The sequence below is a fragment of the Colossoma macropomum genome, unplaced genomic scaffold (genome assembly GCF_904425465.1).
Source record: "Colossoma macropomum unplaced genomic scaffold, Colossoma_macropomum, whole genome shotgun sequence".
NCBI classification, from domain to species: domain Eukaryota; kingdom Metazoa; phylum Chordata; class Actinopteri; order Characiformes; family Serrasalmidae; genus Colossoma; species Colossoma macropomum.
In genome coordinates this window covers 32898173-33042351 of record NW_023494807.1, presented here as the reverse complement: position 1 = coordinate 33042351, position 144179 = coordinate 32898173, and the positions used below count along the sequence as shown (strand labels likewise).

Genomic DNA, 144179 nt, shown 5'->3' with positions numbered 1-144179 from the left:
CAGTAATAAGAGTTTCAAAGTGTCAAAAAATGATTAAGTTAGTGCTGAAGGTCTGTTGAATGTTTGTTAAACTTTTTATGTTGTTTTAAAACTAATTCAGGGTGCAAAAGTGATTAGGAATCACGATTTCATTAGAATGTTCAATGAAGTTAATGTTGACAATTTAAAGTTGCAGTAGGTAAGATTGAGAAGAGAGAGGCCAGCTTGAAAATGTGAATGATTACAACTTCCAGGTCCCTCCCCTCCACTCTGCTGTGCTCCAGCCCCGCCCCCAAAGCCCTTCTTTGCAGAGGAGACAGTCGTGTATGCACAGGCTAGCAACCATGACAGCTAGCACACACTTATTTCACTACTTAGATGTTTGTTTGATAACAGAAACTGGTGATTAGCGCTAAATAAGCAGTAAATGCTTATGTGAACAGAGCACAGACACACATAAATATTAGGACAAACACAAACTGCATGTGTTCTTCACAAAGATATTCAGAGCGACTTTTAAATAAAACAATGTTAAACAATGGCCTTAGCATCAGAAACAAGCCGTCGTTTTCTCAATTGCAACAACACAGTAATATGAGAGATGCTCTATGGAGTGCTACTGTAACCATGAAATATTGGGGATCCACACTTAATGACTTTCGATCACACACTGCTCAACTTTCAAGTAGTTGCTGAACCGAAACGAACTCACTGAACTCACACAAACTCACGCAAACTCACGTGTTCTCCCATTAATAGGCGACGCAAATAAACAAATAACCGCTGCTGCTGTTTTCTCTGCCGTTTGCGCCGACACAATAAAGAAGCAGCAGGTAAACATGTTTAATGGGGATCATGGATTTAAAAATGTGATCAGTTTGGTATTTTTTAAAGTTTGATATGTACATAAACTCAATCATGTCTTAATTTCAGCTCATTAAAAAGCTTCACTCCACACGTGAGAGACTTTTCACCATTTTTCTTTGTTTACTTATTGTATTTTTTATTTTTTTTTGCTTTCAGTTTTAATTGGCAGTTGAAAGAGTCTGTTCAGATGGAGTTGTTGACAAGTTTACATGACAAGTCGGGTCGAAAAAATCAAATGTCTGCGCCCCTCAAACACGACTCGACTCTCCAACTGTCGACTCCGACTGACCCAAAAATCTGCAGACTAGAGCCGACCAGCCCAGACTCAGACTGAGAATCGGGGCTAAAATCGGGGTAAAAGTCATGTAGTATAACCCCGATTTAACTCTGCATCAGATTGAAGCCTTTCAGGTCCTGTAGCTCCCTCGAACACTCAAAAGCCTCTCTGATGTTTGCCCTTATTTTATCTTTAGGCTCAAATTCTTCATTTTTAGCTTTTCTTCATTTGTCTCTTTCTGTTTGCTTGTCTTTGTCATGTTCGCTGTTGTTGGACAGTTTCTTGCTGGTATTTGTTTATACGCCATTGTGCTTGCATTTCTTGAGATGATGTGCGGGGGAGGGGCTGCATGAGCAGTGATTGACACTCCATTCGACACACCTCCTGGCTCTGATTGGTCTGATTCAGGCACGGTGGATTCTTGCAAATGGCATTAGGAGCACTAGGTGGAGCCAGAGAAGCCTGATTTTTCACAGATTATCTGTCTCATTACTGCGGTCGGGACAGTTTTAGCAAATATGACAAAGTTATTTTTATACAGGTTACTGACTGCAGCTTTAATGTTGCTTTAACATGGATTCAGCAACTGCAATAACAAATATACTCATGAATTCTAAGTGATAAACTGATGTTTTGAAGCTGATGTTGGTCATAGTTTTAACCTCTTAAATGACCAAGACCCAAAGTTTCATTACACACTTCTATAATCTAAGAAGAGCTCAGCCAGTTTGCATTAAAGCCCCTGTATTTACTGAATAATAAGCCTTAGTATGTAATAATGCTGCGATTTTAAGGAAATTAAAAAAAACCATATTTATCATCAACAGTAGATTTTCATCTTCTGGTCAGTGTACCAGCTGCTCAGATTTCCTCTGAGAACGGAAACATTTGTGTGACGTTTTCAGACATTTTATTGTATTATTAGATCCTCTCTGCTATAATGGGTCACTCTTCATGATGTAATCCAATTCCAGAGTAATGTTCTTGTTCCTGATCCAGGCCAGCGGGCCAGCTGGGCCTTCTGGGAAACAGCCACAAAAAGAATTCCACTCGTGCACCAAAGCTAACCAGTGAGATAAATACTAAACATCAGGCGGTCAACACTGTCTAAGCTTAGAGATGCTTTTTTCCCCTCTTTATGGTCCTTGAATGTTCGTTTGGAGATGCATTGTGGGTATGTGTGAGCTGTGAATTATGCAAATCGCCCCAAAAAGCTAATTAGCAGTGTGTACTGCTGAGGAACTCACGCAAGTTCTGAAACCTTCTAACAAGTCTGCTCCAGGGCAGGAGCGTAAACAAGGCAACTTAAGGGCTGTTTAAGAATTAAAACTAAGAAAATTAGCAGAAGTTCTCAGTTCTTTGACTTACTGATTAATGTTGCTGCATTGAGCTCTATTGTAGGCTGTGGATACTGCATGGCATGCACCTAAAGGGATTACACTGAAGAAAAGAAACAGGGATAAACGAGACGAGAGCAGCTGGAGAAAATCTTTCTAAGAAGGTTTATGGTTTACTGGTGTATTTGTGATGTTTATAGTGCAGATGGGTGAAAAGTGAAGAGCTTTGTTTTTTCTGGAAAACACTCTGCGGTCAGTCGTCCCCTGTGGCCTTCTCCTTCATTATTTACACTGGTGGCACCCTCTTAATTCCCCAATTATAATGCTCCTATCGTCTCAGGTCCTCACTCTGATTTGCTCAGGGTAAAGTCTAGTCAAGGTCGACTCATCTTAGGTTTCTGAACCATCGCCAACTTGGTGAGATGTTCATCGCTGCACAGTTTTAGACTTGAAGTCAACTTGAGGGCATTTCCAGCTATACAAGGCAATTATATGATACACCATGCATGGCAAGGTGTGTTCTATGGGTGATTCTCCATTTGGAGGGGAAACCATCCATGTCACACAGGCTGCAGGGCTTAAAAAGATGCTTAAAATATCAGGCACAGCTCCAAAAGTCAGTATGTACATTTACACAGTTGAGCTAAGATTAAATAATACTTTCCCCTTATGATTTTTCTTTCTTTATCCTGTTTCATAGTCGCTCTGAGTCTTTAAAACAGCTCATCGCAAAATCAGTTTTCAAATCATATTTAATATAAAACAATATTTTTAAGAAATATAATTTAGGAATTTGTATAAAACAGATTCATGTTTACTTTTTGTATCATTCACATCATACTACATTTAAAAAATGTGGACTTTATTTTTAAAAATTCATTTGTCACAGAGATTTTGGTCACTGGTGTTATCAGGACTCTTATTTTACATTTTAACACAGTATTTTCAGCTCTATTAAACTGCTTCTTTGGGTCGAGGCTCATCAGAGAGGAAGCGTCTCAAGGCATGAGAAGGCGAGTCACACTCGGTCACTATATTTCATTCATTTATTAATAATTTTGTTTATCAGGCAGCTCAGAACTTCTATGTGTCACCCATGTTTTGTGCTTTAATGGCTGGGTAATTAAATTTTGTCAAAATAATTCTGTATATATCATTTATTACTGATTTTAAATAGTTACACAAGGTCACCTGACCCACAATGAGTCAGCCGAATTTACAGAATCCTCAGTTTTAACCAGAATGTCACTGGAGTCACCGTCACTGGTGTTACTATAGTCATACACCAGTGACTGTAAAATATGTTCGGAATTATCCTCTCCTTTCTGCATATTTGATAATAGGAGAAATGAACGGACATATAAAGATTATTTAGTTTTGGGGTGATTTTTTTTTATTTATCCACCTGAATTCCAACTCCAAATGGAGAATGACCCATATTTACCCAGCTAGAATTGTTTTGTTCTAAAAATGTTCTGAGAAAATTATGCACATATTCAATTACAGTTTTTTATGCATGATTTTGAAAACTGGTCTCATTTTGTCCAAACAATGCACAGAGTTCTCAAAGCCAGCAACTCAGATCTGCAGCAAAATGAAACACTTCATTCTAAACTGTATAAAGATTTGGTCACCGCCTGCTGCACACTGAGTTCTAATGATCTGACTCTGTTTGATTGAGTTACACGCTGCCGGCTCAATCAGAAACACCTCTAACATTCCAGCTTTTCTAATAGGTTTGATTTTATTCAGAGATAAAAAAAAAGTTTTTAAAGTACGTAATTAACCAAACACACCACAAGACAAGCCTCTCGACACTTTAACATCCGTCAGCACATCCATGCATTTAGTCAAGTCAAGTCAAGTCAAGTCAGCTTTATTGTCAATACTACAATATGTACAGGACATACAGAGTATTGAAATTGCGTTACTCTCAGACCCCATGGTGTAGCAATAACATTAAATAGAAAGTAAACAGGAAAAGTGTGAATTTAAATAGACACTAAATAAACACTAAACACTAATCATAAAAATAAGCACAAATTTAAAATTATATATAAAATAAAATTTGAATAATAAATATATATGTATATATATAAATATAGATCTTGAAAATTAACACGAAGTGACATGAGGCACAACAGATTAAGATCTGTGGGTATAAATAGTGCAAATATAAACAGTAGTGCTATTGGAATGAGCTTATGGAGCAGTTAAAGTGATGAGTGCGTAACAGTCCCTGAGAAGGTCAGAGTTCAGTATTGGGGGAGTGGGGATCAGGAACCCGTGTATGGGTCCAAAACTCTGTGTGTGGGGGGGGCAGAAGGGGAGAGGGGGGGCAAAGTAGGGAGAGAGTTCAGCGTCCTGACAGCCTGGTGGATGAAGCTGTCCCCCAGTCTGCTGGTCCTGGCCCGGAGACTCCGCAGTCTCCTCCTTGATGGCAGCAGGCTGAAGAAGGTGTGTAGTGGGTGAGTGGGATCACCTGCCATGCTGAGGGCTTTTCGGGTGAGACGTGAGCTGTATATCTCTTGGAGGGAGGGGAGGGAGGTGCCAATGATCTTCTCAGCTGCTGTCACGATGCGCTGGAGTGTCTTGCGGCAGGACATGGTGCAGGCGCCATACCACAAGGTGATGCAGCTGGTCAGGATACTCTCGATGGTACCTCTGTAGAAGGTGCACAAGATGGGGGCTGGGGCTCTGGCTCTTCTCAGTTTGCGGAGGAAGTAGAGTCGCTGATGAGCCCTTCTGGCCAGTGATGCTGTGTTGTTGGCCCAGGAGAGGTCCTCTGTGATGTGCACACCCAAGAACTTAGTGCTGTTCACCCTCTCCACAGCAGCACCGTTGATTGTCAGAGGAGCATGCTGGGTGCACATTTACAAACACTTCATGTCGCACTGAAATTTCAGAACAGAACACTTTCTAAATTGAATATAGTACATAAACACAGCACACAGTTATGAATACAGGTTCTTTGCTGGCACATTTTTTGTTCAAGGTACAAACAGTGTAAATGTTCCCTCAAAGCTCCAACAGTGGTTTTAAGGTCTGATTGTGAACCTTAAATAAGTGTTTCCAGGTGAAAAGTTCGTATTTGTACCTTTTCATAACCGAATGTTTTAAACAGAACAGTGAAATAAAGTCCTGGAGACGAGACGGGGTGTGTGGAGTCAGTACAGCTTAGAACATATCATTTCAGTGGATTATGGTTCAGTTATGTTCCCTGACTGAAGATACTGAGATGGACCCTTGAGGGTCCCACCCCAGTGACGAGAGGGGCACTGACCCAGAGACAGTTTAGCACCTTTATTTCTAAGTGTAAAAATGTTTGTGGAGACAAAAAATGAAAGCATGATTTAAAAAAAACTCACCTGTTACCTTTTTATAGTGCTGACGCCTGATAGGTGAGTTCACAACTAAGCACCTGAGTGTCTGAACACCTGACGACCGTGTTTGATCAGTCTGTTCAAACAGACTGATCAAAGGTGGTGCTTTGAAATCACAAAGCGACATCATGTTACATTTGTGTGTGTAGTGTAGAGAAGTGTGTTCAGTGCACTGTGTAGTGTTTTTCTGAAAGTGTGAGGCTGAGAACTGGGATGAGGTTCTGCTCCTTCACTGTCAGGTTCCACTAACTGTGTGTTATTTCTAATTTCAGTGTGAAAGGAATCATTAAAACTGTAATGTTTTCACAAAAAAATCTTTTTTTTGTACCCAGAATGTTATTAAAGGTTCTCTAAAAACATTGTGTAACATAATCTGTGGCCCTAAAAACATCTTCAGCACGTCCTCTGAATGCAGCAGTTCTGTCTGAGGTAAGATGTAACCTTATAGGAACATCGTTTGAAATGATAAACATCCTTAACCTTCACTGCTAGCTGGCAAGCTGTATAAATTAACTATACATACTAAAAAAAGATGGTTCTCCAAGGGTTTTTATTAAAGGCAATGGTTCCATTTAGAACTGTGAGTTCTACATAGAATCATCTCAGGCTTAATGGTTCTCTGCATGAAAAGGTTCTTCAGACTGATGGACGGTGTGCTGTGTATGGTTCCTGTGTGAAAGGGCTCAGATGTGCTGAGCGCTCTCGGTTTTGTTGCTGGGTTAAAATGAATGATGTCATCTATCACATAGAGGAGAGTGAGGCAGGAGGCCCTGAGAGATGGACACTCCGCTGACCGGCAGCCAACTCCACTCAGCCTGCTCACTCTGCTCCGTCCAGATACTGCAGAACAGAACAGAGCAGAGCTAACTCACACCTCACACCTGTCAGAGAGAGAGAACAGAGAGAACACAGAGAGAGAAGACAGAAAGAAAGAGAGAGAACAGAGAAAGGGAGAGAGGGAGAACAGAGGGAGGGAGAGAGAGAGACAGAGAGAACACAGAGAGAGAAAACAGAGAGAGAGAGGGAGAAAGAAAGAGAACAGAGAGAGAGAGGGAGGAGAGAGAGAGAACAGAGAAAGAGGGAGGGAGGGAGAGAGAATGAAGAGAGAGAGGGAGGGAGAGAGAGAGAGGGAGGGAGAGAGAACGGAGAGAGGTAGAGGGAATAAGCATGAGACATATATATATATATATAGAGAGAGAGAGAGAGAGAGAGAGAGAGGGGGAAAGGGAGAAAAAGAGAGAATAAGCACGGAAATGATAGAGAGAGAACAGAGAGAGAATAAAAGAGAGAATGATAGAAAGAGAGAGGAGAGAGAGAATAAGCGAAAGGGGTGAGGGAGAGGGAGAGAGATAAGAAAAGAAAGAGGGAGGAGAAAGAGAGAGAGAATGATAGGGAGAGACAGAATAAGTGAAAGAAGGATAGAGAAAGAGAGATAGACAGAGATAGAATGAGAGAGAAAGAGAGAGGAAAGCAAAGAGGGGAAAACAGAGAGAGGGCAAAAAGAAGGAACGGGAAACAGAGAGAGAGGGGGAGAGAAAAGAAAGAGAGCGTGATAGAGAGATAGAGATAGAATGAGCGAGAAAGAGAGAGAGAGAAGGGGAGAGAAACTTTATCCCCATATGATGTCATCAGCACTCAAACCTTTCAGGTGTTTAAACCAGCTTTGAGCCAAAACAGCCTCAAATATGAGCTTTAAACAGCAGTGAAATCAGTATTTAGACAGGAGCTGCTCTTCATATCAAGAAGATCCTCTGATGAAGATGAGAAGATAAACATACACAAAACATCAGCTCAGAGGACGACGTGTCCTCAAACTTTTGACACTGAGCGTTTGTGCTAGAACCAAAATAAAACATCAGTAAAGTGGATATGAATGAATCAATTATCCATGCATTTAATCTAGATCGTCTTCAAATGCACTCAGCAAAAGTCATTCAAGCTCAGTGATCGATCAGCCTCAGCCTGCGGGCGAACAGAGGAGCCTCTGTTTGGTACACAGGTGAGATCTTTACTGTCCACCATGTCAAGATAACAACAGGGCAGATGCTCGAAGCCGGGGCTGATGAAAGCCACTGCAGGTGGATGACTCTTTGAAGTTTCCAGAAACCCAGTGGCAGAAAATCAAAAAACATCATCCAGAATTTTTTAAAATGTATCTGACCAAAGGAAGAGTTATGACCCATCAGGCGCGTATCTGAAAACAAATGCATTAAGATGTGAATTTTATTCTAGTCTGTTTATTCTTTCATTTGATTAAAATTGGGTTTTTTTAGAGACTTTGTCCTGTAGAACCCAGTATTGTAACAATTTCCCAATAATGTAATAACCCCAAAAATGTCAGAAACTACCCAATAATGTGAAATATAGGTGAGTTTAAACACTCTTAATAATCTGCAGAAAATCAGACTGTGTCAGTAACTGGTTTAGTGTGTTTTCATGCTCTTGAGTAATCAGATAATGGGGAAACTCTGGGTCTACATGAATCAGGCAGTAATCGGAATTCTGCTTTACAACCAGCCAATAAACTCACAGAATAAGACGTGACGTAAACGTAGCGTTAAACTCAAAGTCATGAGCAGCTTATTTTAAAACATTGAGTCACTCTAGTGGGAAATATGAACATACATCATCTAGAAGATGAAGAATATTTAAACCCTTCATTTGGTCGAGCGTGTGTTTGGTTTCAGCATCGCTCCAAAAGTGCTGTGTTAAACGCGGCTCGCTGTTTCCAGGACGACAATCTGTTTTCAACATGCTCAGACTGGGAGAAACGAAAGAAATCAGAGTGAGAGTTTACACTGAAAAACCCCATTACTGACTCAGATCAGACTCTTTATCAGATTTACTAATCAGATTTATACACCTTAATCTGATCTAAGAAATCAGAGTGTGTTTACATGACCACTTAATAATCAGATCACTGCAGAAATCTGATTAAGATTGAATTATTCCATGTATATTAGTCCATGTAAACACACTCAGTATCTTAACTATAGTGTAACATACTTCTAATAATTTAATACATTATTATATTATTTGACGTGTTATATTTAAAATTTGACATTTTTCCTCAATAATTTTTTTTAAAAGGACAGTCTGTTATGATGCATATGTGGCGTACACAGCCTTGAACAAGGGGACAAAGTTTTAGAGGAGTTCATTCTTCTTTCTGAGCCTCCACTTTACGACGTCTTATAAGAGAGAGAAAACAGTGTATCAGTCAAATTTGACCAAAACACAACCAACAGTTTTACATTCTGTTCTCCTCTATCATAAAATGGTATCCCATCATGCATGCCTTTGAATTACATTACTGGATTACTTATTACATTGCTGAGTTTTACTACATTTTTGACCAAGTGCAAAATCTTACTACATTTCTAGATATTATTACATTATTGGGAAATTATAACAATATTGGGTTCTACGAGTCCAAGATTAAGATCTGACAAGGTCAAGATAAAGCTGTTCACTAATACATTTTACAGATGTAAATCTTGATTTAGGAATTATATCTAATCTTACAGAAAGTTAGCAAATCCCAAACCACTCAGACAAGATCTATAATCAGTGAATAAGTAATATCTCTTAACAGTGACTGTATGATATACAAAACCCAGCACACAGCCAACAAACGTTATATATGTTTATGTATGACTGTTGTCAAAAAACCTCATATCTCCAAAGTGGTAACTTCACAGGAGAAGGAAAAAACATACTTTACCTTTAATGTAAGTCAATGGAACCAGACTTTTTTCCAATTAATTTTGGGCCGTTTCTTTTGGTCCATTCATCATGAAATTTACACACAATGTAAAGGAAAATGACATTTGAAAGTGCTCAAAAACTGAAAATATATATATATATATATATATATATGTGTGTGTGTGTGTGTGTGTGTGTGTAATCGCTGCTGTCATCTCCATTTTTCAGTTTTTGACACATGTTGAAGGTACCTATTACCCTTTACATTGTCTGTAAATTTCATTATGAATGGACCACAATAAATGACCAAATATTTCCTGGAAAAACATCTGATTCCACTGACTTACATTAAAAGTAAAGTATGTTTTTTCCCTCTTCTGTAAAGTTCTCATTGTGGAGATACGGTTTTGTTCAGACGGCAGTGATATATATCTGTCTTATATAGTTAGCAGGCACTTTGTTTGGAACACTACACTAATCCTGGGTAGGGCCTCCCTTTGCTCTGAAAACAGCTTCAATTCTTCATGCTTTGGATTCCACAAGATGTTGTAAACACACAACATCCACGTTGACATGATTACATCATTAAATTCCTGCAGATCTTTCTGCTGCATGTTCATGTTGTGAACCTCCTGTTCTACCACACCCCAAAGGAGTTCTACTGGACTCAGACCCGGTGGCTGTGAAGGTTCCACTGAAGAACGCTGAGCTCACTGTCATGTTCATGAACCCAGTTTGTGACGGCTAGTAAAAGGTGAAATGTTAGCTTGTTTGGCTGTGAGACAGATTAAAAACATTGAGCATTTTATTGCCATGTCAACTGCAATGTTAGCAACAAACACCCCCCATCTGCCCAGCCCCCCCACCACCACCTCCCAACCCCCCCGGCACTGTGTCTGAGCTTTAGTTAATAGCTATTCATGACCCAGCCCGGGCGAAATCCCCTTCATCAGAATGGAAATTGCTCTGCAACTTTTTAATGGCTTTGTGGCTCTTTCTTGCATATTAAAGGCGTGAGTAATCAATACCTGCGCGCTCGTCGAGGTTTCTGTCAGGATTGATATGCAGCTGAAAATGGAATCAGGTGTGTTAATATCAGACGTTACTCTGAGTGAGCGGGGTGGACGGCACCATAAGGTGATTCACCCTGATGCTGTATGTCTGAATGGAGCTGAATCACGTTCTGCAATTCACCGTCGTTTCCTGTCGCTCTTTAGTTACGGCAACTTCTCCCTCAGGGTGTTATAAATCCTTTATTAACCAGCAAATGATGCAATACTGAAATCTCTCTCTATCTCTCTCTCTCTGTATTTCTATGTATCTCTCTCTCTCCCTCTCTCTTACTGTCTCTCTCTCTCTGTCTCTCTTTTCTTCTCTCACTGTGTCCTTTAATCTTTCTATCCATCTATCTATCTATCCATCTGTCTGTCTGTCTGACTGACTGACTTTCTATCTATCTATCTGTCAGTCTGTCTGTCTGTCTGTCCCTCTGTCTGTCTGTCTGTCTATCTATCTATCTATCATTTGTGTGTCTGTCTACACTATATGGACAAAAGTATTGGGACACCCCTCCTAATTATTGAGTTCAGGTGTTTCAGCCACATTCATTACTGACAGGTGTATAAAATTAAGCACAGCCTTCCAGTCTCCATAGACAAACACTGGCAGTAGAGGGTTGCACTGAAGAGCTCAGTGATTTTAAGATGGCTCTGTCATAGGATGCCGCCTCTGCCACAGTCAGTTTGGGAATTTTCTGCCCCAGACGACTGTAAGTGCTATTATTGTGAAATGGAAACATCCAGGAGTGACAACAGCTCAGCCATGAAGCGATAGACCACTGAAACTCACAGAGTGGGTCGCTGAGTGCTGAGGAGCACAGTGTCTGTCCTCTGTTGAATCACTAAAGAGTTCCAAACTGCCTCTGGAAGCAACATCAGCAAAATAACTGCATGTTAGGGTTTCCATCGCTGAGCAGCTGCACACAAGCCTAAGATCACTATGCACAATGCCAAGCGTTGGCTGGAATGGTTTAAAGCGCCGCCATTGGACTCTGGAGCAGTGGAACCGTGTTCTCTAGAGTGATGAATCAGCTTCACTATCTGTCAGTCTGATGGACGAGTCTGGGTGTGGCGAATGCCAGGAGAACGTTATCTGCCTGACTGCACTGAACCAGCTGTAAAGTTTGGTGGAGGAGGGATGATGATATGGGGTTGTTTTTCAGGGGTTGGTCTAGAACCCTCAGTTCCAGTGAAGGGGAAACCTTAATGCTTCAGCACCAAGACATTTTGGACAATTGTACACTTCCAACTTTGTGGGAACAGTTTGAGGAAGAACCTTTTCTGTTCCAGCATGACTGAGCCCCAGTGCACAAAGCAGCTCCATAAAGGCCTGACTGGGTGAGTTTGGTGTGGAAGAGCTTGACTGGCCCTCACAGAGCCCTGACCTCAACCCCATCCAGCACCTTTGGGATGAACTAGAGCAGAGATTGTGATCCAGACCCTCTCGTCCAACATCAGTGTCTGACCTCACTAATGCTCTTCTGGATGAATGGACACAAATTCCCACAGACTCTCTCCAAAATCCTGTAGAGGCTTCCCAGAAGAGTGGAAGCTGTTAGAGCTGCAAAGGGGAACCAGATCCATATTAATGCCTATGGATTTAGAATGGGATTCATAAAGGCTCCTAAACTGCAGGTGCTGAAATGCTCACAAAATAAAGCACATCATCCTTTTTACAGTGTTTGAATGTACTGGAGCCTGTTTAATTGTGCTGATCGTACCGTATTGAACATTTCTGCTAAAGTCCATCTACTGAAGATCTTCATTAAACCTTCATTTCTTCTTGCCACCATCTCAATGAAGAATGCTGTCCCTAAGGATTAGGGCTAATGCTGCCCCTGAGGGTGCAATATTCTCCATCATGATGGTGTCACAAAGGAATGCGAAGGTCAGTAGCCTATTGACACTTCATCCCTGTGGAGAAGAGCAGTTATTGATCATCTGAGCGCGTTTCTCTAACTAATTGTAAAGGGACCAGGGCGGCTTTTCCACCTCAGAGAGAACAAACACTGAAATTAAAGCCTCGACTTAAACTGCTGTGTTTAAGTTTGTACAAGTAAAGGAAACAGAAGGAAGGAACAGAGGATGAGTTCTTAGTTTCAACACTGCGAATGTCTATTTTGGAACTGGTCTGCATCAACTTCACAGTTACTGATGTGAGAATTAAGGCAGCAGAGCTCTGTGATGAGCAGCCTAAATGCATTTAAAACAGCTTTGTTAAGGACATCCTGCTCAAACCTATTGGCTATGAAGTATTAAAGGAGACTTCCACCAAGTTTTCCAAATTTTCTTAGTGTGTGAGATGTAAACAGAGAGATTCAGAGAGGTTTGGTGTGAAATGGTTCAGATGTCTTTGCAGTGGTGGTGATAGGAACCAGGGGTCGCCATGACTACAACACAGATATAGACATTTTATTTACTATCCAGAACCACCAGTGAACCTACACGAGTCTTCTGAGTTTATATGGAATGTTGATGATGGAAAATAGTGGAAAATCTGAAATAATAAGTTTTCTTTGGGGACTATTTTGCCTCACAGCGCCCTGCATGTATCCCTCCACCATGAATGGAGTTTAAGTTCTCTAAACTATCATAAAACAGTGTCTCAGTCATCAGGCAGTGAATTCATAACCATTTCATGTAGGAACTTTCTGTGAGGGAGCTTTTAGAGGTGGACGTCTGGTTCCTATCACCACCACTGTGAACAGTTCTGACTCAATAAGTTTATCTAGAACATCCATCCATCTATGTTTGTATCTATGTATCTAGCTATTTATCTCCTATCTATCTATCTATCTATCTATCTATCTATCTATCTGAAATAATCTGAAATAATAAGTTTTATTTGAGGACTATTTTGCTTCACAGCGCCCTGCATGTATCCCTCCACCAAGAATGGAGTTTAAGGTCAAAATCTTCTCAAAACTGTCATAAATCAATGTCTCAGACATCAGGCAGTGTAATCAGTTTACCAAGTAAGAATAATCCTTTAAAAATATCCACCCTAAAATGAACTCAGTGCAACGTCCATTTCAGCTTGGTGAAAGGGTAATTCCACCCATTTTTCAAAATTTCTGCAAAATTCAATGCCTGGGACTTTATTTACAGTGGTGGTGATAGGAACCAGGGGTCGCCATGACTACAACACAAATATAGACATTTTATTTACTCTCCACAACCACCAGTGAACCTACACGAGTCTTCTGAGTTTATATGGAATGTTGATGATGGAAAATCTTTTCTTTGGGGACTACTTTGCCTCTGCATGTATCCCTCCACCATGAATGGAGTTTCTCCAAACTATCATAAAACAGTGTCTCAGTCATCAGGCAGTGAATTCATAACCATTTCATGTAGGAACTTTCTGTGAGGGAGCTTTTAGAGGGGGACGTCTGGTTCCTATCACCACCACTGTGAACAGTTCTGACTCAGTAAGTTTCTCTAGAACAGAGCGTTTCACACCAAACCACTCTGAACCGCTCTGATTACATCTTAACCATTAAATCATTCAGAAATTAAGAAAACTGATGGAGTTTCCTTTTAAGGCAACAGTTTGCTTGGTTTTTAAGTAAAAGTGTACGACACACTGGTATCTATAAACATATAGACAGTTTTTTTAACAGTTCCTCTATTTGGCTACAAGGGTTTTTATTTTCTCATAGTAGCACCTTCTACAGTGTAAAGCTCAGAGCTTTGGGATTAGAAGGTTCTAATGAAGAGCTTTAGTGCTGGAGGGGCCCCTTTAGGACCCAGCGGAGCTCAGAGCCTCTGCTGCCTCTTCCCATTCGGAGAGGAGCGCTCTTTCGCTGCCTCCTCTCTCTCAGAGCAGCCACTCGAGCTGGAGCTCACACACCAGGCTGGATAAAACTCCACACACGCAGCAGAGGAGCACTGCGCTGCAGGGATCGGCGTTTAGGAAAGTTGGGAGCTCGTCCTCAGCACCACATCTGGCCAGAACTCAGCTCTGATATCACCGGCTTCTCCGGAGGAAACTCTTCCTTTCTGTTGTGTTGAAGTTCAAACAGCTTCTGACCAACACAGACGCACTGAAAGTGGATTAACTGAGGAGGGACTGAGGGATCAGAGCAGGTAAGAGCTTCTGGGTTCAACATTTGATTAATGTTCATAATATTACTTTAACTGTGTGGCTCAGTCAATCAATCAATTAACCAATCAGCCAATCTTTCTGTCTGTCTACGTCTCTATCTGTCTGTCTGTCTGTCTGTCTGTCTGTCTGTCTAACTGTCTAGCCCACAGGTTAGGGTTGGGGTCATTCTGAACTATGAACTATTTCATTTCTAATCTCTAAATCAATTAATCATTCAGTGGAGCAATCAGCCTTATCTATCTATCTATCTATCTATCTACTCATCTATCTATCTATCTATCTATCTATCTATCTATCTATCTATCTATCTATCTATCTACTCATCTATCTATCTATCTATCTATCTATCTATCTATCTATCTATCTATCTATCTATCTATCTATCTATCTATCCATTGCTTCCATCCATCCTTCTATATATCTATCTACTCATCCATCTATCTATCTATCTATCTATCTATCTATCTATCTATCTATCTATCTATCTATCTATCTATCTACCTACCTACCTACCTACTCATCCATCCATCCATCCTTCTATCTATCTAGCTATCTACCTATCTGTCTACTCATCTATCTATCTATCTATCTATCTATCTATCTATCTATCTTTCTATCTATCTATCCATTCATCCATCCTTCTATCTATCTAGCTATCTACCTATCTGTCTACTCATCTATCTATCTACTCATCCATCCTTCTATCTATCTATATATCTATCTATCTGTTCCTGAAGGTAATGAAGGTAAATTACAGAGTCTTTCTGTTAATCAGATTAAACTTTTATTTTCCTCAGTCCGTCTGTGTTTTTCTCTCGGCTTGTTCTGTGTTGGTTGGTGGAGCCGGATCCCGCTGGGGCACAGCGTGTGTTATTATTGCTCGTTTGCAGAGACAGCACAGTAAATCTGTCCGGCTCTCGCTCTGTTCTCCTCCTGTCGTACCTGAGCGTGTGGACGATAATCAGATGAGCTCTGCAGAGTGATCGGAGTGGAGGGTGTAGAGCCTGTTGCTCCTCACGCTCACCTGTAATGTGGAAGGTCCAAACGCAGAGGTTTGTCCTGCGGTGCGACAGACGTAGATCACCCAGTTCTGTTAATGTTAGTGAAAGAAACTCGGTTTTGTGACTTGCTGCTTTATCAGCACACAGCATTCATCCTTGTTAGTTAACCATTTGAGCGCGAGGTTTAGGTGTGTGGGGGTGAAGCGAGAGAGTAAATGAGAATTGAGTGGCTCCTGTGATGCTGCGCTTTAATGTTGGTTAATCCCAGACCGCATGTGGCTTCGTGTGTGCTTTAGTACGTGCCAGCTTTTCAGGAAAGAGCCCATTAATTATGCATGACGCTCCGGTGTGTGTGGAGTGTCTCTGGTGTGTGTGGAGTGCGTGTGGGTCACACACAGTGAGCCAATGATCAACATGGGCTTCATTATTCTATAGGAAAGTGAAGCACATTCATCTCCAAACAATTAAAGGTTAAAAGTTCATCTAAAAGCAGCATTTTGACCCACTTAGTACCACTTTATTCAGACGTGTACATCATTCCTGCATTAATAAAATATATTACACCACCATAGTATTGTTTTTTACTCATGTTTGGCTTTGGTTGTTTTTTTGTAATATGTTTATTTCATGTTTAAATGATGTACAGACTCTCAGCATCTCAGATTGCAAGGTTTTTCTAAGAGAATCTGCAGTGAAAATGCTCAGCGCAGTGGTATCAAGGGTTTTAAGGCGATGATTTTTATTAAACCCGACAGATGGTTGAATAAATCGAATATTGTTTGCTAATTTTGTGATGGGTTTAGTCCTGTGCGTTAAGCCTGGATGTGCAGTCAGTGTTCAAAATCATTTTATTTCTGATAAAATGTCTAAAAATGATGTTTTATCCATAAATCAGAATGTGCAGCATTGACTTAATGTGAACAGAGTCATGCAGGTCATGTGTTAACACTAAAACTGAACCCCTGTTAACGTTCACAGACCCCTCCTCAGTCTGAAAACGCAATAATAACTCAATCATTTTGCACATAGTTACCGAATAATAAGCCTTAGGATACAAAGAAAGCCTGAAGGATTTAAACACTGGGGATTTACTGTGATTAGGGTGAAAAATAAGCCTTAATAATTTCCATAATGTCCCAAATGTACAGCATCCCCTGCTGTTAAAGCCTTCAGACACTAATTCATTTACACTGATGTTCTTTTTAGTGTTAAATATTGTATATATGGTGTTATGCATTGCATATATTATAGTAATACAGACGTGCTGTAGATTCGCTGCTGTGTTTTCAGAAACTGGACAGCTCTGACTCCTCGGCCAGAGTTAACACAGGAGAGAGAGAGGGATAGATGGGGGGGGTGGGACATGCAAGAACAGTCCCAGGTGTGCACAGCAGCAGCTCAGTGAGGGTTCCTGAAAAAGAACAGAAAGTAAATAGTGAATAAACAGAGAATAAAGAGTGAACAAAGAGTAAATAAACAGAATGAAGAGTGAACAAACAGAAAAAAGTCAATAAAGAGGGAATAAACAGAATAAAAAGTAAACAAAAAGTTAATAAACATAATAAACAGTGAATTAAGGGTAAATGAACAGAGTGAATAAAGAGTGAATAAACAGACAATATAGTGAATAAGAGTAAGTAAACAGAGAATGAATAAAGAGTAAATAAATGTTGAATAAAGAGTGAATAAAGAATAAATAAACAGAATAAAAAGTGAATAAATAGTTAATAAAGTGAGTGAAAATCTTGCGTAGCTGCCTTGTAGAACTTAAACTTAGAACAGTGATTAAAGAGAAAATGTACTATATAAACAGTGAATAAAGAGTGAATAGTGTATATAAACAGTGAGTAAAGAGAAAATGTACTATATAAACAGTGAATAAAGAGTGAATAGTGTATATAAACAGTGATTAAAGAGAAAATGTACTATATAAACAATGAATAAAGAGTGAAGAGTATTTAAACAGTGAATAAAGAGTGAAGAGTATATAAACAGTAAACAAAGAGTGAATAAAGTAAATAAACAGTAAATAAAGGGTGAATAGAGTATATAAACAGTGAACAAGAGTGAATTGAGTATATAAACAATGAATAATGTGAGAATAGAGTATGTAACTAGTTAATAAAGAGTGAATAGAGTACATAAGTCATTAATGAAGAGTAAATAAAAAATGTATAAACAGTGTATAAATGTATTTTTTATACCAGAGCTTAACTGGCTGTAATGGCCGTCTAAAAGATCCAGGCTGATGTACAGGGTGCTGTATGTTGTTCTTCAGGCACAGAGATCTTCTGACCAGTGTAGTTAAAATAAAGTGCACTAATTCAGGGTGAACTGTGGGATCAGTGCAGGTGAGCACTTTCTGCGTGTAATGATTGTGTCAAAATTGTTACACTAATCAATAAATCACTCAATCATCCAACCAGTCTATCGATCTATAAGAGATACGCAGAGAATCCCAAACCTGTCCTCCAGTGAAAGAATCGTTACTTCAGTAAAAGTCAAAGTACCTTTCCAAAAACCAGCCTGAGTGGAAAAGGTATCAGCTCAGAAAGCTACTGCAGTGCTGAGCACCTTATAGAACCGCAGTGGAAGCTCTTAGAACATCAAGCATCTCTCAGCACAGGATCTACGAAGCTGAAACTGCCTGCTTATTGGAATGTTCTATTCCACCTTAAATGATGCAGCTATTACATTCTGGCCAATGGAGGTGCTTACTGTGATATGCCATGTAGTTGCTATGGTGTTGCTAGGCAGTTGCTAGGGTGTTGCTAGGTGGACGCTGTGGTATCCCAGGTGGTTGCTAGGGTGTTGATAGGTGTTTGCTATGTTATCCCAGTTGGTCGCTAGGGTGTTGCCAAGAGCTTACTGTGGTATCCTACATGGTTGCTATGGTTTTGCTAAGCACTTGCTAGGATGTTGATAGTTGGTTGCTATGGTATCCCAGGTGGTTGCTAGGATGTTGATAGGTGTTTGCTAGAACATCCTAAGTGGTTGCTAGAGTGTTGCTAGATGTTTGCTGAGGCATCTTAAGTGGATGGTAGTGTTTGCTATGGTATCCATATTGGTTGTAAGGGTGTTGCTGGGTATTTTCTGTGGTATCCCAATTGGTTGCTAGGGTGTTGATAGATATTTGCTAAGGTATCCTAAGTGGTTGCTAGGGTGTTGATAGATATTTGCTAAGGTATCCTAAGTGGTTGCTAGGGTGTTGATAGATATTTGCTAAGGTATCCTAAGTGGTTGCTAGGGTGCTGATAGGTGTTTGCTATAATATCCCAATGAGTTGCTAGGCTGTTGCTAAACAGATGCTAGGCAGTTGCAATGGTATCCCAGGTGGTTGCTGGTTGATGCTGTGATATCCCACATGGTTTATTAGTTGTCGTTAATTTCTAATATCGTAGAAAAACTCATATTGAAAAAAAAGAAAATTGTTTTTAATGATGATTGTATGAAAACTGCACATCTGATGGACAAGCTGTATACAAGCACACTATTCCTGATCAGGCTGAGCATTCCAGAGTTGGAACGGTGTTGATATCTTGAAAACTGCAGGATGAGCTAGCGGTCAAAAGTCAGACAGAAGAAGAAGAAGAAAAGGAAGACGAATACAGATTGGACAGCAGTTGAGTTGCGTATTTCTTCACTATGAACCATCAGGACAAGCTTTAATAACATCCATAATGTCCCAAATGTACAGTGCTTCCCAGAACAGAGGAGAAAAGCCGGAATAGACTCCGGCGTGTCCTCTGCGGTGGCCCAGTGAGGGTCAGTGAGTAAATGGAGGGTTTGTACCAGAGCCTGAGAGGCTCTCACCAGTATAAAGCTCAGGGCACGGCCGTCTGCTGACTTTAAAACACTCCGTTATGCTTGAGTGGCCTGGGGACCGAAATGCAAGTGGACGCAAGGGGGTGTTTCAGAGGCTTTAAAAAAAAACACGGCGCTCTGGAGAAAAGGCCCGGCTGGAGCCACATATGGGACAGCTGTAAAACATTGATGGGCTTTAATATAGCAAAGACGCTCATTTTACTGCTGCTGGATTCCCTGACCTAAAAAAGAGTCTGACCTCCTCCTGCGTAGTACAGGCCAGAGAGTGTGGTGTGGTGTGCTACATTAGGGACTTTTATTATGACATAGAAAAACTCATATAATAGCAGAATTGCAATCAATGTGAAAAAGCTACTCAGCAAATTTATTTTTGTTTCATATTCATTGTTTTGAGGACATAAGTCAGAATTTTGAGAAAATAAGTCAAGACTTCAAAATTAGTCAAGATTTTGAGGCACTATTCCACTATCTTCACACAATATTTCGAGATAGTAAGTCATTATTTTGAGAAAATATGTCAGTATATTTAGAGAAAATAAATCAAATTTTGACAAAATGTCATTATTTCCAGATAATATGTCAATATTCTGAGGTACCAAGTCAAAACTTGAAAAAAAGAGAACAGAATAAAAGTCAAGATTTTGAGAAAACAAATAATTATTTTGAGAAAATAAGTCTTTAAGAAAAGAAGCCATGATAATTTAAAATAACTTTTAAAAAAATAATTTAAAAACTCAAAGTCAATATTCTGAGATATAATAAATAAATGAAATAATAAATAAATAAAAAAAAATGTCTTTATTTTATTTTCTGACCATAAGTCAGAATTTAGAGTCATTACTTCAGGAAGTCAAGTTTTTGAGAAAATAAGTCATTATTTTGAAAAAGTAATTAAAAATTTGTAGAAAATAGTAATTATTTTTTAATATTGAGAAAATAAGTCATTATTTTGTTAAAAAAAAGTCAAGATAATAAGAAAGATAAGAAGAATAAGAAGTGAAAAAAAGCCAAATTTAGTAAAAGGAAAATAAAAAACCATTACTTTCAGAAAATAAGTCAATTTTTTTTGAGAAAGTCACTATTTTACAACAGTAGAAAAATTTGAAAAAAATTAGTCTACTTTTGGAGAATCAGTCAACAATCCAAGAAAATAAGTCAATGTTTTGAGATTTTTTTAAAATTATTGTTTTATTTTGCTAAGCTAAGTCAATGTTTTGAGAAAAACAGACACTGGCTCACACAGCTTTTCAAAATGTTTTTTAAAACAAATCTCTTTGAAGGTTTCTCAGAACCTGACCATAATAAAGCCTAATCAGGTTTATTTAGAGTGTGAGATATCTGTGCCAATACTGGTGACAGTGCTAGTTTGTGAATAAATATAAAGGCCACGCCCACTTTATCCCCTTGTTGTGGCGTCACTAATCAGCACTCAAACCTTTCAGGTGTTTAAGCCAACTTTGGACCGAAAGAGCTTCAATATGAGCTTTTAGCAACAGTCAAATCAGTGTTTAGACAGAAGCTGCTCTTCATATCGAGAAGATCTTCTGATGAAGACGAAGATGAGAAGATAAACACCGAAAAATTATCAGCTGATTGAACAGTAACTCTGACTTGTGATGGTTGTGTGGATTTCAGAGGTCTGTCGTTCTCATGAAGCAGCAGTTTTACTATCTGCTGAAATACTGCGCGTTCTCTCCAGCGCGAGCGATAAGCTCAGACTGCTCAGACTGTCAGAGTTAAGTGCTCAGAAATAAGTAAGTAAATAAATAAATGAGTGACTGAGAGAGTGAGAGAGAGTGAGAGAGTGAGAGAGAGTAAGTGAGTGAGAGAGAGTGAGTGAGAGAGTGAGTGAGTGAGAGAGAGAGTAAGTGAGAGAGTGAGAGAGAGTGAGTGAGTGAGTGAGTGAGTGAGAGAGAGTAAGTGAGTGAGAGAGAGTGAGTGAAAGAGTGAGTAAATGAGAGAGTGAGTGAGTGAGAGAGAGAGAGTAAGTGAGAGAGTGAGTGAGAGAGAGTGAGTGAGGAGAGTGAGTGAGTGAGTAAGTGAGAGTGTGAGTAAGTTAGGGAGTGAGTAGAGAGTGAGAGTGAGTGAGAGAGAGTGAGTGAGAGAGAGAGAGTGAGAGAGAGAGTGAGTGAGTGAGGGCAGCAGCGCTGCGGCGCTGGCGGAGCGTCAGCAGACTGACACCTTATCTGGATGGTGTGTGTGATGGAGCTCAGAGCTGCTGTGATACTGAGCTGCTCCTTATCTGCTCTCTGACTGTCTGTACTGTATCAGCTGATCTGCTGCTGTCGCTGCTCTTCAGTTCTCACACTGGCGGTTCTAATAAACCCACCGACGGTCGTCGGTACAGTAACGACTCATTAATCACGTCCCGCAGCTCACGGGTAATGGGCTGCTTGTTAGACGTCCTCATGATTGACATTAGCACATTTGGAGGCTTCTGACTGTTTAACTCTCTTTATTTCTGTCTCTCTCATTTTCTCTCTCCCTCTTTCTCTCTCTCTCTCTCTGTATCTCAACTTTACTCTCTCTCTATTTTACCCTCTCTTATTCTCTCTCTCTCACTCTCTCACTGTCTTTCTCTCACTATTTTACCCTCTCTCTATCTCTCCCTCTCTCTTATCTCTATTTTACCCTGTTATTCTCTCCCTCTCTCTCTTTTATCTCTATCTCTCTATCTCTCTATTTTACTCTCTCTCTCTCTCACTTACTTTTTTACTCTCTCTATTTCTCTCCCTGTCATTCTCTCTCTACCTTTTATTTTACCTCTCTATCTCTCTCTTATCCTCTCTCTCTCGCTATGTCTTTTGGTCTCTCTCTCGCTTGCTTTTTTACCCTCTTTCTCGCTCTCTCTCTATTTTACTTTCTCTCTTTCCCACTTTTTTCTATTTCTCTCTCTCTCTCTCTCCCTTTCTCTATTTTACTTTCTCTCTTTCCACTTTTTTCTATTTCTCTCTCTCTCTGTCTTTCTCTATTTTACCCCCCCCTCTCTATTTTACTCTCTCTCACTTTTTTACCCTCTCTCTTTATTTTACTCCTCTCTCTCTTTCACTTTTTTCTATTTCTCTCTCTCACTCTCTCTTTCTATTTTACCCCTCTCTCTCTATCTCTCTCTTATTCTCTTTTTCTCTCTCTCTTTACCCCCTCTCTCCCTAATTTACCCCTCTGTGTGTTTACCCCTTCTCTCTCATACTCACTTTTCTTTCTCTCTATTCTACCCCTTTTCTTTTTTTACTCTCTCTCTTGTCTCTCTTTCTCTCTATTTTACTCTCTCTTTCTGTGTGTGTTTTTCTATCTCTCCACCTTTCACCTCTCTTTCTCTCACTCCCCTCTTGCCCTCTCCCTCTCCCTCTCCTCCCTCTCCTCTCTCTCTCTCTCTCTCTCTCTCTCTCTCTCTCTCTCTCTCCCCACCTCCTCCGTCAGGTTTCCTCCTCCCTCTCTAAAAGGTCATTGATCTAATCAGCGCTCTCGTTCAGAGCCGCTATCAGACGTCCTTCACTCTGATGGCTGTGGTGATCATTGATAATTGATATTTGATAATTGATAATTGATAACTGGGCGTGCCGGGGCTGGTTTCAGACTCTCGGCCTGTTCTGATCTGTAGTCAGTGAGGAGTTTATTAAATAAAGATGCTCTGCCGATAAGGCAGAGCAGCAATAGGGAGCTTTATTCCTGAAAATGTTGATGTGGGAATATCAGGAGGGAATTCCATTAAGGGCTATGAAATATGCAGCGCGTGACTGGACCATATTGTCGTCTATAAATAGACTCCGGCAGCTTATCGGGATTTCAGGAGAAAACTCCCTCAGCGCTGCGTCCTCAGAAAGCAGCAGCTCTGAGGTTCTAATGTGCCGTCTGCCTGTAGAAGTTTGGGTTCTAATGATGGGACACATTTAGAACTGCAAACCATCCAACAGTGCACTTTTAGTGATAACGAGACAGGTTTAGTTTCCTCCTCTCACCCCAAATACAGCCAGTGTTTTAAATCATGTTATGACGTGGAGTTCTCATTATTTTGGCAGATAATTTTGCTTATTTTAAGAAATGTGCTTGAAATAAAATGATCTGTCACTGTATTTAGATAATTTTACTCAATAAAATTACTTTAAAAAACATCCAGTAATCATATAATACCTGTACAACCACTTCAGGATGACAGGTATTGGATATTTAGGCCAGGCTTAAGATCATTTCTATTGTTAAGATAATTTTTTGACCAGCACCCAAAACACAACCAATGCTATTTTTCGGTCAGCTTATTAACTCCCATTGCTGCTGACCAGTAAACCAGCATCCAAAACACTGGGTTTGCTGGTAACCAGCCATACAGCTTTATGCTGGTTTTTCTAGCAAAGGATGGCTTGAAATAATGACTTTCTGACTCCGTATGAGATGTTGTTGTCTATAAAATGCTAAAAACAGGAAGCCAGAGGTCTGAAATGTGTTCAGTTTTGCAGTCTGCGTGATGCTGATTGGTTTCCAGTGCAAAACCAGAAAAAGGAGCAAACACCAAGCGCGTCTTGGCTGATCAGTTATGCCTGGCATGAGGGGGAGAATTGAGAAAATTAGATTTTTCCACCAAACTCAACTCTCCCACTTCTACTCTTCTTCTCTCCTTTGCTAACCGAGCCTTATCTCCTCTCTTCTCCTCTCTTATTTCCTACAGACTATGAAGTGCCCGAAGGAAACGATGACCTGACATGGACTACACTTACAGAATCTCGCAGGAAGCAACATATTTTCCTCAAACGGCGGCTTACAGATGTGCAAGGCAGCCCAGTCGGAGCGTATGATGAGTAAATGAGCGAAGTTCACCAAGCCTGAGACAGCTTGTTGGCTATATTAGTTAGCAAGCTGCATTAGCTAACACAGCTTTAGCTCTAGCATGCTAACGCAGACGCCCACCTCTCTGTGTTTTTAAATCCAGCTTGGCTCTCCACTCAATCTTCCCTCCTTATCGTCCATATCGTCCAGTTTTGTGTTCTCAGCCATGCAGCTGTTGCTGCTGTTAGCCGTGCGCTGTCTCTGGCTGAGCTGGGTCTGCGCCATGCAGCACTACCCGGCCTCATGGGGGCACTACGACGTGTGTAAGTCGCAGGTTTACACGGAGGACAGATTGGCCTGGCATTACATGGCCTGCCAGCCTGAGGCCACCGACATGACTAAATACCTGAGAGTGAGCCTGGACCCCCCCAACATCACCTGTGGAGACCCTCCGGAGATGTACTGCGCTCTGGTAAGACTTCTCTCTTCATGCACAGTTGTTTATTTTAATACAATAGGAACGAATCAATTAGCAAAATGCTGTTTAGCACCTCAGCGAAGGACTTGCCAAGCTCAGATTTGTGTTAAACAACAATGTTAGAGAGAGTTTGGTGGAAAATCAGATTAACACAGTTTTTCACCTCCTTTACTCTGCATGCAGTTGATTAGCCAAGTCATATTTAGCATTTAAAGTTTGCTTATTTAGTTTTAGCACTGGAGCTACAAGGCTAATGTAGCTAACATGTAATGGAAGCTTATTAGCATTGTCAATTAGCATTGTCAGTTCAAACTGCATGTTCTCTCAAATAGACTTTGTGGTTTCTGCTTCATGTTTTATCAATTAGTTCTGATACTGTTTGGACCGAAGTTCAGCCTTATGGAAAAGTTTGTTGTTGCTGATTTTCTTATTGCAAATAAGCTAAAACCTCCTCTAGTCCAGGGGCTTCAACCCAAATGTTAAGAAGAGCAATTTTGTCCTTTCAACAAAAATGTAACCAACTTGGGAGCCACAACATGTAATGTCCATTTTACCATCTTGGCTGTAAATGTGTCTCAGTGTGTGCTAAAGTACTAGTATAGGATAAAAAATACAATATAAACGAAAACACAGACTTAGCTCAGCTGCTTTTCTCGCATCTCCAGCAGGAAACTTTTCCTCAAAAGTAGAACAGTTTCTTGTAAAATGTCTCTCAGTGTTCAACTTTCTGTGAGGATGGAGTCGCTTCTCATTTTCCAGCTTCTTGTTCGAATTTTCCCGTTCCACCTTAAATTAATGTAGAGTGTAGCTGGTGCAGGATTTAAGGTGGAACGGGAAAACGTATCAGGAAACCAGCTGGAGTGATTATAAACACAAATACGTCTGTGCTGATCTTCAGGGTTAAAGGGTGAATTAGCAGTTCTACATTAACTCCAGAGTTTAAGATCATTTATTGTTAAACTGTGTTGAACGATCAGCAGAGCTTTATTTTACTGTAAAGGAGGATTATTTTATTTTTACCTACTAATCTAATTCAGCTGTGGAGCCACAACAGGGCAGTAAAAGAGCCGCATGCAACTCCGGAGCCACATGTTGCTGACCCCTGGTCTAGGGGGAACACATCTCTGCACATTTTACTTGCACAATTTCTATTTATTGGCTGAATGTAACATTTTAATAAAATAACACCATAAATATGGCGAATTAATGGATTTTTTTTCCCCTAATTTATTACGTTCAACAAGTAGTTTTGTAAAAGAGCTATTTGCAATTAGAAAATGAATTAATGATGTCCTCTGATGAGGAGTGCCTAGACTTTTGCATTAGACTGCATTAATTTTGCGTAATAAAAATCATTTAGTCAGAATTTTGCCCATTCTTTTGTCAATGATTTGTTTTTTGTTTTTTTTAAAGATAAATGTATGTCGTACACAGTAATCTATGCATGCAGTTAGCACCATGCTAATTGGTGTACATGGTAGCTAATTAGCCTCATAGCTCCAGAGCTAAAACTAGAGAAGCAAACATGTCTTGGCTGATTGATGACATCTGAAGTAAGGGGGGTAGATATTGGGTATATATGGTTTTTAACCTACAACCACATTACATACATGACAAAATCATGCTAATAGTTTATGCATTCATCACTGACAGCATCTACATATATATTATATAAGTTGGATTTGTTTTTTTTTACAGTGAAACCAAGCCTTGCACAATGTTTTGTCAATTAAATGTAATATTTTCCTTTTCCCTTAAGACTGAGGGGCTGCAATTGAATTTATTTGCAGAAAAACTGAACAGAATCACCCTGAATCATTTTCACTCCAGCAAATTGTTCATGAACTTCACCCACACCTTCAGCCTGGCGTCTTCTTCGGAAAGCCCTACAGCGCCTGTAAGGTTTTGTGTTGTGTTTCGTAGAATTTCGCTTCCTCTCGCTTTTTCAACTCACTTTTTGATCCATTGTCATTTTCGTTCACTCGTTGTTGGACGTGATCAAATAACGGCGCGTCTCAGACGGCACGGTTTGAATTATGAATGTCAACTCAGATTACACGATCCGAGAGCACGGAGCTCTCTCTCTGAAGGAAAGCACACATAAGCCTCCCCTCTCCATTAGGGATTCACTGTAGAAACTTCATGCTCTCAGATTTCCACAGCGCTTTAGATAAAGTGAACTGCAGCATTCAGACCCGCGCTTATCTCCGCAGTCAAATTACAGCAGCTCTCTGGCCTGCAGTTAAAATGGAGAGTGACAGATCTCCTGATATTTGGAAAAGGCGAATTATTGAATATGTTTGTAGGTAATGTGTTTCTTTCATGAGCAGCATTATTCAGCCGAGCTCCGCGCTCAGAAATGGACCTTTGATGATAAACTGTCATATTCGGTAAGCGAATGCGATGGGTTTCTCTACGGCGTATCAGTTTACCAAGCAGGAATAATCCTTTTAAAATATCCACCCTAGAATGAACTCGGTGCGCAGTACATTTCAGCTCAGTGAAAGGGGAATTCCACCCAATTTTTCAAAATATCTGCAAAATTCAATGCCTGGGACTTCTTTACAGTGGTGGTGATAGGAACCAGGAGTCTACAACACAAATGTAGACATTTTATTTACTCTCCAGAACCACCAGTGAACCTACACGAGTCTTCTGAGTTTATATGGAATGTTGATGATGGAAAATAGTGGAAAATCTGAAATAATAAGTTTCCTTTGGGGACTATTTTGCCTCACAGCGCCCTGCATGTATCCCTCCACCATGAATGGAGTTTAGGTTCTCTAAACTATCATAAAACAGTGTCTCAGTCATCAGGCAGTGAATTCATAACCATTTCATGTAGGAACTTTCTGTGAGGGAGCTTTTAGAGGTGGACGTCTGGTTCCTATCACCACCACTGTGAACAGTTCTGACTCGGTAAGTTTCTCTAGAACAGAGCGTTTCACACCAAACCACTCTGAATGACTCTGAACCGCTCTGTTTACATTTTTTATTCATGCAGAAATTTTAAAAAATTGGTAGAATTCTACTTTAATGGACTTTATCATAGATAATAGATATGGTTTGTAAATAATGTATCATTTATGGAGACTGAAGCCCATTTAGGACACATTTATTTATATATATATATATATATATATATATATATATATATATATATATGTATGTATATATTTATATATAAATAAACACACCTATTCGGCCTACAGCAGTTTAGCCCTGCCCGTTCACGCTGAAGTTATATGGAGTGTTTCAGCCCGGGCTGCTTTTTTAATTAAGCAGGCAGCCAGAACAGAGCTTAGACGTATATCAGTCTTAAGGCACAGTACAGCCTCTAATAAAGAGAGGCTACACTGTGTCTCCTCAGATCTACCTAAAAAAATCACTTCATGTGGTAACAAGCAATTGACCTAGTTTTGTCCAACTGAAAAAACTATGTGATTGACAGGATCGTTCATTCAAAGTATTTATTTAGGTTGAATAAACTAATAAATTTACTTGTTACCACATGAAGTAATTTTTTTAGGTAGATCTGACAAGTTTTTTTTTACAGTGTAAAATTGGCCATGTGAAAGTAAATGTTCAAGTAACAGTTTAGTGGATCTGTACTGTTTATGTTTTCATGCTAAATGCAAATACTTTAATTCTACTCGTGTATTAGTGGAGGTAAGTGAGGTACTTTCTCCTCAGTCCTGTTTTAGTCATTAACGTTGAGTTCCTAATTCTCTGTTTCGGGTCTGGTTTCATTCTGTTGTGTTGGTTCAGCTCCTGCTCTGCTTTACTCTCTCTCACACCTCCCGCTTTGGAGATTTAGCGCTTTATTTTTAGACCAAAAAGATCCAAAAACAGGAGAAGAGCCATAGAAACTTCACCTCCTTCTTAATTGCCAGTGTCTTATTTGAATTTTCCATTCCACCTCAAATGGTGCAGCTAGTCCAGGGCTCGGCAACATGTGGCTCTGTTACTGTCCTGCTGTATTTGCATGAAATAGTTCTTCAGATTGATGGAGAATGTGCTGCATATGGTTCTATATAGAATCAAGAAGGGTTCCTGCAGCAAGCTTGACATCATGACGATAGCAGAACCCTTTTTGGAGCTACATAAAACCATTGTATAATACCATATACACCACGTTCTCCATCAATCCAAAGAACCACTTCACCATGCAAACAACCATTTAATCACGTAATTGGTTCATGGTTCTATATAGAATTTTTTACTGTATAGAACTTTCTTTACTAAGGAACCCTTGAAGAACTATTTTAAAGAGCGTATGTTAGTGAGTCTAGCTGAAGCCTGGACTGCCAAAAATCACACACTCTTCGCAAAGGGTTCTTCAAGGGCTCTTCAGTAAAGAAAATGGTATTATATAGAACCATTAACACTCAAAGAACCCTTTGCATCATGAAAGATTCAGATTGATGGAGAATGTGTTGTAAATGGTTCCATGTAGCACCTAAAAGGGATCTTTAATTGTTATGATGTCAAGCTTGTAACAATAGAAGTACCCTTTTTGGTGCTATATAGAACTCTTTTCAAAAAAGGTTCTATACAGAACCATCTACATCTACATCTCAATCTGAAGAACCCTTTTATGAAAAATGCAAAAAACTCTTTAATCATGCAAAGGGTTATCTAAGTGTTCATGGCTCTATATAGAACCGTTGTCCTCACTAAAGAACCCTTGGAGAACCATCTTTTGCTTCTGCTGCTGTCATTGTTTCACTGCTACTGTAGTGTGAGTGTAGGATCAGAACTAAAAACAACAGAAACACACGCAGCTCTCAGTTCATGTGGAAACGTTGGTGCTATTGATAGCAAACAGAGTCAGGCTCAGGTTGGTGACGTCATACAGCTAAAGGACTTAGCACGTCCCAGAGAGACACTCGGAGAGGCTTCTATATTTATAATATATCATCCAAACAGCCTGTAAACACCTCCATAATTTAACTAACGCAGCATATGGAGGTTGAGGAGTGGAGAAAGTGGAGGTCGGGTTGCATTAGTGTGGGTTAGGAAGGTTCAGAGGAGTCACAGGGCACAGTGTTGCCTTACAGGTCATTTTCTGCATGCAGTGTTTGCATGATAATATATACACTGTTTATTTGATGACAAAACAATATGTGTGCATGGAAAGTACATAGAAGTCAGCCTCACTTCCACTTGCATGCATCGTCTGTAAAAAGGCTAATTCTCTGTTGCTGTAGTGCATCAGACAACAAATAATTACTGCACATATTACAAAATACAATCAGTGCACATTAATGCAGAACAAGAAATTATTTACTGATAAATTACATGAATGTAAACAGACAAAATGCAGTGCTGTATGTTCAGAACAAGACAGTATCTATTTGGCCTATATTGCATACAATGTTGCATGTTACAAAAGTAAATACTTGATGTATATCTATGTACATCATTATAGCAGACCAAACCTGGATATTTTTGGTTGGTGGACTATTCTCAGTCCAGCAGTGACACTGAGGTGTTTAAAAGGTCCAGCAGCACTGCTGTGTCTGATCCACTCAGACCAGCACAACACACACTAACACACCACCACCACATCAGTGTTACTGCAGTGCTGAGAATGATCCACCACCCAAATAGTACCTGCTCTGTGAGGGTCCATGGGGGTCCTGACCACTGAAGAACAGGGTAAAAGGGGGCTAACAAAGTATCAGAGAAACAGATGGACTACAGTCTGTAACTGTAGAACTACAAAGTGCACCTATATAGTAAGTGGAGCTGATGAAATGGACAATGAGTGTAGAAACAAGGAGGTGGTCAGAATGTTATGCCTGATTGGTGTATAGGCTACATACACTTACATAGAGTTTATAAATGCTTCAAGTGCTATGTATAACTTTATGTACAGTGTTTATACTATATATAACAATATACACCATGCATTGTTTATATAGGCTGCATACACTGCATAATTATATACACTCCGTATTGTATGCATATACACACAATAAATTTATATACTCTATCTATAGTATATATCAGCTACACACACTGTTTATAACTATATGTATAACTATATACTATATGTATAAATGTACAGTCTACATGTCATATATTTACAGTGTGTATGTACACTGTATACATACACTATGTATATCTACATATTCTATATATTGTGCATAGCATATATAAATGTGTATAAATACAATGTATAGTATATGCATAACTATATACAATTTACATCATGCATTGTGTATATATAGGTTTCATACACCATACACATACAATATTTATAGCTAAATATTGTATGTGTATGGTATATATGTATACTATGCATGGTATTTACAATATGTATAGCAATATAAACTATGTACAGTATATTTAGACTACATATGATGCATTATTTACAGTGTATATCGGCTATATATGCTATGTTTCATCGTATATAGCGTATATGCACTTCTCAGACTATGTGTATTTATGTATAGATTAACCGTATACACTACCGTGTAATGTAAACTCTAATGTGTGGTGACTCAGGCAGTATAACTATCATCTCCTCCCCATTATGTTAATCTATTAGGACGTTTAATTAGCTGTATTAGGCTGGAAGTTTGCGTCGGCTCTGATGATCAAATCTGATTAAGGCAGAAGAAACAACAGATGCTTAATTTAAGACGCCATCAAAGCTTTATGAGTAACATCCCCGACGTGTGCTGGAATAACGCAGTAAATAACGCCGCTGCTGGAGCTGCGTGTGCGTGCGCTGGTTTAGAACCGCAGATGCTGCGGAACGGCCTGCTGTGGCTGAGACGACACCGAGGAAACGGCACAGATCTTTACTACCAGTGTACAGTTCTAAAACAGGAAAACAAGCTGCATTTTAGTGGCGTGAGTGATATTTCATATAAAATCTCTGATTTAGTCAATAAACCCACATACAGGAGTGACTGTCCTCGAGTGCCTGCAGTACTACAGTGCAAATACAGTTTGTTGATACTTTTATTCTGAAATTAGATGTTGTTTGCTCGTAAGTTAATCAGAAGGTACTTTGAACAGGACATTTTTTTGTACCTTTTATATTTCTATGTTACTTTTTATATCAAATCTCTTATTTTGGTTATTAAACTCACATGCAACAATAACTATTTGCCAGAAACACTGCAAGTGCACATTAATAAGAGCAATTCTAAACTGCAAATACAGTTTGTTATTAATTTGCATATGCAGTTAGCTATTATAAGGTCATTTGTTAACGAATGGGTGCTTTTAATATGACATTTTTTGTAGTTTTCATATCTTTTTATTATATTTCATCTCAAATCTCTTATTACACCACATTCAAGAGTAACTGCACTTTAGTAAATGAAACACTGAAATGTGAATACAGTAAATTTGCATACTAAAATGAGACGCTGTTAAAAACAGGGTGCTTTAGATGTGCCATCTTTTGCATCTTCCATATTTTATATCAGATCTCTTATTTTGGTCATTAAACTCACATGCTGCAAGAACTATTTGCAAGAAATCTGTATTTTTACATCACTAAGCTGCAAATATGCATATTATATTAGACGTAATTTGCTAATACATTAACAAGAAGGTGCTTTTAATGTGCCATTTTTGCATCTATCAGATTTCTGTGTTGCATTTTATATCACATCTCATATTTTGGTAATTAAGCTTGCATGCAACAATAACTATACGCAAGAAAAGCTGCATTTGTACGTTACTAACTGCAATTTAATGGTGTTAATGGAGTTTGTTATTAATTTACATATGAAAACTGCCATCATATGTGAATAAATTAACAAGAAGTTGCTTTTTATGTACCATTATTTTGTTAAACATCTATTTTCTGTAATATTTATCTTTTCATTACATTTCATAACAAATTTCTTATTTTGTTCACTAAACTCACAAGAACTGCACTTGAGAAACAATATTAAAGCACAAATACAGTTTGCAGTTAATTTGCATATTAAAATAAGATGTTAGAAAGAGGATGTTTTTAAAATGTCTTTCACATCCTTTCATTATATTTATTGTCAAATTACATATTTGGTCATAAACCCATGTACACTGTACTACCGCTTCAGTAAGTGTAGCACTAAAATGCAAAAACAGTTTGCAGTTCATTTGCATACTAAAATAATACACTGCTTACAAGTTAAGAAGAGGAAACCATTTTTTGCATCTTTCATATTTCTGTGTTATATTTTAGATTAAATCTCCCATTTTGGTCATGAAACTCATACACAACAGTACTAATTCACAAGGAAAAATGCATCTGCACATTATTAGCTGAAAGTGAATAGTGTAAATACAGTTTTTTGTTCATTTGCATATAAAATGGCCATCATTTGCTAATAGGTTAAGACGAGGGTGCTTTTAATATGCCACTGTTTTGCTATATCTCTATTTTCTGCTGTATCTATTGAATCTTTTCATAATATTTCATATCAGATCTCTTATTTGGTCATTAAACTTAAACACAAGCATGACTGCGTTTCAGTAAACGAAACACTAAAGTGCTGATACAGTTTGCAGTTAATTTGCATATTAAAATAACACGCTGTTTGCTCGTAAGTTAAGAAGTGGGTGTTTTTAATATGCCATTAAACCCGGCGGCGAATGATTCGGCGTATCTGGGCCGCGTGTGTTATTGAGGCTGCGCTTTTCCTCAGGAAAGTCTCAGATTTCTCTCGAATGCGCCTTCAGGTAGATGCATGGCAGGAATTTTAAGCAGTTAGCGGCGCTGGACTTTAAAAGATGTTCCTGAGGAGAATTTATTTTAGAAACTCCCCAAACGTTCACGCTCACATTCAGAGCGCGGAGCTGAGAACTTTCACTGCGTTTAAAGCAGCCTGCGTCTCAGACGGCTTCGGACTCCAGAACATATAAAAAGGTTCCTGTTAAAGGTCTCAGAAGTGCCGCTTTTGCTGGCAGGTCTTTGCTGGACCATCCAAATCTTCATTCACTTAAAATGGACGTTAATGTAGCTCATTAAGAGCTTTTAACAAGTCGGCTTTGAAACTAATCAAAGTAAGTCTGTGAATCCAGATGAAGCCTAAAATCATACACTCTTAAAAAGATGGTTCTTCAAGGGTTCTTTTTTAGAATCACTCAAAAGAACCATTCGCATTCTTAAATGTTTCTTTGCATGAAAGGGTTCTTCAGGTTAATGGAGAGTGTCCTGTATCTGGTTCTATATAGAACCAAAAAGGGTTCTTCTGCTGCAACAAACTTGGTGCCATATAGAACCATTTCCAAAAAGGTTCTATGTCGAACCATATACAGCACATTCTCCATCAGTCTGAAGAACAATTTCATCATGCAAAGAACCCTTTAATCATGTAGTTGGCTCTTTAAGTATTCATCGTTCTATATAGAACCTTTGTTTTTTTACTAAGGAACCTTTGTTCTTTAATGAAAGGAGTGGTTCTTTTTAGACCTATTAAAACTCAAAAGAACCATTCACATTATTAAAGCGTTGTTTGCATGATATGGCTCTTCAGATCTTTTTGGAAATGGTTCTATATAGCACCAAAAAGGGTTCTGCTATTGAAATTGTTGTCAAGCTTGTCTCAGTAGAAAAACCCTTTTTGGTGCTACATAAAACCATTTCCAAAAAGGTTCTATGTATAACCATATACAACAATTCTCTGTTAATCTGAAGAACTATTTCACCATGCAAAGAACCATTTAATCATGTGATTGGTTCTTCAAGTGTTCATGTTCAAATACGTGGACTTTGAGCAGGGGTGCACAAACTTTTGCACGTAACTGTGGCTACACTGTTTTTCTTTGATCTGCCTGATAAAGATTATTAAGGCAAATGAATATTCAGCCTGATGGTGTGGGAAAGATTTTTGCTTTTTTCATTTAGAAACAAAATGAGCAATCGTGTCTTATATGTCAAAGGGGACCTCCACCCATCTTTCAAAATTTCAATGGTTGACTCGTTCAAAGAGGTTAGGAGTGAAACGGTTCACAGGCCATTTTATTTACTATCCAGAACCATCAGTGAACCTTCATTTGGAACGGTACATAACATGTGCTCATGCTGTTGCTGTGAAAATGCTAAGTGCTAATGCTAACAGAGTCCAAATGAAAGTGACGTCATGTTTCTTGTAGCAGCCTGAATGTAAAGGTTCCTGCACACTCACGTGATCGTGTTTTCTTTCAGAGTATCTCACCTCCCTCACTCATTTATCACTTCCAGAGGTGGGAGCCAGCCCCCCCCCCCCAACATACACACATACACACAAACACACACACACACGCAAACACACACACACACACACACACACACACACACACGCAAACACACACACACTCACACTGAGAAGATGGAGAGTGTGGGAGAGCGTTTGTGCAGCAGGGAGTTAACCCTGATTTTATTTTTAGCCGCAGCAGCGAGGGAGGCTGTCCAAAAACATGTAGATGGTTCTTTTCTCCTCGTTCTCAGTAACCTCACGGCTCCGGCCCGACTGCAGGATCGACAAATCATAGTAATGTACAACATGGCGCGGCGCACGGCCTCCATCGCCTTACACATCACTTTTAGCCCATTAGGATTAATGTTTACATATTTAGTCTGTATACATTACTGTGAGTCCAAAATTACATACTGCAGTTTACAGTGGGGTCAAAATATCACATTAATCTTATCAATTAAAGGGCCAGTACCTCATGTTTCTTAGATAAGAGTTTAGTATGTAAACATTCCTAAAGTTTTAAAACATACCACTGATATATGGAAACTAATCTACAGGAACAGCCTGTTTGCAATTTCTTACTTTTTGTGATGTCACAAAACCATTCAGCCTACAGCAGTTTAGCCCCGCCCATTTCACCTACAGCAGTTTAGCCTCGCCCATTTCGCTTACAGTAGTTTAGCCCCGCCCATTCAGCCTACAGCATTTAAGCCCCCCCACCCATTCAGCCTTCAGCAGTTTAGCCACGCCCTTTCAGCTTACAGTTTAGCCCTGCCCATTCAGCCTACAGCAGTTTAGCCCTGCCCATTCAGCCTACAGCAGTTTAGCCCTGCCCATTCAGCCTACAGCAGTCTAGCCCCGCCCATGCAGCCTACAGCAGTTTAGCCCCGCCCATTCAGCCTACAGCATTTAAGCCCTGCCCATTCAGCCTTCAGCAGTTTAGCCACGCCCTTTCAGCTTACAGTTTAGCCCTGCCCATTCAGCCTACAGCAGTTTAGCCCTGCCCATTCAGCCTACAGCAGTTTAGCCCTGCCCATTCAGCCTACAGCAGTCTAGCCCCGCCCATGCAGCCTACATCAGTTTAGCCCCGCCCATTCAGCCTACAGCATTTAAGCCCTGCCCATTCAGCCTTCAGCAGTTTAGCCACGCCCTTTCAGCTTACAGTTTAGCCCTGCCCATTCAGCCTACAGCAGTTTAGCCCTGCCCATTCAGCCTACAACAGTTTAGCCCTGCCCATTCAGCCTACAGCAGTCTAGCCCCGCCCATGCAGCCTACAGCAGTTTAGCCCCACCCATTCAGCCTACATCAGTTTAGCCCCGCCCATTCAGCCTATAGCATTTAAGCCCTGCCCATTCAGCCTACAGCAGTCTAGCCCCACCCATGCACCCTACAGCAGTTTAGCCCTGCCCATTTAGCCTATAGCAGTTTAGCCCTGCCCATTTAGCCTATAGCAGTTTAGCCCCGTCCATTCAGCCTATAGCAGTTTAGCCCCGTCCGTTCAGCCTATAGCAGTTTAGCCCCGTCCGTTCAGCCTATAGCAGTTTAGCCCCGTCCGTTCAGCCTACAGCAGTTTAGCCCCACTCGTTTTTAAAAACAATTAAAATGATTTTTGGTTTATTTATTTGGTATAATTATCTACAAATATTTTTAAAATCAATAAAAATGTAGGAAAAAGACAAAACGATCAGCTCCGTTTTTTCTGATGTAATTTTTATGCAGAAACGCTCCAGCAGGGCTTTAATGATGCTGACCTTAGCTCATTTAGATGAGTGTTTATTTAATCACTCTGAATGTGGCTCTGAATCGCCGAGGATTCGTCCTGAATCACAAACACCGCGGCTCTCCATCCCAGGACCAACCCTGATTTAAAATGCAATCGACAATATGAATATGAAATAATGAGTTTTTGTGTTGTATCCGACATGAATGCTGTGCGGTTCCCATGGGGAGCATAAATCCATAACTGAACCAAAAGTGATTTTACACAATAATAAATCAAAATAATAATCAGCGACTGTAATATGCAGCGACATTAATTATTCATAAGAAACCCAACAAACAACGTCTGGAACCAAAAGGTGAGTCCAGAGGTTGTTCAGCAGAAAGAACAGTCTGTTTTTAGAACAGAGCCCTGGCTGGTTTCTAATAAAGCCGGAGTGGAAGACTGAGTTTAATGTAATATCAAGAGACGGAAGTAAACAGAGTCTGGATGAAGAACCAAGAATGGAATCATAAAAGAGGATCATATTTTCAATCTGGAAAAACAGTCTGTTTACAAGATATATATAATATTATTAATGTTGCAGAAAAAACAAGAAGAATAGAACACTAACTTATGCTAATGTGAGATGATTTTAATTAATTAATTGCATCTTATTGGTTGATTTATTATGAAATGTCCACAGCGTGTAAAGAGCAGCTGGCATTTTCAAATGATGTAAAATATATAAATAAAAATTGAAAAGGAACCTAATTATTTCTGATTTTTTCACTATTTTACCATTATCAGCGTTCCATATAAAACTCAGAAGACACAAAGATACTACATGTAATGGTTATGAATTCACTGCCTGATGACTGAGACACTGTTTATGATAGTTTTGGCCTTAAACTCCCTTCATGGTGGAGGGATACATAATATGCAGGGTGTTGTGAGGCAAAATAGTCCCCAAAGAAAACTTTATTTCAGATTTTCCACTATTTTCCATCATCAACATTCCATATAAACTCAGAAGACTTGTGTAGGTTCACTGGTGGTTCTGGACAGTAAATAAAATGTCTATATCTGTGTTGTAGTCATGGCGACCCCTGGTTCCTATCACCACCACCGTAAAGACATCTGAACCATTTCACACCAAACCACTCTGAATCTCTCTGTTTATATCTCGGGCTGTCATATCACTCCTTTCAACTTTGCAATGTTTGTAAATCTCCTACAGATTCGCTGTAAGACGAGGTTAGTGTTGCTGAAAAGCGTTATCTGGTTCTTCTCTGATCTGGACGGTCCATTGAGTCTCCATAATACTGCAGAACAGGCCTTCTGTTGATCACGATGGTTCTGTATGAAGTTTGCTTCTTGTCCTGCAACCAGACAACCTCCTCTGATGATGCGGTTCCATTTTTTCCTGTCCAGTTAAGTCGTCTCCAATTCCACCCACTAGTTATGTCTTCCCCAACCACACAACACCACCAGTGCTAAGAGGGTGAAGGCCAACACAGCCTTCTGAGTTCTGTGAAGCTCCACTGCATCTTTTCAAACCGCCGCTAATGCAGCGTCACTGTACAGCTGAACGCGCTCGGAGGAGACGCTAACCACCAGATCTGTTACATCAGCCAACAGTGATGTAACGCCTGTGCTGGCTAGCTTCACGCTGAGTGATGGGGGGAGACGGGGGGGGCATCCTGCCCACCCAGAGAGAGAGAGAGACAACAACTGTGCACTCTTGGACTCCCGGACACAGACGGAGATCTTAAATATAGTCAAGAAATCTAATATTTCTCCTGTTGAGATTGTTGTATGCTTAATTTAAGATTATTTATCTAATTTTTTTAGACATTTTTTTACGTTTTAAGTAATTTAATTAAGTAAAATTATCTCACTATATTAGCAGATAATTGTGCTTGTTTTAAGAAATGAGTTTGAAACCAGCAAAATTATCTGCCACTAAAGTGAGATCATTTTACTTAATAAAATAAAATAAGTAGAAAAAATTCTGGAAATAAGATGGATCATCTTATAATAAGTGCACAACCATCTCAAAATGGGAAATATTAGATTATCGACTAGTTTAAGATCATTTCGCTCGACAAGACACCATTTGTTGCAGTGCAGGGATCAAAACCGCGATATCTTCTTAGATTCTTGATGATACACTGCAAAAAATGGTACCTTGTCAAGTAAAATAATGTTAAATCTAGTCGATATATCAAATATTTCCCATTTTGAGATGGTTGTGCACTTATTATGAGACTATCTATCTTATTTCTAGACATTATTTACTTGTTTTAAATCATTTTATTAAGTAAAATTATCTCACTATACTGGCAGATAACTTTGCTGGTTTTAAGCTCATTTCTTACAACAAGCACAATTATCTGCTAATATAGTGAAATAATTTTACTTAATAAAATGATCTAAAACAAAGTAAATAATGTCTAGAGATAAGGAAAATAATCTTACAAATAAGCTTATAAGCTTACAACAGGAGAAATATTAGATTTATTGACTATATTTAAGATAATTTTACTTAACAAGACACCATTTTTGCAGTGTAGGGCCAACGTTCAGATGGCTGCACCACTCGGGAGCCTAGGATGCAGTTCCTATTTGAACTTGATCTTTTGGTTTTCAATGTGTTTCAGTGCTATAAACCACTCAGTGACTTCAACAAACATCTGTAACATCTGAGCACTCTAGTGAGGAATGAAGAGGTTCCTAAAGCCAAAACCGCAGCATTGTTTGAGGCCATATTCAGTTTTTATGATGCTGCTGCTTTTTACAGCCAGTTTACCTTTTGATCTCAGTATCATTTGTTGTTATCAGTAAATATAAGGGATGCACAGAAATTACGGTCACAAAAAACCTTCGGCTGAAAGTGGCTATAATAGATAATAGAGCCATTCCCTTTAGTAAAGAACCCTGGAAGAACCATCTTTTTTAAGAGTATAGAAATTCTGAAATTCTGAAATTGATTTAAATATTTCAAAGATTCTACTTTTCGCTCAAACTGTAATACTGATAATATAATTTGTAAAAAAAAAAAACGTAATAATTAGAAAACAATGCTAAACAGAATCATGTCCACTGGTGGTATTCATGTCCAAAAGTCTGTAGACGCCAGTGTTTCTTCTGAAATGAAGGTGTTAATAGTGAGTTTGTGCTGCAGTAACAGCCTCTACTCTTCACTACATGTTGGAACATTGCTGTGAGGATTTGATTGAGCATTAATGAGGTCAGGTACTGATGTTGGATGGTCAGTTCTCACTCCAACTCATCCCAAAGGTACTGGATGGAGCTCCATCACTCCAGAGAGCACAGCTCCACTGCTCCACAGCCCAATGCTGGGGGGCTTCATACCCCTCTAGCCCACGCTGGGCATTAGGCATAGAGACCTCAGGCTCATGTGACCTCCAGAGCGTCCCATTCTATTGGTCAGTGTCAGCAATGTCATTAGACTGGCAGTCTGGATGCTTTTGGACACCTTTACGTTCTGACCTGAGCCTCCAGAGTGCTGAGTGCCCATAAACATTATGAATTGTGTAGTGTAGCGTGAACAGAAAGTCATTTGGAAGCTCCTGCAAGCGCATAAATTCAAGCCCACGAATTCATCTGCGCTGAAACTCATCATCCCGCCCTCAGGGTCGCCCATTCACGAGATGCAAAAACTTTGAGGAAATATGCTAACGTCGTTCGCCGAGGTCATTCGGGGACTTCAGCAGGAACAGAGCTTTCGGATAATCCCTGCAGGGAAATTTCCTTCTCACCAGGGGTCTTTTCCTTCACAAAAGTAAGCGACGTGAAAACAATACGAGCCTTCCCCAGCGCCGAGGCCGGAGATTATTCTGGTTTGGGCCGAGTCCCCCGAGTGGAAGCAAGAAGTCAAGCCTCCTCCAGCCTGAAGGAAGCGGCACTGGAGCACAATGGGCAGTGATGTGGCGGTGTGTGTGTGTCGAGGCAGTAGATTACTGTAATTCTCCTGAACTTTGTCCTTTGTCCTGCTCTCTCGCAGGCTGGATGAAAGTGAAGACGGACGCCAGAAAGCTGCATGTTCCCCGAGCAGCTTAGGAGAGCAGGCGAGGCTGAGCGAGCCGTCTAATCCGCCCGGAGATCAGGCGAATATTGACAGCCTCTGCGGCAGAATTAACTCCGTTGGCCGTGATGAAGGAGCTCTATTAATAGAGCCACTTGTTTGTCATTTCATTTCAGCCAGGAATTACACTTCAGAGAGATGACAGAGGACAGCAGAAGCCTTTCGAGACGCTTGTTTATGATCTGATAGGTGAGACTTTAGCTGATTAGACTTGATAGAGCTCAATTTTTATAAGTGCAAGACTAAATGACTGAGGCAGGATCCTATCAGGACTGTTTTTTGTGATAGTTTGTCAGAAAATCAGTTTTCCCCCTTATTCCAAGACATGTTTGAGGCTATAGACTTGTTTATGCGGGTTCTGAGACATCAGTATTATCTATAAACACAGACTAAAGCACATTAGCATAGCTAAAAACAGTAGCAGCAATCTGGAACGCTGAATTTTGTTCATACGTTTATCCTTTTTTATAAAATATAAGATAAACACTGGCTTATGTCTGATACAGACACAGGCCTGAACTCTTTACTCTCTGACTCCACAAACTCGCCCGCGCATCAAACTCGATGTCTCTATATGTGTTTCTGTGTCTTTGTGATGATACATCACAGAATCTGTAGTCAAGTTAAAAGAAACGTTCCTAAATGGCTCTTAATCGCCCTTTAGTTCACAGGGCTTCAGGTCCAGAGCTTGGATCTAGATTTTGGTCCTTTGTTTTGTAATCACTGCTGGTTAATTGAACTATTGATTGTCAAACCAGTGTTTACACAGTCCAGCAACTGTGTAAACATGTTGAAGGAACATAAATCAGTGCAACCATTCAGCACGGTACACTTTCACCAAATAATGAATTTTAGTTATTATTTCCTAATAATGATAATTGTAAAAAAATAAACAAATAAATAATAATAATAATAATAGTAAATGTTTCAAGATGTTGAATTTTTGTAATTTTCCGGTTTTGACATTATTTGAAAATACATATTGTCCTTTACAATTTGTGTACATTTCATGATAAATTAACCAAAAGAAACGACCCAAAGTAAGATGGAAAACGTCTGGTTCCATTAAATGAAAATGATGTAAAAACATTATTATTATTATTATACATACATACATCATCTAAACCGCTTATCCTTCTGGGTCGCGGTGGGGTTCTGGAGGCTATCCCAGCTGTCATTGGGCGGAAGACAGGATACACCCTGGACAGGTCGCCAGTCCATCGCAGGGCAGACAGACAGACATACACAGTCACACTCACACCTAGGGGCAATTCAGCATGTCCAATCAGCCTGACTGCATGTTTTTGGACTGTGGGAGGAAACCGGAGTACCCGGAGGAAACCCACGCAGACACGGGGAGAACAGGCAAACTCCACACAGAAATGACCCTGGTCACCCGGCCGGGAATCGAACCCAGGCCATTCTTGCTGTGAGGCGACAGCGCTATTCCATGGTTTGTGTCATTGAGGAGCTTCTATTTCAGACATTACAGTGTTTGGTTTAAGTTATAAAGTGATTGACAGGCCTGTGGATCAGGCGACAGACAGTCCAGTCTCTGTAGAAGAGGACAGGGCAGTGAGGTGATCTAAAATGGGCTGAAATCAGCCTGAAATGAATGGAAGTGAAGGAGAGCTGCTCTCCGATGGACCTCTAATGCCTGACCAGCTCGTTTCTGGTGGCAGGCCTTTGAAGGAAAAGGCTGGAGGCCTGATCCAGCTGGACAGGCCCTGTTCACATTTCCACATTTTTTCTGCTGGAAGTGCTAGTTGCAGGGTAACGCTGCTCACACTAAAGCAACTACAATAACAAAGAGTTCGAGTTTGAAGAAAAAACAGCCTCATCTCAGTTTCAGTGGTTTGTCAGCTGACGATGAGGAGAGGAGAAATGAGTTTGTGCAGTTAATAAAGGAATAAACTTTGCCATACAGAGTTAAAGACCCTCTGTGTCAGTGTTTCAGCGCTGTTGACTGACGTTAACGTGCAGTTTGTGCTTTAAAGTTGCTGCTTCAGCCGCTTTCAGAGGAACAGTTTTCATTTCCTCCTTCTAAAGCTGTCGGTATCTGAGAGAGCGAGAGCTCAGCGGGGAGCAGATGTTCGTTCACTGGTGCTGGTGTTTGTGCAAACATCTCCAGCTAACATCGTTAATCTAATGTTTGGTTGTAGTTATTTTCACCTGTCCATGAATTTATCACTCTGATGATGTTAACTAGCTGAGGGTACTGTGCTCTGATAGCTGTGAAGGAATTTAGCAGGTAAAGCAGGGCGGGGTTAATGCAGCACTGACCGACACTCACACATCAAAGAATTAGTGAACAGATATAACATGTAGCTCTGGACTTTGTGGGTAAACAGACCACAATATAGAAATATGTACACATATGCAGTTGTGACTGACGTGTCTTTTTTCTGAATTTATACAAACAATATTTCATTTTATAGTAAATTAGTTTTGGCTAGTTTATGTTTATGATCAGAGACCTACAGATGCAGTTTAGTAAAGGAAACTCATTTGTGAATCTGAGTTTAAAGTTTTTATTAAACTTAAACTTGTAACTAAGTTCAAATTAATCTTAAACTGAAACTTTGCTTGTTTGTAAAAAGTGATTTCAGAGCCACTCAGTTCTACCTGATGGAAACTGTTTGCCTTCAGTGTTTTGTGCTTATGATAATTTTAATAGACATCAGCGTCACTAATTAATGACTCTATTAAAAGACTGGTTTACCAAGAGAAACACTGGAGTATTTTCACCTAAACTGAGTTAATGAAGCGAGTCTTGTTACAGAAATGATAATTGGACATCAGAGCCATAATTAATCTTTTAGATACTTAAGTACATTTGAAGGCAAATACTTTAGTACTTTTACTCAAGTGGAGGTCTAAAGGGCGGAACTTCTACTTTTACTGCAGTAATATTTTACCTTGGGTATCTCTACCTTAACTCAAGTACATGGTTTGTGTACTTCGTCCACCACTGGTGTTTGGTTCTCCAACAGTTCTGGACTTATCCTCGAATTTTAATCTTGGCAACTATAACAAAGATAAGGTGCCTGTCATGGTTTGTTCTGTCCCTCTGTCTTCATCTGTTTCTTCCCCTGTGTTGTAGCCATGTGCTTTTTAGCCATGTGCTTGGGGTTTGTGTTTTGGTCCTTGTGCTCCGCCCTTTTCCCCGCCTTCCCTTATTAGGATCCTCACCTGTTTGCAGTCCCCTGCCTCCTCCCTCTCTCAGGTGTTCCTGTTGTTTGTAGGTATATCAAGCCCTTTGTTTCAGTCCATGGTTGTCTGGTCTACTCGTCACTTCGTTAGGTGTAGTTGTTGTGTGACGACCTCAGGTTTGGTTTGCTCAAAGCTTGTTAAGCTTAGTAGTTTGTTATTGTGTGTTAAATGGTTCTACCAGTCTGTTTTGTTCATTAAAGTGTGCTCACACACACATCCAGCCTCCTTGATCACTACACACAGGACAGTGACTCACCTTTCTGTGGTGGCTGAAGTGATACGAACACCTGTATTTCTGAGGTTAGTAACTGTCTGTAAGGCAATAGCGGAACTTGTTTTACCAGTGTTTACATCTGTTTCTTGTGAAAAAGGTCTATTGTGTCTCAGATGCATCACTGTCCAATCAGAGCTGCGTTGTCATGGTTACTCCTGAAGCTTTGTCACCATTAACTATGACATTTATGAAAACGTCGTCATCGTTACTTCTCAGTTTCTTCTCCCTCTTCATTTCCTTTTCTCTTAGAGTGACAGTAAAAGATGTTGGACTCGATGTGAATGTTTCTCTGCGTTAAATCATATCTTTTATCGATTTTCTCTTTTTTTGAAAATATGTTCATGTGGTATGTGCTTCTACAACATAGTAAAAATCCCCAACTCCAGCCATTTAGAGCCTGAAACAGTGGAGCCGATGGTTCTTCAAGGGTTCTTTAGTAAAGACGGTGGTTCTGTATAGAACCTTGAACACTCAAAAATAATTTGCATGCTTAAATGACTCTCTGCATGGTGAAATTGTTCTTCAGATTGATGGAGAACGTGTTGTATATGGTTCTAAATAGAATAGGGCTTTTCTAGTCTTACAAGTTTGACATTGTGACAATAGCAGAACCCTTTTTGGTGCTATACAGAGCCCTTTTCACCATGCAAAGAACCCTTTAAGCATACAAACCAAACTCAGTATATCATTTATTACACCACTGTTATAATCAGTGTCCCATAGATCGTTGCTGGGGGAGGAGGGTGGGAGTGCACATTATGCTGCAGTGCATGCTGGGGGATTGTAGTTCAGCCCTTTCTGAAACGGGCTTGTAGAAAATTAAAGTAATTTTGTCAGCTGGATAGGATTGCATCGTTGGTCTGATCTGGCTCATGGACCTTGTGTTTGACATATGGGTTCTAAGGAAAGACTCCAAAGAACCCTTTTTGGTACCTTTTATTTCAAAGATTGTAGGAGTGTACCTTATAAAGGCTTGACAGGCTTCAGTTTTTGAGAATGGAAGACAAAAATATGCATAAAGTTTTCACTGGTTACTTCCAGCCAAATTTCTCCTCTTCACTGTTATTCCTCAAACCCAAATTTGTCAGTTAATTAATTAGTCACCCGATTTAAGGACTCCGACATGTTTGCATTGTTTGAGTGGCATCTAAAAATAAGAAACAAGCCTACAAGCCTATTTTCCTCTGGGATTATTATATCGGCATTATGTATATTGGTGTAGCTCATCCTGCTTGTCTTGGTTTCGAGGACTTTTTGACCTTGTTTTAATGTTTTTTTGTACTGATTTCCATTCCTAGAGGTTTTTTTTGGCAGAGCACATTAGCAAAATATCCTGGAGGCATCTTGACATGTTTTGAGTCTTCTCCATTTGGGCCGAGGCTGAAGAATAACGGCGGGTGAAGGTTAATTTCTCAGTGGATGAAAACACACAGAGAAATGAATAATGCAGACACGCATAAGAGAGCAGCGGCTGAAGATGTGTTTGGAATTACACTGCGGGCCGCCCGTCTTTGTGTCTATGCAAATCTGAGAGCGAGGCGTCTCTGAGGTGAAGGAAACGGGCCCTTACGTGTGAAAAGGATTTGCCGGAATTGATGCGCGGTCATTACTGTGGCATTGTGCTGTAATTGGGATTGAAGCTAAAACTGTTGAATCAACAGGTGGGAACAGAGTCGTAGTGAAATGGCTTTATGTGCCTGCATTATGTTCACGTAACCATGACTTTAGTGGCGTATTCATTTGGCTGTATCCTTTTTTTAATATAAAGTAGTATCTATCCTAAAACAGACACATAAATAATGCAAAACCACATTTCGCTCCAATATATCAGACGGAATTGGTAGGAAGTTTTCTAGGAAAAGTTATTAGTAAAGAAATTGTTCCGCAAAAACTCTCCCTTCTCTCTCTTCTCCGAATGCAGTCAGCCAAGAAGTGTTTGGTGTCTGAAGGTGTTCATTATTTTTACACCTTTTTCTGTTTGTCCAATATCATTAACTGTATGAATAGTAGAGGACAGCGCGGCACAACCTAGCACATGTTTGGTTTTGCAAAATAATTTTAAAAACTGGAAAGTTAGAATAATCATGTTTACACAAGCAACATACACTATATGGACAAAAGCATTGGGACACCTACAGGAGCTTTTATGAATCCCATTCTAAATCCATAGGCATTAATATGGATCTGGTCCCCCTTTGCAGCTCTAACAGGTTCCACTCTTCTGGGAAGCCTCTACAGGATTTTGGAGAGAGTCTGTGGGAATTTGTGTCCATTCATCCAGAAGAGCATTAGTGAGGTCAGACACTGATGTTGGACGAGAGGGTCTGGCTCACAATCTCTGCTCTAGTCCATCCCAAGGTGTTTGATGGGGTTGAGGTCAGGGCTCTGTGAGGGCCAGTCAAAGTTCTTCCACACCAAACTCACCCAGTCAGGCCTTTATGGAGCTGCTTTGTGCACTGGGGCTCAGTCATGCAGGTTCTTCCCCAAACTGTTCCCACAAAGTTGGAAGTGTAAGATTGTCCAGAATGTCTTGGTGCTGAAGCATTAAGGTTCCCCTTCACTGGAACTAAGGGTTCTAGACCAACCCCTGAAAAACAGCTCCATATCATCATCCCTCCTCCACCAAACTTTACAGCTGGCACAGTGCAGTCAGGCAGGTAACGTTCTCCTGGCATTCGCCAAACCCAGACTCGTCCATCAGACTGACAGATAGTGAAGCTGATTCATCACTCCAGAGAATATGTTTCCACTGATCCAGAGTCCAGTGGTGGCGCTTTACTCCACTCCAGCCGACGCTTGGCATTGTGCATTTTGATCTTAGGCTTGTGTGCAGCTGCTCAGCGATGGAAACCCATTTCATGAAGCTCTTAATGTACAGTTCTTTTGCTGATGTTGCTTCCAGAAGCAGTTTGGAAATCTTTCGTGATTCAACAGAGGACAGACACTGTGCTCTTCAGCACTCAGCGACCCACTCTGTGAGTTTGAGTGATCTACTTCTTCATAGCTGAGCTGTTTTCATTCCTAGATGCTTCTATTTCACAACAGTAGCACTTACAGTTGTCTGGGGCAGATCTAGCAGGACAGAAATCTCACAAACTGACTTGTGGCAGAGGCGGCATCCTGTGACAGAGCCATGTTTAAAGTCACTGAGCTCTTCAGTGCGACCCTCTACTGCCAGTGTGTGTCTATGGAGGCTGCAAAGCTGTGTGCTTGATTTTATCCGCCTGTTAGTAATGGGTGTGGCTGAAACACCTGAACTCAGTAATTAGGAGGGGTGTCCCAATACTTTTGTCTATATAATGCATACATCTCTGCTACAAACAAACACTGGAACTTTTGTTTCTAGTTCCTTCCGTTCAGTACAATTCCACCCAAAATGAGGGAAGTGCAGTGTCACAGTTTAGGGTTCACTGTAACAGACAGAGGATCAGTTTAACACCTGTTTAAGAAACAAATATATTTTCCAACCTAACTGCAGTATATATTATCATCTATAAGCCAGACACACAGATCGACTGATAGATACACACACACGTCAGATTATATATGAACACTGATGTCTGTCAAACAATGACAGATTTATTTTAGGACAGCAAATAAGAACATCACACATCAGTAAAATATGAACGTTATTTCTGAATAACTGCAGCTTTACCAGCTGATAATGTCAATTTCAGTAATATACTTATTTAAAACCAGAACACTGACATCTGACAGACACTAATAAAGCAGAAGAAATTCTCTGATTTCAGATGTTTTTCATTTTAAAATCTGTGTAATCACAAAAAGGCTAAATGTACTTTATCAGTCTTTGTGTACTGAAGGTGTCTGAGCTGTAACGCTGTGTAAGAACTAACCCCGCAGTGCGGAGGCTGGACCGAAGCCCAGCTCTGAGCTTGTCAGCAACTTCTAAACGGTGTTGCGCTGTAGGAAACAAGATGATGAATAAAGTAATATAAGGTTGGATTTTGTGATTCACACAAACAGCTCAGTAACCGAAAAAAAATGACTTATATGCCCTGAAAACCCTTTTTGGCCCAGATCTCTTTAAAACACTGACCAATCACTCTGAATTATGGTGGGAGGCCGCGGCTACGAAATGTGGTGATGTGGCTCGAAGCTCACGCTGCTTGACCTTCTTTAACAATGTAAAAAGTCCATGTTAAATCGTGCCCCATGTTAGGTTGTTCCCCGCGTTCCCCTAATTAAAAATAAAAAATAAATGAGTGAAAAACAGAAATTCTCATAACTGGTAATGAAGCAGAGAGAACAAAAGTTTTAAATCAGTTAGATAGTTTGGCTCCTCAATCAAAAGATGAAATCAGAAATCTTGGTGTAATTTTAGACGCCACCTTCATTTTTATTTAAGATAATCACTTTGTTTACTGTAAATAAACTCTTAGTATTGTAGTAATACTCTTATATCATTTGTAACTTTTGGTTGGAAACAAAAGGGTTAAATTCTTGAAGCATCCAACAGAAAATGATCCACTCAGGATTATTCTCTCTGTGGTATCTAGGTAGATACAGCCGAGCAAGCTCTTCCACTAGTTAGGACTTCAGGAGCTGGACTGAAGGCCTAAACGTTAGATTAACTACCAACATTATTAGGATGTGACAGAGGAATCAACCGGTCACACTTTGAATTATAATGGGTGGAACCAGAAACATCAGTCTACGCCTTCTGGAAGTTCTGGATATGTTGCTGTGAATATGAGTCGCAGTCTAAGTAGGTTCTGGTTAGTTGTTAGGAATGTAAAACAGTGGTGGCAGCTCTACGCAGGACTCCTTACTGAAAATGACACTGTAATACTGATACATACGAACTCAATTATATCGCTGCTGTCGAGAAAAAAACTTGTATCTCAATTTTTGTTTTTGTACTTTTTTACAGAATGTGACAATACCAGCTAACATTTATAACTTGTTAAAATTACAGCATCATAGGAACAATAGAAATGCTCCAAATGACTTCAGTAAAATTCTTTTTCCATCGACTGCAATTCAAAGTTAAGAACGTTTATGTTTTTCTGTACAGTTTCAGAGATACAAGGATTCATCGCAACAGCAACAACAAGGTTCAAAATACAGGAAGTCCTGGGGGTCGGGGCCCCCTAATTAACTTCTTGTACCCCCTGGATGTCTCAAAATCAGGGTCCCGGAAAATAAACTTATCATGATGTTATGCTGTCCGTTAGAAAAACAGTCACTCAAATCCAGATTCAGTGAAGCTGATTGTTTATCTGCTTCACCCACAATCAGCTTCTGTCTTAACTAGAGCTGCAGTTCTGCTCTGCCTCAGGGTGGCGCTGTAGCAGACTGGTTCACCCAGTTGGTCCTTCATAGTCTAGAAACTGTAACTCCGCCCGGATTCCTCCGAAAAACTTTACAATGAGCTGCAGCAGATCTGTAAATCTGAAAACTCGCCCAGTTTCCCAAGAGTTTGGAGTGAAGAGTGACTGTTCCTCATTTCTCACACTGAAGACAGAAGAGGAGACGAGGAAGATCTCAGTTACTGTGAGGAAGAGCACAGAACTGCACTAGAACAGAGACTCTACAGAAGAGGAGACGAGGAAGATCTCAGTTACTGTGAGGAAGAGCGCAGAACCACACTAGAACAGAGACTCTACAGAAGAACAGCTGATAAAACAAACATTTACTGACACTGAAGCATCAGCGCCGCTATGGAGAGAGAGTTAGCAGACAGACAACACGGGACCCCCGAATACCGGGGGGGGGTTTCGCACACTGAGCGACAATATGTTAATATGTGTTACAAGCTTCAGATAAAACATGATGAATATGTTTTACAAGCTTCTAATGTACTCATTTAATCTAGAACGGCCACAATATGTTCATGTGAACAGCCACTAGTTTAACGCTGAGATACTACTAGAGTCCCATAGGGGCGCTAGCAGAAATGAACGTCATCACAGAAGCTCTAACAGTCACAGTTCAGCACTGAATCACCAGCATGTTCCATGTCAGAAATTCAGGGAATCGTTTCTGCAGTGTTCACTGACTGCATTCAGCCATTTCAGTCTCCTTACACAGAATTAAGTTTCGCCCATTAAATTCCATATTTTACACCATATTTACACAACAGACATTTAACAGTGGAGCCAAAAGCAGCCGGGAAACCTCAACAAAGTTAATTATATTGTGTTAAGAATTAAGCGCTTTTCCTTTTTCATACCCAAAGAACTTCAACCAGACGCCAAAAGCGAGTGAATAAATTAATGAGTCTGAGGGTTTTGGCAGCGCTGTCCGGCCTGGATGCCCACTCCAGACGGTCAGGGATTCCTCTCTAAGATTACTCCGGCCAGCTACGTGAATTATTTCCCATCATCCTCTGCTCTGGGCAGCCAGACAGTCTCTGAGGTGAACAGTGAACACTGGAGAGAGAGAGAGAGAGAGAGAGAGGAGAGAGAGAGAGAGAGAGAGAGTAAAACTAGAGAAAGGAAAAAAGAGAGAGGGAAAAGAAAGACAGGGAGAAGATAACAGTGAGTGAGAGAGAAAAAAGACAGGAAAGAAAAAAGAGAAAGAAAGACAGAGAGAGAGAGAGAACATTTCTTTACCGGAGAACCAACATGTATGAGAGTAGAATTGTGGTGCACAAATGGTTCATCAAGTGTTCTTTAGTACAGAAAATGGTTCTATATAGAACCATGAACACTCAAAGAACCCTTTGCAAAATCTGAATCATGAAAGCATTTCTCAGACTGATGGGGAACGTGCTGTATATGGTTCTACGTAGACATTGTTAAAAAAGGGTTCTATCTGGCACCAAAAATGGTTGTTACGATATCAAGCTTGTTACACTAGAAGAACCCTTTTTGGTGCCATATAGAACCCTTTTCAAAAATGTTCTTTACAGAACCATCTACAGCACGTTCTCAAACAATCTGAAGAATGATTTCAGGATGCAAAGGGCCTGTTAATCACGCAAAGGGTTCTTTGAGTGTTCATGGTTCTATACAGAACCATTTTCTTTACCAAAGAACCCTTGAAGAACCATTTTTAAGAGTGTATGAGTCTGAGCAGGGTGTCTGGAGACAAAACAGAGAAAAAAAACAATCAAAGGTTCTTACGTTCTACGCTAACGTTCTTTAGTTCATTTACATGCTTTAACGTTCTTTAGTTCATTTACATGCTTTAACGTTCTTTAGTTCATTTACATGCTTTAACGTTCTTTAGTCCATGTTTATAGAAACAGTGAGTCATACAGTGTCAGAAACCACATCATCAGGTGTATTAGAGATACTGAACACCTCTACATTGATTTAGGAGAGTATGTGGCAATTAGGCACGCAGCTAGAACCGCACTAATAGGCACTTTTTACAAGAAATGGAAGTGCGTAAACGCTGGGTTCTGGGTTCCACCATTCGGACTAGTTATTGCCTTTCGGACAGTTACCAACCTCAGAAATACAGGCGTTCGTATCACTTTAGCCACCACAGAACGGTGTGTCACACAGCAATGTGGGAGTCTAGACTAAATAAAGGATGTAAATGCTTTGTGGAATAAACCTTCACAGCTCTTAGAGCACAGGAACGTCAGCGGACGTCTAATAACTGTAGCCAAAACGCTACATTAGCTGTTAGCTAGCTAACAGCTAAACGCACACACATCCCAGCAGGGGGCGCGCCGGGTCGTCAGGGTCCGTAGCGCCACTGTAGACCTTTTCTTATTCGCATTTATAAGCACTCAGCTGGTTTCCTGATACGTTTAATCTGCAAAAAACACTAAAAGGTCATGAGGCTGACGTCGCTTCTCATTCAGATTTTTCCGTTCCACCTTAAATGGTGCAGCACTTGCATGCTGGTGGCTCAGCCACCATTTAAGGTGGAACCACTGGCACCATTGAACGAACACCTGATCCCCACTGAGCTCTCGCTCTCTTAGATACTGACAGCTTTAGAGGGAGGAAATGAAAACTGTTCCTCTGAAAGCGGCTGAAGCAGCAACTTTAAAGCATGAACTGCACATTAACGTTGGGCAGCAGCCCTGAAACACTGACAGAGAGGGTCTTTAACTCCGACTGACAAAGTTTATTCCTTTATTAACTGCACAAACTCATTTCTCCTCTCCTCACCATCAGCTGACAAACCACTGAAACTGAGACGAGGCTGCTTCAAGCTCTAATACTTGAGTGAGCTGTACACCCTCAATTTGTCATTGTTGCTATTGTTGTTGCTACTTCCAGCAGAAAAAATGAGGAAATGTGAAAAGGGCCTTGGTGTTCATAAGCTTCCATTACCAGTTAGCTACATTAGCCTTGTAGCTTCAGAGCTAAAAGTGGAGAAGCAAACTTCAGACCCTAAACATGTCTTGGCAGACATTCGGGGTAAGGATGGGGGGGGTTGGGTTTTCTGTTGGATCTATGGCTTCAAGGTTAGCACAGCAGCATTTACATTCTTACGCCTTTTTGGAGGGAAGCCGGCAGCGCAGGTTTGGCAGCAGAGTTAAAGCGAGCAGCTCTGCAATCTCAGCCATCAGAACTGACAGCGCTGATCGATTGTAGAGAGATATGAAAGATCTCAGCTGTGTTCAGAAGAGCAAACATATGAAAATAACACAGAAAGCTGCGCATTCGGATGATCAAGGCTCCAACCAGCAAAGCAGAAACGGACGCATAAACAAGGCTGCAGCGTCGCTTTCATTAACTCTGTGATGTTTCTCCTGCACATATTACTCTGAAGTGCTTATGATTTCTCCTTCACTTATGATTCCGATCAAATACCCTCAGGATCAAAACTTCCTTTCGTTTTTTTTCCCCTTCCTGTCATTCGTAACGGACTAATTGGCAAATATTTTCCCTCCGAGACGCCTGCTAATTGATTTATGTCACATTAAAGTCAATGTCGTAATCAGAGAGGATCAAAACATCTCCGCCAGAAATGCACGGCCAACGTATGCTTGAGAAAACGTCCCATATTTAGCAAGAAGTTGTCAGTTCTTGAGGAATTATTGGCAGATTCTCCTTTTATGGCGAAACTCCTTCAACAAAACTGAATGTGATTTGATGTCAAGAGGCGCTAATGAAAAGAGCAGATCATTCGGCGCCATCGCAGTAACGAAGCCACTCAAACTAACGCTTAAATTAACCTTTCATATTTGCGCATGCAGAATAGCCATTTGATTGGAGATTAATCGCGTTAGCAAATTCCTCTGACTAGCTCTCCTCTAGAGTGGCAATCATGAATACATGAATAGGCAGATCTGTAACGAGAGGATTTTATTCAGTGCTTTCTCTGACGCCTCATCAGCGCTGCATTATCAGAGAGGGTCACTAGTTTACTCCTAATACTTCCCTAACAACTTTGAACTTGACACTTTCAGCGTTCCTGCATTAATTAACTTGGATTTGTGTTTGTTGTCCTTCATCTTTTAAACAGGTCTAATATTTATTCATCATTTAGACGGTGAAAAAGGCTGAAGAAGATACTGATGCATTCAGATTGTGCATATGAAGTAGGGAAGGAAGCACGACAACACTATTTATTCAAAAGTATGTGGACACCCCTCCTAATTATTGAGATCAGACTCCGTAGGTAGTAGTAGAACACTGGTAGTAGAAGAGTTCAGTGACTTTAAACGTGTGTGAAAGTGTGAAAATTCTGCCCTGGCCAACTGTAAGTGCTATTATTGGGAAATGAGGCAACTACAGCTCAGCCACGAAGCTGTAGGCCACGTTAACTCACGTAAAACACTCACACCTGTCCTCTGTTGCATAACCCACTTCACTGCCTCTGGAAGCAACATCAGCAAAAGAACTGTGCATTGAGAGCTTCATGAAATGGGTTTCCATGGCTGCATACAAGCCTAAGATCACTATGCGCAATGCCGAGCGTCGGCTGCAGTGGTGTGAAGCGCCGCCACTGGACTCTGGATCAGTGGAACCGTGTTCTGTAGAGTGATGAATCAGTGGCAGTCTGATGGATGAATCTGGGTTTGGTGGATGCCAGGAGATGTCAAGGTTTGGGCCTCTTAGGTCCTGTAAAAGGTGAGGTTTAGTAACGTGGGCAGCTCTAGTTTCCCTTAAAATAAGACATAAAGCAATATGAGAGCAAAGGGCTACAATTGGGGAAGAGCCACTGTTGCTCACACTGGACAGCGATGATTCTTTTGTCTATTCATGTAACCAAAACAAAATATGCTGCTTTATAAATGGAAACAAATGTGTTTCGTTTCAATTATTTTAATCATTTTACAGTCCTAATGTTAACACAGTAAACTGTCACAGCAGGTCCGTCCTCTACAGACTACATTTCCAAAAACTCTCACCAGAAGCTACTCCTGCTATTTCCCTTTCCCAGGTAACCTGGGCTGCGTTCAGCTCCAAAAAAACATAGCAAGCGTTTATTTTGTGAGTTCAGACCATGCCTTCAACATGGTGGAGGTAGTATGAGGGGAGACTGATTGAGGGAGGGGCAGAACTCTGAGAACTTGGGCTGGAGTTCTGGGCAGCTTCTGCCTGTAGCTAGAAGGCCAGACCCCCTCATAGCTGGAGTAGGACGGATGCAGGGCTGAGGAACAGGGGGGAGATGGGGTGGCGGTGGGGATTGAACACTTCGTCACGGGAACGGAAGGTGAGGATGTGAATTTATAGGGTGTTAGACTGGAAGAAGGAGGGGTTTCAGCCATGTTCCTCCCCCTAAACTTCAGTTATAACATAACCACATTTAAACCGAAATGGTTGTTGCACAAATGGTGCAACTGTGGCAGCTGTGAAGGTCATTCTTGGCATTCTCAGCTTTTCAAGGAATTTTCGGAGCCTATTGAAATGGGTTTAAATACATGTTTAATATTACGAAACACGTCTTCTAACGTCTTCAGTAGTCGCATACACCGAGCTGCAGCGGCTGCATTTGTAGAGGACTTTATTAGAATCCATTGTGATTGCTGATTGGGTAACACGGCCATCAAATGAGACCAAACTTACCCCAAAGACACTGTTTTGCACCCAGAAAATGTAGCAAAATGATGCACAACGTCTTGAGATTGAACGCACCCCCTGCTCTAGCTCGCTCACCTGGATTCTGATTTGATTCACCTGTGGCTAAAGCTCTGTATGTTCTTTCTTTCATGAAGTTTCAAATACGGATGTATCTTCAGCTCTGAGCCGCATGTAGATGTAGTCTCACCACACTGGTAATGATTCTGCTTCTCTTTTTGCTACTTTGAGTTTTTGCTAGTCCAAGCAGTGAAAGTAAAAACAAGGCTTTCTTTAGCCTCGAACCAATAGTTTCAAAAGAGGATTCACTGTTTTGAAGAACCCAAAACTCCACACCCCACCTGCTGGTCAAATATTCTGCATGAAATGAACATTTGTGTATGTAAGTTGTGCATCGAATTGTATTTTGAAGAGAGTTTGTGGGAAGTTTAGAAGTTTTTATTGAGGAAAACAATTTGTTCTATTTGTTTTTGCACTTATACTTCGCAATTTTTACTTTTTATTTTGATCTGCTCCAAACCTGATATCACTGACTGACTCATGATCAGCCATGTGCAGCTTGAATCATATTAATATGAACCTAAATTATGATAACTGATTCCCCTTAGGGGCCCACCCCTGTGAGTGGGTGAGAGTGAGAGTGAGTGTAGATGTTCTACAGCGTCTGTGTGGCTGTTTAGAGTGAGTGTAGATGTTCTACAGCGTCTGTGTGGCTGTTTAGAGTGAGCGTAGATGTTCTACAGCGTCTGTGTGGCTGTTTAGAGTGAGTGTAGATGTTCTACAGCGTCTGTGTGGCTGTTTAGAGTGAGCGTAGATGTTCTACAGCGTCTGTGTGGCTGTTTAGAGTGAGTGTAGATGTTCTACAGTGTTGGTGTGGCTGTTTAGAGTGAGCGTAGATGTTTTACAGCGTCGGTGTGGCTGTTTAGAGTGAGTGTAGATGTTCTACAGCGTCGGTGTGGCTGTTTAGAGTGAGCGTAGATGTTCTACAGTGTCGGTGTGGCTGTTTTGAGTGAGTGTAGATGTTCTACAGTGTCGGTGTGGCTGTTTTGAGTGAGTGTAGATGTTCTACAGGGTCAGTGTGGCTGTTTTGAGTGAGCGTAGATGTTCTACAGTGTCGGTGTGGCTGTTTAGAGTGAGTGTAGATGTTCTACAGCGTCTGTGTGGCTGTTTAGAGTGAGCGTAGATGTTCTACAGTGTTGGTGTGGCTGTTTAGAGTGAGCGTAGATGTTTTACAGCGTCGGTGTGGCTGTTTAGAGTGAGCGTAGATGTTCTACAGCGTCGGTGTGGCTGTTTAGAGTGAGCGTAGATGTTCTACAGTGTCGGTGTGGCTGTTTTGAGTGAGTGTAGATGTTCTACAGGGTCAGTGTGGCTGTTTTGAGTGAGCGTAGATGTTCTACAGTGTCGGTGTGGCTGTTTAGAGTGAGCGTAGATGTTCTACAGCGTCGGTGTGGCTGTTTAGAGTGAGCGTAGATGTTCTACAGCGTCTGTGTGGCTGTTTAGAGTGAGTGTAGATGTTCTACAGCGTCTGTGTGGCTGTTTAGAGTGAGCGTAGATGTTCTACAGCGTCTGTGTGGCTGTTTAGAGTAAGTGTAGATGTTCTACAGTGTTGGTGTGGCTGTTTAGAGTGAGCGTAGATGTTCTACAGCGTCGGTGTGGCTGTTTAGAGTGAGCGTAGATGTTCTACAGCGTCGGTGTGGCTGTTTAGAGTGAGCGTAGATGTTCTACAGTGTCGGTGTGGCTGTTTGAGTGAGTGTAGATGTTCTACAGGGTCAGTGTGGCTGTTTTGAGTGAGCGTAGATGTTCTACAGTGTCGGTGTGGCTGTTTAGAGTGAGCGTAGATGTTCTACAGCGTCGGTGTGGCTGTTTAGAGTGAGTGTAGATGTTCTACAGTGTCGGTGTGGCTGTTTAGAGTGAGCGTAGATGTTCTACAGCGTCGGTGTGGCTGTTTAGAGTGAGCGTAGATGTTCTACAGCGTCGGTGTGGTTGTTTAGAGTGAGCGTAGATGATCTACAGCATCGGTGTGGCTGTTTTGAGTGAGCGTATATGTTCTACAGTGTCGGTGTGGCTGTTTAGAGTGAGCGTAGATGTTCTACAGTGTCGGTGTGGCTGTTTAAAGTGAGTGTAAATGTTCTACAGTGTGAGTTTGGTTGTTTATAGTGAGAATCGAGGTTCTACAGTGTCAGTGTGGCTGTTTAGCATAAATATAGATGTTCTGCGGTGTTTGTGTAGCTGTGTAATGAATCCTCTGTGTTTTTGGCCTTTTTTCCAACCCGCGGGATAATGAAGTGGTGTTAAATTTACCCCAGTCGGACAGAGCCACATGGGAAAGATAATGAGGCCAGTTGTTAATTAATGTGTAGATCTACGAGACTTCGTCTGCTCTCTGAATCCCAATTAATCTGGCAGCGATATAACATGTTGCACTTGATTTGCCTTGCTGCGCACTTCAAAGCTCAGACTAGTTCAAGTCGTCTCTGGAGGACCAGCATTTTCAAATTCATTATACCAGTGTGTACTCATATTTATTCATAAGTGACATCATACGTGCTGAGTGCTTGTGTCTGTTTCTGAGAAACTGCATGTTTCTTCCAGATTGATGTGAAATCAATATCCAGATCAATAGACTGATTAGTCACGGATAATAACTCTCAGTCAAAAGTCACTGCAACTGAATGTAATTAATGTGTCATGCTAATTAGTGTTCAATAATGTTTTGACAGATATACCACCACATGCTCTTTAAAGGCGCCTTTTGAAATCTGCATCCAAACATGTTGTGTAATATTAGGCTGTTTAAAATAGACTGAGTTGGCTGATCTTTGGCGCTTGCAGATGGTTACGCTGGTATGAAGGTTCCCCTTCAATAATTACGGCTATTAATAACCCAACAGGCAGCTTTTAATCACTCATTAATTCAAACCTGCTCTCATTAATTCAAACAGCATCTTCACTGTTCTCAGCTTCTTTGACAGGTTTGTCAGATTTGATGTGTTAAAATTAAAACATGTTAAAATGTTCTAACCCCTTTATTCCAAGACTAATACATAGAAAACAATGAGTTACTCTTAAATTATGACTGCTTTTGGACCGTTAAGGGGTTCACCAATTAATACCTACGGCCATAAGTGAGCATCTGTTTGTTTTCAACCAGGCAGTTCTCAGTTCTACAGTTCTGTGCAAAAGTCAGATCTTTTCTTTTGTTTAATGTCCAATCAAAACAGCCATTAAGGACAAAATCTAACAGCTAAATCTAATCTCAGCTGTTTAAATGTGCTCAGTGAGTCACTCTCTCCCTTTATTCCAGCTTCCATTCTTTTCACTTTCAGTTCCTCAAAGAATCTGCAGACACACCTCCAAAGTTCAGTCTTAGAAGCTGGTTGATCATTTTCTGAAGTAATCAAACACATTCAGTGGTGTTGAGGTCTGGACTCTGGGGTGGTCAGTCCATCGTTCAGCTTCTTTGTTTGATGTGTCCGTCTCCTTTTCTCAGTGAGGTTCTTCTTGACAGCTACACATCCTTTCAGACCCACAGCGCTGAGTCGTCTTCTCACAGTGGAAGGATGGACAGAAACACCTGTGGATGTTTTCAGATCTGAAGCAGCTTGATTTTCTCCTCTCTCTCAGAGATGAAAGCTTTAAGTGCTGTTTATCTGATGGGGGGCAGTTTTGGGGTCAACCAGGTCTTCCAGGTGGTTGTTAGGAGGCCCATTTTCTCTGTAAATTCTTAAAAAGATGGTTCTTCAAAGGTTCTACGGTAAAGAGAACGGTTATTTCATCCTTAAATGGTTCTTCACATGGTGAAATGGTTCTTCAGATTAATGGCGAATGTGTTTATGGTTCATACACTGTAAAAAAAAATGATGCAGTTTTTAAACTAAAAGTTACTTAAAAGTAAGTAACCAGGTTAACTTGTAATGTTGAATTCATGGAACTTCAAATAATCAGTTAACAAACATAAAAACGTTCTGTTAGCTTAATATTACAAGTTCACAGAATTTAAGATTTCAAGCCGACCTGGTTAATTAATTTTTTAAGTTTAAAATGCCACAAGTTTTTACAGCGTATAGCACTAAAAGGGTTCTCCTGCTTTTATGATTTTAAGCTTGTAACAATAGAAGAACGCTTTTCGGTGCTATATCGAACCATTTTTTTAAGAAGGTTCTACATTGCACCATATGTAGTGCATTCTCCATCTACATGAAGAACCAGTTGAAACATAAACAAGATAAGGTTCCATATAGAACTCATGGTTCTAAATAGAACTATTTCCTTTACTAAAGAAACCTTGAAGAACCATTTTTTGACTTCTAGTTTTGTAAACCCCTGTTTTTTCTCTTATTTTCAGTTTGACTTTCTCCTTCCTTACACAAAAGATTGGCTTATATCTAATCTTCTGACTAATATCTCCTGAAAAATGAATGTTCTTGAAATTAAAGTCTGTTTAAACTGGAAATTAAATAAATGAGGGGGGTTTCTGACATTTGCGCAGCACTGTATTATACAGTCGTCAGATCTGTGTTCTCTGAATTAGCAGTTCAGCAATACAAAAAATGAAAGACACACAGAAATCACTGTTTTTCTTATATTTTGGATCTATAACATCTCTCTTCTTAAATGTCAGAATATGTCTATTTCTGTTCATTCTTGCCCACCATGTTACTGCGTTTTCAACAATTTAGCAACTTCTATGAAATCTTATCTCCGCCCACTCTCGCCCACAAGCACGCCACATCATATATGACTGAAACGCTTGTTTTAATCTAACTAGAATATCCAAATTTGTCTGTTCCTGTTGTAATAATGACGGGATTCCCAAAAAATGCAGTTCTGACGTCCATTCTTAAAATAATTTTTCTCAAAATCACATTCAGAATCAAAAATCTCAGCTTGTAGAATTTCTGCATTCCTGAAATTCCACATATTCGTTCCTGACTCTGCTCTGAAGGATATTATGGAAGAATTTCCTAATATATTGATAACAGCTGGATTATTAGCTAGATTCTTCTCTACAGAAAGATATGAAAAAAAGTTTTATAATATCAGTGAATTGTGGTTTCTTGAGTAAACAAGAATCTTAAATATCTTTAAAATTGAACATTTGAACTCTAACATGATCAAAAGACTGCGGTCTTAAAAAACGATGCTCCTTCAAGGGTTCTTTAGTAAAGACAATGGTTCTATTTCGAACCATGAACACTCAGAGAACTATTTGCATGCTTAAAGAGTTCTGGAGAATGTTTTCTATATGAATGTGTTGTTCTGTTGTTACAAGCTTGACAGAACCCTTTTCAAAAAGGGTCTGTTTAGAACTATGAGTTCTATATAGGACCATTTCATGGTGAAAAGGGTTAAATAACTGCCCTATTCAGCTACAGATTCATGCTTGGTCATCAACATTACTGTTTATGTTTATTTTTGAAAAATGAACAGTCAATCAGGTGGATCCAAAGCAATTGATTATCAATAATTGGATTGCATTGTCCAGCCGAACTGCCCAAGTGAGCAATGCTGAGACCTCCTGCTGTGCCTTTATGACGTTAATGGTGTTAAATGTTCTACTGAAGCGCTTGTTTAGTGCAGAATCACCTCCTGATGCTCTTCATAATGGTGTTTATTTGACTGGAGTGATTCCTGCAGATCCTCTCTGCTCTGTCCATCCCTCACTCTCTCGCTCTCTCGCTCTGTCTCTCCAGCCGGGGGATGGTTTCAGATCGTGTCATTGTGCCGCCTCATTTCTCTGCAGGTCGCTGGGGTAAACCCCTCGGACCCTCCGAGCCCCTGGACCATTACAGAGCTATTGAGTTTCTGTCAGATAGCCGACTCCAACAATGCCTCAGTGCCCCTCCCCTCGGCCCACTACATTATCGGCCCCTTTACAGACAGCGAACGGCTCTGAGACACCACAGATGCAGGCGGGATTCATGAGCGCTGACCGTCAAAAGTTTTGGGACATGTTGTTTTTTAAAATGACAGAATATGAGCTTTAATAACAGTTTGGAAAACAGTCAAATCATTATTTAGACACTACCTGCTCTCCATACCAAGAAGATGCTTTGATGAACATTCTGTTGTGCTAAAATTAGACATTAAAGAAACATATATTTTTTTCCGTTTATAAAGCAGCACATTTTGTTACAGCTACGTAAGTGGAGAAAATAAGATTAATCAGAATGTATTTATTACCTTCAGTCATCCTTCAATCATCTATATCATGTTATATATATATACAGTCAATGAGTGTATATAGCATATATATCATATACAATCAATAAGTATATAAATCATATACATATCATGCAGACAGTCAGTGAATGTGTACACCGATCAGTGCAACATTATGACCACCTCCTTGTTTCTACACTCATTGTCCATTTTATCAGCTCCACTTACTATATAGGTGCACTTTGTAGTTCTACAGTTACAGACTGTAGTCCATCTGTTTCTCTGATACTTTGTTAGCCCCCTTTTACCCTGTTCTTCAGTGGTCAGGACCCCCATGGACCCTCACAGAGCAGGTACTATTTGGGTGGTGGACCGTTCTCAGCACTGCAGTAACACTGACGTGGTGGTGGTGTGTTAGTGTGGATTGTGCTGGTGTGAGTGGATCAGACACAGCAGGTCATAATGTTATGCCTGATTGGTGTATATTAAATATGTCATGGACATGGATGTCTGTATATATCATATCATATAGTCAATGAGTGTATGTCTCATATATATATATATATATATATATATATATATATATTATATATATATATATATATATATATATACCTGCTGTTTATGGAATTATCGTTGATCATTATGCTGCTCAGTAGCTGTTAATCTTGTGCACATACTAACATGTTTTAAACACATACATATCCATTATACGTCATTCTGGCCTCAACTATCAGGATTTTTAGTTTCATTCTGATTAGAATTTCTGTGCACTGGGTTTTTGATAGGAAACACTGTTGTTGGAACAACTCATATGTCCAAAATAGTAACTTTACAGGAGAAGGAAAAAACCTACTTTAATTTTAATATAAGGAACCTGACTTTTTTCATTTTTGCCCACTTCTGTGGGTCCATTCATCATGAAATTTACATACAATATAAAGGGCAACAGGCGTTTTCAAAATGTGTCAAAAACTGAAAAACAACAAAAATGGAGATATGAGGTTTCATCCTGACTGCAGTGACATGTAAAGTTAAATACTGGCTAGAACCAACACCAAGCAGTTGTATCTTCTTCAGCGTGATGATGATAACATGCTGAATATGCATTAATATGAGATATAGCTGCTTATTGCCAGCAGAAATACAGCTTTGTTTCTTGCGGGGGTGTTTTTGTTGTAGCACCATTTTGAAACGGCACCACTATGTCATATAGAAATAATGACTTCTGATTGGTCACTTTACATTTTAATTACACGACCCCTTCCTGTCAAAGTAGGTGATTCTTGAGACTAAGCAAATACAGCCTCCTGTACTAACTGTATTGTATGGTTGTAGAATTACTTCTTGGGGTTATCGACAATAGTAATGTACATTTTTTATTGAACATGGGTGTATTTTATTATGTTAAATTTTGTGTCTGTGTTATGAAAGCAGTAGGCTACAGATCACTTTATAGACTTTCAGATAAATTGCACATGTGTAATGTATTTTATGATAAAAAAACATGAAAACTAAACTGAAATATGTTTAGTTTAGTATGCTGTATCAATTCATACTCTCTTTTATGAAGACTTAGATCCGCCCACACTTGGAACAACTGTGTCGTCATATATTACTAAGAAAGTTTGTTGAATTTAATGAGAAAATCCAAATATGTCACAGCGATTTCACTTCACATTGTACCAAACACCCCTTAACCACTTAGTTTGTGCTTTAATTCATGGTAATAAAAACTTTGCAGGTATTTTTCTTAGATCAAAGTGAAAATTGAACATGAAGAAGGCAAAATGGTCCTAAACGATGTGCAGTGTACGTTGAAAAACAGGAAGCTCTGCTTTCAGGTTTTGATTCTGCGTTTTACACCAGGCTTCACATGTGTGTGCGGGGCTGTGCTGGTCTGTATTGTGCGGTTGTAATGACGGTAAAAGCCTCTAATCCTCACCGATATGAGCCTCAACAGCGCTGCTTGTGTGATTTAAGCTGAAGAATGAAGCTCAGGTGGAAGCTCTTGTGGTAATTGAAAGAGGTCTCTATAAACGCACAAAGGAGCCAGATTGAAGCCCAAAGCACAATCAGCTGGAAGAGTTTTCCTGTGTAGGATTAGAGGGAGGAGAGAGGGGAACGCTTCTACATCACAGACAGAAAGGAGGGGGTGCCAATCAAATGATGAATCAAGAACGTAAGGGCTTCTTAAGAGCATTACAGCATAACAGTTTTCAAAATTCCTGCATAATTAAATGGTTAAGATGTAAACAGAGTCATTCAGAGTGGTTTGGTGTGAAACGCTCTGTTCTAGAGAAACTTGCCGAGTCAGAACTGTTCACAGTGGTGGTGATAGGAACCAGACGTCCACCTCTAAAAGCTCCCTCACAGAAAGTTCCTACATGAAATGGTTATGAATTCACTGCCTGATGACTGAGACACTGTTTTATGATAGTTTTGAGAACTTAAACTCCATTCATGGTGGAGGGATACATGCAGGGTGTTGTGAGGCAAAATAGTCCCCAAAGAAAACTTATTATTTCAGATTTTCCACTATTTTCCATCATCAACATTCCATATAAACTCAGAAGACTCGTGTAGGTTCACTGGTGGTTCTGGATAGTAAATAAAATGTCTATATTTGTGTTGTAGTCATGGCAACCCCTGGTTCCTATCACCACCACTGTAAAGACACCTGAACCATTTCACACCAGACCACTCCGAATCCTTCTGAACCACTGAATTATGCAGACATTTTGAAAAATCTATAGAATTCCCATCTAAGATTTATCCTAAGTTTTAGTGTCCTAAAAAAGCTTAATACATGAAAATAAACAAAACATTCAGTACCTGAATCTGAGGAAATGTGTATCAGGCAAACACATCAATGAAATGTTTTGACTCTCAGAAGTCTAGCGATCTATTGTTGTTTACATATACATTTGATTTATGTTACAAAGTTAATCAAACGTAATTAACCTATCCAGGCTTCGTCCACTTTCTCTCATCATAGGTTAATTGTATTTAATTAATTTTTGTATAACTATAGCTGCTGTTGTGAGGTCAGACAGGCTCGGCAAATAAATCAATCTTAAATCTAGACAATATACCTGAGATTTCTCATTTTAATACTGATTAAACTTAGTAAAAATGACCTAATTCTGGACATTGTTGTTGTTTTAGGTGACTGTAGTAAGTCAAATTATCTCAGATATTTTCACATGTTTCTATAATAGACTTAAAACACTCTATTAGATATATCAACTATGTTTAAGATAAGTGCACTTGCCAAGATATCATTTTTTGCACTGTAGAACAGACAGTTTATATCACAATACCTACATTTAGAGTCGGTTATTCATTCAGCCTAATGAGAAACTGTAGAACAGACTCGGTTTATATCACAATACCTACATTTAGAGTCGGTTATTCATTCAACCTAAATAAAACTCTGGTCTTTGTCTAGTCTGAGAGAGTCTCTAGGCTGATTTTAGTGCAGGATGTGTGTATGTAGAGGACGATAATGGTGGTGATGATGATGATGATGAAGGCTCTAGATGGAGGAAGTCTGGTGTAATCTGTGCTCCGTGCTGAAGCATCTGTCAGTTGGACTGATTTGCTGGGCAGTTTGAACACATTCATCAGCCTCTGCTGTCACTGGACACTGAATTGATGTCCCTCCTCCGTCACCGGAAGCATCATTTGGAGGCTAAAGCCTGTCCGTCTCTCCCGGCTCTGTTAGATCCTCACCGCAACACACATCCGTTATCTCCTCAGGGTTTTCCTCGGAAATTCCTCGTACATCTCACTTTAACTTCTGTGCTAGAACGACTCCTAGAACGGCTCCAGTGTTACGTAATCCAGCCACCACGGAAGAGAACGACGTGAACGTTATTTCAGTCAGCCCAACTAGAGTCGTCTCTACAAAGAGGGCCATTAGGAACAAAAACCTGCCAATAAGTGTCTTGCAAGAATAAATATATTAATTTACATATATATTAAAATTTAAAAAGCAGGACTACTTGGCACTGATCTTGTGGAATGAGTCATGAGATTGTAGCTGTTACTTTGAAGTCAGTTTAATTTGCGTTACATAGGAGATTCCTGAAAAGAACAGAGAGAAGACTGGAATAGTGCATTTCCTGAAAATGCAGCGTGATTACACAGCTTAGGCATCTGCTAAGGCGTTGCTAAGCAGTTGTTATGTTAGGTTGGTTGCTAAGGTGTTGCTAGGAGGTTGCCATGATGTACAGGGTGTTTACTGAGTGTTTTAAGGGGGTTGCAAGGTGTTGTTTAAAATGAATGGGGATCTGTGGGAGAAACGAGGGATGAAAAAATGACACAGTAGCCACGTTTACATGCAGCCTAATAATCCATTAATAATTAGACTAATAGATCAACTGGAATAGAATACATTCATGTACGCACCTCAATTGGATTAGGCTTATCAGATTGGGGTCATTCGGAATACAGTTTCTATCTGACTGATCGAGGTGGGTAATCCTGTAAATAATCCGTTAAATAGAAGAATAATATCCGTGTAAACGCCTGTATCTGATTACATTCCCTATCGGAAAGTTTAAGTCCGTTCTGATCATGTTCGTCACGTCATAGTGAAAGTTTATACCGTTCAACATGGCGGAGCAGAAACTGGTCTGCAGAGGAGACGAAGTTTATGTTCTGATCTTTAAAAGACAGCGGTGGGACGGACGTCCAGCTTATGTGTCTCAGAACACGACGTCTTCCTCTCGGGCGTCTTTAATGAGGACGTGTGAAGGACGTTTTCCTGAGTCTGACATCATTTTAAAGTAATTAAAAACACAAGCGGTGCTCACTGCTGCTCGTCTCACTCTGACTGGACTCACGTGATGCTGGTTGTCATGGTAACGTCTACACTAAGCGGTTCTCTACATATGTGTGTAATTTTGGATCTGATTACTCATAGTGTGAATGTAAATGGAGATTTTCCATCAGATTGTAGAGTAGAGTGAGAATAAACACCTCAGTCTGAATCTGTAATTAGAATGAATTCAATCAGATTGGCAAAAATCTTTGCATGTAAACGACACGTAGAGGAGTGCGGGTCAGTGTGGCTGGAGTAGAGTTTGAAGATCTGCCCTGAGTGAGTACATGCAGTTTGGTGGCTGTTGGGCAAAGAAATAATAGTTTGGATAGGATCAAAAATGAATTGAAGTCTACGGGAGGAACGAGAGATGAAAAATATGACAAACAGAAATTGTGCTCAGGGGCTGTTCGTTCGGTCAAACCTAAGTACAGTAGATGGCCATACCCAAATCATTCCTATGGCTGTATACAAGCACACCATTCCCAATCAGGCCCAACATTATGGAGTAAAAATTCAGCAATAAGAAGAATATAAATGGAATATCAATAATCCACTTGCATGAAAAAGGAGAGAATCCAAGGGAAAAATTGTGAGTTTCCAAAACTGGAGCTCAAAAAATGATTAAAAGCTACAGAAAAAATGTGGCTCCTAACAACCACCTGGAAGAGCTGGTAGACCCCAAAACTGCCCCATCAGATAAACAGCACTTAAAGCTTTCATCTCTGAGAGAGAGGAGAAAATCAAGCTGCTTCAGATCTGAAAACATCCACAGGTGTTTCTGTCCATCCTTCCACTGTGAGGAGACGACTCAGCGCTGTGGGTCTGAAAGGATGTGTAGCTGTCAAGAAGAACCTCACTGAGAAAAGGAGACGGACACATCAAACAAAGAAGCTGAACAATGGACTGACCACCCCAGAGTCCAGACCTCAACACCACTGAATGTGTTTGATTACTTCAGAAAATGATCAACCAGCTTCTAAGACTGAACTTTGGAGGTGTGTCTGCAGATTCTTTGAGGAACTGAAAGTGAGTCTCTGGAATAGAGGGAAAGAGTGACTGGAAATGAACTGTATCTCAAGATGCTTTCCTGGTCTACCAGAGCCCTGTGCTCCACACCGTGTGGCACTAAAACTCTGAACCAAACTTCAGAAAAACACCCAGGAGAAAATCTTTGATCTCTTTCAAGCCTTTTTTACCGCTAGTTTAGGAGTCACCCACTGACATGATAAAGGACGCCTTTAATGGGCCTGACAAGCACTCAATTAGCGCAGGTTAGCACGTTTATGATGAACGCTTTAGCGTCCACAGCTTAGCAGCCACTTTGGCTCAGTGACGCGCCGTATTGGATTGACCCCGCAGGCCTCGCGGAGGGGATGACATCATTAGCAAGCGATCTAACGCGACCTTTACGTCGCACACAGCCGCGTTCCCGTCCAGGCTGCGGATCAGAGAGGCTTAATAGAAAACAGCTTCGGAAATTACGCCTCTTCTCTGCTCGCGCTGATGGAGCTGTCAGCCATGCTAATGAGCTCACTTCTGCCTTCTTCTAATTTTCTGAGCACAAACCAGTAGAGGGTGATACATTTCTCACTGTTTATTCAGGTAAAGTCCACCTTCAACTTCAGTCGCTAGTTTTGATCAGTTACAGAGACTCTCTGACCTGAGAAGAAGACAAAAAGGCAGAAGATGAAAGTGATGATTTGGTAAAAATCTCATTCCTCCAGTCCAGACAGACAGACAGAGAGACATGTTTATAGATAGATACACAGACAGACAGGTTCAGACAGATTTGAAGATGGACAGACAGACAGACAGAAGATAGATTCAGACACACAGAAAGACTTTTATAGATAGACAGACATATAGATAGATTCAGACAGACAAGTTTGAAGACGGATAGATGGGTGAATAGACAGACGGATAAAGTTTGAAGACATATAGACACATACTTTCAAGTACATTTCAATCAATACTGAAATACATTTTCAGAATATTTTGCCATATTAACCAAACCATATATTAAAATACAGTACTTTTAAAATGTATGTGGAAATATTACACACAGAAATGTACCATATAAAAATAACTATGTAAATGTTTTTATCAAATCCATTAGAAAATGTATGAAAATATCCAGAATCCTGTCTGATGCTCTTCACTGTCTGATACCTTTAGAGATGAATTTGTGTTCCAGTATCTTCATTTTAAATCTGATCTAATGATCCTTTATCAGGACAGAAGCGAGTGTTGTGGGTATTGATACTCTGTGAAAATGCAGTTATGATCTGATATCTTGTTTATGTGAAATACATTGTGTGTGAGAGTCTGACTGCAGACGTACATGGTTACTGTAAAGTACAGTGCAGATCACAGAAGTCAGTACGTTTAGTTACATCTGTTACCTTCATTACAGCTAAACAAATATAATAACTAATACAAATATAACAAATATTTGGAATGTATTTTTTTCCTTATGAGTTAATATGAACAGAACTGATCTTTTCAAACTTTTTCAACCTGAGCCACTTTCATAAGTGGTTCTAGATCAGATGTGTATCGGATTTGTAGCCGTGCAACCTCAGATTGGAATTCCTGCATGTGCACCATCGTTCACTGTTACCGTGGCAGCAGCACCAAACCTGAAGTTAGTGCCAATAAACAGTGTAAAGCTTCTGAGCCTCGTTCACCTTTGTCTCGCTCTAGTAATGAAGCTGAGAGCAGTTTAGAGCTGATTGTCTTCATGACGAAGGCTTGTTCTGCTGGTTAGTTTGTTGCTCATGATGCATGTGGTTAATTTACATGTTATAATTAAGATGTGCTCGTTTGAGGACGCAGGTTCACATTAATGACAGGTTTGAGTCACAACACGAATGTGAACCACCAAGTTAGCAGAGGTGGACAGTAATGAAGTAAATGTAGTTCATTACTGTACTTAGTAGTTTTTTTGTGTATCTGTACTTTACTGCTTTAAAGTTTTTCAATTTTGGGCGACTTTTTACTTTCACTCCACTACATTTCAAAGTCAAATATCTCACTTTTTACTCCACTACATTATGAGAAATCTGTCGCTCCTTTTGGTTATGTGTGTATAAAAATGAAAAAAGTGCGAAGAAGAACACCAATCAGGGCACAGCGGTCACTTTGTTTTGAGCTTGTTTTGACCTGTTGGTCATACCGACCCAGTGCAGCACACGGTTCAACATCAGTGCAGCAGTGTAAAATATTGGGAGAGTCTATTCAACATAAATGATGAACTAACCTAACTTTGCGTAAACAGACCACAATATAGAAATATGTATTCATATGCAGTTGTGACTGACGGGTCTTTATTCTGAATTTATACAAACACTATTTCATTTTATAGTAAATTAGTTTTGTCTAGTTTATGTTTATGAACAGAGACCTTAAGATGCAGTTTAGTAAAGGAAACTCATTTGTGAATCTGAGTTTAAAGTTTTTATTAAACTTAAACTTGTAACTAAGTTCAAATTAATCTTAAACTGAAACTTTGCTTGTTTGTAAAAAGTGATTTCAGAGCCACTCAGTTCTGCCTGATGGAAACTGTTTCCCTTCAGTGTTTTGTAATTATGATAATTTTAATAGACATCAGCATCACTAATTAATGACCTTCTATTAAAAGACTGGTTTACCAAGAGAGACACTGGAGTATTTTCACCTAAAATGAGTTAATGAAGCGAGTCTTGTTACAGAAATGATAACAGGACATCAGAGCCATAATTAATCTTTTAGTACTTTTACTTTTGATACTTAAGTACATCTGAAGGCAAATACTTTTGTACTTTCACTCAAGTGGAGGTCTAAAGGGAGGAACTTCTACTTTTACTGGAGTAATATTTTGCCTTGGGTGTCTCTACTTTAACTCAAGTTTGTGTACTTCGTCCACCACTGCAAGTTAGGACGATTCAGATCTGAGCAATTATAGTGTGAACGTAGCATCGTACTGCATTTAAGCTGTTGTGCACTAAATTACACTAAATACGCTTTACTGTAATGTATAGATAGGGGGTGGGGTTGGGGGGGTATCTGTGGGTTTAGCTCCACTGGAATTAGACCATGTGAAAGCTCAGGAGACACAACACTGAATCATCAACGCTGCGCACACACACACACACACACACACACACACACACACACACACACACACACAGGTGTAAACTCTCAGAGCTGAGTGGTGTGATTGGATAAAGAGGGTGAGAACCTTTCAGTGGAACATCACAGACGATCAATAACGTTCTCTCAGTGTTAAAGACCAGAACACACCAAACAGATTCAGCACCACAATCTTCAACTATGACCACTGAATATAACTTCATTTAGAGCTGTAATGTTATTGTCTTCTGCACATTTGGCACATCTTTCTGTCTGTAAACCTGTCTGTCTGTCTGTCTGTACAAAAATATTCCAAAGGTATTTTTCAAGTATTTTTGCAACATATGAAAATGACCAAAATGTATTTATTAAATACATTTTTAAATGCATTTATCAGTATTAGTTATCATCTGTGTTCAGTTGTGTGTAATGAAGGTTACAGATGTAACTAAACATACTGACTTCTGTGATCTGCACTGTGCTTTACATTAACCATGTACGTCTGCAGTCAGACTCTCACACACAATGTAGTTCACATAAACAAGATATCAGATCATAACTGCATTTTCACAGAGTATCAATATCCAAACACTCGCTTCTGTCCTGTTAAAGGATCGTTTGATCAGATTTAAAATGAAGATACTGGAACACAAATTCATCTCTAAAGGTATCAGACAGTGAAGAGCATCAGACAGGATTCTGGATGTTTACATACATTTTCAGATGGATTTGATAAACACATTTTCACACACTTATTCTTGTATGGTACATTTTTATGTGTAATATTTCCCCAAACATTTTAAAACGAATATATTTGAAATATATTTGGTTAATATGGCAAAATATTGTGAACTACATTTTGGTGTTTGAATTGTATTTCAAATATATAAAAACACACTTCCATATTTTTTTTCCATATAAGAAGGCAAAAAATCAGGTTTGTGGTGATGTGAATGCAGCCTAAAGGATCATCTTACAGTGATGGTCAAAACTGACAGATGACCCTCTAACCATTTTATGGAAATGGAAAATGAACGTAGAATGTATTTCTGTCTTTTAACCCCTTAAAATCGCAGGCTTATTACATACTAACGTTTATTTTTGAGCAACTACAGGGACTTTAATGCAAACTGCCTGAGCTACACTGTTGTATATGGTTCCAAAAAGGCACCAAAAAGGGTTCTTCTTTTGTTACAAGCTTGATATTCTAACAATAGCAGAACCCTTTTCAAAAACCATCTACAACACATTCTCCATCAATCTGAAGACCCATTTCACCATGCAGAGACCCTTTTAATCATGCAAATGGTTCCCTGAGTGTTCATAGTTCTATATAGAGCCATTTTCTTTGCTAAAGAACCCTTAAAGACCTATGTGCTTTAAGTGTGTATTCTTAGGTTATAGAAGTGTGTAGTAAAACTTTGGCCATTTAAGGGGTTAAACTGAAGGTTCACAACTGGACCTTGAGGTCACTGTTGTGTCTTTGAGGGTACATTATCATTACGAGTCCCCTGATGAACGACCCTGTACAGAACCCTGTATTCAGATCAGTCAGGTTGTGTTTGGTGTCTAAGGTTTGCTTCTTTAGTTTTAGCACCGGAGCTACCAGAGCTAATGTAGCTAACAAGTAATGGAAATTTACACTCCACCAATTAGCATGGTGCTAACTGCATGCCTCAAGCATCAGACTCTTTGCTAATCTCCACAGACTACTATCACTAATCTCACATAGTTAATGAGCCTGATTTTTGTCTGTACTTTATAGTCCATGTTTGAGATTATCTTAATTTAATATGATTAATAATTAATGCCCCTGTCGGCTATGAACCCATAATGAGAGTGTAAAACTCTCTACACTGTGAGTCAGTGTGTGTTAAATCACAGGACAGGGGAGAGGTGACACACCCTCAGTATCAGTGAGGTTAATGAGATACTGTTCTGGACTGAGTGGGTCATTTTCACACCGTCCCCTCAATCCAAACCTTCAGAACCTTCAGTTCTGCCAGATTAGGTTTTATATATATATATACACACAACAGTTTATGTATATATATATATATATATATATATATATGTGTGTGTGTATGTGTATATATATGTATATATGTATACGTAATATATATATATATATATATGATATACAATAAATATATATAGTACCTTATAGTACATATCAGGGTACTATGGCTCATATTGCTGCTGTCACAAAAACACTTGTATCTCCAAAATGTAACTTTACAAGAGAAGGAAAAACATACTTTACTTTTAATGTAAGTCAATGGAACCAGATTTTCAGTCATTTTAGACTTTTCTTTTCATCATATAGTTTACATGCAACACAAAGGGCAACAGGCATTATTTTATTAAATTATGTCAAAAACTGACAAATGACAAGTTAGTGAACAGCAGCGGCTAAGAACCAGTAAAAGAGTGATATTCAACTGAAATAATAATGTCATTAAATAATAATAATAATAATAATAATAATAATAATAACAATTGCAACAATAGAACACAGAGGGAGTGTGTTATCGCGAAATAACATCACGGCTGTGTTTTGGTCGCCGTAGATCATCACAGCTGTGATGTTATTGGTGATAACACACTCCTCGAGTGTTCTATTGCTTTTATACAACAGTTAAATAAATAAAGTAATAAATTAATAAACTGGGCCGTGAACGCGGCGTTTAATATGTTTTAATGTTCGCAGTTCCTTCACCAAATTATAGTTCCTTAACGAGCAGCTTGTTGCTGCGTCAGAGTAACGAGCTCCGCCCACTCGCTGCACAGCCGGCAGTTCGTTCTCCAGCTCCTTACACTAAATTCCCAAACTGTCATCACCGCTGAGCAGCTTTTCAGTCGGCAGCTGAGACAGAAGAACAGCTGAACAACCTGGAATCAGCCAGAAATTAACCCAACACCATTCGCCAAACTAAATGGGCTGTAAGATACTTTACAGACTGGCTGGAACAAAACAACATTAATACTGATCAAACTGACAAAACTGAGCTGAACTTTTGCGGCAGTTTTATGGCTCAGTCTGATTTGGTCAGACTCTGAAGATCAGACTACACGTTTGGCGAATGGTGTTGGGTTAATTTCTGGCTGATTCCAGGTTGTTCAGCTGTTCTTCTGTCTCAGCTGCCGACTGAAAAGCTGCTCAGTGGTGATGACAGTTTGGGAATTTAGTGTCGTCTCATCTTCAGAGTCTGACCAAATCGGCTGTCGGTCAAATGTGATCTTAAAAGTGTCCATTTTCTGTTTGTGGCAAAGTAAGAAGTAAAAACGTTCAAACGGCTGGAGCGTCTCCTACAGCTGTCAGAGTCGTTGCTTAGCAACAGCATCTCAGTGGAGTGATACAGTGTTTGTGAAAAACCAGTGATGTTATGGTGAAATAACAGCACAGTTAGAACGCCTCTCAACCAATCAGCTTGTGTGGCTGGAACTAACTGTTGTATAAATATATATAACTACTACATGTATGTGTAAAAAATTTAATAATGGCCTATGTATATGTAATATATATGTATGTATGTATATATATATATTGTGTGAGCATATGACGTTATATTCATGTTATATGTCTCATTCTTATAGTGTATATCATTTTTTTATTTGTTTGGATGATCTGAAAACATTTACCCATAACTTTGTGTGAAAATTCCATGATGAACAGATCAGCAGTCTTTCATCTCTAATTTTATGTAACCTAATCAGGAATTGGAAACAAACGCTTTGCTCAGTTTAAATAATGATTATTGGGGTTTTAATAAGACTCACTTCACACAGTCAGGAGTGTTTTGTTGGTCCTGGAGGTCAGAACTGCAGAACTGCTTCTCTCTGTTTTTTCTACAGTCAAGGCATTTCAGTCCTGACACACACACACACACACACACGCACACGCACACACACACACATACACACACACACTCACACACAGTGTTGCAGCAGCAGTTTGGGGAGGGTGGCAGTAAATTCTATTACTTTTCTGTCAACAAAAATGCTAATGCTAATTCATCAAACAGCTGCATTTGTAACAGCTGTACACTCACATCCTCAGCACTCTAACATCAGACTCGTGACTCTGAACTAACGAAGGCAACTCAGCGGTCAGCAGTGTCGGGTTTGACCCCAGCTGATGGACACAGCCACGGTGTCCTTGAGTAGAGCACTTAACCCTCAGCAGGGCCAGAGGACAGACCGAAAAAGGACACAAATACAAGAACTGCTGTCCTGGGCTGTGTTTCCCAAAAGAATCTTCACTCCTAAAAAATATGGTTCTTCAAGGGTTCAAGGGTAAAAACAGTTCTAATAGAACCATTAACACTCAACTATTTCACGCTTTAATGGTTAAGCATGAAATGTTTGAGCTTGACAGTGTAGCAATATCAGAAATGGTTCCAACAATATCAGAACACTTTTTGGTGCTATTTAGAAACACTTTCAAGAAGATTCTATATAGAACCATATACACCACATGCTCCATCAATCTGAAGAACCATTTTATTCTGTTTTTATTTACTTTTTGCACAGCGTCCCAACTTTTTTGGAAATGGGGTTGTAATAATAATTATATAAATAATCATAATCGGGCTGCTGTTACATATTCAAGACTATCTTTTACCATCTGTCAGCTTATTTTTGGTGACCAAGCTCATCTATGAATTATAATATTCCTTAAAAAATATATACAATCCCAATTCCAAAAAAGTCGGGACGCTGTGTAAAATGTAAATAAATGTAAATAAAAACAGAATGCAGTGATTTTCAAATCTCATAGACCTATATTATATTCATAATAGAACATAGAACACACATCAGGTATTGAAAGTGAGACATTTTACCATTTCATGAAAAATATTAACTCATTTTGAACTTGATGGCAGCAACGCGTCTCAGAAAAGTTGGGACAGGGCCGTGTCCACCATCGTGTACCATCCCCTCTTCTGTCTGATGTGGGATTCTAGCTGCCCAACAGTCCTGGGGCTTCTTTGCTGGATTTTTCACTGTGTGAAGCACCAAATGTTTTCTATTGGTGAAAGGTCTGGACTACAGGCCAGTTCATCTCCCGGACTCTTCTTCTGCGAAGCCGTGCTGTTGTGATGGATGCAGTGTGTGGTTTATCATTGTCCTGCTGAAATATGAAGGTCTTCCCTGAAAGAGACGCTGTCTGGATGGGAGCACATGTTGTTCTAAAACCTCTATATACTGTTCAGCATTGATAGAGCCTTTCCAGATGTGTAAGCTGCCTGTGTTATTGGCACTAATGCACCCCCAAACCATCAGAGATGCAGGCTTTTGAACTGTGCGCTGATAACGAGCTGGACGGTCCCTCTCCTCTTGAGTCCTCAGGACACGGCGTCCATAGTTTCCAAAAAGAATTTAAAATTTTGATTCATCTGACCACAGAACAGTTTTCCATTTTGCCTCAGTCCATTTTAAATGAGCTTTGGCCCAGAGAAGACGGCAGTGTTTCTGGATCGTGTTGACATATGGCTTCTTCTTTGCGTGATACAGCTTTAACTTGTGTTTGTGGATTGCACGGCAAACTGAGTTAACAGACAATGATTTCTGGAAGTGTTGCTGAGCCCATGCAGTGATTTCCAGTACAGAATCATGCCTGTTTTTAATGCAGTGCCGCCTGAGGACCTGAAGATCATGAGCATCCAATATTGACCGTTGGCCTTGTCCCTTGCATACAGGGATTTGTCCAGATTCTCTGACTCTTTTGATGATATTATGTACTGTAGATGGTGGGATATTCAAAGTATTAACAATGTTATGTTGAGGAACATTTTTCTGAAATTGTTCCACAATTTTTAGACGCAGTTTTTCGCAGATTGGTGAATCTCTGCCCATCTTTGCTTCTGAGAGACTCTGCCTCTCTAAAATGCTCTTTTTATACTCAGTCATGTGCGTTAGATGCAAATTGCTCCTCCAGCTGTTTTTTTTCTATTAGTACCACTTACTTTTCCAGCCTTCCAGCCCGACCCAACTTTTTTTGAGATGCATTGCTGCCATCAAGTTCTAAATGAGTTAGTATTTTTCATGAAATGGTAAAATGTCTCTCATCTGATATGTGTTCTTTGCTATATTGTGAATAAAATATGGGTCTAAGAGATTTGCTAATCACTGCATTCTGTTTTTTACTTAAATTTATTTACATTTTACACAGCGTCCCAACTTTTTTGGAATTGGGGTTGTATTTCTATCTAAATCTGTGGCAAGTTTGCAAGAGCATAAAGTTTCCCTTCCTGATGCACAACTGTATTCCTATTTTTGTACACTGTCACTCAAATACAGGGAGGGAAATATGCAACTTCATTCATATTTCAGTCAGCTTTGTGTTCTTAAGAAGGTCTAAAAATAATAAAAGAAAAAAATCACATGTTGTGTATGTATCGGTCTTGAGTGAAGAGGGAGAGTTGAGAGGGAGCGTCATCCACTTCTCTTTTCAGTCCTTATTTCATTATAAACCGATTCACAAACAAAAACTAAGCTTTATGCTGGTAATAACGGACCCTGATGAGGTTTGTAATTATGTTCCGCTGCTGATTGTGTCTGAAAGCGGCAGCGAGTTTGTCCCGTTGTAGTAATCAGCGTGCGCTGCGCTGAGATGAATGGCCTGTATTGAAGTTCACGGCTGATTGTCATTATTCTGAGCTGCGGCCGAGAGGTGAGCCGAATGCCGATTAATGGAGCTGATCTGATGCGCAGCTGCTGTAGGAGCCGCCAGGAGCCCATGAAAAATGCATCGAGTTCTCCACGTTCCTCCAACATCTACTCATTGGGATTCTGCTCCAACCTCAAACGGCCAACTAGCAGGAATATCAATTACGCTTACAGTCTGGGTGGCAGAGACGGAACCTGACTGTTCTGCTGCGGTACTTCATGTGGTGCTCCGTACGGTCCCAGCCAAACATCTGGACGCACCTTCTCATGATGGGACCAGGTCTGGAAACGGGATTGGTGAATGTGAAGAACCTCAAAGTAAAAACCACGCAATTTAAAGGTTCTTTACCAGCTGAAGTGGAGAAGCTCCTGTCTGTTTTTAAGCTTCTAAACTGTGGAACTCAACACCTCTTACAACTGCTGTACGAGTCTAGTACACGTTTTAAAGAACATTTAAAAATGTACAGTTTTTTATTTAAAACATTGCTGTAATTTATTTTATTTGCTTGTCATTTAATTTTTTTTATCATTTTACTTTTCCTCATTTTGTTCTTTTTCAGTTCACATTTTTAATAATCAGTTGAAACTTCATCTTTTTAACCTACAATTTAAAAAATGTTGATTCTTCAAGGGTTCTTGAGTAAAGAAAATGGTCCTGTATAGAACCATGAGCACTCAAAGAACTCCTTGCATGATTAAAGGATTTTTTGCATCATGAAATGGTTCTTCATATTGATGGAGAATGTGCTGTAGATGGTTCTGTATACAACCTTTTTGAAAAGGGTTCTATGTAGCACATTCTTCATCAGTCTGAAGTGTTCTCTGAGTGCTCATGGCTCTACATAGAACCATTTTTTTACTAAAGAACCTTTGAAGGACCATCTCTTTTAAGTGTGTAGGTATTAATTAAAATACGGTTGTCATTTATTTCTTTTGTCATTTTACCTAATTTTGTTTTGATCATGTTAGTTTTATTCTTCCTCTTCCTGCTTTTGCTGTAATTTTGCTTTTATTACTTAATTTTACTTTTTTATTCATAAAACACTTTGAGCTGCTTTGTGTATAAGTGCCCTATATTTTTTAACTATTATTATTATTATTTTTTTTTATTATTATTTTTTATTTATTTTTTTTATTAAGGGTGGTTTCTGAAATGTTTTTTAAGGAACCAAAGGTTCTAGCCATTGTGCAAAGAACCCTTTCTGGCACCTTTGTTTTTATGAGTGTACCGTCTCAGAAATTAAGGTACTAGACTGTCACTGGGTCAGTGCCCCTCTTGTCACTGGGGTGGAACCCTCATGGCTCCATCTCAGTACCTTTAGTCAGGGAACATAACTGAACCATAATCCACTGAAATGATATGTTCTAAGCTGTACTGACTCCACACACCCCGTCTCGTCTCCAGGCTTTTATTTTACTGTTCTGTTTAAAACATTCAGTTATGAAAAGGTACAAATACCAACTTTTCACCTGGAAAAACTTATTTAAGGTGCACAATCAGACCTTAAAACCACTGTTGGAGCTTTGAGGGAACGTTTGTACCTTGATGAACGAAAATGTACCTGAACAGAACCTTCATTTCTAACAGTGTAGGGCTCTGCAGCCAGCAGGGCAGTTGGGTAGGAATGAGCTGAACTGATGTCTAAGCTCGTTATCTAAAAAAGTTCCTGAACACTGACGACTGTAATGGCACCAACTGTACTGTTACGATCCAACAAATCAATTCTAATAAACAGGAAGTGATTATATCATCACATCCTGTAGTTCTACAGCTGAAACATGAGTCCTTTTCTTTCACTCAGTAATTTTAGAACAGCGTTAGATCTTTTCAATGTATTGCATACATTGAGCAGTGGATTCCTTAACCAAGCCTAGAGCCAGTTAAGAACAGTCTTAAAAAAGGGTTCTTATGTTCTCAAGGGTTCTATATGGAACCATGACCACTTAAAGAACCCTTTGATTAATGAGGGTTCTTTGCATCATTAAATGGTTCTTCAGATTGATGGAGAATGTACTATAGATGGAGCACATTCTGAATAGCACCCAAAAGGGTTCTTCTGTTGTTACGATCACAAGCCTAGAAGAAACTAGAACGCTTTTCAAAAAGGTTCTACATAGAACCATATAAAACACATTCTCCATCAATCTGAGGAACCGTTTCATGATGCAGAGAACCCATTAATAATGCCAAGGGTTTTTTGAGTGTTCATGGTTCCATATAGAACCATTTTCTTTACTCCAGAACCCTTGAAAAACCCCTTTTTATATGTGATCTTTATTCTGGAGAGTGAAGGCTGGTATCTTATTTGGTCTCAAAATTAAGGTTCTTAAATGAACTATACACCCATCAGCCTTAGTAGAACTTCGTAGTTCTACAGTTACAGACTGTAGTCCATCTGTTTCTCTGCATACTTTGTCAACCTGTTCTTCAGTGGTCAGGACCCCTATGGACCCTCACAGAGCAGGTACTATTTGGGTGGTGGGTCATTCTCAGCACTGCAGTAACACTGACGTGGTGGTGGTGTGTTAGTGTGTGTTTCAGTGAGCTACGAATCTGAAATGATCACCAAAAGTATAAGATGAAATCTCGAATGTTAAGGCGGAGCTCGCTTCGTTAACACCTGTTCTCGTTTTGTTGTTGCAGGAGAACCCGTACATGTGCAACAATGAATGTGACGCGGCCACGGAGGAGCTCGCCCACCCGCCTGAGCTGATGTTCGACTTCGAGGGTCGAAACCCCACAACCTTCTGGCAGTCGACCTCGTGGAAGAAATACCCGAAGCCCCTGCAGGTCAACATCACCCTGTCCTGGAACAAAACCATCGAGCTGACGGACGACATCGTCATAACCTTCGAATCGGGCCGACCCGAGCAGATGGTTCTGGAGAAGTCTCTGGATTTCGGCAGGACGTGGCAACCGTACCAGTTCTACGCCACGGACTGCCTGGACGCCTTCACCATGGAGCCAAAGGCGGTGCACGAACTGACACAGCGCACACTGCTGGACATCATCTGCACCGAGGACTACTCCCGAGGGTACGTGTGGAAATACGACAAAACCGTTCGCTTCGAGATTAAGGACCGCTTCGCCCTCTTCGCCGGACCACGGCTGCACAACATGGCCTCTTTGTATGGCCAACTGGACACCACCAAGAACCTGAGGGACTTCTTCACCCTCACTGACCTGCGGATCCGGCTCCTACGGCCTGCTACAGGCGCCACGATGGTGGACGAGAACAACCTGTCCAGATACTTTTACGCCATCTCGGACATCAAAGTGCAGGGCAGGTAAACATGTTTGGTGCTTCAACTCATTGCCTTCAATTCACCGAATTCACGTAGCAAGCCTTGCTGAGTACCTACACTCTTTAGTGAAGACAGTGGTTCTATATAGAATCATGAACACTAAAAGAACCCTTTGCATGATTTAAGGGTTCTTTGGATCTTTGATGGGTTCCTCAGATTGATGCAGAGTGTGTTTTATATGGTACGATATTGAACCTTTTTAAAAAGGGTTCTGTAGTGCACCTTCTATTGTTATGATGTCAAGCCTGTAACAATAGAAGGACTCTTTTTGGTGCTATACAGAACCTTTTTACAGACTGTTCTATATCGATCCATATAAAACCCATTTAATCATGCAAAGAGTTCTTTTAGTGTTCAGGGTTCTATATAGAACTGTGTTTACTAAAGGACCCTAGAAGAACCTTCTATTTAAGTTTACATAGCACCAAAACAGGTTCCTCTATTATTACAAACTTGACATGATGACAGGTGTAAAGAGTACTGAAAATCCCTACTCAAGTACAAGTACTGTTACTGTAGTGACAATTTACCCAAGTATAAGTAAAAGTATCAGTAAATAAAATTACTCAAGTTAGAGTAAATAAGTAGTTCGCTGAAAAACTACTTAAGTACTGAGTTACTTAGTTACTTTCTCATATTTCCACTGTCACAACCTGAACATATTTCTGAGCTACTCGGCTACATCACTGGAAATAATCTGTACAGAAAAACACTAAAGCTGCAGTTCTGAGAGCTGAGACTGATCACAGTTAGTTTTCTGTGAGTTGTGTAAGGAATGAGGTTTACATTAAACTGCATGCATTTCATGGTTAGACGATTATATAAGACGTCCTAGTTTATCTGTTTCCAATAAAGTATTTCAGAATCCCTGAAAGGCTGTGCAGAGGATGTTACTGTTTCAATGAGTACATTTACTGGACTCTAGCTTACGTTAATAGGTGTGAACGTCTCACAGCCCTCAAACTGTACATTATTACTGACATCTGTTCAAAACATTTACACCATTAAAATCAGCAGCAACATCAGCAACTTACCCAGCACTGATCTTTCACTAATCATGCTGATCACTTCATACAGAACCAGACACTGTTACTGCATTTTTCACAGTTAAACGGCTACACAGCCTCTCACAGTTAAAGACAAACACCAAGGCAGAGAGAGAGAGAGAGAGAGAGAGAGAGAGAGAGAATGAGGAAGAGACAGAGAGAGAGAGTGAGAGACAGAGAGTGAGAGTGAGAGTGAGAGAGAGAGGAAGAGAGAGAGAGAGGGAAAGAGGGCGGGCTGGGGGGGGGGTCAGATCAGGCCTGTCAACAACAGCGCGACAGAATCGCTGCTCAGAGTTGATGAAGATCCTGTATTAGACTAGATTTCTTGTCTTCACGACCGTTTATCTCCAAACAGCAGCTAAACTAGGCTGTATAAACGGTAACCTGTGGGCTGTGAGTGACACCTGTTAACTAAAGTAGCTGACAGACACTGTAATAAAATATACTCAGCAGGTTTCCAATGTAATAATCAGAATCATTATAAAACAAAGAAGAAACCCATAAATACGGTACCTGTTCAGCTCGGATCAGCTAGCTCGGTTAATGCAGGCTGGAGTGGAGTTGTGAGAGCAGATCTCAGCAGGTTTCGTGTTCGGCCGCTTTTTTTAGTTCATGTTAAATGAATACAGATGACCGTTTGGACACGGCCTGCTCCTCGTGTGTGCTGGTTCAGTTCTCCTCTGTCTTTCTTCACTAAACTGGTCATCTCTGTACTGTTTTTCCTAACAGAACTGCTGTTTTTTGATTGGTGAATCTTTTAATTTTAACCGCCCTTCGTTCGTATTGGTTTCTGAGCTGATTCTCTCATCCTTTATTTTTACTCTGCAACGTTAAGAAAATTAAAGTAGCGAAGTAAAAGTATTTTATTAAAAATTAACTCAAATATGAGTAAAAGTACTACGATTTAATTCTACTCCAAAAAGTACCGTTACAGGGAGAACTGTACTCAATTACAGTAACGAGAGTAAATGCTCTTCCCAGTGCAGAAGAAGCTCATACACTGCATTAACACAGCTCTACCAGCCAGTCATTTAGGAAAAACATCACTCTGCACAGTCATATCAGATTTCTACACTGCAAAAAATTATATCTCAGCAAGTGAACAATCTTACATTTAGTCAGTATGTCTAATAGTTCTCATTATAAGAATGCAGTAAGACTGTTTTTACTGTTTTAAATCATCTTGTCTAATTAAAGCATCTTAATTCATTGTAATAAGACAATTGCACTACATAAAATTACTTAAAACAAGTCATTTATGTTGAATAATCTTACAGTTTTCTACAACAAGAAATGCTAAATATATAGACTAGATTTAAGATGATTTCACTTAAAATCACATTTTATGCATTTCAACAGTTTTTTGACATTATTTAAGCTCTGGCCTGTAGGGGGAGCAGTGCAATCCCAGCTTGACCCTAAACTCCAACCCTTCACTCATGAGCTGCTTTGCTTTTACTGGCTCACTGTGAAACCTCTGCATGAATTAGGGTGTGATGCAATGTAAATGATGTGTAAATGAGAGCTGATTGGGGCGTGTCCCTTGCACAGTTACATGTAACTTAAGTGGTGATGCACAGGCGCTTGTTTTCACGCACTGAAGCCGTCTGTTTCGATGTTGCACAACAGTTTCATGAATTTGTGCATCATTCAGGTGGTCAAATCTGCTCTTGATCCTGAACAAGGCCCAGTGCTCCTTCGGTTCCTTATCGGTTCTAACGCAGAATTTCAGCTGAAACAGTAACTGACAGTCTGTGTGCAGAAGCTATGCATCCACTCCAATTAGTCTGCCTCCTGCGGTGCTTCAAAGGCAAACCACGGCTTAAAATATCACCGCGAGTCGGATGATGGCACAATGGAAATGAAAACACACCAGCTGTTCCCTAAATTGGGCCAGAGTGGCTCGTAAGCGGCTGGTTTATGTGAGGATAACGTAGTTCATGATGACGCGTCAGATTGGTCCTCGGTGAGTCTAAATGTGGGTCTCCAAATTAGGATGCAGAGGACTGCGGTGGTAGATTAGAGCAATTAGAGTGGCGGCTAATTGGAAAGAGACTAATCTACTAATTAAGACCATTTACCGCTGATTAAATAATAACCACCGGGGACCCGTCGCCCTGCCAGAGAGAAAATCCTGGACGACATCAATATGACTGCGCATCTTTAATGAACGGCTTGTGTGTTTAATGTAAATGGAGCTGCGTTTGTATCAGAGCATCTCTGAAATGGAAATGCTAAGCTAAACTCCTCCCGGCTCTGCTGAAAGCGTGCTTTTCTAGCTCGACTGCTGGCTAACCCCTGGGCAGCCTGCGGGATTATGATGAATCTAAAATGCACTTTGGGCTGGAGACATTATATAAGTACGTAAGTCACATTTACGCCTTTATAGACTCTAAAAAGCTTTGACTGACACAGAACCTGTTAGCCTGCTGGGCTTAAATTGGGCCTATAAATTTCACGCTGGCTTTAGCGAAACCACTCAGCTGTGCGGCCACTTCGGAATGGAAACCGTCACCGCTCTTTGGACTTAAACAAATGCCTGAGTGTGAGATGCTGTAGGCAGATGTGGTGAAAAGTAAAATCCAGCACAAAACTCCTGTAGTGTGGAGTTTTACACAGAGGAGTAGATCTCTGAGTCGAGGCAAGATGATAACTATGGTTATAAAGCCATTTTAGCTCACTTGATTCCAATGTGTGCATCAATTCTGCATGAATAAAATGGAAAAAGAAAAAAAAATATGGTCAGAAGAGACATGCAGGTCACTGTGCCTTATTACAGTTCAACTGTTTCAGAGTTAAAAAGGGTTTAAAGATGGATGACTTTGCAGAGGTTCGTTTTGAAAGAAGTACAATGAGCTCTTTGGCAGAGTCGCCAATATTTCTCTGTTAAACAAACAACGAATACCTCCTAAATGTAAGATGTTAAGTCTGTTATTCGGTATTACTAACTGGTATTAAGCACCAAAACATATAGGTTATCTTTTATTTTGGTTCACAACAGGATGAGGCTGAAGTTGGCTCCCTATTTGCCAGCTTCATGTTCAAATTTTCCCGTTCCACCTTAAATAGTCGCAGTATCCTGGACTCGCCATAGTTGGAACTGTGATAGAATCGTTTTCAAGTTGTCATTGAACTTATCATAGAGCGTCACCTGCATTAGTGGAGCATCCGCGACAAAACCAAAACACAAAAAAAGCTCGCGAAGGCGCTTTCAGCTTCGCGTCACCCTCGAGAATTTTGTTTCACAAGAAGTACGCTGAGGCTTTAAGCCATCACCCCAACAGGAGGTTGTGAGTTTGAGCCCCAGCAGTGCCATATCCATCCATAAATGTGTACGCAAGAGGAAAAATGTCTACTAGGATTGTGTATTGGAGAGAGTCCTGGCTAGTGGAGAAATTGAGTATAAAAACAAACGTATTTTATTTATTTCTCTCAGACGCAGAACAAAAAAATTAAGAGACTCAACTAAGAAGTTTGACTTGTGTGAACTCTGGTGTCTTCGAGTTGAGTCAACTCAAGAAAAGCCATGTAATCAGATACTATATCGGTTTGAGTTGAGCTGACCTCATTTTTAACAGTGTATTGATCATCCACTCATAATGAAATCTTCGCACGCTGTAAATGGCAGCTGGCGTGTAAAATTTGTGAAAATAAGTTGCTGTGTTGAAAGCGCTGATTTGCTTGGTGTAGAATGTGCATGTCTGAATGTATTTTTCCTGTGTATAACGCACTAATGTGGCTGAGTTAACGCTGCTGGTCTGTCAGTGCTGAGCGGTTCTGGTCGGTGGGCCGAGCGAGTGGCTGTGTTCGCTGCCAGGCTGAGTTATGAGTCTGTTTGTAATGACAGTGAATAATACATTGGACCTGTGGCTCCGGAGCCCATTCTGAAATGCTAATCCGAGCAAAGCGGAGCTAAGTGGCTGCTGTTTGTGTTTAATGAAGGCATGCGGGGCGGGCCAGGCTTTGATGTGTGGAGAGGCTGGGGAGAAAGAGAGGGAGGAATAGAGGGAGGGGTAGAGAGACAATCTCCTCCTACAACCATCCGCTTCTGAACTACGATTACCGCACTGTCTGATACACTTTAATCCCATAAACAACCGTCACTTCACACTTTCACTCTTTCCTGCAGAACGGTTTACGCTTCTGTTGTGTTCAGAGTTGATTTTTCGACTTTAAACGTTTAATGTTTTAAACTTCAGGCCTAGGATTCAGTTATTAATGCTATGAACAGTAACCTTTGTAAATTATTCAATAACCATTATGAATTATTTAGAGTCTGCTATCAATTATTCTAGGGCTGTATAATATATTGTATAATAATCATTATTGTGATATTAGCCTTTGCAACACTGATATCAGAGAAATACTTTCTTAAAATACTTGCTTAACTTATAATGGAAGATTTGTCTCATATATATTGTTGCTGTCGGGAACAAAACCTTCGTTTTTTTAAATTTATGGACATAATTTGAATTATCAGCCACCCTTTCTATTAAAAATTTCAGGATGAATGAACCAATAAAAATACACACACACACACACACACACACACACACACACACACACACACACACACACACACACACACACACACACACACACACATATATATATATATGTATGTATGTGTGTGTGTGTGTGTGTGTGTGTGTGTGTGTGTTTGTGTGTGTGTAATCGCTGCTCAAGTGGTGATGACCTCATATGTCCACCTTTGTCGTTTTCCAGTTTTGACATAGTTTGAAAATGCCTGTTGCCCTTTACACTGTATCAAAATTTCATGATGAATGGACCAAAAGAAACGACCCGAAATTACTTGAAAAAATTATTGTTCCTTATATATATGTATATATATATAATGTATATGTATGTGCTTTATTTATTATGTTTATTTTATTTTTAATTATCTTTTTTCTCTTCTTCCTCTGTTCTTTTTACTTTGTATTTTGAAGCACTTTGAGCCGCATATTTAGTGTATGACAGGTGCTATATAAATATAATTATATATTTATATTTTCATATATGTACATATATTTTGTATATGGATGTTGCAGCACCCTAAAGGGTTCCGCTGTTGTTACAAGGCATGGAACCTGTACTTGGTACTATATCGAACCCTTTTCTACTCGTCCATATCAGTGTGTGATCCACTTTTCTCTCTGTTCCATTGTATTCATTAATATTTAATTATGAATTCCTTCTTTCTCTTGAGTCTGATTCTGCTGTAGTGCTCAGCAATAATCTGCATAAACCAAGACTACAAGTTTCTACATGTCACTCTGGTTTAGCCTATAGTGCCGTGGTGTCCTCTGAATATGGTAATGATAAACGTTTCCAGGCTTTGCTGGTTCTCATGCTCATCTCTGAGTAACAGAATGAGAATGATTCATGCATCAGAGACCCACTGTGGTCACTTCAGCTCAGACATTATCAAACATTACTGTTAATCGACTCTGAGATTTGTGTCATCGTGTTTACTTCAAGAAGAAATATCATATTTTTACAAGTCCTTCGGTGCATTTGTTTTTCAGTGGCCTTAACAGAGCTAATGCTGACTAACTAACCACCTGTGTTGACCCCTTAAAATGGCCAGGGCCCACCGGCGGTCCCAAAGTGTTATTACTCTCTTCTATAATCTAAGAATATTTCAGCCAGTTTGCACTGAAGTCCCTGTAGTTACTGAATAATAAGCCTGAGATTTTAAGGAGGAAATAAATATGGCACTGAGGTTCACAAACACACAGAAAAAAACTCTTAATAAATCTCCAAAAGCAAAAATAAAAATCTTAAAAATAAGGCTGCATGGTGCCATAGAAGAATAGTACAACTACTACTGCTTCCTTAGAAAGCCATTTAATGGATAGAACCATTTGGAGCCAAGTAAGATATCCATGTGTAAAGAACCTTTGTTAGAGTTTAAAGGATTCATAATTATCTGATCGATTAAGAAGCCAATTTCAGTCTCATAGCTCATATGCTGAGAGATGCTGAGTGTTCTAAGACGTTCCACTGCAGTTCTAGGAGGTTTTGGACCTCAGCATAATTCATAGTAGATACTGAATAACTCATAGTAGATACTGAATATTTTATAGTAGATACTGAATAATTCATAGTAGATGCTGAATAATTCATAGTAGATACTGAATATTTTATAGTAGATACTGAATAATTCATAGTAGATACTGAACAATTCATAGTAGATACTGAATATGTTATAGTAGATACTGAATAATTCATAGTAGATACTGAATAATTCATAGTAGATACTGAATATGTTATAGTAGATACTGAATAATTCATAGTAGATACTGAATAATTCATAGTAGATACTGAATAATTCATAGTAGATACTGAACAATTCATAGTAGATACTGAATAATTCGTAGTTAATTCTGAATAATTCATAGTAGGTACTGAATGACTTCATTCTACGTTATTTCAGAACTGAAAGGAATGAAATGAAGCAGTGTTACTGCAGTGCTGAGAATGATCCACCACCCAAATAGTACCTGCTCTGTGAGGGTCCATGGGGGTCCTGACCACTGAAGAACAGGGTAAAAGGGGGCTAACAAAGTATCAGAGAAACAGATGGACTACAGTCTGTAACTGTAGAACTACAAAGTGCACCTATATAGTAAGTGGAGCTGATAAAATGGACAATGAGTGTAGAAACAAGGAGGTGGTCATAATGTTGCACTGATCGGTGTATATTTTCATTTTTGGTGGTCTGTTTTGCTTGGTCTTCATCCAGCTGCAGCAACGGTGACGATACGAGCTCTATCAGCTCTATCGCTTACCAACGTGGCAGCGGGGGTCCTTATTGACGTCGATTACTATAAATAATCGATTATAACAGTCCAGGATTGATGGATGCAGCTGAATTACCTCCTTCACACCCAAGAATCCAGAGCTGAAAGACGTCATGCTTTGTAAAGGAATTTGCTGGGTTGGGTTTTTCATGACCTGCCTGTGGACTCGTATTCGCGTGTGTGACTCTAGAAATGTAGATTCAGCTCTGATTGTGTCTCAGTTTTTCTGCCAATCGGTTTCACGAGTCAGATGTTTAATTAGGTGTAATTAGAGGCTTTGCTGGGGTTGTAAATAATAAACGAGAGGCTGGGAAATAAAAACATCAACATAAACACTCCCCGGAGGGACAGCGATAAACATGAATGCCAACACGTTCAGCCTCCCTAAAAATTATGCTGCATTATTCATTTAGCCAGTTACATTAGCGCTAACCTTCTTTGAGCCAATTCGGTTGCATTTAATGAAAATAACTTCAAAGAGAGCCGTGACAGGAGAGAGCTGAGGACACGGCGGCACCGGAGCCAGAAACTTACTTATGCTTCATATTCCCTTACTTAGCCGAGGCCAGAGAGAGTGGCCACTTTATTAGAAACCCATACTTTGTGACTCCTCTCATTATCCACATGGAAGAAAAATATTTGTACATGTATTTTCTCATATTAAAAAAATATGTGCAATATATGTGACATTTTGAGATATTTAAAGACATTTGACATATGACATTTAAAGATTTTTGACTATTAAATACATATAAATATATGCCAATACATGCACATGTATGTCAATATATTCAAATATATTCTCACTGTCAGAGCAAAACATTTACATTGCATGAAGGTTTCATGATGAATGGACCAACAGAAACAGTCCAAAATTATTTGGAATATAATAAATACTGGGGCTAAACTGCTGTAGCTGAATGGTGGGGCTAAACTGCTGTAGCTGAATGGTAGAGCTAAACTGCTGTAGCTGAATGGTGGAGCTAAACTGCTGTAGCTGAATGGGTGGAGCTAAACTGCTGTAGCTGAATGGGTGGGGCTAAACTGCTGTAGGCTGAATGGGTGGGGCTAAACTGCTGTAGCTGAATGGGTGGGGCTAAACTGCTGTAGCTGAATGGGTGGAGCTAAACTGCTGTAGCTGAATGGTGGAGCTAAACTGCTGTAGCTGAATGGGTGGAGCTAAACTGCTGTAGCTGAATGGTGGAGTTAAACTGCTGTAGCTGAATGGTGGAGTTAAACTGCTGTAGCTGAATGGTGGAGTTAAACTGCTGTAGCTGAATGGTGGAGCTAAACTGCTGTAGCTGAATGGTGGGGCTAAACTGCTGTAGCTGAATGGTGGAGCTAAACTGCTGTAGCTGAATGGTGGAGCTAAACTGCTGTAGCTGAATGGTGGGGCTAAACTGCTGTAGACTGAATGGTGGGGCTAAACTGCTGTAGCTGAATGGTGGGGCTAAACTGCTGTAGCTGAATGGTGGGGCTAAACTGCTGTAGCTGAATGGTGGAGCTAAACTGCTGTAGCTGAATGGTGGAGCTAAACTGCTGTAGCTGAATGGGTGGGGCTAAACTGCTGTAGCTGAATGGTGGAGCTAAACTGCTGTAGCTGAATGGGTGGAGCTAAACTGCTGTAGCTGAATGGTGGGGCTAAACTGCTGTAGCTGAATGGTGGGGCTAAACTGCTGTAGCTGAATGGTGGAGCTAAACTGCTGTAGCTGAATGGGTGGAGCTAAACTGCTGTAGCTGAATGGGTGGGGCTAAACTGCTGTAGCTGAATGGGTGGAGCTAAACTGCTGTAGCTGAATGGGTGGAGCTAAACTGCTGTAGCTGAATGGGTGGAGCTAAACTGCTGTAGCTGAATGGTGGAGCTAAACTGCTGTAGCTGAATGGTGGAGCTAAACTGCTGTAGCTGAATGGTGGAGCTAAACTGCTGTAGACTGAATGGTGGGGCTAAACTGCTGTAGCTGAATGGTGGGGCTAAACTGCTGTAGACTGAATGGTGGGGCTAAACTGCTGTAGCTGAATGGGAGGAGCTAAACTGCTGTAGGCTGAATGGGTGGGGCTAAACTGCTGTAGCTGAATGGGTGAGGCTAAACTGCTGTAGCTGAATGGGTGGAGCTAAACTGCTGTAGGCTGAATGGGTGGAGCTAAACTGCTGTAAGCTGAAGGGGTGGAGCTAAACTGCTGTAAGCTGAATGGGTGGGGCTAAACTGCTATAGACTGATTAAACGATATGTGTTGGTTTTTGTGACATTACAAAAACAGTAAATGGAAAATGGGCTGTTATTTTTCCTATATGTACTGTGAAAACTGGGTTACTTTAACTATGTTTATATACGACATCAAACACTTTAATTTCCAAAAAAAAATGTTTTTTTCAAGATACAGTCATATGCATGTTTGTGCACCCTAGTGAAATTCCATGTTTTTGTTGATTTTCTGAGTGAAAAATAAGTTACACATCCCTGACAGAGACACACCTTTGCACATTTTAATGCACACTGATTGTTTATGTACTGAATTTAACACATTGGGGGACAAATAAGCCTAAATTGTGTTATTTTTTTGAAAATGATAAACTTAGCAAATAAGTAGAAATTGTGCTCTAAAATTATCAGAAAATGTCCATATTTAAGTGTCTTCTCCATAGAAGATTTTAGACTTTAGACTAGTTTTTGACTATTTAAATATGAATATTTGCCAATATGTGCACATAAGTATTACAATGTATTGAAACATATCGTCACTCTCAGAACAAAACATTTAGATTATATGAAGGTTTCATGATAAATGGATCAATAGTAGCAGTCTGAAATTGATTATAGCAGAAAATGTCCATATTTAAGTGTCTTCTCCATAGAAGATGTGTCAGACAAAACATCACTTGACTGGGGTTGTTGAGCCTTTTGCGTATGAATATATGAGTGCATTAAAATGAAAACATACACAAAATCTTGAGCACCCATAAACGATCACTCACCATAAACACCTCCTCTATATCTAACTGAGTCAGTGCCTGATGGAGGCCAGGCTTTTCATTAGCTTAGCGCGCATGCAGATCAGTGTTGGAGCTCCATAATAAGCTCTGTCATTTGAAACAAATTGCAGGCGTAGCTCCCAGCAAAGCCAACCAGGGCGCCTCAATTCAAATCGGATTTGGGCCGCGGCGGAATAATCGGAGCGGGGGAATTACGCTGTGATGAATTCCTAATATTTCCCCGGAAATTTGAAGAGCGCCACTGGGGTTGACTACATTTCGAGGTGAGACGCAAACAATTTGCCCGAGATGTATTACATTCCACCCGGATGAGTGCGAAAATTGGCCGCCGCGCGGGTCTAATAGGACGCCTCATTTCAATACCGTCACCGAGCGGGAGGATACGGCCGCGGCTCCGGAGGGTCACCGAGCGCTCCTGAGGCAAAGAGCATGTCAAAAGACTATTGTACCACTCTCCGGATTCAATAGCACCTCAGCACAGGCGTCTGTGCTCCAATACAGATGAAGAATGAGGGATTTCCACCTGAGCAGCCCTCGGAATAACTCGGCACGCGGCTCAGAGCGAGCGTTTCACTGCTGAAGGCCTGTGGCAGAGCACAGAGCACAGAGCACAACAGCTGGAGGCAAACAACCAGATCAACCGTACCTGTTTTTCCATTCCTTTTATATAAACAAACAGATTTTTTTATAAATCTGATTTCTAAAGGAGTAGTTCGGCTAAAAATCAACGTCACACATTTTTCAACCCCTTATTCCGAGTGTAGACGAACAGCTGAGACTGTCTGAAGTTTCTGTAAGCTGGGCCTAAACTACAGCATTTAGAGCCCAGTTTAACCCACATCTGCCTCTTCAGACACATTTTTACTGTCTTAAGTGATTGTACAGGTTGGGAACTCGATTGGAAGCAATGGCCTGTCTGTGTGTCTCTCTCACTCTTTCTGTCTGTCTTTATTGTGATGACTGTTCTGAGTTCAGTGTTGCCAAAGCACATAAAAGTCAGCTCAAAGCGGAACATACTTTGTAGAACTAAAAACAAATCGCTGCTGTCAGGAACAAAACTTTGTATCTGTGAAATGGTAACTTTACAGTAGAAGGAAAAAACACACATTACTTTCAATGTAAGTCAATGGAACCAGAATTTTTTCAAACTAATTTTAGACCATTTCTTTTGGCCCATTCATCATGAAACTTACATGCAATGTAAAGAAAAATAAAGAATACATTAAAAAAATAAATGTAAAATAAATAAAGCTTTATTTGCATGAATTGAGACTAAAGAAGTGATAATAATGAGATGCAGTAAATGTAAATGATGTAAAATACATATATGGGCACATACATTTTATTTTGAAGTCAGTTCTGCATACACACACACATATATAGCGATATATTTATATATCGCTATTGTCAGAACAGAACCTCGTATCTCAGAAATGGTAACTTTACAGGAGAAGAAATAAAACATACTTTACTTTTAATGTAATTCATTATGGAACCAGACGTTTTGGGCCATTTCTTTAGATCCATTCATAATGAAATTTACACACAATGTAAAGTGTAACAAGTATTTTCAAATTCTCTCAAAAACTGAAATATATATATATATATATATATATATATATATATATATATATATATATATATATATATATATATAAGATTACCTATAGTACAATAATATCTATGGATAGAGGTAAAAAGACTATAAGCAGAACAAATAAATGCATAAAGAGTATATAAATAGTATATTTAAGAAGATCAGTAGTGATGATGTTATTAGTGGAGTTCTAAAGAGGTTCCTGAGGATCTTTCCTGAGATGATGATGCAGAGCTGAGATATATGTGTCTGCTACTGTCGCCGTCTCGGCTTCTTCTCCAAGAACAACATAAAGTTTATCAGAGTCGCATTACTTATTTTTCCAAACTGTTCAAAGATCGCTTTTCTGATTGATCTGTATTTTGGGCAGCGTTATAGAAAATGTGTATCTCCTCTGTCTGCATCAGGCTGCAGAGTGTGCAGGTTCTCTCCTCTCTGGGTTTCCAGGTTCTCTCTGTTCTCGTCTGTCTCTCTCTCTCTCTCTCTCTCTCTCTCTCTCTCTCTCTCTCTGTAGTTTACATTCAGTAGCTGCTTCTTCTCCACCTCCAAAACATCAAAGCTGATCTCCGCCCCCCGTCGTCCTGCAGGTGAAGGTGTTTCTTCCCTGAAGGTCGAGCTCTGAGAGGAGGCTGTTCTGTTTCTCCTGAGATGATCCGAGCTCTCAGCGTCGTCTAGTCTCGTGCAGATCCCGGAGTCCCTGCCGCTCGGTTCCTCAGACGCAGCACCTCTGAGTCTGATTTGATGGCGATCTGCCCTGTTTGCTCTCGACTCCCTGTAGTTTCTGCTCATGTATTCAGAATTAGCCTGACTGAGTTAGCCTATTACATATTATGGCATTTGTAGCCTGAGGCAGAGCAAAACAATGGAACCCAGACGCTAATCAGCAGGCGGAGCAGGACCTGTTCTCACTCTTACTGAGGGAAATTTACTGCTCTCACATCAAGGAAGCCAGTTTTATTAGCTAGATTTGAGAGCCAGTGTGGCGCATTAGCATAGCAGCACTGTTTTTCTCAGGTCTGTGTTCTTTGTGTTTGGAGAGGAAGAATCAGGGAATGTTTATTAAGGTGTGTATTGTTGCAGCAGCAACTCAGTATTTATAAAATAACGGTCATTTTGGAGATGAATGCACAGGCAGTGATGATACATCTTAGTGTTAAAGGCTTTTGAAGATGCTAGCATGTAAAACATTGTCATCTCTACAGTAATGCATTGTGTTAAAGCTTGTATGATACTGTAAATGTGTTTTACAGTTTTATACAGGATTCCCAATGTTGTATAAATGCAAGAAAGCATCTATACTACAGGCACAACGTACTATATTAAACACCTTACTGTACAAATACTGTAATATTGTATTGTAATACATCAAAATATACAGTATCACCAGCTTTACTGTAACACTAGTCATCAAAAGCACTTTTCTGAAGCAGAAATCATCTCCAAAATACTCACGGAAATTAATTTACAGCTAAAAATTATATGCAGATTGATCCAAAATCTTGCAACAGGCACTTAAAAGTCCACATAAAACACTTGTTTATTCTTGCTTTCTGTTGAAATGACGTCACGGATTCGCAACGCAGATTTTGAGAAACTCACAACTTTCCGAGTGGGAATCACGTTCCAAGTTCCTTCTTTGTATGAATTTCCCAGGCGTAGCTAGAACTTTTAGAATAGGTTGCCAGATTAGACCTTGAGATTTTAGGGGTGGCAAAAAAAATAGCATTACTCTATAAAAGCAGCATTATGGACAACTGTGAATTCATATTTTTTGCTCTTGGGCTCCCCCTAGAGTTTTAGAGTGTATTTCACTTTTACACCACTGTCGTAAATACAAATCGTGCTTAGAGCGCCCTCTCATGGACAGATGTACATGTGAAATTGTTGACAAGCTGAAGGATACAGAATCTGACTCTGCTTCGCATCACACATGTCACGCAGACGTATGGACGCTACAGATTACACTCACGATTTTGGTTATTTGAAATTTGCTGCAATTTCAATTTCCATGTGTAAATAACCAAAATCGCTCTTCTTTACTGGATGCACAGTGAGTTTATTTAGAACGCTTTATCTTCATATTCCGAGCCGAGAACAGTTCATAAATAGCCTATTTGAGATGGGAATGTGTCACTGGATTCTGTTGTAAACAGACCCAGAATAAGCAGGGAATATTTAAAGTACACAAGTCTGTAATAATTCACAGAATAATTCATTCTGCTTTTAGGACAAAGTTTACGAGGGTAGCTCAGCTGAATCAGAAGTGGTTCTATGATTGAATGACTGACCAGTTTGTTTGTGTCCCCCAAGGCACTGGCGAAGGAAGCAGTCCGGTTGGCAGAGCAAAGATTGTTTCAGTCAAAATAATGCAGGACAGTCTTTAACCACGTCACACCAACATGTTTTTAATGTGCTGTAATTAGAGCTGGGCGATATGGCCAAAAATGTTATCACAATAAACAAAATTCATATCGTTCGATATCGATACATACCGCGATAAATGTCAAATCATTACTTCTTTCAAGTTTGAAGGCTGATTTTTGCTCCTGGGTGGTTAATTACTGTTTTAAACTATCCTTTATGGTCGGAACACAACAAACACTCACCAACCAGTGGAACATTTCACAGATCTGTTATGGGAGAGTGGGGGAAAGTGCCTGCTGAGCTGTTTTTACCAGCTGGAAAGGCAGGGCTATTTTGTAATAGTCATAATTTAAGAAAGAAAACAGATTATTTTAGCTGGTGCCGAGCGCTCGGCTACCCCGCTACACATGACATCACAGTACTCAGACACCAGCTAGACGACTGGATTTCTCTATACTATCGTAGTAGTTTAAGGGGTGAACCACAAAATATCAACACCAGACAAACAGAGTCCTCCTTTTAGGTACGTTTAAACTGAAAGCAGAGCTTTTGTGTCGTGTTTGATCTACAGTATCATCAGTTCTCCGTGCTGTGTGAGTGACGGAGCTGCTTCAAGTTAGCCAGCTACTAAAAACAGCTAGCCTGGAAAGATAGCGCTCTCCCGCTCTCCAATGCCTCACAGCTTCCTCAGTTTACTTTCGTTTAAATCAGGGCCGCTGCTTGGGAATGCACTAATACTGAAATATGACTGTCCGAGCGCTGTAACAGTGCTGTAGTTGTGAGGATTGTGATTTAACGCTGCTAAAGCTGTTAGGATGTACAGAAAGAGGTGAGTTCACTGTAGGTCAGTTCAGTTACACCACTGACCTCGTCACTCACACTCGGTCACAGGAGAACAGATCGTATAACTCCTCGTTTCAGCCATTGCTAAAGACTCATCTTACTCGTGGCCCCCTCCCTCTCTAATCATGTAGAAAAACTCAGAAGTGCGCCCTCTCCTGGCGACAGCACATTAGTGTCGCTTTCCTTGCAGTAGAAAAAGCCACCAAGGCTTTCGCTGAACGTGGGAGTGTGAGAGTGCTGTATTATATCGAACATTTATCGAACATGTCGTATCGCTCTATCGAGGAAAAGTTATATCACGATAATTATCGTTATCATTTTATCACCCAGCCCTAGCTGTAATGTTTACGGCCTTATGTACCAGTTTAATCGCAGTGCTGGTGTTTGGTCCACGTCTTGCGGCCCCAGTGGCTACAAGTCAAACAACTTTTGCAGTGAGCTGGTTTGAAGTATGTGCAGAAAGAGAGCGAGAGTGGGGAATAGAGGAGGCTGTCATTTTGAAGCGAGAGCACTACAGGCTGTCAGCACTGTCAACACGCCGAGAGAAAACCAAGGTCAGGCAGAGGAGTATAGCGTGAGAAACCACATGAAAGTGTGCTTTCTACTTCCTATGCAGACGGAGGAGCACTTTCCAAGCTTGTTTGTGTGTCTTTGTAAAAGAACGTAGGAGTGCAGGTGCAGACAGACGGGGGAACGTCTCGGAGAGCAAGAGTGAAACAGAGTTGAGGATTTTATAGTTTTATCAACTCGGCAAAGCACGTCGAGAATGCATATGCTAGACATCCAAAGCAGGCTCTCTGTTTGTATTCGAGACCCCATTTCAGACCTATCTGAATAAAAAACACAGAAATCCCACCGGGGGCTAAAAAGTGTGAGCTGGAACCTCAGACTAACATACTGACACACTTAACTTTAACTTTTAGCACCTTTAGCACAAAATAAAAGTCTCTTTGGAGACAAGAAGTATCTGTCTTTTTTGTCTTTCCTCTCCCAGAGTGGAAAGTGTTGTGATTTATGTTTGATTTATAAATATATTTGTGAATTGGGGTTTTTTAAGATGTTTAAAGGGCCTGGAGAAAATATCTTAACCTACTGTACGCAAGAGCTTAAATGTTTGTCTGAACTTGATGGGATCTGACCTAAAATCCTTTGTGAGCTACAGTCGGGTCAGACAGAATTTTGTGGGGCTACAGTCGGGTCAGACAGAATTTTATGGGGCTACAGTCGGTTCAGACAGAATTTTGTGGGCTACAGTCGGGTCAGACAGAATTTTGTGGGCTACAGTCAGTTCAGACAGAATTTTGTGGGCTACAGTCGGGTCAGACAGAATTTTGTGGGCTACAGTCGGGTCAGACAGAATTTTGTGGGCTACAGTCGGGTCAGACAGAATTTTGTGGGCTACAGTTGGGTCAGACAGAATTTTGTGGGCTACAGTCGGTTCAGACAGAATTTTGTGGGCTACAGTTGGGTCAGACAGAATTTTGTGGGCTACAGTTGGTTCCGACTGAATTTTGTGGGCTACAGTCGGTTCAGACAGAATTTTGTGGGGCTACAGTCGGTTCAGACAGAATTTTGTGGGGCTACAGTCGGTTCAGACGGAATTTTGTGGGTTACAATCGGTTCAGACGGAATTTTGTGGGCTACAGTCGGTTCAGACAGAATTTTGTGGGGCTACAGTTGGGTCAGACGGAATTTTGTGGGCTACAGTTGGTTCCGACTGAATTTTGTGGGCTACAGTCGGTTCAGACAGAATTTTGTGGGGCTACAGTCGGTTCAGACGGAATTTTGTGGGTTACAATCGGTTCAGACGGAATTTTGTGGGGCTACAGTCGGGTCAGACAGAATTTTGTGGGCTACAGTCGGTTCAGACAGAATTTTGTGGGGCTACAGTCGGGTCAGACAGAATTTTGTGGGCTACAGTCGGTTCAGACAGAATTTTGTGGGGCTACAGTCGGTTCAGACAGAATTTTGTGGGGCTACAGTCGGTTCAGACGGAATTTTGTGGGCTACAGTCGGTTCAGACGGAATTTTGTGGGCTACAGTCGGTTCAGACGGAATTTTGTGGGGCTACAGACGGTTCAGACTGAATTTTGTGGGCTACAGTCGGTTCAGACTGAATTTTGTGGGCTACAGTCGGTTCAGACTGAATTTTGTGGGGCTACAGTCGGTTCAGACTGAATTTTGTGGGGCTACAGTCGGGTCAGATGAATTTTGTGGGGCTACAGTCGGTTCAGACAGAGTTTTGTGGGGCTACAGTCGGTTCAGACGGAATTTTGTGGGCTACAGTCGGTTCAGACAGAATTTTGTGGGGCTACAGTCGGTTCAGACAGAATTTTGTGGGCTACAGTCGGTTCAGACGGAATTTTGTGGGGCTACAGACGGTTCAGACTGAATTTTGTGGGCTACAGTCGGTTCAGACGGAATTTTGTGGGCTACAGTCGGTTCAGACGGAATTTTGTGGGGCTACAGACGGTTCAGACTGAATTTTGTGGGCTACAGTCGGTTCAGACTGAATTTTGTGGGGCTACAGTCGGTTCAGACTGAATTTTGTGGGGCTACAGTCGGGTCAGATGAATTTTGTGGGGCTACAGTCGGTTCAGACAGAGTTTTGTGGGGCTACAGTCGGTTCAGACGGAATTTTGTGGGGCTACAGTCGGTTCAGACAGAGTTTTGTGGGGCTACAGTCGGTTCAGATGGAATTTTATGGGGCTACAGTCGGTTCAGACAGAATTTTGTGGGGCTACAGTCGAGTTCAGACAGAATTTTGTGGGGCTACAGTCAGTTCAGACTGAATTTTGTGGGCTACAGTCGGTTCAGACAGAATTTTGTGGGGCTACAGTCGGTTCAGACAGAATTTTGTGGGCTACAGTCGGGTCAGACAGAATTTTGTGGGGCTACAGTCGGTTCAGACGGAATTTTGTGGGGCTACAGTCGGTTCAGACGGAATTTTGTGGGGCTACAGTCGGTTCAGACGGAATTTTGTGGGGCTACAGTCGGTTCAGACGGAATTTTATGGGGCTACAGTCGGTTCAGACAGAATTTTGTGGGGCTACAGTCGGTTCAGACAGAATTTTGTGGGGCTACAGTCGGGTCAGACGGAATTTTGTGGGGCTATAGTCGGTTTAGACGGAATTTTGTGGGCTACAATCGGTTCAGACGGAATTTTGTGGGGCTACAGTCGGTTCAGACAGAATTTTGTGGGGCTACAGTCGGTTCAGACAGAATTTTGTGGGGCTACAGTCGGTTCAGACAGAATTTTGTGGGCTACGGTTGGTTCAGACAGAATTTTGTGGGCTACAATCGGTTCAGACAGAATTTTGTGGGGCTACAGTCGGTTCACACTGAATTTTATGGGTCTACAGTCGGTTCAGACAGAATTTTGTGGGGCTACAGTCGGGTCAGACGGAATTTTGTCAGATCTCCAGTTTTGGTAACTTTACAGCAGAAGGCCAAAAGCTTCTTTATTCTTAATGTACAGTGTAAATATTTTTTAATGCAAAGATTTCTTTCTGAGTAATGTGGGACCATTTTTATCGGTCTATGTACATCTTTTCTAGACAGTGAAAATAACAGAAGATAACTGTGTAACTTGACCTTTATTCCTTGTACCTTAAAGTTGAGTGCCCACCGTTTGCCTGTGATTGCTAGCAGAAGAGCAGAGCTGATGGAGCTGAGCTAGATAATGGCCAATGCCCACTCTGGGACTGCAGTGAGAGAAAGGCCAATAAAGCCTTATTAAATGGATTTTCATCACTCCGTTTGCTGTGAAGGCCCTGTCCCAGTGGCACCAGGAGAGCGATATTGAAATCAGAGAAACGCTCAATATGACAACGCCGGCGGCCAAAAGCATCGCGTCCCCCGCCGCCCAGCCGCAGACACCTTTAACTGTGTGACATCGGAGTGATGATCCAGATTTCGGCTGGTTTTTAATTAACCCACGGGTCAGGGCTCAGAGCGTGTCACTTTGGGGAGTTTTCTCTATCTAAATGACGGCTGTTTGATACGTCCGCAGATTAGAAATATAGCAGGGTTTTCTTTTAATTGACTGCACTTTAGGACACTCCAGAGGGACGACTGCTGATATTACAAAATGTGCTCTCACAGAATGTTAAAATTCAGAACTGACACAAAAGGTCTTCACTGCAACAAAGACTATCATATACAGCGAGATCATCACTTTTACAAGGTTAAAGTGATAGTAAAGTTTTCCTCTCACTCTTAATGTTGTCAGTCAGCCAAGACATGTTTGGTGTCTGAGGTTTGCTTCTTCACCTTTAGCACTGGAGCAATGAGGCTAATGTAGCTAACAAGTAATGGAAGCTTTTGGTGTTAACTGCATGTCTAAAAGCATGTGGAGTTGTTCATTAATCTATAATAGACTTGATTATGTGGTTTTGATGCTGTATGACTCACTGTTTTCTATAAACATGGACTAAAGTGTGGACAAAATTCAACCTTCAAGATGCTGCTACTGTTTTTAGCTTCGCTACACAACTTTGTCTGCTTTTATAGAGCAAACTTCAGACACCAAACATCCACATATTGGCATAAATACTGGCATAAATCCTACATTTTGAGCAAAACCTACAATGATGGCATGCACTTTTAACCAGCACTAAGGACGGTTTAGTTAAAGCTACGCTATATATGATTTGGAGACCTCTTTGGTGGAAATGTGTAACTGCACACAGAACATTTTGTAGCATGGGTTGTGCTTCTTCCCCGAGTGGATGAATCTGATGATTGAAAGAGAATTCAAAGAGAACTCAGTCTAAACTTGGTGAAGGAGCGTCTCTGAGGATGTGAGTGAATTATCTACTACTGTCATCACATCTTCATCAGTGTGATGTTGATTCTGAGATCATTTGAGGCCGAAACATCGAGTCGGACCTCCTTTTAGAGTCTGTGTGTGACGTTAGTACATAAAGACGTACGACGTGGTGTGAAAAACTCGACGCCTCTGACTTTTAAATGATGATTTCAGGCTTTACAGGGCGACTCAGCACCGCACGCTCACCATATTTTAGCCTGTATTTGTTCTCCTCACTCAGTAATGACACTTCTTTCAGTTTTAACAAGAAATTACATCGCGCAGCTTTAAAGAGCCTGTTTGAGGTTTAAGGTAATACAAGGCCATCCGTTTGGATCTCAGTGCGATTTAGGACCTAACATATAGGTTCATTTCTATATTTAGCCAGAATCAGATATTCTAACTCATATATAAAGTTCTAACTTGGCAGACAGAACTGAAAGAAGCACGTCGTGTCTGGTAAGTTGGAATATTATGTTTTGCCCTCTTTTTCCCGCAGTTATTCATCATTCATGAGCTGTGTCAAAAGGAGCAGGAAGTCAATTAGAATGGATGTATTTCTGACTTTGTGGGATGTGACTGGCTCAGAGCCCAAAATCCAAACCGCTCCGATTCTCCGGTGGGAAAAGTCCTCCCTCGGAAGTGCAGAGAAAGAAACAAACAGGAGCTCGATATTGCAGCGTACGCCGATTCCCCTGAGAGGGGTTGCATATCCAGATTGGTCGTTGATATCACTAACTCATTGGTCAATGATATCACTACGACAGCCGGAGGTCAGAAGTACAGAACACATTCGTAACCTTTTGCCTCTTGGCACAAAAATCAATGATGGCAAATTATATTTAGAATTGATATGCAACGCGAGAGCGCTCGGCTCAAATGACGAAGATGATCTAATGTACATCACGGGTCCATTTGTGTTGCTGTTTTTGCCTCTTGTTTTTATTTAGAAAGTAAATCAAACTGGAGATTTGGATCCATAGCGCATGACTTCTTTAGACATTAGGCTGTGAAAAAGAGATTTTCCAGGTTGTTGGCAAATGGCCTACAATGCCCCCGCACCACAGATTAGTGGAATAAACACAAGGATGTGAAAGTAAAATGACTTTTAATTAGTCTTGAATTCATAGCTCATAGTAAAATCCATAAATAAAGAACATAAGAAATGTTTCATCCATTTTTAGCAGAAAACTGAGTTTGGACATGCTCACCTCTGCCTCTGGGCTGGGTTGCCAGGTACCACAACACATATCCCACACAGAATCTGAGTTTTTTATTTGTATTACTATGAAATCAGGAGATTAACGGGATAAATTAATTGTCAGGAACACAGCGGGAGAAAGGATTAAGAATAGGGAGACCTCCGTGAAAATCGGGAGTGTTGGTGGATGCACAATTAGGGCTGCACAATGTATCATTTGTTTATCAGTATCACAATATTGACCTTTGCAGTACAGCTGCAATATGCAAATGAGCCCTCTAACCAATCACACTTTGGATAATCGACTACATTTGGGGTAAAGAAAAACCTGTGGATTCATTTTTTGCCCAACACATAATTTGAAAGTCGTACATTTTGGGCAAAATCTAGAGTGATAGCATTCAGTTTCAACCAGCATTGAGAAAGGTTTAGTTAAAGCTGCACTGTGTAAGATTTGGGGATTTGGAGACCTCTGTGGTGGAAATTTGTAATTGCACGCATTGTAAGTGGATTGTGTTTCGGAGAAGCTTTTTACTATGTGTTGTGAACATGTTGACCAATCGCAGCTCCAGATGATGGCCTTGTCTGTGGCCTTGTTTTTGTTCTGAAGGAATTCACATGATTACTTTTAGTGAAATGAATACAGACCAATCATTAATCATGTTACATCAAGGCTTCACCATTATGTTTTAATGTTGTAAAATGCACTACAGTACTGTGAAAAAGTCAGAGACCACATTTCAGTCATTTAATTTTCAGTTAAAACAGATATTAAGCACGAGTTATTCATTTTTCATCATTGGGGAAAAAAGTGTCAGTGAGTCACTCTTTCCCTTTATTCCAGCTTCCATTCTTTTCAGGAGACTCACTTTCAGTTCCTCAAAGAATCTGCAGACACGCCTCCAAAGTTCAGTCTTAGACGTTGGTTTATCTTTTTCTGCTTCTCACCGTCCAAGTGATCCCAAGTAAACACAAATTTAGACTCAGCCTTTTATAAACTCTTACTTCACGTATCAGACGTCCAGTTTTGGTGTTTCGGTGCAAATGTTCTTCTTCTGTGTCTCTTTTTCTCAGTAACAGCTTCTTGACAGATATGCATCCTTATATTTAGTTGTTGAGGCTTCTGTATCATTTTCTGTTGAACACGTTTTCTGCTTTTTCCTGACGCTGAAAAATGAACAACATGTACTTAGAGCAACACTGTGTAAGCTTTGGGGATTTGGAGACCTCTCTGGTGGAAATGTGTATCTGCATGCAACGTGCAGAAGAGAATTCAAAGAAAACTGAGTCTAAACTTGGTGAAGGAGCATCTTCTGAGGATGTGAGCAAATTATCTACTATTGTCATCATATCTTCATCAGTATGATGTTGAATTTGAGATCATTTGAAGCCGAAACATCGAGCCGGACCTCCTTTTAGGGTCCGTGTGTGGTGTTAATACGTAAAGACGTACAACGTGGTGTGAAAAACCCCGACACCTCTGACTTTTAAATGATTTCAGGCTTTACAGGGCGACTCACAGCAGCTCACACTCACCATATTTTAGTGTGTTATTTTTCTCCAAGTCTTCTTTCAGGTTTAACAAAAAATCTTACATAGTGTTGCTTTAATGGCCATTTGACTAGAAATTACAGAAAGTAAAGGGTGTTTTGCAGAATTATGAATATCCAAAATATTTGTAGACTCTATCAAATCCTCACAGCAATGTTGGAACATTTGATTGAGCATTAGTGAGGTCAGGTACTGATGTTGGATGGTCAGTTCTGGATCACTCCAACTCATCCTAAAGGAACTAGATGGAGCTCCATCATTCCAAAGAACACAGGTCCACTGCTCCACAGCCCTATGCTGGGGGGCTTTATACCCCTCTAGCCTACGCTTGGCATTGGGCATAGAGACCTTAGGATCATGTGCAGTTCCTCCAGACCGTCCCATTCTATTGGTCTGTGCTTTTCTTTTGAGTGGCTGAATCAACTCACATATTGTGACTGTATCTAAAGGAGATCATCCATATAATACAGGCCCCCTTATATTTAATTAAATAAATAAATAGTGGCACTGACAAAATAATTGTAAGCACATTTATTGTGCATTGCGCCTCATGTCACATTCCCTATCGTCCAGTTCCACAATAAGCCCTCAAAAAACACCCTGAAACAAAAACGACTCTTTGTCAAAAGCTCTCTCCCCAAAGACATCACAGCAGCTTTGAAGAGAGCAGCTCTGTTGGCGTCTATAGACTTTTTACTCCTTTTATTCTTTTTTTTTCTCTGCCAAAGCTCGACCGCTGGGAGACTTTTTGATTTTGCCTTTGTGCCACAGATGTGACCTGCGTTTCTGTTCCGTTTCTCCGTGGGGGCACGGCGGAATGAGGGATGATTTTTAATGACATAATGAAACGCTCTTCTACGGCTTAGCGAGGAGCCTTTGTTAAAGGGGATTATAATGGGGAAAACCACGGTCAGCAGCGCCGTCCGCTAAAAACGCCACACGGAAATTGGAAATTAATGGCCAGATGAGTAATCGCAACAGATGAGTAATCGCAGATTCCAACCTGGACAGAAAGGCTTGTAGATCAGACGTTACATTAAAGTGGACGTGGATGGTCAGGAGGCCGGCTTTAACTTCAAAAGAAATCTTAATAGTGAGAAGATTTTTATGTTTTTATGTTTTTTGCAAAAACACCAAGGTCTGTCAGTGTGTGAAGCAACTGAACATTGAAATGCTTCAGCTTCTGTAGAGCCGGATACACTTGTAGCAGTACCACCACCCAAATATCTCTTTGGCAGTGGTGCTATGGTGGTCTCATTTCAGTGCTGAATAGAGATGAGGGGGGGCTGATAAACTGAAGCAACAGATGGGCTACAGTTTTTACATGTACACCGATCAGGCATAACATTCTGACCACCTCCTTGTTTCTACGCTCATTGTCCATTTTATCAGCTCCACTTACTATATAGGTGCACTTTGTAGTTCTACAGTTACAGACTGTAGTCCATCTGTTTCTCTGATACTTTGTTAGCCCCCTTTTACCCTGTTCTTCAGTGGTCAGGACCCCCATGGACCCTCACAGAGCAGGTACTATTTGGGTGGTGGATCATTCTCAGCACTGCAGTAACACTGACGTGGTGGTGGTGTGTTAGTGTGTGTTGCGCTGGTCGGAGTGGATCAGACACAGCAGTGCTGCTGGGGTTTTTAAACACTGTGTCCACTCACTGTCCACTCTATTAGACACTCCTAAGTGTCAGTCCACCTTGTCCTGCACAGTTTGTGTTGGTCATCCTCTAGTCCTTCATCAGTGGTCACAGGACGCTGCCCACAGGACGCTGTCTGCTGGATATTTTTGGTTGGTGGACTATTCTCAGTCCAGCAGTGACACTGAGGTGTTTAAAAACTCCAGCAGCACTGCTGTGTCTGATCCACTCAGACCAGCGCAACACACACTAACACATCACCACCACGTCAGTGTTACTGCAGTGCTGAGAATGATCCACCACACAAATAGTACCTGCTCTGTGAGGGTCCATGGGGGTCCTTCTTTTGAAAGGAGCAAGTAAAGCAGAATGCTAAAGATATAGATATACTATATCTATATATACTAAATTACATATAACAGTCGCATAATCCTCATATTTTTTCATTATCTGAAGCAGCTCGGTTCAAATTATGTTCTTCTCTTTACTCCTTCAGGTGTAAGTGTAACCTCCACGCCAACAGCTGTGTGTTTGAGAAAGGAAAGCTGAGCTGTGAGTGTGAGCACAACACCACGGGGCCGGACTGCTCACGCTGTAAAAAACACTACCAGGGCCGAGCGTGGAGCATGGGCTCCTACCTGCCCATCCCTAAAGGCACCGCCAATATCTGTGAGTACAACAGCATCACTGACCTACACTAATCACACTCACCATCACTGACCTACACTAAACACACTCACCATCACTGACCTACACTGACCTACACACTCACCATCACTGACCAACACTAAACACACTCACCATCACTGACTTACACTAAACATACCCACCATCACAGACCTACACTAAACACACTCACCATCACTGACCTACACTAAACACACTCACCATCACTGACTTACACTAAACACACTCACCATCACTGACTTACACTAAACACACTCACCATCACAGACCTACACTAAACACACTCACCATCACTGACTTACACTAAACACACTCACCATCACTGACCTACACTGACCTACACACTCACCATCACTGACCAACACTAAACACACTCACCATCACTGACTTACACTAAACATACCCACCATCACTGACCTACACTAAACACACTCACCATCACTGACCTACACTAAACACACTCACCATCACTGACTTACACTAAACACACTCACCATCACTGACTTACACTAAACACACTCACCATCACAGACCTACACTAAACACACTCACCATCACTGACTTACACTAAACACACTCACCATCACTGACCAACACTAAACACACTCACCATCACTGACCTACACTAAACACACTCACCATTACTGACCTACACTAAACACACTCACCATCACTGACCTACACTGACCTACACACTCACCATCACTGACCAACACTAAACACACTCACCATCAGTGACTTACACTAAACACACTCACCATCACTGACTTACACTAAACATACCCACCATCACTGACTTACACTAAACATACCCACCATCACTGACTTACACTAAACACACTCACCATCACTGACTTACACTAAACATACCCACCATCACTGACTTACACTAAACACACTCACCATCACTGACTTACACTAAACAAACTCACCATCACTGACTTACACTAAACATACCCACCATCACTGACTTACACTAAACACACTCACCATCACTGACCAACACTAAACACACTCACCATCACTGACTTACACTAAACACACTCACCATCACTGACTTACACTAAACACACTCACCATCACTGACCTACACTAAACACACTCACCATCACTGACTTACACTAAACATACCCACCATCACTGACTTACACTAAACATACCCACCATCACTGACCTACACTAAACACACTCACCATCACTGACTTACACTAAACATACCCACCATCACTGACTTACACTAAACACACTCACCATCACTGACTTACACTAAACATACCCACCATCACTGACTTACACTAAACACACTCACCATCACTGACTTACACTAAACACACTCACCATCACTGACTTACACTAAACACACTCACCATCACTGACCTACACTAAACACACTCACCATCACTGACTTACACTAAACACACTCACCATCACTGACTTACACTAAACATACCCACCATCACTGACTTACACTAAACACACTCACCATCACTGACTTACACTAAACACACTCACCATCACTGACTTACACTAAACATACCCACCATCACTGACCTACACTAAACACATTCATCATCACTGACCAACACTAAACATACCCACCATCACTGACTTACACTAAACATACCCACCATCACTGACTTACACTAAACACACTCACCATCACTGACTTACACTAACCACATTCATCATCACTCACCTACACTAAACACACTCACCATCACTGACTTACACTAAACATACTGACCTACAATAAACACACTCACCATCACTGACCTACACTAAACACACTCACCATCACTGACTTACACTAACCACATTCATCATCACTGACCTACACTAAACACACTCACCATCACTGACTTACACTAACCACATTCATCATCACTGACCAACACTAAACACACTCACCATCACTGACTTACACTAAACGCACTCACCATCACTGACCAACGCTAAACGCACTCACCATCACAGACCTACACTAAACACACTCACCATCACTGACCTACGCTAAACACACTCACCATCACAGACCTACACTAAACAAACTCACCATCACTGACTTACACTAAACACACTCACCATCACAGACCTACACTAAACACACTCACCATCACTGACTTACATTAAACACACTCACCATCACAGACCTACACTAAACACACTGACCATCACTGACCTACACTAAACACACTCACCATCACTGACTTACACTAAACACACTCACCATCACTGACCTACACTAAACACACTCACCATCACTGACTTACACTAAACACACTCACCATCACTGGCTTACACTAAACACACTCACCATCACAGACTTACACTAAACACACTCACCATCACTGACCTACACTAAACACACTCACCATCACTGACCAACACTAAACAAACTCACCATCACTGACTTACACTAAACACACTCACCATCACTGACCTACACTAAACACACTCACCATCACTGACTTACACTAAACACACTCACCATCACTGACCTACACTAAACACACTCACCATCACTGACCTACACTAAACACACTCACCATCACTGACTTACACTAAACACACTGACCATCACTGACCTACACTAAACACACTCACCATCACTGACTTACACTAAACACACTCACCATCACTGACCTACACTAAACACACTCACCATCACTGACCTACACTAAACACACTCACCATTACTGACTTACACTAAACACACTCACCATCACAGACTTACACTAAACACACTCACCATCACTGACCTACACTAAACACACTCACCATCACTGACTTACACTAAACACACTCACCATCACTGACCTAGACTAAACACACTCACCATCACTGACCAACACTAAACAAACTCACCATCACTGACTTACACTAAACACACTCACCATCACTGACCTACACTAAACACACTTACCATCACTGAGCTACACTAAACACACTCACCATCACTGACCTACACTAAACACACTCACCATTACTGATTATTGAGTTCATGTAAACACACTCACTGATTTTGCGGGCCAGATTTAAGGATGGCAGAATGTATGAAGGTGTCCACGTGGGATTGTAATTTTGGGACCACTACTATGAAGCGATCAAGTCATGAAATTTTGTATAGTTATATCTCGGATGAACATCTAATGGTTGCAATTTGAGCCTTTTGATTTCATGTCATTTGCAAATTACAATTTTCTAAAATTTTGATAAAAATCAGTAGTTACATGTGACCAATAGGCTAAATCTAGGTGATAAAAGCTCACTTTTTAGTCATGATTTGATCTGTATGAATTTTGCATCAGATGTGTGATCAGAGAACATGGGGCCAACATAAATTTAGCATTTTAGAAATGGACATTAACAAGGTAATCTACGAATTTTCACAAAACTACGCCTTTGTTAGATCACATTCTTATAACAGCACTGAGATCCTGTTATCATAGAAAAGTGGAATAAACAGCAGAAATAGCTGCTCTTTCTTGCTGGTCTTTAAGGGTTAATGGAGGTGTTGAGGGAGGTGGAGTCGTATCCTCGGGCTTCAGGCAGGAGGCTCATTGCCTTAATAAATCTAATGCAGTCAGTAAGTGGAGCTCAGGGAGCGAGGCAGGCTCAGTCTGGGCAGATGGAGGAACTCAGCGCCTGCTCAGACCTGCAGCCAGGAGCGTGAAGCCTGGCCCATATGCTTCTGCACGCACAGCTGCAGGCTGGGCTAAAGGAGCGTTACAGCGTTTCCAGCCTGATCTCTATCTGCTGCATTTCTATCTACCTAATAACGCAAAACTCAAGTACCTTAGACGCCACTGTAAGCTTTTAACAATAGAAGAACTTGGTGCTGTATAGAACCATATTCAACACATTCTCCATCAATCTGAACAACCACTTCACCATTTAACCCACTATTGCACACATTATGAGATCAGTTGTTTAATAAAATGTTTGAATCTGTTTTCTTGCATAAAATTGAACTAATTATTTAAATCAAAGACAAGATTTATTAAATAATGTGTGCAGAGGTCCTTTTGTGGTATGTTGCCTTGAGGTAACGTTGTGCGAATCTATCTATAAAATCTATTTTTTTCTATTTTTATTTACACAAATAACTATTTGAACCATTCTAAAAATTAAAAGGAATCAGTTCATTTTCAAGCACTTCTCTCCCACAAAAAAAAAATAAAAACCAAAATTGATGGACCATAAAACACAATGAACGCTGAATGCTACATTACAGAATTAACTGGAATGGTCTTCTAGACCATACACAATAACAAAAAATATTCTAAAATAAAAAAAAAATCGAAACGAATAACTAAACAATGACTGCAGTGCTCCTTCAAGTGGTTGAATAAGAGATTCCTCACTTGCTACTAACTAATTTATTACCCTGTTAATGTTGCTTGTAGGGAACAAGCATGTTTAAACTCATCATCATCATCATCGTTAACCGCTTAGTCCAGATAGGGTTGCGGTAGCAGTTGGGAGAGCAGAGAACCTGGAGAGAGAACCTCCTTACCTGGAGTGGGCATGCCACCCTTTTCCGGGCTAAGACCATGGACTCAAACTTGGAGGTGCTGATCTGCATACCAGCCGCTTCACACTCTGCTGCAAACCGCTCCAGTGAGGACTGGAGGTATCCATGCGATCCAGCAAAAGAACAACATCGTCTGCAAATAGCAGAGATGCCACCCACCGGCCTCCACACATAATGCCCTCCTGACCCCGGCTACGCCTTGACACACTGTCCATGAATATCACGAACAGGAGTGGAGACAGGGCACAACCCTGGCGGAGTCCAACGCTAACACCGAAAGAGTCCGACTTAATGCCGAGTATACGAACACACTCTCACTCCGGGCGTACAGAGATTGAATGGCCCGAAGTAGTAGCCCCAGCACCCCATACTCCCGGAGGATCTCCCACATGATATCTCAGGGAACACGGTTGTAAGCCTTCTCCAAGTCCACAAAACACATGTAGACTGGGTTGGCAAACTCCCATGCCCCCTCAGCAATCTGTGTGAGGGTGAAAAGCTGGTCCATTGTTCCACAGCCAGGACAGAATCCGCATTGTTCCTCCTCAATCTGAGGTTCAACTATTGGTTAAACTCATTTCTCACAACATTTATGTGATACTCAATGTAGCAAAATGAACTTCACACTCCAAACAGATGTGAATCATAACTTTGATGGATAAAAATCTGTGAAAATTTGCATTTCTGTGGGAAATGGTCCAGTACAGAAACACATCATCCACAGAAAAAAGGTATAAAAAGGCCCAGCAATTAATACACTGAGCAACTCCTCCCTACATTATTACTCCTTTCATTGCTGATAAATATGTATCATGTTGTTGTAAAATGAGGAAAATAGGTTTGTTGCCCTCAGGCAACATCATGCAATAGAGAGTTAAGTATGCAAATGAGTGTTTATGGTTCTAAATAGAACCGTTATCTTTATTTAAGAACCCTTAAAGAACCATCTTTTTGGAGGGGAAACTGTGTCACAAAGGTTTCAGGGCTTAAAAGACCCTTAAAATATTCGGCAGAGCTCCAAAAGTTTAGAACAGCTTCAACTATTTTTAATATAAAACAATGGTTTTAAGAGGTTTAACTCAGAAACCTATATAAAACAGATTCATGTTTTGTTTTATATCATTAACGTTATACTACATTTAAAAAAAGATTATATAAGAAAAGATTATTTAAAAATTAATTTGTCACAGAGATTTTGGTCACTGGTGTTATCAGGACTCTTATTTTACATTTTAACACAGTATTTTCAGCTCTATTAAACTGCTTCTTTGGGTCGAGGCTTGTGTTTTGTGCTTTAATGGCTGGGTAATTAAATTTTGTCAAAATAATGCTATACATATCATTTTATTACTGATTTTAAATAGTTACACAAGGTCACCTGACCAACGAGTCAGCCGATTTACAGAATCCTCAGTTTTAACCAGAATGTCACTGGAGTCACCGTCACTGGTGTTACACCATATTCATACACCAGTGACTGTAAAATATGTTTGGTTCCTTTCTGCATATATGATAATAGGAGATGCTAATTGACCTATTAAGAGTATTTAGTTTTGGGATGAAAGAAATTTTAAAAATGTATCCACCTGAATTCCCACTCCTGTGTTTAATAAATATCTTTGTGTTTAGTAAAATCAACTCAACCTACGTTTGACAGTCAACTTCTATGGGACTCTTATTGTGAAAGCATTAACGTTCCTGCTGAACGTGAGTGAAGTTTGAAGTGTTGGTAAATTAGAGCGGTTAAATCTGCGTCCTCAGTGGATTTGTCTGATAATTCCAGCTGTACGCAGCAGCTTTAACGCTCGGGCGGAGTCTGTTTAGCATTTGCATTAACATGCATGTCGGGTTGCACACGCGCGTCCGTACGTGTGCACATGCGCGTGTGCCGGTGCGCTCATGTCTTTAAGGCTTTAATATCGCTCGGTGACTCTGCTTTGTTATGAAAGCCCTCGTAATGCCGGAGCTCGGCTCAGATTGACAGCCAGTTATTAAAAACCCGAGAGCGGGACGCGTCTGCAGCAGGCTGAGAAAACCGCGCACTGACTTTATAAAAAGCAATATTAACACCTGTTTGGCATCCGTGCGCAATCCGACACCAGCGCATATGCAATTACAGTGTAATTGTTGCCCCAGGTGTGCACAATGAATACCTATCTGCTATTTATTTATTTATTTGTTTATTTATTTACAGCCCAATTGGATGAGCGCTCCTCGTACAGACACGTCTGGTGTTCCGCGAGGGGATATTACACCTACGAGCCGTAATACGAAGACAAACTTGCTGAAAGTGCAGAATTTAATTAAGACGCGATTCCTTTCATCCGTCATCAACTTATCTGCTTTAATCACGGCGACAGTTTATCTGCGTGTCGTCGCCGACGTGGCAGGCGGGCCGCTCTCTGCTTCGGCTCGAGTTGGATGTGACCCTCCGTCTAATAATACGGCAGGAAATGAAATCTCTGGGCTTTCTGACGGGGTGGTACGGTCGGCGTGAAAAAACGAATGCACCCCGCTGAGCTTTAACACAGCCTCCCCACTGTCTCTCTCTTTACACCCCAAAAGCCAAGCGCAGTAGAAAGGATTAAAAAACGAGCAATCTTGATCGGCCACAGTTCACGCTGTACAGCTATTTCAGATACAGCAGTAAGAACAATATGTGTCCAACTGACCCAGTTTAGTCTAACAGCAGTATTAAATGGGCCAGTGTCCGAACCCTGAAAGTAGTAGATAAGAAAACAATACTTCTTTAGTTTTAGCACAAGGCTAACAAGTAAAAGAAGCTTGTATCCTGATAATTAGCATGGTGCTAACTGCAGGCCTAAATCATCACATGCTAACCGATGAGATGTAATTATTTCCAGTGCAGCCTCATAGGTCCAGTGCTGGGTGTCCAGGACCCCCAGTTAACCTCTTGGACCCCATGAATGTCTCAAAATCAACATTCAGAAGGGTCTCTATAAAGGAGCTTACTATGACGTTATGCTGTCCATTTGGGAAAAATAGACACTCAAATCCAGATTCAGTGGAGCTGATTGTTTATCTGCTTCACCCACAGTCAGCTTCTGTCTTTGGTGTTGTTAACTAACTAGAGCTGCAGCACTGCTCTGCCTCAGGGTGGCGCTGTAGCAGACTGGTTCACCCAGTTGGTCCTTCATAGCCTAGAAACTGTAACTCTGCCCGGATTCCTCTGAAAAACTTTACAATGAGCTGCAGCAGATCTGTAAATCTGAAAACTCGCCCAGTTTCCCAAGAGTTTGGAGTGAAGAGTGACTGTTCCTCATTTCTCACACTGAAGGCAGAAGAGGAGACGAGGAAGATCTCAGTTAATGTGAGGAAGAGTGCAGAACCGCACTAGAACAGAGACTCTACAGAAGAGGAGACGAGGAAGATCTCAGTTACTGTGAGGAAGAGCGCAGAACCGCACTTGAACAGAGACTCTACAGAAGAGGAGACGAGGAAGATCTCAGTTAGTGTGAGGAAGAGCGCAGAACCGCACTTGAACACAATACCTACATTTAGAGTCGGTTATTCATTCAGCCTAATGAGAAACTGTAGAACAGACTGAGTTTATATCACAATACCTACATTTAGGATCAGTTATTCATTCAGCCAACCATGTTGTTGTAGCTAATCAATACTAGGCAGGCTGACAAATTAGCCTCATGACAAAGAACTTCACCTGATGTATCCTAAGAATGTAAACCTTCAATTTTTCCATACAAAAAAATTGCATTTTGGAGCTACAGTGGAGGGGTTTCTGATAAAGTGGCCAGGAAGTGCATAATAATTCATATGTGCTGGTGGTCCTTTCGAATATACTGTCAAATAAGGTTAAAAGTCACATTGTGTACAGAGGCTGCCTCACATATCATTTAATATGCCGCAGTGATTAATAGTGTAATCTGTGGTTCTAAATGATTTCATTAGAAGTATTTTGTAAATCTGTGTTATTTAGTGCTGATGAAAGTGCGAACTGTGCTAATAAAGCGTTTGGGCTTGTTAGCAGCAGGTGCTTTTATCAGAGCGCTGTTAACCTGCAGACCGGAGAGAGAGAACATGCTGATTTTCGCGTCTGCTGACGGAGGAGTGCAGGGGTTATCTGTCTGGTTGTATTCCATACGGAGTGAACAGGTGCGTAAACAGCGCAGGGTTCTGTGTGCTGGATAATGTTGGGTAGAATAAGAGCCGTTTGTGTTTGTAATCGGAGCACACAGAGCTCCTCTACCAGCTGTCTGCTCAGGTGAGCCGAATTCATAATTAACCTGCAGCCGTGATGTCACTGACTGAGTGACTGAGTGACTGAGTGACGTCGGCTCCAAATACAGACTCAGATCAGTTAACCATTAAACTGCTGACTTATTATTCACACTCATTCAGCTTTTACTATGAATTTTTCAGTATCTATCATGAATTATTCAGTGTCTGCTATGAAGTATTATCTATCATGAGTTATTTAGTATCTACTATTAATTATTCAGTATCTGCTATGAATTATTCAGTATCTACTATGAAGTATTCAGTATCTGCTATGAATTATTCAGTATCTACTATGAATTATTCAGTATCTACTATGAATTATTCAGCATCTACTATGAATTATTCAGTATATACTATGAATTATTCAGTATCTACTATGAATTATTCAGTATGTACTATGAATTATTCAGTATCTACTATAACATATTCAGTATCTACTATGAATTGTTCAGTATCTACTATGAATTATTCAGTATCTACTATAAAATATTCAGTATCTACTATGAATTATTCAGTATCTACTATGAATTATTCAGCATCTACTATGAATTATTCAGTATATGTTATGAATTATTCAGTATCTACTATGAATTATTCAGTATGTACTATGAATTATTCAGTATCTGCTATGAAGTGCTCAGTATCTATTGTGAAGCATTCAGTATCTGCATCAATAATCACATTCATAAGCAACATTTATGTTGAAATCTAGCAGGTACAGTCAAGGATGTGAGATGTGGGGGTGCTGAGGGGACGGCAGGACCCCCAGATTTCAGGGGTGGCTAACTGCAACTGCTAAAAATAATAAAAAAGATGTAAACTTTGCAAGACATAGTAAATACCTATATCTGTATATATCTTTACTTTCCTTTAATTTTAGAAAGTAGAAGGATGTATTTCACTAAGAAAGTAAAAAACTCACCTGTATGTTTCGAGGCGCCATTTTAAACTCCTATAACTCGAGTTTAAAAGCTCTTAAATATAACAGCAGTGTTAAAATGTTTTGTGCTGTTCTGCATTTTAATACGTGTGAATACTCCAGAGTTGTGGACTTGAGTCAAATGACTTGGACTCAAGTCCGACTCGAGTTACGAATCTGATGACTTTAGATTCAACGCGAGAAAAGTTCAGGAAATGAATGAATTCTTTTACATTAAAAATGTTTAAAAATATATAAACTATGATTTTACTCAAATGCTCCATCTTAACCCATTCATTTTGGACTCGCTCGGGAGCGCCCTCTAGTGTTTGAGAAACCCGGAAGACACTACAGAGTGGAAATTCTCCTCTCTACAAGTTCTCCGACTCTGCACAACTTTGTTGCATCGCAGACTTCATGTAGCCAACGTTCGTGCTGCCTCCCACCGCTGGAAATCACAACGCTCATTGAAAATAAATCACCTCCAGCTGCTTTGTCACGTAGCTTCGCTGCCCGTGTGAACGCAGGGTCAGAGTGTGCATCAGCAGTGTGATGTGTTAGTCATAGGGTATATTGTCATTACCACGCTCTTTTTGATGCAAACCATCAGAAAAATTCAAGACAAATCATTTTGCATGACGTCACCATTCACATCACGCATATTCTGCTTCAAATTTCAATAAAACACCCTTAAAACCCTGCGTTGGTGGGTACAGTATGTCCTGGTGGCTGTATAAAGGCAGACAGTGTAACAGTGTCGCTGTCTTTAATATGATCTGAAATGTCAGAGCTGTCGTTCTTTGTGCTGTGAGAAATAGTGATGGGAGAGGCAGAGCGCTGATTTAAACCCACCCTGACTGACAGTCTGCGTGATTAATAAAACAGTAAAGGCGCTGGTCAGAGAGCTGCTGTGTTCTGATATTGGAGCTGAAGCTGTGGAGTTTCGCTTTGATTCGGTGATTCTACACTAAACTGATGACTCTCATCAGACCGGCTTACGTTTGACCAAACCGTACGGCTACACTGACCTGATCTGGACACTTCAACACCAATAACTCATGGAGGAAAGTTTTATATAATAAAGTAACGGACAGCAGCCAGTCAGAATAACTGCATGTTAAATTGAACCCTGGGATAATATGATGAGGTTGTTTTGGTGTTTTGGTCAATTACAATTACAGAGTATTTACATGATGCAGTCACACGTACCATATGCTGTTATTTTCATGAGAACCTGAGATCCTGAGATATGCCATTATTTCATATGTAAATGCCAAGAGAGTTTTAATTTTGAGGGCGCGTTCACACCTGCCTTGGTGTGGACTTCACACCTTTTTCTTTAGTTCACTGCATTTTAATATGTGTGAATACTCCAGAGGTGTGGACTCGAGTCAAATGACTTGGACTCAAGTCCAACTCGAGTTACGAATCTGATGACTTTAGATTCAACTCGAGAAAATCGAGAAAGACTTGCAACTTGACTTCAACACCAGTGACTCGGACTCCGACTCGGACTTCAGCCTTATGACTCAGTAGGACTCGAGACACAAAGGGAAAGAAACATGGAGAATCGGACTGCAGATGGCTACATAGTCGGTTACTTTTCATCTGAATGGATCTGTAAATCTGATCTACAGCAGTGTCGTCAGATGTCTGTCCTTGTGTTTATACTCAGCTTATTTTATGTCAGAAGACGAGTGAAGAGTTAGAGCTCAAGTTCGCCTCCATAAGCTGGATCAATGCGTCACTCAGCTCTTAAACTCTTACTGGAGAAACTCACCAGGCGAACTGACCATTTTCCTCTGTTCAGCTGATTTTAACAGCTTCTGCAGGTAAAACAAGCACAACATTCACCACGAGGCTGAAGTTGACTTTTTATTCGCCAGCTTCTTATTCGAATTTGCCGTTCCACCTTAAATGGTGCAGCAGTGAGGCACCGGAATGTAACTGCTGCACCATTTAAGGTGGAACGGAATATTCAAATAAGAAGCTGCTGGCAAAAAAAAGTCATACATTCACCATCATTTTGCTCTTTCCTGTAAACTTTGCTCAGTTCGGTTGTTTTAGTTTCTGTTGTCGTCTTAATTCTTATTATAGTTTTTAGTTTGCTGAGCTAATTTTAGTGCTGAGCTAGTTTTTGTTTTAATTGTGCGCCCAATGTTCTCAAAGTTCAGTAGTACTTTCAAAATTCTGGTCATGTGTAGTTGCACTACTCTTCGTGTACACAGTATGCCTGCCATGGTTAACTGTGTACCATGGATTTTGTATTTTAGTTGGAAGGGTAAAAAATATTAGAATAATAAAAAATTATATGCAGCCATACTCTGCTAACGTACTGTCATTAAAAGGCTACAGTACTGTTAGCGTTATTCAGTGTTAGGGTCTTAAATTAGCTGAAGAATGCAGACTGACTTGTTTAGGACTCGAAGATTAGGACTTTTGACTTGGGACTCGACTTGAGACTCGCCTTCACTGACTCAGGACTTGAATCGAGACTCGACTATCTTGAATCGGGACTTGAGTGTCAAGTGAGACTTGCAACTCAGTGACTTGGAACTTTAGAATACTCCACCCGTATGGTGGACCGTATGAGAACACGCTGGACTGCAGCTCTGTTTCAGCAGGAATTCGGTTGATATGAGAAGTTAACTGTTGTTTTCTTTATTTTTGCAGGTATTCCAAGCAACCTTGGCACAGCAGGTGAGTGACTTTAATGAAGTATCAGAACACTGGTAAAAAAAAATCCCATTAACCCAAAGAGTTTATATCACAATACCTACATTTAGAGTCAGTTATTCATTCAGCCTAATGAGAAACTGTAGAACAGACTGAGTTTATATCACAATACCTACATTTAGAGTCGGTTATTCATTCAGCCTAATGAGAAACTGTAGAACAGACTCAGTTTATATCACAATACCTACATTTAGAGTCAGTTATTCATTCAGCCTAATGAGAAACTGTAGAACAGACTCGGTTTATATCACAATACCTACATTTAGAGTCAGTTATTCATTCAGCCTAATGAGAAACTGTAGAACAGACTCAGTTTATATCACAATACCTACATTTAGAGTCAGTTATTCATTCAGCCTAATGAGAAACTGTAGAACAGACTCAGTTTATATCACAATACCTACATTTAGAGCCGGTTATTCATTCAGCCTAATGAGAAACTGTAGAACAGACTCAGTTTATATCACAATACCTACATTTAGAGTCGGTTATTCATTCAGCCTAATGAGAAACTGTAGAACAGACTCAGTTTATATCACAATACCTACATTTAGAGTCGGTTATTCATTCAGCCTAATGAGAAACTGTAGAACAGACTCAGTTTATATCACAATACCTACATTTATTGTACTGTATTTAATATGTATTTGTTCATCTTCACGCAGTTCGACCAAATGTTTCCTCTCTTGGAGTGGCCAATCGAAACCAAGGTAAGACATCAAATCAGACTGAGCAGCTGTTTATCTCTCATATTGAAGAGCAGGACGTTATCGTCTCTAACATAATAGAAACTCTATTTAAAAATCAAAACAAGTTAAGAGTTTTGGATGTAGTGATGCAGGTTTGAGAATGCTTCACGAAAATATCACTGCCCTTCAACACAGACAGACAGACAGACAGACAGACAGACAGACCTCCTCAGTCAGAAACAGCCTCAGATCTCTGTAGCTCACAGCAGCTTCCAACAATCTGAGCACACTTTAATTCTCCTCTACATTTAATTAGACGCTTATACAGAGAGAGAGAGAGAGAGAGAGAGAGAGAGAGATCAGAAAGGAAAAGGGTGGGAGAGAGAGAAGAAAGGAAATAGGAGAGAAAGAAAAGGAGAGAGGGAGAAGAAAGGAAATAGGAGGGAGAGCAAAAAGAAAGGAAATAGGAGAGAAAGAGAGGGAGAAGGAAAATAGAGAGAAACAGAAGCAAAGGGAGGGAGAGAGAAAGAGAGATCAGAAAGGAAAAGGGAGGGAGAGAGAGAAGAAAGGAAAAGGGAGTGAGAGAAAAAAAGGAAATAGAGAAAGAGTGAAAGAGAGAAGGAGAGACAGAGGGACAAAGAGGGAGAGCAAGAGGGGGAGAGAGCGGAAAGGAAAACAGAAATAGAGAGAAGGAAGAAAGGAAATGAGAGAGAAAGAAGGAGATCGAGGGAGAGAGCAGAAAAGAAGAGAGAGAGAGAGAGAGAGAGAGAGAGAGAGAGACAGAGAGGGAGAGAGAGAGACAGAGAAGGAGAAAGGAAAAGAGAGAGAGATAGAGAGCAGAAAGGAAAAGAGAGAGAGAGAGAGCAGAAAGGAAAAGAGAGAGAGAGAGAAGAAAGGAAATAGGAGAGAAAAAGAGAGACAGAGAGAGAGGGAGAACAAAAGAAAGGGGAGAGAGAGACAGAGGGACAAAGAGAGAGAGAGAGAGAGGGAAGAAAGGAAAAGAGAGAGGGAAGAAAGGAAAGAGAAAGGAAAATGGAGAGTGTCAGTTTTTGCAGAGGCCACATTTTATTTTTAACTTATATATTTACATATTTATTCATTTCATTTATATTTATTCACCACATAAACAGTAACTGTGTATATAATGTGCAGCAGTGAGTTCCCTGTAGAGGATAATACAGTATACACATACTACACTGTGACTGCGCTGGGTTACTGCACAGTTTGGGCTTCAGTGCTAATTAGTGCAGTATAAGCTTCTATTACCAGTTAGCTACATTAGCCTCGTAGCTCCGGTGCTAAAACTAAAGAAGGAAGCTTCAGACACCGAACACGACCTGACTGGGGAGTCTGGAATTTGATCACTGTAGTTTTAAGTTTGCACACTGCTGCATATGTTGTGGTTTGATGCTGATATGCTCATCAACCAGTATGACCACGCTGGGCTGACCAGCTAAACCAGCATAGACCAGCTTAGTCCAGCATGGAATTCTTGCTGGTCTGTGCTGCTTTTTTCAGCAGGGCTCTCAGTAACGAGGCTAAGAATCTCTCAGTTTGGAGCACCGCTGTCTGAACATATTACAGCCGGTTAAATAACCTCTATGGTAACAAACGGCGTTAAATGCTAAATAAACGACAGAGCCCACATTAGCCTCAGCTCCGGCCCACTGTTATTTTCGGTCAGGGCTGAATAATGACCGGCCTGCAGGCAGTCTCATAAGGCTCAAACCAAACCTGGCATGCAATTCACTGCAGTAGGTGAGACATCTCAGGTAATAAAGCCGGCACCTTAGGCTAGCCTTAGCCTTAGCTAAGCACTTTCACACGCAATATCTCTGCCTGCTGACAAGCCTCGGCCTCACAGCCGGTCAGCAAACACACACAACGCTGTTCAAAAGTTTGGAGTCAGTCGTGATATTAAAGGGGATTTTTCCAAAAGTTTTCCATAATTCAGTGTTTGAGGTGTAAACAAAGTCATTGAGTGGTTTTAGTGTGAAATGGTTCATTGTAGAGGCCAGAGTGGGTAACGCAGACCAGCCCACCTTAAACAGACCAGCCCACCTTAAACTCCAATTGCATTTCTCCTGCTACACACACAGCAACATGACTTGCCAACACTTTATATGAATTCCATGTCTATGAGCATCTATAAACACATCCATAACATGTTATAATGCATTCATAAGGCATTATAAACATGGCTATAAATATTTATAAAAATGAATTTGTTGACCAGCCTCCACCCAGTTCATAACAAACAACTGAGGGAGACAGCGAGAGGAAAAAACTGTCTTTATTTTCACATTAAACTATTTAAAAATGGTTTGCAAACCACAAAGACAGCACTACTGAAGTGGGCCAACGTTTAATGGTTAAAGCCCACCCCCACAAAGCCCACTCGCTGGATCCCTAAGGTGGCTGGAAAATGAACCTGCCGCGAAGAGAGACAAAGAAAACAGGCTCCCAGCTCTCCACACTGGGAAGCCTTTACAAGAGACCCAAACACCTAAGCGCCAGTGTGTCTCAGTAGCCAATTAGGTCCAAGCTCCGCCTCCCAATTTCACCTGCATCACGCACAGGGAAAAAAACAGGCAGCCTAGAGGGTCATCACAAATTAACTTTATAGCCATGTTTTATTATGTTTTATGAATTGTTCACATAATGCATTATAAGCAGTGTAAGTAACATGCTACATTATCAGTGCCAAAGAAGTCAGTCAGTAACGTGATGAGTAACACTGTATGAGTTACAATCAGCAAACCAGGTCAGAACCACTTGAGGAGGGAGGACTCCTCCAGCCCAAAACATTACCAGCCCACTGAGAATTCTCCCGACTCTCTGAATTACCCACTCTGGCATTGGTGCACAAATATACACACAAATTATTTACGATCCAAAACCACCAGTGAGCCTACATGTGTCCTCTGAGTTTATATGGAATGTTGATGATGGAAAATAGTGGAAAATCTGAAATAATAAGTTTTCTTTGGGGACTATTTTGCCTCTTAACACCCTGCATGTATCCCTCCACCATAAATGGAGTATAAAGCCAAAATCTTCTCAAAACTATCGTAAAACAGTGTCTCAGATATCAGGCAGTGTATGCACACATTAGATACACACCGATCAGGCATAACGTTATGACCACCTCCTTGTTTCTATGCTCATTGTCCATTTTATCAGCTCCACTTACTATATAGGTGCACTTTGTAGTTCTACAGTTACAGACTGTAGTCCATCTGTTTCTCTGATACTTTGTTAGCCCCCTTTTACCCTGTTCTTCAGTGGTCAGGACCCCCATGGACCCTCACAGAGCAGGTACTATTTGGGTGGTGGATCATTCTCAGCACTGCAGTAACACTGACGTGGTGGTGGTGTGTTAGTGTGTGTTGCGCTGGTCGGAGTGGATCAGACACAGCAGTGCTGTGCACTCATAGTGCACCTATATAGTAAGTGGAGCTAATAAAATGGACAATGAGCGTAGAAACAAGGAGGTGGTCATAATGTTATGCCTGATCGATGTGTATGTATATATATATATATATATATATATATATATATATATATATATATATATATATATATATATATATATTCCAGATTTTATGTTATGAATAGAAGATGTACAAGATGTCACTCTGTGTGCAGGTATAGATTAGCTAGATCGAAGTGACAGTAACATCAGAGTGAGTGTGTCTGGGGTGTGGATGTGGTTTGGATTGTCCATAGAGATCATGATGATGATGATTACAGTGGTGGTTATAGGAACCAGGGGTCGCCATGACTACAACACAGATATAGACATTTTATCAACTGTCCAAAACCACCAGTGAACCTACACGTGTCGTCTGAGTTCTAGCCTTTTGTGCAGTACTGTAGCTCTGAGCGTGTGCAGTGTGCTACTCATGTTAGCGTGTAAGAGAGCGCAGGCACGTGCTGGAGGTGAGATGCTGGTGTGATGTTGTGTGATGTGTCTCAGAGGGAGCTGCAGCTCTGGAGCACGAGTCACACTTCAGCCTCTTCTGGAGGGAAACACACGAGACAGTGCAAATGCAATCAATGCTGCCGGGCACTGCTTATGGCAGATGACCTTGCACATCAGGCAGGGAGCTTCAGTCACAAAGATAAAGACCAAAACAGACTCAAAGACAGCGGGTGGTCTTGGGTTCAGAAATGTAGGGAGGCTGTAAAGCTTCTTACAGACCTTTGAAATCGTCCATCATTCTTTAGTCCGCATTTTGCCTATATTACAATATCCAGGGCTGCATTCAGTCCCAACAAACGTAGCACAATATTTCTTTGAACAGAAATCAGATTATTGAGTGTTAACACACTGAACCAGTTACTGACACAATCTGATTTACTGCAGTTATCAGATTATTAAGTGTAAATACACTGAACCAGTTACTGACACAATCTGATTTACTGCAGTTATCAGATTATTAAGTGTAAATACACTGAACCAGTTACTGACACAATCTGATTTACCGCAGTTATCAGGTTATTAAGTGTAAATACACTGAACCAGTTACTGACATAATCTGATTTACCGCAGTTATCAGGTTATTAAGTGTAAATACACTGAACCAGTTACTGACACAATCTGATTTACCGCAGTTATCAGGTTATTAAGTGTAAATACACTGAACCAGTTACTGACACAATCTGATTTACCGCAGTTATCAGGTTATTAAGTGTAAATACACTGAACCAGTTACTGACACAATCTGATTTACTGCAGTTATTGGATTATTAAGTGTAAATACACTGAACCAGTTACTGACATAATCTGATTTACCGCAGTTATCATATTATGAAGTGTAAATACACTGAACCAGTTACTGACACAATCAGATTTTCTGAAGTTATCATATTATGAAGTGTAAACACACTGAACCAGTTACTGACACAATCTGATTTACTGCAGTTATCAGATTATTAAGTGTAAATACACTGAACCAGTTACTGACACAATCAGATTTTCTGAAGTTATCATATTATGAAGTGTAAACACACTGAACCAGTTACTGACACAATCTGATTTACTGCAGTTATCAGATTAAGTGTAAATACACTGAACCAGTTACTGACACAATCTGATTTTCTGAAGTTATCAGATTATTAACTGTAAATACACTGAACCAGTTACTGACACTGATTTCCATTCTATAGGCAACTTGGCCACTAGAGGGCGCTGCAGAGAGAGGCTACAAAACATCCACATAACATAAATGTTCTAGAATCAAGCCTTCAACTGCAATAGAATTATTTCAATATGTGAAGGATTTTTCAGCCTTCAGAGGGTTAAATCTTTTAAAACATGGTTCTTTAGGGAACCAAAAGTAGTTCAAGCATGCAAATAATGCTGCATTGCTGCATGCATGCAGTGGAAAGCGCACAGCAGACGAACGGGAGCTGTGCTTTATTCTGTCTTACCAGGCTGCTCCTGCTGCAGTAAGAAAAGAAGGAAAGAAAGGGAAGCTAATCTGGGGTGCAGATGCTGCCGGAAAGACAATGGCGCTGAGGGTCTTCTGGAGGCCATTCAGCACCACAGCTAATCCCACACACGCTCCAACAAAGTAAACTCCACAAGGCTGGAGATTAAAAGTTTGAATCCAAACGAAAATCTACCAAGAGCCGCCGCTCAGAGGAAAAATCCCAAACTCTCCGAGCATCTGCCGGAGCGAGCATGCGACTCTCAGAGAGAGAAGACAAACAACAACAACAACAACAAACAGTTCAGTCTGAGTCTCAGTTTAATATCAGAGATTTCTAATCATGTATTCTGCATTTGTTGATTTTACAGAGCGCTAAAAATAATGGATCATGTTTAAGCAGTAGAACAGTGGAGGTTGTGCATTACATTTGGTCACAGTAGATCATCCTCGCTGGGGTTTTATTCACCATAACAGACCGCCCCCAGAGTTCTACTGCTTTTATGCAGTGATTTTGAAAAGGAAAATAACAAATTAAGCAAATAAACCTCAAATATTTGTTTCACATGTATATTAATATTAATATTCTGCCAAAAAAAGTAGTTCCAACAGCTTGGAGTAAAGAGATCATAGTTGCTTAGCAACCAATATTGAGTGGAATGATACGGGAACGGTTAAGCCGAGCATTGAGGCTATTTAAGACCTATTTAACAGTAACTAAGGGGCAGTTTTTCTGTGGTGAGATCTTCAAAGCCTGGACTACCAGAAAGCAAGATAGCTAATGATCTAATTTGGCCTCTCAGAGCTTGTACTCTAATAGTTGCATACAGGAAACAACAGCAACAAAAAGACAATTATATTGTTAATTGCAATTATGTTTGTCAATTAATCATCAGCTAAAATGTCATGATTGTGACAGACCTAGGAATGAGCGCATGGGTGGAACTAACTATTGTATAAAATGTGCATTTCTAATAATAAATAATGAAATCATGAATAGCGTTCAGGTCAAAAATACCTTTAAAATATTAAGTGCTTTTTGATTATTTTTGCCTTGCTCACAAATAATTTCTTCAGGGTCAAGAATCTGACAATTGATGATAATACAGGTGAGGGGAATCATATAAAAGGAAAATAGAGGCGGCCCAAAGATAGACCCTTGTGGTACACCACAGCAAATGTCATACAAGTTCACCAACAATAACAAAATACTGTGTATCAGTTACACACAAAAAAAACACTTTTTCAGACCGTCCAAGAAATCCTTGAGTATTTTTGATTATTATAGGTGATAATATAGGTGAGCAGAGTCATGTAAAAGGAAAACAGAAGAGACCCAAAGATAGACCCCTGTGGTACACCACAGTGAATGTCATACAAGTTTGCCAATGGCAACAAAACACTGTGTATCTGTTAGACATTAAAACATTCATGACCTTTCCAGTCAGTCCAAGAAATCCTTGAGTATTTTTGATTATTTTTACTCACAAAATATTTCTTCATGGTCAGGAATCTAACAATTGATGATGAAATAGGTGAGGGGAATCATATAAAAGGAAAATGAAAGTGGCCCAAGGATTGACCCTTATGGTACACCACAGTGAATATCATACACAGTGGATGTCATACAAGGTCGCTAATGGTAACAAAGCACTATGTATCTGTTAGACATAAAAACATTCATGACTTTTCCAGACAGTCCAAGAAATCCTTGAGTATTTTTGCCCCATTTGCTCAAAAAGCATTTCTTCAGGGACGTTTTAAAGGAGATTCATCACAAGACACAAAGCAGCGTGAAATTAAACTCAATCTAATAAACAAACAGGCCTTCTCCTCCTCTCCCTAAGGTAATACATTCCTGCATAATGGAGGTGAATACAATGCAACGGCAATCAGTTTCCTTTATGGAAGCATGTTTACATGATCTGCACTAGGTGAATGAAGGTGACGTGGGCATGAATGCCATTCTCTTTCATTCTCTTTCATTCTTTCATTGTAAAATGTCAGGTCATACATACATATTGCACATTTCCCCCAACTGAAAAAACATGGTCACTTTTTCCATGTTTTGAAATGCAGAAACACTGAATACAAACCCAGAAATACATAATATAGAGGCAGAGTATATTTATATATATTGTTCATTATAAGCAAGCACCTGTACTGAGCATAAATGGGTGCATTCGCGTATAGTCTTACACATTGAGTTACGTCAGGTTTCATCTGCTACAACCTTGGGAAAAGTTGCTGAAAGGTTCATAAACAAATAGTTTTTTCAATATTATTTGTTGGATGGCAAAATGACCTCTGCGGTCTGGTTTGCATATCAAAAGGGCCGACGCTGTGGAGTTCTCAGTGGGAGGGTTCTCAGTGTGTGTTTATGAAAGAGCCTGTGGCCAGGAGAGGAAATTTTGTTTTCAATTTTCTTCTCATATTGCAGACATTTTGACAATCTGCATCCGAAAACCCCACAATTCATTCTTGTTATTGGTCTCAGCACTGCAGCATTAGCTTCTGTTTACCTTTTGGACCTGAAACCCCCTGGCAGGAATAGCTTGGTGACAAAACTCAAATTTCCCCCTGTAACCCCAAACGTAGTTGATCGTGTTTGGTGTCTGAAGTTTACTTCTCTTTTGCACTTTGAGCTACGAGGCTAATGTAGCTAACAAGTAATGGAGTAACCAGACCAATTACCAAAGTGCTAATTCATCACATGCTTGCCACGCTGGCTAGAGCTCTTCAGTGTCCCTAATAGACTTGATTGTGTAGTTTCTGACACTGTATGACTCACTGTTCTCTATAAACATGGACTAAAGTACGTTAGCATAGCTAAAAACAGTGGCAGCCATCTTGAAGTCTAAATTGTGTCCATTCTTTTGTCCATTTTTAATTGCTGCCAAAACTGGAGGTTTGTTTTTATTCAAAGTCCTCTCTTAGTATCATTGTCCATATTAGACTCAAAACTGTGGTCGGGGGGGAGAGAATAAATTTCAAATTATGCACTTTTTTTAAAATTTAACATAATTTGCCAAACTTCCTGTTTTGCTTGTTAGTTTTATCCTCCATGCAGCAAAGCAAGAAGAATTTTAATTTAGTTTTTACTTATTTTCAAGAAGTTGTTGTTCATACAGTTTTGATAATATAGCTCTATAAGGAAAACAAAAAAGGGCCAAGAATGGACCCTTGTGGTACACCACAGTGAATGTTATACCTGTCATATATGAATTTGCAAAGGGTAATAAAATACAGTTAGAACTTTTACCATGGCTTTTTTCTTTAGTGCACTCTTTCTCTTGTGTAGCCTGTTGGACAGTCATTTTATACATTTATCTGCATCCATGTTTGTTTACATGACTGAAAACTTTACATTTTTGAATAGCATTTCCAGACTTTTGAACAGAAGTGTAAATCTAATTTTCCTTGTTTCCCCGCAGCTCGAGTCTGTGATAACGTCCTCCTGCGCTGTCAGAACGGAGGTGTTTGTCACCAACACCAGCGCTGCCAGTGTCCAGCGGGTTTCTCTGGGGTTCTGTGCGAACGGGTCCAGTGCCAGGGTGAATCCTGCCAGGATCTTAACTCTGGCCAGGCCAGCCACAGCCTCCAGTCCAGTGGTCAGTTTCTGGTCATTCTGCTGGTGTTTGTTTTCTCCATGCTGGACACCTGGGATCTATCATCACTCTGAGTAAATAAAAGTGACGGTCATCGTGAGCAGCAACAGTAAGAATGAACTGAGAATTGTGAGCCATTTGGGTTGGTATGCTGGTCTCGTTGGACTTTTATACTGAGCCACCAGCCTCCACTGAGCCAGAATGATCAGCCAACTGACCTCTCCAAGCTTTGGCCACAAACAAGTTCTTTTATAGCAACTGTTGTGAGGTTGGATACGCTTTACAGACCACTGGTAAAAACCCCATTCAAGCTGATGAGAAACAAGTCTTTGTCAAAGAGCCTACAATTTGAGTGCGCTATTAAGGGTTAATTGTGCTTTTAACATTGTTAGCTGTCTAAGCCTCTTTATCTCTCTCAGTCGCTGTCTCTGAGTAGCTTGACCTGCAACATTTTTGTGTGTTTTCTGATCTGCAATGTGGGTGTATATACTGTACCATGCAAAAGTCAGAGACCACCCTTTCTTTTATTTTATTTGTAATCAAAACAGCCATTTATTACAAGGTATTGATCTTCAGAAGAAATTTATGAGGATATTAGATATAAGATAATCCACAAAGTGAAAAAAAAAACAGAAAATCTGACTCCTAACAACCACCTGGAAGACCTAGTAGACCCCAAAACTGCCCCCGTCAGATAAACAGCACTTAAAGCTTTCATCTCTGAGAGAGAGGAGAAAATCAAGCTGCTTCAGATCTGAAAACATCCACAGGTGTTTCTGTCCATCCTTCCACTGTGAGAAGACGACTCAGCGCTGTGGGTCTGAAACGATGTGTAGCTGATCAAGAAGAACCTCACTGAGAAAAGGAGACGGACACATCAAACAAAGAATCTGAACAACGGACTGACCACCCCAGAGTCCAGACCTCAACACCACTGAATGTGTTTGATTACTTCAGAAAATGATCAACCAGCTTCTAAGACTGAACTTTGGAGGTGTGTCTGCAGATTCTTTGGGGAACTGAAAGTGAGTCTCCTGAATAGAGGTAAAGAGTGACTCACTGACTCACACAGCTGAGCCGATGAGGCATCTGTGTATTATCTTGTTAAATATATGCTGTATGAAAAATGAATCGCTTGAATAAATGAAGGGTGGTCTCTTTTGCACAGTACTGCCTTCTTTGCTTTAAAGGGTTCTACTCAGTTGGAAAACGTGCTGCATTAGTCTGAGTGGGTGTTTCTACCAGCGTTCTGTAAAACTTCAACTTCACAACCCAGCTACGAATGCATAATTTGTGGGCGGAGCCTGGATGGGACAATATGCATTCACTGCAACCAGGCTGAGTATGTCGCATGGTTTTGTTAGCTTCGGAGGAACGGGTTCTGTGAACTGGAACTTTCCAATTTCAGAGCCAGACACTGAGGTGGGGGGCTGTATTGGCTTGAATTCAACAGCCCCCCTAGTTGGTAATCTGGGCAGCACCTTAGTGGGCTGGTTTCAGTTAACATGGACCTTCTCTTTCCATTCTTACTGTGGCTGCATCTACAGAGACTCACCATGGGAGCTTTCAGCCTGACCTCCAGTGAACGGACTAAAGGACAGCTAAGGACGAATGCTGCCTAGCTCTGAAAAAAAAAACAATAAAACATATTTAAATATTTACTGACTTGAAAGGCAACCCACTGAGAAGTTTTCTACCCATGGTGTCAGCTGAGAGCGTGCCTGCGCCGGAGGACGGGTGAAGAAACAACCGAAACAACACAGGAGATTTCAGCAGCGCTGACGTGGGTGACTGTCAGGCTTCTTTTTAGACTGAACAACAAATGTTGACACTGTTCTACAGACAAGAAAGAGATTCACCGTGTATTCCTGAGACACTACAATGCATCGTTTTTGGACCGACACTGAAAAACGAAAACAAACTTTACTCACAGACTGAGAAGATAAACAGACACATCCTTACCCGACCAGAGCCTGAGACCAGTTTAGGTTCATTTGAATTAAACCTGCTTCACTTTCCCCAAAACGCTTCCACTTGGAACGGTACATGTGACGAAAGCTGAGGTTAGCTTCTCATTCGGGTTTTCTGTTCCACCTTAAATGGTGCAGCGAATACATGCTGGATCTTATTTACCAGCTTTTCATTCAGATTTCTGTTCCACCTTAAGAACAAACAAAAAAACAAAACAGTACAGAATAACACCACAAAATGACCAGGCTAATGTTGACTTTCTTATGCGCCAGCTTCTTAGATGAACCAGATTACCACTTTGTAATGTCTTCTAGGTTTCTCAAACACTAGAGGGCGCTCCCGAGCCAGTCCAAAATGAATGGGTTAAGATGGAGCATTTGAGTAAAATCATAGTTTATAAATGCTTAAACATTATTAATGTAAAAGAATTCATTCATTTCCTGAACACAGAACAGCATAAAACATTTTAACACTGCTGTTATAGTTTTAGGAGCTTTTATTATATAGGATTGTATAGTTATAGGAGTTTAAAATGGCGCCTCATCTATATTCATGTTGTCAGTGAGTGCGAACAGCCAATGAGCTGCTCCGCTCACCAACCAATCAGCACTCAGTAGCAGTAATGTTAGCATCCTGCTGCCCAAAACCCGTTTGCTGTAGAAAAACTGTGCTTTTTTAGTGAAATCCATCCTTCTACTTTCTAAAATTGAAGGAAAGTTCTGGGCGAGAGATTAGAAATTATTTTACCTTTTCATTTTTAGCCGTTTTACTGCATTCACCCCCAGTAATTGAGGACTCGCTCACGGGCTCCCTCTGCTGTTTTGCAGTCATGTTTTTGATATAACGGGGGAAATAGGAAGTGGCCAGACTCCTCATAAACCGGCTCTGGTTGAGTATTCCATTCCACCTTAAATGGTGCAGAAGTTACATTCTGGCGCCTGTTTAAGGTGGAATGTAAAAGTTCCAATAAAAACCTCACAAACAAGAGCCAGAATGCTGCACCATTTAAGGTGGAACAGAAAACTCGAATAAGCCAACTTCCACTTTGTCATTTTGTGTTTGTGTATTGTTTCGTTTTTGTTTTTAAATGTTGCAGATGTTTTGGTAACACTTTATTCTGATGGTCCACTGTAGATGCGTTGCAGATTCGGAATAGAAACCTCCTAAACGGTCACCAACCCTAAACACGACACTCACTCTGAAGGCCTAGTTGTTTGTGCAATTTATTTAGATGTAAATAAATTTATTGGAATGTATGTGTTTGTATAACTGATTATATATCTTGCACACCAAACGTGAAATGGCAACGAGCCCGACCAATCACCGTCATCTTTGTGACAACCCAGATTATAATATTTAACATAATAATATAACATAAATTTTCTTTGGGGACTATTTTACCTCACAACACCCTGCATGGATCCCTCCACCATGAATGAATTGTAAGGCTAAAATCTTCTCAAAACTATCATAAAACAGTGTCTCAGTCATCAGGCAGTGAATTCATAACCATTTCATGTAGGAACTTTCTGTGAGGGAGCTTTTAGAGGTGGACGTCTGGTTCCTATCACCACCACTGTGAACAGTTCTGACTCTGTAGGTTTATCTAGAACAGAGCGTTTCACACCAAACCACTCTGAACCTCTCTGAACCACTCTGAACCTCTCTGTTTACATCTTTAATTATACAGGGATTTTGGTATTTCTGTGGAATTCCCTGTTAAAAACATGACAAAATCACTTTTTCAGTGTTTAAAAAGTGCATTGAACATGATGTGAAGTTTCCACTGCGTTAAAATCACAATTCCTGTGTGAACAGAGATTCATCCACTGAGGTTCACTAGTTTGTTTATTGGTTTGGGCACCTGTAGATCACATATAGAGGACCATGAAAATAAAGTGTGATTGATTGTGCAGGTTTTGATTAAATGCCTTTCAGTGTAAGATTGTTTATTCCTAAATCTTCAGTTCTAAACTCAAACAAGCAGAAACAGATCATTAAGCATTGTAATATATTAAGATGTGGATTTTCTGAGTGGAAGTCAGTCGGGGAAGTGAGCAGGTGTTGGATTGGAATTAGGCTCCACCCACTAAGCTCTCACACTCTGATCCTGACCAGCCATCCCTCTGAACCTGGGTGTGTGTGTGTGTGTGTGTGTGTGTGTGTGTGTGTGTGTGAAGTAACCCCACATCCTGTGTGGTCAGTTTGGGTCGATGTTCACCACACGAGTGCTGACCCAGATCATCTGTACTACTCAGACAGATTTCTGACTTCCAGTAAAACAGAGTCACATACTGCAAAATTATATCGGTAAGTAAAGTCATCTTCATTCAAGTCAATATATCTAATATTTCTCATTATGGAATTATTAGAGTGATATAAGATTTTTCATCCTATTTCTAGACGTTTTAGCTTTAAGTAATTTTATCTAGTGATTATTATATCGGCATTATTTCTCAAAACAAGCAAAATTATCCACATTATTTATAAAAACAAGCAAAATTATCTGTATTATTCACCAAAACAAGCAAAATATTCTAGATTATTTCTCAGAACAGCAACATTATCCACATTATTTATCAAAAAAAGCTGAATATTCTAGATTATTTCTCAAAACAAGCAAAATTATCTGGATTATTTCTCAAAATAAGCAACATTTATCCACATTATTCATCAAAACCATCAGAATTTTATTGAATTTTTCTCAAAACAAACTAAATTATCTGGATTATTTCTTTAAATAAAGCAACATTATTAAAACAAGTAAAATATTCTGGATTATTTCTCAAAATAAGCAACATTATCTGTATAATTTCTGAAAACGCGCTAAATTCTCTGGATTATTCATAAAAACAAGCAAAATACCTAAATATCTCTTAAAACAACCTAAAATACCTACAGTTTTACTCAAACCAAAGACTTGATTATATCTCAAAATACGCAAAATCTTTTGGTTTGTTTTTTAAAACAAACAAAATTATCTGGATTATTTATTTTAAAATACAATAAGAAGAAATTACTTTTACAATTAAAAGCATCTGGAAATAGTTTGAGTAATCTTGTAATATTCTTGGAACAATCTCAGAATGAGAAATCTTTCACATGTTGACGAGATTTTCGGTTGATTTCACTCCCCATGGTCAGGATTCAGCAGTGACGCGTTTACGTTTTCCTGCAGACGGATGTGTGGGTGAAGGAATCTGAGCGTCAGTGAGCAGAACATGCTCTTCTTGTATTATTACTCCTGTATCCTCTGGAAACTGGTCGAGTCTTAATATAATGTTTACTAATGGCCTGGTTGCACATTTCCCTCGTATTGATCACCAGCCTCACCAGACATTCGTTTGCAGTTCCTCACGTTCGCCATGAATCATAGAAGGGCATTCATCGCTATTCTCACTGTGTGGAAGCCAAATATGTTAATAAAAATTACAATTAGGGCTGCACAATATGGACAACACACTAATATCAGGGTTATAATGCTACATACAGCAACTCGCAATATATTAAGAGCTCAGTGGTGATTGCATAGTGTGTCACCATTGGTATTATTTGAATGAAAATAATTGACATTTGTTGGATTATATGAATACATTGATTCATAAAAACACCCACAGAAGCTCATCTGGAGCTGTGATTGGTCAAGGTGTTCACAGTACCCAGTAAACATACACTGTGATTGATTAGAGGGCTCATTTGCATATTGCGGCCTTGTACCAAATTAGTATTGCAGAGGTCAGTATCACAATAACAGTTAATAAATGATATATTGTGCAGCCGTAATGACAAGAAACTCTGTTGGTTCAGTATTAATGCTTTTTTCCCAGCGTACATTGTGCTCACCTTTTCATTCAGAAGTAGCCTAAGCTAAATGGTCATTTCCTCTCATGTTTGGCTATTTGTGGTCAGCACAGCAAAATCAAAGCTGTTGAAGAGGCGAGCTAACTTAATAAACAGACTTCACTGTTTTCAAACCGCTGTGACAGGATTTCACTGCGTTTCTCCAACAACACAAACTATCCACACAGATTTACACAATACAGTACAATCATTTTCTCATACTGTTCACTGAGCCCAACATGGTTAATACTGGCTTTAAACCTTTGAGGCCTAAAGGCTCTGTCTCAGTGTGTTCATCTCTTCTTAAACTCTCCTCTAAAGTCTCTTCATATATCATGATCCTCATATGTTTCATATCTAAATGCTCCGTTATCTTCATCACTACTTTCCAAAACCGCTGCAGCAGCTTCAGCAGCTGTAAACTCTCTGCACACCGTTTCACATGAGTCTCCGATGTGGACTGAATGAAGAATGAAGGGTTTCTGGCGTGATGGTCAGTCCTTAGTGATCTCCTGAGTGTCCATTGGTCAGTTTCACACAGAATGTAAACGGACACACGAATCCACCAATTCCACACGGTAAAAGGGCAGATGACGTGTATCTCAGCCCCTCTTCATAGGCTCATAACTCCGGATGTGAGTCTCGTATGATCTCGTGATAAGATGGAATGGAAAGGGCGACTCTACAGATTCAGGAAGTGTTTGAACACCTACAGTTCTGTTTAGCATATTATCAAGCTTTATATGTCAATATCAAAACACAAACAAACTAGAAGGGAAAGTTTGTGAACAATCTAGTGCAACAATTCAAGAATAATGTTTCTCAACATAAAATAACAAAGAGCTTGGGGATTTCATCATCTACAGTACATAAAATTATTACAAGATTCAGAGAATCCAGAGAAATCTCTGTATGCAAGGGACAAGGCCAACAGTCAATACTGGATGCTCGTGATCTTCGGGCCCTCAGACAGCACTGTATTAAAAACAGACATGATTCTGTGGTGGAAATCACTGCATGGGCTCAGAAACTCTTTCAAAAACTGTCACATCTATCAGATAGTCTATCAGAGATGATTTCAAGAGATAATTTCTCCATAATTAAACGGTTAAGATGTGAACTGAGTCATTCAGAGTGGTTTGGTGTGAAACGCTCTGTTCTAGAGAAACTTACAGAGTCAGAACTGTTCACAGTGGTGGTGATAGGAACCAGACGTCCACCTCTAAAAGCTCCCTCACAGAAAGTTAAGATGTCTGACACGCTGTTTTATGACAGTTTTGAGAAGATTTTGGCTTTAAACTCCATTCATGGTGGAGGGATACATGCAGGGCGCTGTGAGGTAAAATAGTCCCCAAAGAAAACTTATTATTTCAGATTTTCCACTATTTTCATCATCAACATTCCATATAAACTCAGAAGACTCGTGTAGGTTCACTGGTGGTTCTGGATAGTAAATAAAATGTCTATATTTGTGTTGTAGTCATGGCGACCCCTGGTTCCTATCACCACCACTGTAAAGACATCTGAACCACTCTGAATCAAGTCAAGTCAAATTTATTTATATAGCACCTTTTACAACAGATGTTGTCACAAAGCAGCTTTACAGAGAATCCAGGTCCCCCAGTGAGCAAGCCTTGGTAACAGTGGCAAGGAAAAACTCCCTCAACAGGAGGAAGAAACCTTGAGAGGAACCAGACTCAAAAGGGGAACCCATCCTCCCTCTGGTCGACACCGGATAACAGCACAGACACAAAACAGTATAAGTGGATATCACTCTGTTTACACCTCAAACACTCAATTTATATAGGAATTGTGAAAACTGTGAAAACTCCACACGGTTTGTGAGGATTTAGGCATGCAGTTAGCAGAATAAGCTTCCATTATGTGTGAGCTAAATTGGTAGAAACATCACTTAAAGGTGTAAAAAAATGCAAGAATTCGAACAGTTAAGGAAAAATCCATCTTTTAAAGTGGGAGATCTTAAACAAATACAGAATTATTATGTTCTCCTGTAGTTTCCAGGTCTTTTATCAGCGTAGAAGCAGTTCAGCTTTCTTTGATGGACGCTTGTGTTTCTCTCCATGTGATTAGGACAGTTTTGAATATATTGTGCCTCTAAATCCTCATCAGATTCAAAGCTTTTCTTCTTCTTACCTTCTAAGAACCGGGTCAGATTTCACTATAGCAACGACTTCAAAGTCCCACCATCATTAAAATACCTGCAGCGGAAGCATATGAAGGTGTGGAGGCTGATAATCAAGTGTAATCCATAAAGTAAATGAGATCATCTGTACTGCTATGGAATCCGGATGAGAGTGAGAGTGTATGTTTTTGTACATTTTGGGATAAAAACGTCCCGACTGTAGTAGAAACTGTAAAAAAAGGGCAACAAAATACTGATTTTATAAAGTGCTTTAACAAAAAAAAATTTCATTCTTAAAATTGAAAAAGCAAAACCATGCAAGCAAAATATGTAGTCGCTTTTTGAACCAAGCCTCATATCATTAAACTTTACATGAGAAGTAACTTTCAATAGAAATTAATATTAAAAAATCCAGGTGAATTTGGAGTATTTCTATTGGTCCTTTCATCATTTTACACAATAAGAGGCCAAATTATCTAAAAAAAAAAAATTCTCATTTTTTGATGTAATTTGAAAAAGGCAGTTTACTTCCATTAAAAGTTAAGAACATTTTTCCTCACTCTGTAAAGTTACCTTTCTGGAAATATTAGATATATTTACTATAAATATTAATTTTTTTTTCTGACCGCAGCGATTTGTATATGAGATGTTTTATTATTACATACATATAAAGTACATATGGGACAGAGATATGAGCTCGTGTCCTGACAGCGTATGAATACAGTGTCGTGTGTGTTGTGTGTGGCGGGGAGATGGTGAGGGCTGTGACGTCTCTGAGGGGCTCTTGAATGGTAATGAAGTGGTCTTAGGCCTGTGGCTCCGTCTGAAATCAGGTTTGTGGAGGACAGATTACATTAGTGAGATTACGCCACTTCATTTCAATCAAATCAAATACCTTCCTGCACTCAGCCTTAATAACCACCTCCCTGAAGACCGGAGGAGGAGGAGGAGGAGGAGGAGGCACCACAGGACAAAGCGAATTCAGGTACTAGCTTTTTTATTAGTGTTTATTTTTATATAAATGAAAATATTGTGTTATCAAAACAATACACAGCACTTTCAAAAACATCAGCTGTTTGTTTTGATATTGTTCATTTTACAAATATCAGTAAATTATGCTGGTGCTGTTATTTTTAAGCACATATTTAATGTATCGCTGCTGTCTGAACAAAATCTCCAGAATGGTAATTTTACAGGAGAAGCAAAAAATGTACTTTACTTTTAATGTAAGTCAATGGAACCAGACGTTTTTAGAAGTAATTTTGGGCCGTTTCTTTTGGTCCATTCATCATGAAATTAACCTACAATGTAAAGAACAACATGCATTTTCAAAATACGTCAAAAACTGAAAAATGATTTAAAAAAACAGCAGCGATATGTAAATCAGTATATTTGTATTTGCTCCAGCACGTTATAAGCCTTCATACAGGCCTGTTTATCAGCTCATCATTATATAAGGGGACCATAAAAAGTTCAAGCGTTCTTCAGATCGATGGAGGATGTGCTGTATATGGTTCTACATAGCACCAAAAAGGGCTCTGCTATTGTTCCAATGCAAAGCTTGTAACAATAGAGGAACCCTTTTCAAAAAGGTTCTATATAGAACCAACATGTTCTCCATCAATCTGAAGAAAGTTTTCAACATGCAAATGATGTGTGAGTGTTCATGGTTCTATATGGAACCACTGTCTAAACTGAAGAACCACTCTTTTTTGAGAGTGTAGGTTATTAGACCCCCCAGCATCAATGCATCTTTCATTATCTCTCTCTCTCTCTCTCTCTCTCTCTCTCTCACTCACTCTCTCTCTCTCTCCCATTCTCTCTCTCTCTCTCATTTTCTCTCTCTATTTTCCCCCAAATCAATTTCTCTCTCTAACGTTCTCCTTTTTCTCTTTCTCTTTCTAGCTTTTCTCAGTATCTCTCTCTCTCTATTTCTCATTCTCTTCTCTCTGTATTCCTTCTCTTTCTACTCCTTCTCTCTCTAGCTCTCTGTAGTTTCTCTCTCATTATCTCGCTGTGTTCTCTATCTATATTCTCTCTCTCTCTCTCTCTCCCTCTCTCTCTCTCTCTCTCTCTCTCTCTCTACTCCCTCTCCCTCTCTCTCTCTCTCTCTCTCTCTCTCTCTCTGTTCTGGACTGTTCTGCCAGATTGGGTTCTCTCAGAGTTCTCCCTGCTGTATCATTGAGGGATTATCAGTGGCTTAAAATCTAAAGTGTGTTCTCATGGCTCTCATTTTTCACTCTGCCGGAGCCGGAGCGGTTCCGCTCTCCGGGGAACGTTCCAGATGCTGTTTGTAGGCCAAGGTGTCCCACACTTGCAACCACCGTACACTTTAGCACTGAATCCAGCGCCATAAAACATCTTTATGTTCCTCGATGCGCGCCTGTAGGGTGTTCTGAACTTTCAGAGTTCATACGGTATTGAAACGTGTTTGTAGCTCATGGTCAGCGCTGATGGATGACCGCGGCAGGTGCAGTGCTTCTTAACTGTCGGCATCGCAGAGAAACATACGTATCCCTGACCACTGCGGCGAGGAGTAAAACCATTTTTGTCAGACTGTGACCTGCTTACCTAGAATGTTATTTCCCTCTGAATAAATCGCCACATTCGTCTCTGAGGAGCGACACTGCAATGCCTTATTTATGGAAAACTGCGGCACTGTGGGAGCGCCGCCTCCACTTCTTATACTTTCATACTTCACTGCTCCAAAACTCCAACCTGTTTATACAGGAAGCAGCTGGAACCTGCCTGATTATGTACATATCACTGGCCACTTTATTAGAAACGCCAAGCTTGTGCTTCCACTAACTGGCCACTTTATTGGAAACACCTACCTTGTGCTTCCACTCACTGGCCACTTTATTAGAAACACCGACCTTGTGTTTCCACTCACTGGCCACTTTATTAGAAACACCCACATTGTGCTTTCACTAACTGGCCACTTTATTTGAAACACCTACCTTGTGCTTCCACTAACTGGCCACTTTATTAGAAACACCCACCTTGTGCTTCCACTAACTTGCCACTATATTAGAAACACCCACATTGTGCTTCCATTACTGACCACTTTATTAGAAACACCCACATTGTGCTTCCACTAACCGGCCGCTTTATTAGAAACACCTACTTGTGCTTCCGCTAACTGGCCGCTTTATTAGAAACACCCACCTTGTGCTTCCACTCACTGGCCACTTTATTAGAAACACCCACCTTGTGCTTCCACTAACTGGCCACTATATTAGAAACACCTACCTTGTGCTTCCACTAACTGGCCGCTTTATTAGAAACACCCCCCTTGTGCTTCCACTAACTGGCCACTTTATTAGAAACACCCACATTGTGCTTCCACTAACCGGCCGCTTTATTAGAAACACCCATATTGTGCTTCCACTCACTGGTCACTTTATTAGAAACACCCTTCCACTAACTGACCACTTTATTAGAAACACCCACCTTGTGCTTCCACTAACCGGCCGCTTTATTAGAAACACCCACATTGTGCTTCCACTCACTGGCCACTTTATTAGAAACACCCACATTGTGCTTCCACTCACTGGCCACTTTATTAGAAACATTAACCTTGTGTTTCCTCTAACTGGCCACTTTATTAGAAATATCTACCTTGTAGCTCCATCTTGCTGGTGTAGAAGACGTGTTCAGTTTTCTCCAGCCGTCTCAGGATGGTAGAAAAGTTCTTCCTCAGTTGTCTGAGTCTGTTTGTCTTTGATTTGAGATGAAGGGGGGCGGATATCAGAGGGACGTAGTTAGATGAACTCTCTCTGCTCTTCCTGCTTCTGTCAGCATCAGCATCATCCAATCGCTGTAACGTTACACAGCCAAAGATACAAACAGGTCAACTTCAAATGCTCTCTGCCTTCACTCTCAGCTTTACTGATTAAACCCTAGCAGTCTCAGCTGTGTCACACAGTAAAATGGACAAACTCCATATTAATGCACATGGTTTAGTATGAGGTGTTAAACAAGCTCATATAGGTGTCCTCATACTTTTGGCCATATAGTGCACATAGTTATTAATTGTAGAATTAAATAATTAACTATTACAGATTTTTTTACATTTTTGATGTGAGATATTAATTAATATTAATATATTAATATATTTAGTTATGCAGTTATATGGACCATTCTACTGTTTTAGTTTAAACTGGTTTTATTTACAAGGATTACATTATTATCTATTTAAACCCAAGACATTAATAGAGATATTAATGAGCCAAATATATGCAAAATCATCACCTATAGGGTACTTTCTGTTGGGAGCTGTCCCAAACCCCAAGCCTTAACTGTACAATTCTGAAAATAATACTCCTTTTGTATTTTTTTTTATGTTTTGTTTTTAAACATCTTTTTGATTTCTTTTAAAATGAAAGATTTAGATTTAAGATAAGATAAGATAATCCTTTATTAGCCCCACAGCGGGGAAACTCACAGTGCTACAGAGAGCCAGGCACTCAAGAAAGGAATTAACAAAGTAATAAACCTTGTATAGACACTATATATAATACTAAAGATAATAAATTAACTCTACCCTTCACTAAATTAGCCTTATTTTAGCCACGCCCCTGCCTTTTAGAGCAGGAGATGAGGCTGCATCCCTGTCCCTCATGGCCACATGATGAGCAGTTAGATCCCATTGTTTTGAAGTAAATGTGGCCCAAAGTCTGAAAATCAGTGAGGAACATTAAGAATCGTCATATTTTCTGCAGTTCAGCACTTTTTAGTGTTTTAATGTAAAATATGATGATTTTCTGTGTGAACAGCTGTTCAGAGCTGTGTTTGCTGGTCATGAACTGCTGAGTTTCTGAGCTCAAAATGAGCTAAAATTGTCACTACTGAAACAGTCACTACTGAAACAGTCACTACTGAAACAGTTACTACTGACACAGTCACTACTGAAACAGTCACTACTGACAGTCACTACTGAAACAGTCACTACTGAAACAGTCACTACTGAAACAGTCACTACTGAAACAGACACTACTGACACAGTCACTACTGATAAAGTCACTACTGAAACAGTCACTTCTGACACAGTCACTACTGATAAAGTCACTACTGAAACAGTCACTACTGACACAGTCACTACTGATAAAGTCACTACTGAAACAGTCACTACTGAAACAGTCACTACTGAAACAGACACTACTGAAACAGTCACTACTGAAACAGTCACTACTGAAACAGTCACTACCGACGCAGTCACTACTGAAACAGCCACTACTGACACAGTCACTACTGAAACAGACACTACTGAAACATTTGAAAAGGTTTCTGTGGTGTTGTGATCGTTTCAGTGGTGATGAAAAGGAATATTTAGTTTTTCGTTTTAAAAAAATAAACATAGTTGTTGTTGTTGACCCAGATGCACACAAAAACTGTGTTTTGGTAATGATATGAAAACATGGGACAGCATTTTTTTTAGCTTTTTATTTAAACATTAAACTCATAGTAAATCTAAATATTTCAACTTCATACATTTGAAAAAAGTATTAAATTGTATTATTTTCAGAAGTTCTAATTTAGGTGTTAGTGAAGTTAGCCGTGTGGTAAATGTTCGGTAGTGTCATGATTGTTCGGTAGTGATGAAATGGAATGTTCAATCTTCAGTTTCAGTAAAATAAACATAATTAAGATATATGGTCATTGATGTAATTCAGTTGAATGATGAGCAAAAGTAAATACAGTTATATGAAGTAAATTGAATGTATATCAGAATGACAGTAATAACTCCAGACTTCTGATTGGTCGACAAGTCAGAAACATGGCCTCTGATTTGTCAACAAGTCATGAATACAGCCTCTGATTGGTCGACAAGTCAGGAAAACAGCCAGTAATTGGACGACAAGTCAGGAACATTGCCTCTTATTGGTTGATAAGTCAGGATCACAGCCTCTGATTGGTCGACAAGTCAGGAATGCAACCTCTGATTGGTCAACAAGTCAGGAAAACAGCCACTGATTGGTCGACAAGTCAGGCAAACAGCCACTGATTGGTCAACGAGTCAGGAACACAGCCAGCAAACACAAGTCAGCAAATCACTCAAATGGTGAAATGGTTGATTTTTAATTGAGTAGAATGATGAATATAATTACATACAGTTAAATGCAGTAAACTGAATGTATATCAGAACAGCAGTAATAACCCCAGACTTCTGATTGGTCCACAAGTCAGAAACACAACCTGTGATTATTTAACGAGTCAGAAACATGGCCTCTGATTGGTCAATAAGGCAGGAATACAGCCTCTGATTGGTCGACAAGTCAGGACAACACTCAAAGAACCATTTGCATGCTTAAATGGTTCTTCACATGGTGAACTGGTTGATTTTGATTTTGACGTAATTCAGTAGAATGATGAATATAAGTACATACAGTTATATTCAGTAAACTGAATGTATATTATAATCAGTAATAATAACTCCAGACGTCTGGCCTCTCTGTCTTTTGTCTGACTGCAGAATGTGCCTCAGTAAGCTGTCGGTGAGGATTACAGCTCCTCTCTCAGCTCCTGGCACTGCACAATGTGCAATAAGGGAAATCTAATCAGATATATAGACGAGTGTGGAAGCGCTGTCTGTCACTCTCAGGCCCTCAAGGACACGGTTATTATTTCAGACCTGTGTACAGATGGAGTGTGAGGGGACGCGGCAGGCTCGGGCAGGACCACCGTCCACTATGACACCGATGGTCCTGGTTTTCTGGAGGCTCCTCTTCTTGTTTTTCCACTCCTGCAGGTTATTTCTCTCAGTGTTATTGAGCTGGATGTTACACAGCACCTCACTGTAAACCCACTTTAGTGCTAAAATTATCTCCAGATCAGAGACCACCGTTATGGTCTGGCAATTTCTTCAAACACCTCTGACCTGAACGCAAAGGGCGAGAGACACTGTGGAACAATGGAGAGAGAGAGAAAAGCAGCGTTTTCACTTCTTTTCAATCCAGTGTGCAGTAATAAACAGGTAATTAGAGGCAGAAAATGCTTCATGTTTAACCCTCACAGGTCGATGATGTCACATACAACATCAAAGGATGTCGTACATAAAAGAATAAATCTCTGGAACCCTGCAGACTTCCTTTTATTTTGCCCAGAAGAGTAGCGTTGTGTTGTCAATGAGTCAGGAACACAGCCTCTGATTGGTCGACAAGTCAGGAATACAACTTCTGATTGGTCGACAAGTCAGGAAAACAGCAAGTGATTGGTTGATAAGTCAGGAAAAAAGCCTCTGATTGGTCAACAAATCAGGAACACAGACTCAGATTGGTCGACAAGTCAGGAACACATCCTCTGAATGGTCAATAAGTCAGGAACACAGGCTCTGTTTGGTCAACCAATCAGGAACACATCCTCTGATTGGTCGGCAAGTCAGGAACACATCCTCTGGTCGAAAAGTCTGGAACACAGCCTCTGATTGGTCAACCAATCAGGAACACATCCTCTGATTGGTCGACAAGTCAGGAACACAGCCTCTGAATGGTCAACCAATCAGGAACACATTCTCTGAATGGTCAACAAGTCAGGAACACAGCCTCTGATTGGTCAACAACTCAGGAACACAGCCTCTGATTGGTCAACAAGTCAGGAACACAGCCTCTGATTAGTCAACAAGTCAGGAACACAGCCTCTGATTGGTAAACAAGTCAGGAACACAGCCTCTGATTGGTCAACCAACCAGGAACACATCCTCTGATGGTCAACAGTCAGGAACACAGCTCTGATTGGTCACAAGTCAGAACAGCTCTGATGGTAAACAGTCAGAACACAGCTTCTGATTGGTCAACCAACCAGGAACACATCCTCTGAATGGTCAACCAACCAGGAACACATCCTCTGAATGGTCAACAAGTCAGGAACACAGCCTCTGATTGGTCAACCAATCAGGAACACATCCTCTGAATGGTCAACAAGTCAGGAACACAGCCTCTGATTGGTCAACAACTCAGGAACACAGCCTCTGATTAGTCAACAAGTCAGGAACACAGCCTCTGATTAGTAAACAAGTCAGGAACACAGCCTCTGATTGGTTGACAAGTCAGGAACACATCCTCTGATTGGTAAACAAGTCAGGAACACAGCCTCTGATTAGTCGACAAGACAGGAATAGAGTCACTCAAAGCAAAACGATTTTAGTCTAAAGTTTAAGATCAGTTAAAAGTCCTAAATGTATTTCAGCTCTGACTC

At 40.3% G+C, this 144179-nt stretch overlaps 1 protein-coding gene across 1 annotated transcript; it reads left to right on the top strand.

Moving 5' to 3' along the window:
- Positions 1-24520: 24520 nt before the first annotated feature.
- LOC118797422 (netrin-G1) lies at positions 24521-128673 on the top strand. The gene is made up of 6 exons (XM_036556771.1): positions 24521-24773; positions 79647-80290; positions 105658-105830; positions 118235-118261; positions 118963-119007; positions 127856-128673. Exons 1-6 carry the CDS (start codon positions 24528-24530, stop codon positions 128101-128103), a joined length of 1383 nt encoding a protein of 460 aa, XP_036412664.1. The 5' UTR covers positions 24521-24527; the 3' UTR covers positions 128104-128673.
- Positions 128674-144179: the final 15506 nt, after the last annotated feature.

Bases quoted from the DNA above. Each gene is read 5' to 3' on its own strand.
- LOC118797422 (XM_036556771.1), top strand. From the start codon at position 24,528: ATGCAGCTGTTGCTGCTGTTAGCCGTGCGCTGTCTCTGGCTGAGCTGG. The intron at 105,831-118,234 runs GTGAGTACAACA...TTATTTTTGCAG, and splicing joins TAAAGGCACCGCCAATATCT to GTATTCCAAGCAACCTTGGC. The intron at 118,262-118,962 runs GTGAGTGACTTT...ATCTTCACGCAG, and splicing joins AAGCAACCTTGGCACAGCAG to TTCGACCAAATGTTTCCTCT.